At 46.4% G+C, this 118982-nt stretch overlaps 4 protein-coding genes and 2 long non-coding RNA genes across 19 annotated transcripts; 4 read left to right on the forward strand and 2 right to left on the reverse strand.

The window, feature by feature from the left end:
* Positions 1-2154: 2154 nt before the first annotated feature.
* Positions 2155-3168, forward strand: LOC128145294 (olfactory receptor 10AC1-like). Its single transcript, XM_052795158.1, has one exon. The coding sequence runs from the start codon at positions 2155-2157 to the stop codon at positions 3166-3168; it is 1014 nt and encodes a 337-aa protein (XP_052651118.1).
* An 11114-nt stretch (positions 3169-14282) lies between these two features.
* Positions 14283-49370, forward strand: EPHA1 (EPH receptor A1). The gene is made up of 18 exons (XM_052794563.1): positions 14283-14562; positions 17796-17863; positions 29629-29904; positions 31588-31978; positions 36755-36910; positions 37836-38168; positions 39406-39530; positions 39635-39794; positions 42359-42455; positions 43256-43311; positions 43589-43711; positions 43806-43991; positions 44434-44495; positions 44881-45090; positions 45767-45916; positions 46794-46987; positions 47307-47462; positions 48335-49370. Exons 1-18 carry the CDS (start codon positions 14496-14498, stop codon positions 48411-48413), a joined length of 2889 nt encoding a protein of 962 aa, XP_052650523.1. The 5' UTR covers positions 14283-14495; the 3' UTR covers positions 48414-49370.
* A 3696-nt stretch (positions 49371-53066) lies between these two features.
* Positions 53067-65191, reverse strand: ZYX (zyxin). Of its 5 annotated transcripts, XM_052794004.1 has the most exons (11): positions 65040-65055; positions 63950-64033; positions 61250-61510; positions 58061-58248; positions 56933-57025; positions 56137-56643; positions 55670-55811; positions 55416-55585; positions 55080-55258; positions 54677-54797; positions 53067-54255 (listed from the first exon to the last, which is right to left on the reverse strand). In XM_052794004.1, the coding sequence occupies exons 3-11, from the start codon at positions 61497-61499 to the stop codon at positions 54145-54147; spliced, it is 1761 nt and encodes a 586-aa protein (XP_052649964.1). In that variant the 5' UTR covers positions 61500-61510; positions 63950-64033; positions 65040-65055; the 3' UTR covers positions 53067-54144. The 5 variants fall into 5 exon arrangements, with proteins under 5 accessions (XP_052649964.1, XP_052649963.1, XP_052649966.1 ...); XM_052794003.1 differs by lacking the exon at positions 63950-64033 and having other exon boundaries at positions 65040-65191; XM_052794006.1 differs by lacking the exons at positions 63950-64033; positions 65040-65055 and adding an exon at positions 62476-63046.
* A 30-nt stretch (positions 65192-65221) lies between these two features.
* LOC128144772 (uncharacterized) lies at positions 65222-77404 on the forward strand. Of its 2 annotated transcripts, XR_008236206.1 has the most exons (5): positions 65222-65323; positions 73333-74003; positions 75903-76096; positions 76875-76917; positions 77226-77404. It is a non-coding gene; the product is annotated as an uncharacterized LOC128144772 (long non-coding RNA). The 2 variants fall into 2 exon arrangements; XR_008236205.1 differs by lacking the exon at positions 77226-77404 and having other exon boundaries at positions 76875-76963.
* LOC128144773 (uncharacterized) lies at positions 66334-81851 on the reverse strand. Of its 2 annotated transcripts, none has more exons than XR_008236209.1 (3): positions 81206-81851; positions 68086-72560; positions 66334-67963 (listed from the first exon to the last, which is right to left on the reverse strand). It is a non-coding gene; the product is annotated as an uncharacterized LOC128144773 (long non-coding RNA). The 2 variants fall into 2 exon arrangements; XR_008236208.1 differs by having other exon boundaries at positions 68086-76380; positions 81206-81850.
* Positions 81852-82584: 733 nt separating this feature from the next.
* FAM131B (family with sequence similarity 131 member B) lies at positions 82585-116370 on the forward strand. 8 transcript variants are annotated; one of them, XR_008236379.1, is made up of 8 exons: positions 82599-82746; positions 101735-101844; positions 103327-103362; positions 105896-105989; positions 106592-106789; positions 107101-107244; positions 107682-111890; positions 113170-116370. XR_008236379.1 is itself a non-coding variant. In XM_052794939.1 (7 exons), exons 1-7 carry the CDS (start codon positions 82719-82721, stop codon positions 108224-108226), a joined length of 1155 nt encoding a protein of 384 aa, XP_052650899.1. In that variant the 5' UTR covers positions 82599-82718; the 3' UTR covers positions 108227-116370. The 8 variants fall into 8 exon arrangements, 2 of the variants coding, with proteins under 2 accessions (XP_052650900.1, XP_052650899.1); XR_008236378.1 differs by having other exon boundaries at positions 107682-111051; positions 111652-116370; XR_008236380.1 differs by having other exon boundaries at positions 107682-110466; positions 111652-116370.
* The last annotated feature ends 2612 nt before the right edge of the window (positions 116371-118982 follow it).

Below are 118982 nucleotides of genomic sequence, written 5' to 3' on the forward strand. Positions count from 1 at the left end.
TGGGCAAGACACAGAATCTCAGCCCAGACTGAACCACGCACATCGTCAAGGGGAAGAAGTCTCTATTTCTTTATCTTCTAACCCAGAGATGGTATGTTGTCACTGTAGTGATCAGCTCCAAATGAAAGGAAGGGAAACCTCTGTTTCTTCCCCACTCTTTAGCTTTGTTTAGTAGAATCCTCTTAAAAGTCTCAGTACTTGGAGTGAGGGGAGCCCCAGCTGGTCCCGAGTGATTGAGTCTGCAGTGTTGGGAGCATGTATCAACCCATTACTCCCGCTTTCTGTGAAGACCTACTACTTGCATACAGTGTCAAGAAAGCTTTATAGCCAGACTGTTTAGAGTAGCTGTTGGGGAGGTCCTGCAGCAGCAAAAGGTGGATGTAGGAGTTAGCCGTGGCTTTATAAACACTGGGAACTGTGTCTAGCAGTGGTCCTTGTTGAGTTACCTGCTTCTGCAGGATCACTGCTCCCTCCACATTTTCTGAAGAGCTCCTTCTTGGTCTTCACCGACTGTCCATTTTTTTGTCTTGGAGCTTATGGTAAAGTTTCTTCCTAACTGAGTCATTTTGCTGAGCTACGCTCTGAAGCACAGAGATTTAATTCCTAGTTTTGCACCTGAGGTAATATAATTGTGGATGTTTTCATTATTCACCTGAGTCCCCAGATATTTTGAATCCTGCTGAGATACTGGATCACAAAGAAACCTTGGGGCAGCAAGTTCCAGCGATTGCAGTGGCAAAAATAAAGGCAAAGGCATGTAGGCTTATCAGATTCACCTCCTCAACTTTATTGATTATTTGTTTCTGGAACTTTTTTGATTATTTCTTTCTGGAACTTTTTTGAGATGTTTTCTTTCCAGGAAAATCCCTGTCTCCACTAATAATTTTTTCCACCAACTTCCCATTCCTTCTATTTGCTCTGGATGGCCTTGGAATATTTCATGTAATTTTCCGGTTTCTTTCATACTTAAATATTGCTGGGTTTTTTATGTGAGCAGAAGTCTTCAAGGAATCTCTGCTTTTATTCCTGGTTTACAGTAAAGTGTAGAAAGAGTTGGAATTACTCCTTGTAGTAAAAATTGCATTACATGATGAACACATGAAAAATGAGCACTGTTCACCTGTGACCAGTATATTTAATTTATTATTATATGGCGCTCTACATCCTTATCTTTTCTAGATCTTTACAACTTAAACAGCTTTGCATCACTCCACATTCCTAGGAACTTTCCGTTCTTCTTGTGACAAGCAAGATCTCATTCTTTCTAAGTCCAAAATACTAGCTTTGTGTTTTCTTTAAAAAATTGTTGTACACAGTACATTGCCATGGACATCTTTGGTTTTGAGTTTGGAAGTTTGTTTACTTTAACTCTGATGCCATAGGGCTGAGCCAGGCATAAAGATGTAAGCAGCCAAAATGTCAGCTCTCATTTTGGAATCCTCATGTCTAGTAACTGAGCCCTTCCATTTGAAACCCTGTTTCCATATGAACAATTCCCATTAATCAGAGTCAGATTGTTAAGCAGAAGCTCCGGCTCACTCTCTGGTTGTCGTTGTACATCTCTGGCACAGATGTAGAGAACTGCAGTATTGGTGTGAACAGAGAACAAGCAGGTCTGCCTGGGAGTGGAAGCAGCAGAAGGAGCAGTAGCAGCATGCCTGCAAGACCTAGGTGTTGATGGTCATCAGGATCCCAACACATCCATCTGCAGCTTCTTAGGACACTCAGATCAGGAGGGAGAGTCCAATGCTGACTCTCAAAAGCAAGACAGAATGGAGAGACTAATCAGTGTCAACTCTTAAAGGGTATCTAATGCATGTTCAAAACCTGCACATGGTCACCAGCCTAAGAACAAATCAGAATAAGTGATGAAGAACCAACAGCTGACATTCCTTTTCATCAATGTCATGGCAAAGAATCCTAGGCAGATCGTTTGGGCACAAGAACCTCGGTGGTTGTGAGAATATGGGTCTGAGAGTGTTGAATGTGACTGAGTGAAATCAGTTTTGCTTTTAAATGAAATCACCTTCCTCCCCTCACACTGAGCTTTTACTACACTCGTTCTACGGTACCGCACCATTATTTCCTAGATGCAATTGATTGCCAGGCATCAGGGCAAATTCAACGGTCTCCCTTCTGTTTCTCTCCCTGTAGATGCCATGTGAAGGCTGCACGGAGAGGGACAATAGGAGCGCTGATGCAACCGCGGAGTTCCTCCTGCTCGGCTTCTCCGAGCTGCTCTGTCTGCGGGTCCTGCTCTTCCTTATCTTTCTCATTGTCCATTTGGTCACGCTGGCAGGGAACGTGATGATCTTCGTGGCAGTGGTTATGGAGCCTTCCCGTCCTCCCATGCTCTTCTTCCTCTGCCAGCTCTCTGTCACTGAGCTCTGCTATATCTTAGTCATTGTCCCTAAGGCACTCCCCAGCCTGATAGCGGTGGAGGGCAGCACCATTTCTTTCACAGGCTGTGCTGCACAGATGCACCTTTTTGTGGCACTCGGTGGGGCCGAATGCTTCCTCCTGGTAGCCATGTCGTACGACCGTTACGTTGCCGTCTGCCAGCCGCTTCACTACGCGGCTGTGATGACCGAGGGGCTCTGCCTCAGGCTGGCTGCGGCGTGCTGCCTGGGAGGCTTCGCTGTTTCCCTGGGGTTGACGGTGGCTGTTTTCCGCTTACCTTTCTGTCAGTCGCGTCGCATCAATCACTTCTTTTGCGATGTCCCCGCCGTGCTGCACCTGGCCTGTACGCGGAATTACACCCCTGAGCTGCCCTTACTGGCTGCCTGTGTGCTGCTCCTGCTGCTGCCCTTCCTCCTAATCCTGACCTCCTACGTTTGCATTGCTGCTGCTTTGTTACCCGTCACCTCCTCCGTGGGAAGGGGCAAGGCCCTTTCCACCTGCATTTCACACTTGGCCATCACCTTGCTACACTACGGATGTGCCACCTTCATGTACGTTCGTCCTAAGTCCAGTTACTCACCAGCTCGAGACAAGATGGTGTCTCTGGTCTACACCAACATCACTCCATTACTCTATCCCCTCATTTATAGCCTGAGGAACAAGGAAATCAGAGGGGTCCTCAGGAAAATGTTGAGGAGGAGGAGGACAACAGCTCAGGTGAACTGGGGTACTATCAGAGCTGTGATGTGTGTGTGTGGTAAATTTTAGTAGAACAAACATGTGCTTGTGAGAAAACAGCCCCATAACCATGTTTGGACCAGATTCTCTGTAGACTTCGCTACGGCAAATATCCAGGCAGAAATCAACATGCATCAATAGATTTATAAGACATCACTGCTAAAAAAACCACCACCGCCACCAACAAAAGGTCTCTAACATAACGCTTTACCTAAAGCGAAATGCTTTAGTGACTTGTGAGGAAGAAGAACTCTGATCAATTTGCAGTCTTGCTTCTGTGATCACATACATACTCGAGCTTACATTCACGGTCATCTCAGCACAATTGAAAGATCAACACAAAATTATTTAAAGCTGCTGTATTGGTTTTATTATTTTTCTATCAAGATGAAAGTAGAAACTGGAAACTGGGAAGTCAATAAAAAATTTCAGACTGGTAAGTTTATCAGCACAAAAAATCTAAAGGGGGTCATTGGAAGGTTAGAAGAAGAAAGCCCATGCCTAGAAAGAAATCAAAATTAAGCTGTGGTCTTCTCCAGATTTAGCAGAAGGCTGCACTCCAGCATCCCATCGCAAGTGGAAAGATCATTAGCGTAAACTCATCTTACTTTGAATTATTCTAGATAATGAAAATGAAAGTGCCATTGATTTGACAAGAGTATGACTTTCCTACGCCTGTTTTGCAGGAAGCAATCTTTCCTTTTATAGTGAGATCCTTTAGGTTTGGATTGTTCCTATGGCAACATAACGGCTAAGATACTGGTCTTATCGCATGACTTTTATCTGGAGAGCCTGTATCATATACATAAGGATGCCTGAGGAGTATTGAAATCTGTCGTCATAAGATTAATAATACCACTGCTACAGTTATTATAATTTCTTTAGCAAAACCAGTGAGTTACAGCACATGCTGGACTGCAGCAGACATAAGAATCTGAAAGGTGCAAAGCAGCGTTATTTTGTGTGTTTCCTACGTGTAGGTGGAAGAGGATGATTCATAAAAATTAGGAAAGATCAGTTTTGGACAGAAAGAGGGGGGAAAAGAAGCAGCTTCATTATTTTATTTAATATTTCCCTCCCCCAATGGCTCTTTAAAGCCCCAAACAGACCCTGTTATTCAGACACCCCCCCCTTACATATCAAATTGTTGAGAAAAAATTAAAAGACTTGTTTCTGTTTCTCTCTCTAATCCAAAGGAATTTCAGTACCTCAGCTGCCCTCAGCTCTCTTCCTTGGCAGATTGAGAGAGCAGAGTGATATTTGCTTTCTCTGGGCTACAATCATTAAAAATTACAGTAAGTGGATTTGACTAATGTAAAAAATTGTCACTGTAACTAAGGAAGTTAACTTGGAGCCATCTGACAAAAGAGAAATATGGAATTTAAAACTCACATTAGCAGCTGTCTTCAAGTTGACAGTCTAGCCAGCTTAAAACATTAACACAGAATATTGGCGCTCACGTCAATGAATACCTAATTACTGCTGTGAGCAAAGGTTGAGCTGCATTATTTAAAATGATCAAAGTTGTAGTGAACATTTTAATCACCTGCCAGGTCTTCCAAAAATGGGAAGGGGAGGGTCTCAATAAAAGCACATTACTTACTAATAGAGAAGTACTTTAGAAGTACATTAGAGAAGTACTTTGAATCAAATACTATTAAATAACTGTAATGAGCACAGGACAAAACTGAAGCATCAATTCCGAATCCTGTCAAGTCAAATTAGGCTTTGAAGTTAATCCTGCTGCAAGCAGGGGGCTGGACTAGCGACCTCCAGAAGTTCCTTCCGAGATGAGTAGGGTTCTACAGCAGAGTTTTCTAACCTGCCTTCTAGGAGATATTGATATGCTCAAATACCTGGCAATAAAACTAAGGGACAGAAAGACACTGAAGTTTATAATACTGGTCAAAACCTTGGCAGATGCCCTCACATGTTTCTGGCAGCAGTGGGCATGGGATAGCAGAGATACAACTATCATCTGCTGCTACCTGTGAGAAGATAGCAGGGCTGTGTCCTGAACCAGAGATGTTCCTCGTGAACAACTGCTGATCAGAGGCACCTCGGCAAACCTCTCCTCGCTGTAAGGATATGGATGATGCCTTTGGCAGGGATGACATGACTGAAACAGCAGCCAGGCTAGACTCCCAGCTCTTTAGTTCTGAGATACATGTGGGAAGCACAAGCAGCAGTGGAGGCTTTCTGCGAAGACACTGTCTCCACCCAAAGTCCTTGCAGATGAATGGAGTGAGGAGATATCCCAGAGCCCAAGACTATCCCCACCTATCCTCCATCCTATCCCCACCAGTATTCCCACACCCATTCACAGCACCCTCGGCCCCTCTCCTATGCCCAGCTGTGTTGAGTACAGGGCTTTGCTGTATAGATCTGTAGAGAGGACTCAGGGAGGAGAGTGGGAAGAGGGACGCTTATGAGGTAAGAGCAGCAGCAATGTGTAAGAGACATCAGAACCACTTTCTTTTTAAATGTTATCTGTCAATTGCCAGGAGCTGCCTGAGGTCCCTTTTCCACCCCTACCCACCTTTACAAGTGGCTCTTTCAGTCCTGTTGACCCAGTACGCTGAGAGCTGGAGAGCGCTCAAGTGAATTAAGACAGCAACATCCCTGATGTAGGGCATGAGCACAGAAAAAAAGAAAAGGGAATTCCTAAGTTCTTTTCAGAACTTCACAGGGAACAGCAGGATCCAGTCAGGCAGTGCAGAGTTAGACAAGTGCATATCCCACCTCCAACCAAAGATGGATAGGGTGAGGATCTTTCAATGGGCATAATAACAGTTTGGGTTGCGTAGGGTCTCAAGACCCCCCCCCAGTGTATGTGTACAGTTGGGCACCTGCATTCCACAAATGGTCCTGTCCTTTCTTGGAAGAAGAGTGCCTACATCACCAAATTTGCAGAGGCCTGAGATCTGCCAAACACAGGTGTCATGAAGTTTTCCAATGAAACCAGCTAAGACATCTCTAAGAGTGCCTTCATGATTTACACAGCCATAAAAACCAGAGTATTCATCCTTGCAATTAATTTGGTAAAGGCTGCCCCGAGCAAGGCACTGGATGAGAACACAGATCATATCAGTGGTTGAGCACCAGAGCTCAACCTGTAAGACCTCAACCTGTAAGGCCTGTAAGATCACATCAGTGCTGTCCATGTGCTCAGAAATTAAGAGAGCTTGGAGGATGATGGCAGAGACATTTAATAACCTTCAGGGTACTCAAGATCCAGTACCTTGAATGGTACATACCATTCAAAGATGTACCTTCACTCAAGGAGATACTTCAAGGTGGTATCTTGAGTGCTACCTACTAGTGAAATCTCCTTTTCAGTGTAAAGAAACCAGTGAAAGCTCCTTTTTTTTGCACGCTGTTGTGTTTTACTGGCAATCCAGGTAAGACATTTCCTAAAAACTGTTCCTATAAATAATCAATGTCCTAAAAGAATTAAATGCACTTGCATTAATAGTATTTCCTTACTTTTCTGGGAGTCTAAATGCAAAAAGTTTACTAAGGGGATATGTTTCTGTTATGGGTTAGGGAAGTAGAAATTCTGCTGAAAGTCCAATTTTAAGAGCATGGAAGAAGTTTCAGTGTATTCACCTTCCCTTGACAAAGTCATGTTGTCACAGTCTATCCATTCTGGCTTACATGGAAAGTGAGTCCACCAGCCTCCCTTCTTTTGGATTCTTTAAAAGCTTAGAAAACCTGCAGATATTCCTATATTTACCCAAATAACTTCTTTTGTCCTTTGATCTGAAGCAGAAGGAAAGCATCAAAGTGAAATTAATACAGCTATTTACAACAATGGAGTTGTAGCCAGTGAAAATGGATGTGGGGATAGGATTAAATCTACAAAGCGGACTTTAATTTCATGAGGGTGAAAAGCTGTCAAAGATGGTGATTTGCTTTATTGAGAAAAGGCCCCAGTTTTCCTTATGTTTATCATTCAACTGCCAAGGGCAATAGCCATATTGACTTTAGTATGACAAAAGTTGGAATGCTATAGGAGTTTCTCTTGCAGATATTTAGAGATATAAGATTTACAGAAGAAGAGAGATGAGTCCTTCCTGAGCTTGTTTTGTGCCATTATATGAAATTACTTACCCAGCATATAAAGTTTGATAGGATCCTATATGATATAAAAAAATAAAGTCCACACCCCTTTAAACAGGCTAATGGAGAACAAATATGCATAAATATTCTGCCCTTCCCCCCGTCCTGTTTTTGGCTGGGATAGAGTTAATTTTCTTCCTAGTAGCTGGTATAGTGCTGTGTTTTGGGTTTAGTAGGAGAAGAATGTTGATAACACACTGATGTTTTCAGTTGTTGCTAAGTAGTGTTTATACTAAGTCAAGGATTTTTCAGCTTCTCATGCCCAGCCAGCAAGAAGGCTGGAGGGGCACAAGAAGTTGGGAGGGGACACGGCCAGGACAGCTGACCCAAACTGGCCAAAGGGATATTCCACACCATGTGACATCATGCCCAGTATATAAACTGGGGGGAGTTGTCCGGGGGGGGGGGGGGGGGGGGGCAGATTGCTGCTCAGGGACTAACTGGGCATCGGTGGGTGAGTGGTGAGCAATTGTATTGTGCATCACTTGTTTTGTATATTTCAATTGTTTTATTATTATTGTCATTTTATTATTATTATGTTATCATTACCATTATTATTTTCTTCCTTTCTGTCCTTTTGAACTGTCTTTATCTCAACCCATGAGTTTTACTTTTTTTTTCCCCGATTCTCTCCCCCATCCCGCTGCGGGGGGGGGGGTGGGGAAGTGATCAAGCAGCTGCGTGGTGCTTACTTGCTGGCTGGGGTTAAACCAGGACACCCCCAGAAGCAAAAATTTCTAGACTCTAAAAGCTTTTTATTTTCCAACGGGGTGGTTGTGCAAGGCTTTCCTTAAGTCCCCTTTAATGGACTGCCTCAGGAAGCAACCAGGAACATAGGACAAGAAACAACCAGGAGACCAAAGTGGAGCTGAGGAATGAGGTGAAGCTCCATGTCGGCTGCTTGGTTTCAGAGTCAGTTTCACTTTGCTCTGCAATCATCTCCACATCAAAAAGGTGACTGAAGGTGCTATTAATAATTCCAGCATTGTATCCCTAACCTAAAGCTCTTGGCTCTAAAGATCCTGCTGCGCTGTTATCTTCTCGAGAAGGCCAGGAAAAAGTGAGAATGGGAAGGTCAATACCCACCCAGTGCGTACCCTTGGCTTTACCTGCATAAGTGCAAAGATACGAGACAGTCTGGTTTTACAAATTGGTATGTAAAGATATAAGACTGTCTGGTTCTACAAATTGGTATGTAAAGCTGAGGGAAGACCAGATGGCTCAGCAGCATATGGCCTCTAACCTAGTCACTGCTGAAAATCAGGTCTCCTAAAATCTGGGTCGTGTTATATTGTGTTTTTGGTCTACAGTTGCTCCCAGCATTCATTTTAGTTTTCATGTTTTGATTTAATTAAGAGTTCAAGTTTCAAAAATCAACTGGGAAGCTGAACTGGGAATAGAGTTGACAGTGAGTTGCGAAGATGTTACCACAATCAATGCCCTCTTCCCACCTGCAAGACAGCAAGGTGTCTGTTTCAAATATCCTCTCTTGATGTCAACTTTGAAACCACTCAGGATGAACATAGGTTGTTAATGCAGTGAGCAGGGGCAACTATTTCATTTCTGCACAGGACAGCAACACTACAACACCAAGACTAAGCTACAACAGCAAGAAATGAGGGCAAGCTTATAGTGTTTAGATCATGGAGGCAACTGTAATTTGTCAAGAAGAGGACCACAAAAATAACCGCAGATTTGAGACAGACATAAAAGCTTTAAAATTTCTATTAAAACCCCCAGAAATTAAAAGATTGATTAACTCACACATTCAGCTGTCAGTGTAGAAAAAAGAAATTTACAATCACACTATCAAAGGGACGAGCAATATGGCTGCTTCCTACATTTTATTAATGTTAATGATTTTTTTCAATGTTGGTGAGGTATTTTCACACTTAAGCATAATTAATTCAAGAGTGGGAAAGAACAGAAAATTACAGAGAGGAATGTATTTGTCATGCAGAGACTACTATTGCTATATTTTGAGCTGTGATTCAATTACTAAAAATATTATAATCCTATTTTTCTACAACCTAGTTGAAGAAGTCACGAGCATCTCTACTAGAAATCACATTTCTCTGGGTCAAATTTTATGCTGTTGTGTTAGTAATGCTCAAGGAGAAATTGAATCCTTCTTGCTTTTTTTTTTTTCTTTTTTCTACCTGAGGTCAGTAATAGAAGTAATAAAAAAGTGAAAACTTAATGCCACCAAGATAAATAAATATCTTTACATGTGCCCAGGAAGAATATGCTCTCGAAGAAGAAGAGTGGTAAGTGTAGAACTGCACTTTTTGGACTTATAAGTATATAATGTGCTATAACATCTATTAGAAAATAACTCTTGTGACCCAGACTTGTACCACTTAGGGCATTTTTATGAATGGGAATGTGAATCAGATTATATTATGGCTGGGTTTGCATTGCTTTCTACTTGTCTATCCAAAATGTTGCATCTTAACATAAGCAAAGCCCTGTTTTGCTTACATTTTTCTTCTTTTTGCAATAGGTTCCTCAGTCTCTAATGGCTTCACTGTTGACCAAAAGTGTTAACGTGGAAAGAAACAAAATCCCAGCCATCACCAGACAAAACTGATGGCAACACCCTTAAACTACACGTGGTCCTGATGGGTGGCATGGGCTGCTCTCTGCTCCTGCCACAGCACCTTGAGGCAGCTGGGACCTCTCGGGCTCTTCACCCACTGGGCCACCACAGGGAGCAGAACCGGGATATGAAGGCAAGAGAATTTTCTCAGGTAATTTCTGGGGAAAAGAAAGCCCCTCGTCCTCATTTTCAGGATGGTACAATAATTTAATTTACTCCTGTTTTGCAAGCCTGATAAGAGCATGGCAGACCACGTGCAGGATCACTTATCAAGAGACAAAAGCCAGAAAGCTTGCAGTTCAGCCAACAGTGGAAATAACGCTTCTGTGCCTCATTAGGTGTCCAGCCAGAGCATCAGTAGGTAGAGAAACACCTATGAGTATGTTGCTGATGAACAAGTAAGTGGAGTTTTATGCAGGGATACTGGACTTCTTGTCCATGTCCGTGTCCTTCCCACTGGTATACCATCTCTGTTCGGTGGAGAATACATACGGGCAGCTGCCCTCTTGTTTTGACTGGAGCCCAGGTAAGGAGCTGTCTACATTCCTGGTGGCAAGAAGACATGGTTGTTCATCTACCGGTGATGAACAGAATCAGAAAAAAGCTTAAGATGGGAAGGGACTACTGGAGGTCTTTAGCCCAAATACCTACTCACAGCAGGGTTAATGCTAAAGCTGTGTCAGGTTGCTCAGGGCCTTGGTCAGGTGAATCCTGCACATCTCCAAGGGTGTTTCTCTCTGGATACATGAGGAAGAGTGAGGGAGTGTCCCCTGCTTCTACTGGGAATGAAACTCTAGATCTACACCCTATCTCTATCAGCTCCATTCGTTCCCTTGCCCTTGTTCTTCTCCTCAGGGGAGAAAGATAACCAGCTTAACTACTTGTGCAGTCAAGTCCTCAAGTCCCTAAACTAGGGGTGACCACTTTGTGATCAAGAGGAGTCACTTGTGCTCCTTTGTAGGAGTTTAAAATAAAGTTTGAGTCTGAATAAAAAAAGTCCATGTAAAAAACTAATTTAACAGCTTAAACCACTAGATGGTAGGAGTCTATTTTCTGCAGAAAGACTGACTGAAGTCAGTTGTTTGAAATATTCTAAGATAATTGCTGGTGGAGTAGAGCCAGAAAACTTTCCAAGATAAAAAAGAAAACACTGGAATATTAAACATATTCACGGAGGTGAGAGTAAGAGAGAGAGAGAGCACGAATTCTCTACAGGGAATGAAACATCAAAACAGAGCGTCCCCTATGCTCTACAGAGCGGTCATGGATTTTTCTTAGAGTTGTAGCGATAGTGGATAAAAGGAGTGAATCAGAGGCCACAGAACAAGGGCAAGTTCCTCCTTTAGACTGAAGCGGGGTTTGTTGCAGAATGTGACGGGGACCCCGGGAGCCCTATACACCTATGTTACTATAACACCTTACTGAAAGCCAGTTCAAGATGCACAGATTCAAGTTATCAATACCCAAGGGATGCTTTGATAGTTTGGGAAGTAATATCAAGTGAGGAACTCCAGAGATTGTTTCTAGGTTCAGTTTCGTTCATCATCTAGAAGGACATTTAACAGCACAATGGTGAAACTCATAGCTCTTTCTAAAATGTGAGGAGCAGCAACCGCAGTAAAAAATTTATAAGAAACATATGAAAGAGTTCTGTCTGAACTGCAGTTCAAAAGAAGCACGTCCCAACTCAGATTGGGAGTGCCCTTTGACTGTCCCAACAGTACATCAAGGCAAGACCTGGTGCATACCATTCCTCCTCACTTCCCTCACCACAAGCCCACATATCTGTAGGAGGAAAGCCCAGGTGTGTTGTGTAGTGATGTTTTGCAGCTAGATACCTAATCTCACCGATACACAAAACAGGATACTGGGAAATGGAAGGAAAACATATGCCCTGTGATTCAGAAATACTCAGAGGGTCTAGAAAAACACAGGATGAGATTCAGCCCAAAGACACGCTGAGAGTGAATTTAAAAGATGCAGTTATCTTCTTAGCATCAAAAAGCGTGCCGGAGATGAGAAGCTTACTGGGAAAACATCACAGTGAAAAGGTTGTGGAGGTGTAAATCACAGAATCATAGAATATGATTGTAAAGATAAAGATTTTTTGAAATTAAGTTATTTCAGGTTTGTTTGGTTGGGTTTTTTTTTTTGCACTAGACACTCAGGGAATTAGTTTTGTCTGACAGTTTACAAAGACAGAATCCAATCTTGTGATGCACAAGCAAAAGGATCCTGTCAATGAAATACTCAGCAGAGTTGTATGAATAATTCACATGTAGTGCTCCACTGTACTGAGTACAGCCTCTGTGTAGATTCCCTCTTTTTCCCTTTGGATCTGCATTTTGGTGCAGCGGACACATGGCAAAGCAATGCAGCAGAGCTTTTATAGATATCAGTAAAGTTCCAGGCATTTGGGGTTTCTACTTTTTTGTGCTTCTACTTGTTTACACATTTGCTGCAGATCTTCATCTTGCTGTAACATTAGATGGTATTTTGTGTGACTACCATTCTGACTGGGAGCTGCAGTAGGTGAACTCCAATCTACAAAATAACAAAGCGGTACATATGATTTCTGACCACCGTCATCTGGAATACCCCAACTTCCGACCCCCATCAGCCAACACTACAAGGGGGAGAAAAAGAAAGTAAATCTTTTTTAGGCCATCTTCTCCAATAAGCCCTAGTAAATCTGTTCCTGCCAATTCCAAATAGCTTAGGTCAAATGTCCTGAGTATCTGCCCACTAATGAAACAGAGCATCCCCAGCTTCTGCACCCCAGAGCTTTGGCACTTCTGAGATTCTGCAGATGCAAACTCGGGTAGCCCTGAGGAACTGAATGTAAGGCTGCAACACTAATTTTTTTTTTTCCCTTAGGAAGGATATGAGCTGCTGAGCTGCCCTAGAGCTTTACCCTCCAGTTGCAGATGGTTCTTTCCCATTTCATGTGTCTGTAGGCCTCACCTATGTTGTCCCATCAGAAAGGAGAAGTCAGCCGTTGGTCCATCTGCCCCACTGCTACATCATAGACTGAAAAAGGCACAGTATTGTACAAATGAAGACTGAAATGGATACATTCCACTAGTGCAAATTCAAGGTATGGGACGCAGACGAGAAAAACTTATACTGGTGCTGTAACGGGAGTCATTCAAATGTAGAGGAAAGGTGAGCATAAAAATTTGAGACTTAGCACCGTAGACTGAGAAAGAGCACTTTAGACAGGATTAAACTGGAATAAATTTAAGATATAACTACTCTGAACGACACTAACATTTGAATTATTTGTACTGGGAACTTTTACTTCATGTGCTATGTAAAATTTAAAGCTTAGTATTTTAACCATTTGTTCACAGATTTCTCGTGCCTGTGTTCAAAGTTCTTGGGATAGATTTTGGTTTTCAAGATGTATGGATGGAGAATCACAGAACTCACTGAAAGATTTGGATGCAAGGGACCTCGGGAGGTCTGTAGTCCCAACCCCTGCTGACAGCAGGGCTGACTCCAGAGGTAGGTGAGTTGCCCACGGCTGTCTCCTGGCGAGTCTGGAACATCTCCAAGGATGGCGATCCCCCAGCTTCTCTAGGCACCCTGACAAAGTCCTTTCTTTAGCCTTCCTTGGGGAGGAGGAAGAGAGCAGGAGGAATGCAGCCTTACAGCAGGTGGAGGAATAATGCCATCTGTACGTTATGGGGAGGGGTGTAACCGCTGTGTACGGGTGGGAGTAACACCCTTGATGAATGGCAGAAGAGGCGCAGCAAAAGCAAGTTCTTTCACGTTTGTGTCCCTCAGGAAGGAAACTAAAAGTCCCATGAGGTCTTCCTGCACAGAGAATGAATCCTTCTGGCTCAGTTCCCCTCCCGTGACTTTTTAAACTGAAAAGCGGGCACCTTCCACCGATGCCGAGGAGCTTACTAGACGGAAAACAGTAATTCTGCCGGACAAAGCGGCACGGCTACCGCTCTGTGACTTGCTGTCGCAGCCTGGGGAGCGACACGGGCCGCCGCCGCTGAGTCCGGCCGGATTCCCCAAGGAGCTGCTGCGAGGACGGCTCGGAGGTTTTAGCCACCTCATCCCAGAGCGCAGGGGACCGAGCAGCCTCTAACGCAGCGCCTGGGCTCTTCCCACCCCTGAAAGTTACCGGTGAGCCTCGGGGCGGGGGGGACACACGGGGGCCAGCCCTGACCAGGCTCCCCGCCGAGCCGGCACTCCGTCCCGCGGCAAGCCCCGGGGCCGGCGGCGGAGCAAGAGCGGGGACGGTGGCGAGGGCTGGCCGGGAGGTGGCAACCGGGAGCCTCTTACGGGACTGGAGCAAAGGTGGAGGGAGGCTCCCAGGAAAAAGGTGGCTGCCTTGAAGGTGGGTTTATTTGCCTGCCAGATGGGAAGTCTGTGACCAGCCCCTTTAAAACAGGTAAAGGCAGTAAGGCTTCTCCACCCACTCGCCTTGATCTTTCATCATAACTGTGGGCCAGGCGGGGACGTTGTGCAATGTGTGCGCTCCCGTCCGGAGGCTGCGGCGGAGCTTCATGCCCGGCGAGCGGGGGCCGAGGCTCGGAGGCCTGAGGCGGGCGAGCGGGCAGGGGCTGGGAGCCAGCCCCCCTCTCCAGCCGGCGTGGGGCTGAGGAGCTGGAGCGGCGGAATGGAGCTCTCCCTCGGGCTGCTTCTCTTCTGGGCTCTCCTTCCCCCCGAGGTGCCGGGGAAAGAAGGTAAGCGTGGGACCCGCTGCGCCCTCGGCCGTGGAGGGGCGGGTCGGGGCGGGCAGGCAGCCAGGGACCCCCCCGAGGGGCTGGGAACGGGGCCTGCCCGACACGCGTGGGGCCCCGGGGACGCCGCAGCCCGCCCGGCGGGAGCTGGGGAAGGGACTGGGGTGTCTGGGGAGGGCGAGGGGCAGGAGCGAAGCCCGTCCGAGTCTTGGCGCCGGGCTGGAGTGAGCCCAGGTCTGTTCTCCCCCTCCCAGGGGAAGCACAAGCGGCTCTGCATATCCAGTGATCCAAGAGAATTCTGCCTCTGTTTGCCTTAAACGCAGATAACAAGTTTAAACACACAAGTTTAAACTCCGTTTAAACTTAAACACAAGAGTTGCAGATAACAAGTTTAAACTCAGAAAGTTCCCCCCCACCCCCCCCCCCCGCCAACACCCCCGCAGTTTCCTCAGGAAGCCCTCTTGGGAGTTAACCCTTGTGAGCAAGAGGACAGTCATTTTTTCGGAGGCTTGGAAGGTGAAACAGTCTCTTTCACCCACCCCAGCGTTGGAAGGTAGAGCTGGGCTTCGCAACTGCCTCTTCCAGCTCTTGAGACTCCCTCGCTTCCCTTCTCTGTTCCACTTAGGCCCTTTTATTAGATGTAGTGATCTTTTTTTTTTTTGCTTCCATCTTGGCAGTTGCACGGTGGTTATGAAACATCTGAGGAATGGGAATTTTTAACAGAGAGGTGAGGAAGAGTAAATGTCTGTTCTCTTCCCTACCTCCTCCTGCAGTTAATTCCTGCCAGAGACTTCTAGTCTCTGTTTTGCACGGCGAGAGGTGTTGGGGCTTTTCTGTCCCAAGGACAGCCTTCTCCTTTGCTGCTCCAGGCTCTCGATGGAGAGGACTTAGTCATAACTGGCAGTTCAGCCATGGGCTCGTCTCAGACTCTGCGAGTGCCGAGTGCTCTTTTAAAGCGTTCTTGACAAGCACGTTTGTACTGAGGATCCAGCTACGTGGATGCAGCTAGCAGACATTGTGGAGAAGGCCGGTCTAGGTGAGAAGTGATATAAGGTAGCGCTACACAGGCTCTGGTTTCTAAGGTGTGTGACCAGTAGTTGGCAGTAACACTCGGGGACTTCTCTGCCAGCTTCTCCCTTATCTCAGCCATCTCATTTAGGCTGTGTCTGTGATCCACTCTTCCTTAATGTGTCTATCGGGGAACAGCTCATTTCCCCGGCGTCCTCTCTTACCTGAAGTCTTTCTTCTTTTGGGGGAGACCTCCTCCCATGTGGCTGGACAGCCACGTGAGAGTCCTAGCAGCGAGCCTGTCGACCAAAGCGCTCGTAGCCCCCGAGTACTCGTATTCCCTGCGCTCTTGTAGTCTTGCTGACTCATTCTCCCTTTCCTTGGAGAATCCCAGTTGTGGCGTTCACTTTGAGAGGTACTTCTTGAGAATGGACTTCGTCCCCTCCAGTGGGCACTGGGCAGGTGAAGGAGCTGCCGCTGGCGGTGCAGCGGCATGGCGCACGGGCTCTGCAAGGTTCCCGTCCCGGCTGCTTCTGAGTTTCTTTTCCCTTGCTCTGCTAGAACTTGCCATGCAGCCCCTCTCACTTGCACATCACTGCTTCAGGCCTGAAGTGCGTGGGATAGATAGTATCTGGGTGACGGTTCTGGAAGGACAGGCTACCTCACCCTGGGAGTTTTTGGAGACAACACCACGAGAACAGTATCTCAAATAGAGAGATTGAGAGCAGAAGGGAAGCGGGTGAGGAGCCTTGTCTGGACGGGGAGTCTGTGGCTAGGAAGGTTTTGCCGTATGACCATGCTGTGAACGCTGCGAACTTGCAAAACCTGGATTCCTGCTTTTCCCTTCTCCCAATCCTGAAAGGGTGCTTCAGAGGTGAGAACAGCAGTGCAATCCCTCTTATCTCTGACTCTGGGCCCACAGCCTGCTTCCTCATTCCACAGGACTCTTGCTGATCTGCACTTTACACTCTATTACTTAGAGTTGGCAGGCAGTATTTGTAAGGCAGTCAGATGAGGGGGAGGAAATCTGGTTATTTAAATGCCATTTAAATATTTCCCCCCTCCTACCTTTCACCCCCAAATTCTTTTCTGAGTCATTTAGAAATGACCCCTCTGAATACTCCCATAGGAATCTAAAAGGGAATCCAGGGAATTTTTCCTGTTTCCTGCGTTGCCAAGCTGGGGCTGCGATAGGTGCACTGAAACCAGTAGTCTGTTCTGGCAGCACCGGCAGACCCAAAGGCAGGCATGAAGCTGCACATCCAGCAGTACGATTTATTCCAACTCCTCCTCTCTCTTCTCCCTGTTTGCCTACGAAGTGATACACTTTTAACTTCTCTTCAGATCAGGACTCGAGGGCAAACTCTGATCACATTTTCAGATTTCTTCGAGAGCTAAAAATGAACACACCACTGATTTTCTCCTTTGTCACATGACTCCAGGAGCCAAGGCTTAACGCAGCCATGCAGGGCAATTCTGCAAGAGGTGACGATGCTACGCCTGCGAGCCGTTATTCTCTTGCTGTCGTGGCTAAAACAGTCGGCGGGGGGGAGAGAGTGAAACGATTTTTAGGCCACCATCAGCCGGTGGACAGCCTGGGTCAGAGGGAGAGGGCTCAGCAGCTTGAACAACTGATGCATCTCATGGCTTTTGGGTACCACGACAGTGGAAAGTCCCTTCTGCAACTTCACGCTGCCTCTGTACTTTCCCACTGAGTTTCAAGCACCACATAGTACCTCTGGGTGACACTGATTGATCTTTTGTGTTTGGTAATTTATGTGATTGCCTGCTTCTTCATCCATTTTGTCTGCTGCCTTCCTATTTGGAGGAAAGATGTGTTCAGCTGCTAATGCTGGGTTCCCGTTTCGATAGGCTTCAGCCTCCTGCTCCCATTTTGGGACAGCTTTAGGAAGCGGAAAAATTTGACAGGGTTGCATTTTTTGGATGTGTGTGGGTATGACTTGAGAGGAGGGTGGAAGGGGAGAGGGTCTCATGTATGAGGAAAACCTTTTAACTCCTGACTAGCTGCACTGTCTTGTATCTTCCCATCCTTCCTCTAGCCATGCTTTTTGGAGATGAAAGGTCACAAAGGTTATGGGGTTGAGAGGGGCAGTGCAGGCTTTGCCTTCTGTGGCAAAATGAGGATGAAGCCATTCCATGGGCCGTATGGATTGGGTCACTGAGTTGTTTGTTTTGTTTTGTTTTTTCCTCCTTCTTCTGGTTTTCAGTGGATTTGCTCGACACAAGCACTGCGCAGGGTGAACTGGGCTGGCTTCCAGACCCTCCAGAAGTAGGGGTGAGTACACACATTCAGGGAAGGGGAGCCACTGGGAGTACTAAATGATGGAAAAGCATAATCCAAATTGAAATCTCACCCTGCCTCCCAAAATCGGGCTTCTGCAGCTCCACCCTCTCCTGGACATTGTATGCTTTGTAAGTCTCTCTCCCTTGCATCCCCTTCACCTCTGCAGCCTCACCCACTAGCCAGCTGTTTGGGGAGTGATGCATCATTGACTTCCAGTAGTTCTTCTGATGCCTGTTGGCTTCCAGTAGCTCTCAGTGATTAAACATGTCCTTGAAATATATTGTTTCCATGAAGTAATAAAACTTAATGGAGAAAAAGGAAAAAAATAAAATCATCGCCCAGTTTTTCATTCTAACATGGTACAAATACATTTTATGTCTCCTTTTCCAGGCAAATTGCCATGGCAGAAGTATTTCTGTCTCCAGTCTCTCAAGAATTTAGAATCTTTGTCTGTTTAAGGTTGTTCTGCCTTTTTTCCTCTTGAGTACTAAACTGAATGATTCAGTTACACATTTTTTAACTCAGCAGCTGACTGAAGAAACAACTGTTAACTCATGGGCCAGCAATCTGGCCTACCAGGTGGGCTGCAAGGTTCTAGGACATTATACCCAGCCCTAATCCTATGTTTGGCCCACACAGCTGATGAGAGTGGCATTTCCCTTTGTTTCACAACTGTAAAACTGAGTTGATGGAAGTGCTTCAAAATCTACTTATGAAACCACTGCAAAATTGGACCCCAAAAGACAGCTGAGCTCTCAGCTATTTTTGTACAAGTACAGCTATTTTGTATGCAGTACAGTTGAGCAGCCCCTCTAGCGTCACAACCGACGTTACCGAAGATGGTTTCTTTTGTAACAGCAGGACTGTGGGAGTGGTGGAGGGAAGGCACAAAGAAAAGGGAATTCAGGGACTACGCGGCAGTAATTAGAAGGATGTATGTTAATACATGGTTCCAGTTCCTCATCCATGCTCTTATCTTTCTAGCAAACTCCAAGCTCTCCTGTGGAATAAGAGTCTTTACCCTTGCTGCTTTTAAAGTAGACTTGCGTTCAGCCTGTTCCTAACTCATTTTCATAACTTTCCTCTGTAATGTGCTGTGGCTGGTTTAAATTCACCCCAGCCTCCTCCTCCTCCTCCTGGTAGCCTTGCTGGGTGACCTAGAGCCAGACAGTGAGGTTCTCCTGTACTGGCCTAACTGCATTTGTTTCATTAGTACAGCTGGTTTAGTTATTACTATTATTATTATTATACCCTACTCAAAAGAGGTGCCCTAGTGAGACATACATGTAGATCATGTTTTGCCCATTGTTCCTTTTGTTGTGCCCAACTGTCTGTGTGGTAATTTTAACCCAATACTAGGCTCCAGGCATGTTCAGGATGAAGTCAGCCTCTTGAAGAGATTGGAAAAAAACACTGAAAAGTGCATTCTAAAAATAATCTGATAGAAAGAAGACAAAACCTTTGTTACAGAACATCTGACTTTTTGCACAGTAGGTTCACAGCAGTGCTAGGAGTTGGCACGCCCTTCTGCTTGTGCGATACCTGCTTTTTAAAATACTTATATTTAAAATATAGTAGTTGTAACCGGGAATTGTAGAAGATGCTGGAAAACATGGCCTGAGATCAATCTGAGCTAATAGATCAGGATGCTGATGACTGATGAACTAACAGAGGATGAAGAACAGATTGACTGACTTCTGATGAGCAACTCTTTTGCAGGGATTTGTCTAATTACATCATTTCCCAATAACTGTTAGGTGGAAGGCTGACAAACTGCCACAAGCAAAAAGGGAACAATGTGCAATTCTCTTGGAATCAGACCTTTGAACAACTGTTTCTGAAACCATTCTTCCAAAATGAAGGAGTAAATATGTTTGAAAGAGAACTGAGATTAATTCAGAACATTTTTTGACATAAAAGGGCAACGATTAATACTGAATAGTCTGACTAGCTTGATTAGTAACAGGCCGGAAACATCTGAGCTGTATTGCATACAGAGTTGAAGGGCATATTTCAAGTAACACTGCTACTTGTACCTAACCTCAGACGCCAGAGATCTCCCACCTGTGAGCTGGATTTGTGTCAGTACGCTTATCACACAGAGGAGGAATTTGTTGTGAGGAATTTTCATGCTTTATACAGACGAGGTCTCTGAGGCATGGCCCAGAAGAGGCTGGATAATTCTGTGGAGGCAGAATTATACCTTTTTCTCCTCACTTTTAGCGAATGACGATGGATGAAGTGGCTTGCCATGTGTGATTGTTTCACAGACAGACCTGGTCTGCATCCAGTCTAGACAATGCTTCTGTTAACACACGCTCAGCCTAAGAACACCGAGCTGTGTGCCAGTCAGTTTTGGACAGCATGGGTCATTTTTCTGGACTTCTACAGTACCTTAACTGGCGGTGAAATCTTGCCTAAGCTTAAAGGTAGTCTTCAAGCGAAAGTGTCTATACTTTAAATAAAGTGTTCCTAGAAGTTTGTTTGCTAAAAGATTTGTGCTAGCTTGCTTTGTAGTAGCTGTTTAGAAAGGGTTTCATTCATTTTACGCTACCATTGGAAACTACGCCCTTGAAAAGGCAGACTGTAGTTCCTATAACCACTTTCTTATCTACCTTACCACCCCCACCCCCTCATCATCTGACAAATTTTTTGTCTTTGAAGTTTTGAGACAGCAATACCAGCTGGGCATGGGGAAGTGTATTACAGTACTAGTGCTAGATTCCCGTCTTTTAACATGTGTTAGAGAGCTAACGATGATCACTTTGAAGGTGTCAGGAGTCCGGAATTTACTTGCTTTGACATTTTTTTAAGGCTCCCCACGCTGCACAAACAGCCTGGCTACCTGAACTGATTTCAGAAGTCACTGAAACTGTCCAAAAAAGACTTCTCAAATCCTATCATGAACAAATTCAGTTACCGGGCATAGCAGCATTGCTTCTTGGCAGCTTGTAAAGTAACAGTATAAAAAGTTACTTATCTCTGTTTTGCTTTCAAAATTGCATCAGCTTTGAACTGATGGTGATGAGGAGTCATGTTATCCTCTTGCATTTTGCTTTTAATAGACAAGGCCCTAAGCAACCCAACCTGGCTTTGAAGTTAGCCTTGTGTGAGCAGGGGCTTAGAGTAGAGACCCAAAGGTCCCTTCCCACCTAAATCTTTCTGTGTTTAGGTGATAGTTCTGCATTGTTTGTTCGTTGAGTTTTTTAGCCCAGGCACAAAAGGTCCTTCCAGTTTTACCTGATTTAATTTTTGAACTCTGTAATATCTATTCCTGTGGATTTTCTGCATCGGTTTATGTAGGCCTATGATACAACATATTGGGCAATCCGATATTTGTCTTTAGTTGCTACGATTATTTCACCCCCAGCTTGTGGCCCTATCTTGAAACTTTCCTTTTGTCCACTATTTCCAATTTCTTTTTTGTCTATGTGAATAGTATTTGCATAATCCAGTCATACCTGCATGAGTATATGTGACTACTTTATTCCTAGCCATTTGTACTTTATGATGCTGCATACTGGGCCTCTCGATATGACTTTCTGTCTCTATGCTGTCAAATGGATTGTAAATTAAAGACACTTTTGTTCTTTTTTAGCTGGCATGTTTTCTTGGGAGCCATGCTTTCACCAGTTCTACAGCTGCCTTTGCTTGTAAGAGTCCTTTTTCACAGTAACTTCGTTTTTAAATCGGATATCTGTTATTTCAGAAATCACATGACTCTGCTGCGGCCACTAATTGCCAAATTGTCATATTTATTACATATTTAAGGTTCAGCAATGCTCGGTTCTCAACTGGTAGCTGGTGTATGGAGCTTATTTTTCCCAAATTATATTCCTGCATGGATCATAGTATTATTAAAGCTTCCAGATGATTTTCTTAGTCTCCTTTCTAGGCTGCCATCATTCTCAATCTCCTGTGCATGGTGAAGTGGAGGACGTAGCTTTTTTTCTGCCTATTTCATACACTTGCTTGCTTCCACACATACTTCAAAGTGTTGCGATCAGTTTCAAACTTTCTACCACATCTCCTGGTGTGCGTGGCACCTGATCTGCTCATGTCTTCCAAAGTCTACCTTCACACAGGACTAAGGATGTGCATTTAATCCCAGTGACCTAATGTATCCTGGAGGCTGTTCATAAATAGCCACTAACTGCAACTATTGTGGCTCCAAAAACACTTGAAAAACTTTGGAAATGATGTAATTCTTGTGCAGTTCTGCACCCCGTGTTTCACAGGAGGTCTGATTATGAACACAGCAGCTGCAAAAGCTATGTGAATGCAATTTCAGTAAACCAGTGGTCAGTTTTTGTTTTTTTTTTTATGCTGTTATTTTCCTATTAAATCCCAGGCATGGTACAAATTCTACATTGCCTAATTATTTTCTTTAGGTGATAGGCTAGATCAAGTACTTGTGACCTGTCAGCAACTTTTATATCAGTGACCACATGATAATGTTTATATGCCTTCAGGTTCTAGCAAGGCGAGGCTGCGTTCCACCAGACTGAGAGGTCCCAGATGGTAATAACAGCTGATGACTGGTTTCTGTTTCCACCACTTCTGCTCAGACAGATAGGCCTGGTCGTGAAGGAGATGATAGTGTTGTGGGCCACCCAGCCCTCAACCTGCAAGTGATTCCAGCACAGCACTCCTATTTCATTAAACCTGGGTAGTTCACTTAATCAGACTTCTTGGTATCTTACTGACTGGAACAAGTCTCAGCCAGTCACCTTTTTGTAGCATCCAAAGGTGGTGTGAACAATAATTATCAGAAATGCTATTATGTGCACCTCTTCCCACAACTGTTGACAATGCATGTGCTTCAAGATCTAACTCAAATGGATGTAATCACCTCTGAACCTGGAATAAAGTAGCAGTATATACCTCAGGCTGCTCTCAGCTTAAGTATCAGGCATAGAGGATTAGCTCTTCCAAGCGAACAGGATCTGTGTAGAAATTAGGGACAAACGCTTAGTAAAGTCAACAACTAACTGGAAATGGGAACAGCTCTGGCTTCAGGGTCATGTCCTGACATGCCCTGGTGCTGCTGTTGATATGCAGACTGGTGGAGATACTTGTTGATGCTATTCTGTTAAGTGAAAATTAGTTATTTTGTGTGGATTTGGGAGGGAAGGAAAAAAAAAATGCTATGCATATCCAGGTATACTTTACTTTACTCAGAGGGGTGAGAGGGGCGAGTAAAAAAAGTGAGCTGAGAGGAAGTAAAGTGTAAATTAATAGGTGTACTGTAGACCAGATCGCATGAGCCACCAACCAGGTAGCCTCGGATGAAGTCACTGCCACAGACCCAAGGAGCAATCTCGGCTGGTGCGCTGTGTTGTGACCCGAAGGGCAGAAAAGACCATGTTGTGAGCAGAGTTGCGATACAACCATGACATTCATCACCACCGCTGCTCAGGCACTACGGCGATGACAGCACTGCTGCCTAGCAGCTTCAGGAACCTGATTGACCCTTTTATAGCTGTTCAGTGAGAGTGGACAAGGCTCGCTGAACTCCCTCATGTCAACACAAAAGCACCACAAGTCAGCTGGAGTTTTGAGATGAGTCTGCCTATAGCATGGTCCTCCGAGAAGACTAACAGGCTGTTTAAAATAAAAAACAAAACAACTTTTATTGCAATACCAACCAAAATACTGGTGACCTTGCAGCCAGGCAGGTTAGAAAGGAAAGGCTTTATATCTTTTATTGCCTGCTGTGTCTTTGCTGGCTGGACCTATGCTTTGAAGTGTGATTCTTACCATCTCAGAGGCAGAGCTGCAGAAAAATGTGCCTATTCCCTCTGATTTCTTGGAAGGTTATTTCCATTGATTCTAAGGCCTAGTTTCTGGCTTTTCTGTGCTTGACCTGGAGCCTGCCAGCTCCCCACTGTGACATGCTGCCATCTCCTGCAGTTTCTTTTCTCCACGTAGGTTTGATCATCTCAAAGAAAAGGCACAATTACCCTGTCCCTGTTTGGGATTCCACCTGATCCATCTGTAAAAGGAACCTATACAAACAGAGCAAGTATTGCCCATCGCCATCAGACTCATTTCCCAGGTTCACTGTAAATACTGGAAGTATACTTGACACACCATACAAAACTGTAACTCAAACCATAGAAAGCCCTTTGCCTTGGGGAAAAAAAAAAAAATTACTTCCATTACAATGGATCCTATGCAATGTACAATGTAGCGTAAAAATAACATGAGAGCTAACGTTTGCTTTATTGGTAATAAGACTTTAGCCATGAATTCTGAACTCTTAAGATGCACCATCTTATGTCCCACTCCTGTCCTTGTAGTTATTGGTATTGTCAGTGGGTGTTAGCAAAATAAGTGTATACAAAACAAGTGTTCCAAAGTAGCTAGGTGAAATGTTGGACTAGCGTATCATCGCTTACCTGGTAGCATCTGTTGTGACCAGAACTGTTTTCATGCAAGACCTTAATGTGGCCAGATAGTTCAGAGAATGATCAGACAGCAGAACCTGGGTTTGATAAACAGGTTCTGTAATCAATCCGCTGGAGCTCTGTGGCTCACATTAGCACCTTATCTTCCCATAAGAACCTGAGTACAAGTTAAATTGGAAGGAGGTGGGTGCGATGGAGACCTATGTGCTAGTGCCCTAAAGGACAAGTAATTACGTAATGCGGTTGCTCCTCCCTGAAAATAATCAATGGATCATTGCAGGGGAAAAGTATATCATCCCACCTGCAGACAAGTAAACATCATTTCTGTGTTCAGTTGTGTCAAAGACTCCGTGATGATGTGATGAAATCAAACTCCCCTGACCATTGCCAAACGATCAAAGAAATAAAAGCAGCCTCTTTGCTGTTCTCAGATCTAAAGTTAGGGGACTCACGAAGTTAAGTGTCTAGATATCACCGCACTTCTTTCATCATCGCCATCTAAATTGTCTTCCACACCAGCAAAAGAACTTGCAAGAGTATTGAGAAACTTTCAGTGAAGGGTCACAGAAACTTCATTCTGGAATATTGCCAAAACACCACTGTGGTGCTGCTATTTTTGACTGGCTGGTCTAGCTGACAGATTTTTGTCAGATGTATTTTAGCTGGAGAGAAGCTGTTCATCAGCTCATGGCAGGTACCAGCAAGATGTCTCTATTGTCACAGTCTTTCCTCTGAGGCACTACGCTAAGAATGTAGTACAGCTGAACCTGTGATGTACAGCTGCCTTCAACTCTGAATCTATTCCAGGAAGGCTTTTTTCATCATGGTAGCATGCAAATGCTACTATACAAAAGTCAAAGAGACTCCACAGGCAAAAGTGCTGCCAGGGGAAGGAGACAGAAACTGTTCAGCAGTGCATCCTCTGCTAGGCGGTTTCAGGCTTGGCACAGCAGTGACGTACTGTTGCTGAAAAAGATTGCTGGTTTGGGGCCATGTGATTTTGCTTCAGAAAGAGGTTTCAGGGATTAAAACAGCACTCTGAATTCTGTTGCAAATTAGATGGGAAAGAGATGCACTTGCTCAGCACAGGTACGCTGTAGCTGACTCTACTAACTCAGCCGGCCTTTCCATCGTAGTGCAACTCTGTAACCCAAAGTTAAACAAGTTATTGGTTTTCAGTATATGAACTCCTAACTTTTCCGGTGGAGACATGCATCTTGGTTCAGTAACTTTAAGCCTATTGGCAAGATGCTTGCCTTGTCGTTGCCTTCTGTAAGTCTCTTAAAAGTATCGCTGTGCCTTTTCCCAGGATTGGAAGCCACTGTGCTAAGCTAATGTGAAAGCAAATGCAACACAGGTCACAGCAGGCAGGCTCTTATCTGAAAGGAGACAGGGCAAGTCCCTGGCAAGGTGGAGATGGAGACAGCATTGCTGTTGCGAGCCACAAGCTGTTTTGACTCCAGTCTGAGCCTAAGGATTTGCAATACTGTCACAGTCTGCTGCCTCTGTCACTGGTAGCCTACCTCTTTATTAGCAAGGATCAATTTGTATTTGTCATCATAAAAAAATTGTTGGGTTTTTTTTCCCACATAAAAAAAGACTAAACCCAAAAGACACCACTGTATTGATGCCTGCAGAGCCTGACAGTAGCTCCAAGAAGACATACGAGCTGTCTCTGTTTCTGTCTTACACCTTATGGTAGATCCTAGGAAGAGTAGCCCACAGATGGATGGAGGAATCACAGGTTGTCCTAGATAGGCTCCTTGACACAGACCTAACCTAGAGAAGGCTCATTTATAGAAAAAGGCAGAGTAAGCCTTCCTTAGGCTTCAGACCTTCAAACTGTATAATCAATTCAGAGTCGATCAAGGCAGATATTAAAAGGCATGTACCTTATCTTATCTTTGGATTTTTACTCACATGGCAGACCAAACTGATACTGTTTACTACAGATACCTACTGGTGCTCTTCCAGACTGTCATTCAAGTAATTCTGAACTGCCTTCATAAAGACAGCTCGTCTCCACCACTGCTTTCTGTATATTGAATCCAACCTAGTAATGGGAGGAAAGTTGCCTTCCTTTTTCCTAAACTTGCAGTGTTCCGAGGTTATTGAGATAGTACTTTTGCTTTGAGGTTGTCGTTCACTTAACACAAATTGCTGTGCTGGAATTATTTTGCTCTGTATTATACCACCAGACCAAGACTTTCAAGAACAAATCTCTGGAACTAAGTGCCTGTGTTAGTATATGTGTTCCTGAGAAGTACAGAACACCCTTTTGTTCTCAAATCCAATGGCTACATCCTTAGACTTTCTAAAAAGTCAAGCTACTAATTTATGGCCCTCTCCTGGATGCATTGGCTTTTGTTTTCTTAGCAACTTTTTAAGAATTCTAAAAGGTTTTAAAAGTTTAGAGACAGTTTAAACTTAAAAAATAATTTTAAATTTAAAAAAGAATTTTGAATTTAAAAGGAGTTTTAAAGAATAACATTTAAAGAGTTTAAGAGCTCTTTAGCTTGCTTGGAACAGGGAACTGAATTACATGATCTCCAAGGGTCCTTTCCAACCTAAGTCTTTCTATGATTCTGAATCTCATGAGAAAGTTTGCTTGTAGCATCATAAACCCACAGTTCACTCACTGCTAAAATGAGGAAGTCTGACTTGTGCTGTCCCCCACTTCGAGAACAATGTTTCCCATCCTATGGCCAAACTGATGACTGGAGTAAGGATGCAGTGTCTGGAATGAAAGGGGTAGAAAGTTACATTATCGAAGGAGGTTGATTCAATGTCATTGGCAGACACACTAGAGAGCCAACTAATTAATATTGATTGAGCCAGACTTTACCACACATGTTTATTAAGAACATTACATTAAAAATCAGAGGCATACATTTTGATTTTGCAGCAGATTATTTGAGGATGTGAGACAGTTGCCTAGCAACTTCTGGCCTCATCACCCTTTCATTAAGTGTTGTATGTAACAGTTTTCCTCTACTACTTTGAATTTAAAAGCTTCACTGAATAATGAAAAGAAGTCACAAGCATATTTAACAATAGTTCTGTATTGTTAGCATAAATAATATCCTCATTTTACTTCCTTTACCCATCAGCAGTAGTCTAGAAAAACCAAGTCTGACGCCCTTGTTATTTCTTTGCACCACACTGCATGTGAAACTGTGCAATAGTCAATGCTAAGCATCTTTGCCCTGAAGAGCTCAGTCTGGAAGAAGCTGGGCTGAGATGAGCTAAGAAATACAGGAGTTAGCAGTTGGATTTTTTCCAGCAGTAGAGTTTAAAGGAAATTTTTCTGCTAGAGTTGTCGCTATTGAAAATGAAACTTTGGTCCGGTAGCACTTAAATTTTGAAAATGGTATATTCGGGACATGCATCACAACAGCTCACGTCTTTTGGTGAGACATGCAAAAATTGCTTTCTGGTGACACTTGTCTGTGGTACTGCCTTAGGATAAACTGCTAATGGAAACTTGTCTAACTCCTGGCCTTCAAATGCAATTATGCTTTTCCCATCAGCTTGGTGGAGGCAGACACCCATGGAAAAATGCTTCTAAAAGCCAGTCCTGACATTGGCAGTTTCTTATGAAGGCTACTTTGCTCTTATTCTCCTTTCCAACTTCTTTTCTTCTGTTTCAATATACTTCAGGATGTGTTGTAAATTCAGCTCTGCAGCATTTTCCAGAAGATTTTTCAATGAAATAGTGCAAGAGGTGATTCAGTGATTGCCCCTTCCGGTTGATCAATTGGGATTAATCAGTCTGTTTCTTGTTATCCTAAGTCCTTTGACCTCCAGTAAGTGAAATAAGTGTAAATCCTGTGTGGTGCCGGTATATGCCAGCTGGATCAGATTAAGAGGGTGGGGTAACACTGGTGATTAATTACATGGAGAAAAAGGAAACAAGAAGGGACACATAGATACCATCCACAGAACTTCCTGGGAGGAGACTGCTAGTATGCACTTAGGTAGATGGCTGAAATCAGCCAGACAGGAGCTCATGCTATCAGCAGGGCTTGCTAGCTTGGAGAAAGCACTCCGGCAGTTTTCAGAGTGGGGCTGCGTAGGAGGTATGCGGGTACGGCGTAAAAGCAGAGCCTCCTTTGGCACTCTGTGGCTCCATCTCTTGCGTTCCCCTAGCAGAGTGACCCGGTCTGTGGGATCAGAAGCTGGGAGAGAGGCTGCAGGGTTGTGCTGTGAGTACAGGAGGTGGTGTGGTGGTGGAGAAACGTGTGAATCTCACGCTCAGTGCATGAGACCTGACAAGCCTAGAGTAATATAGAGACTGAGGCCTTGTTTAAATTGCATCTTAACCTGGGGTGTGATTTAAAACCAAGATGCTTAAACTTGTGCCAATACCTATGTGGGCACTTGTTTCAATTTAATTTGATTAAACATTTAAAGCATAATGAGAAAGGCAATCTTAGCATGGGGGGAAAAAGGATCTAAGTTATTTTCCCTGTGGACAAAACCTTGCTTTCCAAGTTTTCAGTTCTCATGTGTGACTTACTTGAAAGTGAATATTCTTTGCATTTTGTATCTGACCAGTGGTGAGGAAACAAAACTAGAACCACATGAAATTGAGCAAATGTGTATGTTAAAATACATGTCAAACCCTATTGGATTCATACAAATAGCATCAGTGAGGTCATATAACCGGCTGGGCCCATGTCTTCCTCTCAGCCATTGTTTGCCTGGGGAAGAAGCAGAACCTAGTCAGGAAAATCAGCTGAGTTTTAATAGTTAAATTAGGGTTTGCAAAATATCACACTTAAAAGAAGCGTGAACTCCAAATTAATGAGTGCTTGCTCTAGCACAGTCCTTCTGCAATTGACCTTCCCATTATGTCGGGCCATCTTTTCTCTTGCCCCAAAGTGCTGTGTATTAGTTTCAGGGGCTGATAATAGTCCTGATCTGGTGTGTCCTACTGTGCACTTTGAGTGTAAATGGTGGCAGGGCAAAGTGGCCGATACATGGGAGTAGTGGGTCTTTTTCTCAATCTAAGATAACGCAGTGTACGAAAGAAATAAATTGGAACCAAGGTAGGATGAAGGGGATGTGCAAGGGTCCGTGCACAGCGGTTCCCTTCAATTTGGCGTAAGTCAGATCCTAATTACAGTATCCTCTTTTCTCCCTATGTAAAGAGTTTAGGCAGATACGGGGCTCTAGACCAGATGCAGCTTTTGCTCAGTGTAAGAGACCTTTTCCCTAGTCAGGCTTTGAGCCCCGAATGCTATGTGGGAATCGATCTTTTAGGCACGATTTTGTCATATTTGAAGCAAAACTTGTTTCTCACATCTGTCTAATAATGTGTGTTTTCTTCTACCCTGGGAGCAGTGGAGTGAAGTGCAGCAGATGATAAATGGTACCCCGGTCTATATGTACCAGGACTGCAGCGTGCTTTCTGAGGGTGACACTGATCACTGGCTTCGCACCAACTGGATTTATCGGGGTGAGGCAGCCTCCCGCATTTATGTGGAGCTAAAGTTTACTGTGAGGGACTGCAAGAGCTTCAAAGGTGAAGTGGTGACCTGCAAAGAGACCTTCAATCTCTATTACATGGAGTCCGAACAAGATGTCGGGATCCAGTTCCGCCGCCCGCTGTTCATCAAGGTCTGTAGCACTGGGGGTGAAGACTGAGTCATATCTTTCAGCTTAAACTAGTCATATCTTTCAGCTTAAACTAGTCATATCTTTCAGCTTAAACTAGGTGTGTCTTGCTGGCTGGAGGAGGCCAGAAGAGCCGGCATCTGGGGAGGGTCATGGATAGTAAGCGTTGTCCTTAGAATAAACTTTGTCCCCAGTGCCCTCTGTGATGCTCAGAGCAGCCTGTGCCACAGGAGGCACAGGAGTTTTCAAATGAGACTGTACCTCCATTTTGCATAACTACTTATTTAACTGGACACCATGTAGGTGAGGATTCTAAAGGGTTGTAACAGTACTGGGTGGTTACACCAATTTTTAGAAATAGTAAAGCAGAGACCAAAGGAATTTGACTTGCCTTAGGTAATAAAGCAAGATTAGGCCAAGTGAAGAAGAGAATCCAGTTCAGGTCTCTGTGCTCCTGATCATTTACTCTGATTGTTACGAGATACAGGGTCTTATTTTCTAAAACTGGAGGTGATGGTTTGCTATAATGAAATTCTCTCCTGTGTGAAAGTGTTTAGCACCGCTATATTTTAACTGCTGTTTCCCCCAACATAGTGCCCTCTTGCCATGGAAACATTTGAATTGCAGAACAGGGAACCTCAGCCTTTTTGTAGAGGAAATTCTATAACCCAGTTCTGTCCTAAAAGAAGCCACAGACCTAAATTATTTGACTGCCCTTTCCTCTGCAGTTTAAATGGCATGTGATGAAAACAAAGAACAGTAAAGGCCACCACAGGCAGAGCCGGACTCTGGTAGCTGATTCCCTCTCTCCTCAGTGCTGCTCCACCTCCCCTGCAGCCTGCCACCTGAATTTGTGCGATACCTCCACAACTTCTAAACCTGCCTTATGATCCCGCTGCCGGATCCAACTACGTGGAGCGGGTGGTGTCGTGCAATGGAGAGGGGCCTGCGGTGGAGAGGATCCGTTATCAGGGCCTCTGCCTCTGAGAAGAAAGGCCACCCCACCATCAGGATCTCTGAGAAGAAAGGCCACCCCACCTGTAGTCCACCTCTTCCGCATCACATGAAGTCACGGAGGCCTTTCCTGTTTGCCCAAGCATTGAAAGCATCTCTCACTCACTCTCTTATCCTTCGTTTGCTGAGGCAGTGGGAATGTAAGAGCATGGGAGCATTTTTCACCCAAGTATCTACAGTGCCGAAATGTGTTGAGTGCTGCATGAGAAGCGCCTTGCAGTAGATGATCTGATCTGCATGAAGTATAGCCTAGAAACAGGTGGCTGTAACTCACCGGTCAATTTAAAAACACAACTGTAAGCCATGTTGTGATTTTACTGCATACAATTTGCAAACAAAATATCACAGAAGGGAGATTTGCTCCTTTAGGGGCAGTTCCTAAAGACCTCTGAGATCAGAGACCCAGAACTAGGGTACTGTATAAGACCAGTGAATGACTGCCAAGGAGTTGAAAGGAGGTGATCGAAAGTACGGAGGCAAGACAGGACACAGACCCCGTTGTTAACACCTCTTCCAAGCGCAAAGAAAGCGTGCGGTGCACTGGCATTAGAAGCAGTTGACCATACAGCTTCTAAAAGGCCTGAGTGTAAAAGAAGTTTGGGAGGCCTGGGTATCTCAGCTGCTGCTGCCTGCTCAGGTGTTAAAGGTGTTGTCTTTTTCTCTTTCGCTTAGCTCAACACCGTGGCAGCAGATCGAAGCTTCACAAGCAGAGACATCGAATCGGGCGCCATGCAGCTGAACACAGAAGTGTGCCCCATCGGGAAGCTGTCTCGCCGGGGCTTCTACTTGGCTTTCCAGAACTCCGGGGCTTGTGTAGCGATGGTGTCTGTCCGAGTGTATTACAAGACTTGCCCGGAGGCAGTGCGGGGCCTGGCCCGTTTTCCAGAGACGCTGGCGGGTTCAGAGGGGCTGACAGAAGTGCCCGGGGTCTGCGTGGAGTACGCAGCTGAAGAAGCGGGCTCTCCCCCGAGGATGCACTGCAGCACTGACGGGGAGTGGCTGGTACCGATGGGCCGATGCCTTTGTGCTGTGGGGTTTGAGGAAGTCGACGGGAGCTGCGTGGGTGAGTACGCAGGCAGACACTGGCTGTAGGCCATGGAGAGGTTCCAGGGAGCTGGAGATCAGAGCATCCGTAGGCATGGAGCGGGATCGGGGGAGTTAGCGTGGTCTACCTCTCTCGTGCCTGCCAGGTGTATCTTACGCCTTTCCTCCCCTCCTTAGCTTCTCTTCTTCAATTGTGATTTTTCTCCCCGTGTGTCAGGTGTAAGACCTGCACACACCTCTCCACTCCCTCTTGGGCTTCATCCAGGAGCCTTCAGCTCTGGAGCTAGTTTCTGCGAGCTGTAACTGTGTGATTGACACTGACTCACTCAACAACTGGTTCCCAACCCTTAAATGGCAGCCTTATTCTCCCAGGGCAGACAGGTCAGATGCATGGAACAGTGTATTTGTCCCGTGACTGGAAAGCTGAGAGCCAGAGGGGGGCAAGTTTCTCCTCTGTGTCCCCTTCTGCTTGGACTGGGATGGCTCCTCTGCCATGAGAAACCATGTAAAGCACATTGCACAATACTGTCAGCGCCTGGCTCATTTCTGAGGAAGAGCAATTAGCAAGCATAGGAGTCACTGGGGTACTGGAGCCACAGCACCAGGCAGGGTTGTTGGAGCAAGCAGTGCCGGGCGCTCCCTTTGCCACAGAGGTGACGAGATTCAGCTTCTTAGGGCAACTTTGTGTGTTTGTCAGGGGAGAGGATATGTGTGGTGTTTGGGGGGATATGTATTGCTGCACAGAGGGAGGTAAAAGACAGCACATCTCCACTCTTGTTGTCAGAGCCATACGGCACGAGGCTAAGGCATATAAAAAAAGGAATCCATGCACTGCTTACAGGGTCAGCGGGTGCCCTGTCTCTCTGCTTTGTTCTGCCTTTGCTCTGCTACAAGGATCTGGTGCCTCTATGAATCCCCACCGCTTGCTGCTCATCTCGCTTTGGGAGCTGGTGAAGGTTGAAGCACAAGATCCTTGCCCTCCTCCAGCAATCCCCTCTCCTTGCACAGCCCAGCCAGTTTTTCCACTTAGGTGCTACAGAGCTCTCCCCGCCCTCCTGAGAGCACTCCCCTGGGAAGGGGCAGGGAAGCTGTCATGTCTGGACAAGCCCCGACTGCTATCACAGCGTAGGTTCATTCTACATCTGTGCTTTTATCCCACTCTGCCCAAGCACAGCTGCAGCCAGAAGTGTCTTTGGTAGGCTCAGTAGGGACTGGGGAGGTCTCCCAGGAGAGGAAGGGCAGAGGGGAGAACCTAGCAGGGGTAGGGCGAGGTGCTTCATGTCCAGAGCGGTGTCTTACTGGAGGCTCAGAGGAGAAGGTGAATGTAAGTTGCCTGCTGGGGTTATCTTGGGGCCTTCTCCCTCAGCGGAAAAGACCAGGCATTGCGCAAAGGACTGGGAATAATCCAGGTCAGGATAAAGGCCGAGGTCACAGCTTCTACTTTGTCCTCAGAAGATGGAAGGACTTCTCCTTCAAACATGTAAAGGGGGACGGGATGGAGGAAGACCTTCTGGCAGTGTCTTCTGAGTTTTGCCTTAAGTAGGAACTTTTAAAAAAAAAAAAAAAAAAAAAAGGAAAGCCAAACCTTTGCCTCGTAACAGGGAGGAGAACCTGACCTCTGTTGCAGGACAGGAGGCAACAGAAAGCCGGAGGTTGAGGTTCTTAACTAGCTCGCTCAGCCTCTCGGCTGGAATTCCCAGCTGTATAAAGCCCTGCTGGGTACAGAACGGCTCAGCCATCCCACGGTCCCAGAAAAACCGTGCCAGCCCAGAGCATTCCATCTCAGCCTCCCGTAGCGTTGCAGACGTTGCTGCCGATAAACCCCGAGCTCTGCGATTAACCTCCCCAGGTACGTAATCTGCCCTGAACGCGAAGGCCGGCTGTGCCCCTGGCCTGCGTTCTGGTTCCTTGACGGGCTCCGCAGGGTGGCCGGTGAGCCGAGCTCCCTGCCGGCTCGGCTCCGGCGTCTGCAGCCTGCCCGGTGCTGGCTGGCCGTCTCCCTCTGAGCTCCCGCAGGAATAAGGAACGAAGGGAGAGCCCCCGCCACCCTCTCCGCCCTCTGGTGCCTGGCGAGCGGTGCTGAGCAGACCCTTTCCCACGCCTGGTGGGTTTTTTTTTTTGTTGTTGTTGTTGTTGTTGTTTGTTCCCCCCATCACGTCGCCCGCAGCCGGCTACCCAAGGGCCGGGGAAACCAGTTGCCGGGGGCCAGCGGGGCTGGGCGGGAGCTGAGACCTGCCAGCCGGGAGCCTCCAGGGAAGGGCGGCGGGCACCCATGGGAGACGGGCACCCATGGGAGACGGGCTCCCCTGCCCGCCGGGCAGCCCCTCCTCGGCGGCCCCGGGCGCTCGGAGCGGGAGGCTTCCCTCCGCCGGTGCCGGTGCCGGGCAGCCCCCTCTGCCGGCCGGCGCGGCGGGTGCGTGGGCCCCGGTCGCCGATCCGAGGCGCCGGGCGCCGCCGCAAGCGGTTGGTGCGGTGGGGCGGCGGCCGGTACCGACCCCGGGGGCCGTGCAGGGCAGCTGGGTGACTCCGTTTCCCGATCGAGGCACGGGCCGAGGTGGTGCGGGCCGGTCCGGGCGGCTGGTGGCTTGCCCGGTTACCTCCGGGGTTTGTCCCTTCGCCCCCGCGTCCCCCCCCCCCCCGCCGTGCGGGTCCCTCGCTGCGAGGCGTGCTGTCGTCTCCGTGGGTGGCAGGTCTCCCGCGTGAAGGGTCTCGGCAGCGCCGGCGGGTAAAGCGGATGCGGGCCGGGGGCTGGAGGAGCGGAGGCCTGATGGAGGCTCTCTCGGGATCAGAGCTAACTGTTCTTGCGAAGGTCCCCAACCCCAGATTTACCTGATTGACTCGCTGGCTGTCTCAGCCTGATAATAAGAGGGTGTGTATGTCGTCCGATATTCGTGGCAGGTCGCATTATCCAGGGAACATCAAAACTTCTGCGTTACGCAAGTCCGTGGCCCTGCGCCTCATTTGTTTTTCATGTTGCTGTCAAAGCTCTCCTGACCCAAACTGATCCAGTGTTAGGAATTTAGAAATCTTATGCTGGAGCATAGTGGCAGGAGGCCACAAAGCTTTCATTTTCACTCCAGCATGTGGAAGCATTCTCGGTCATGAGCAGCCTGGAGACCAAAGTAACCTTTCTTCTTGCCCATATCAGGAATATAAATGGAATCAATTTGGGCTGGTGACAATCAATGCTTGAGCCTTTCAATTCTTTCAACAGCCCTTGCTATCACTGACCACATAGTTGCATGATTGTAGCTCAGAATGATAGACTTTCCTGAGTGGTTATTTCCCAAAATCGCAAGGTGCTGGTTGCTCCTACTTCTTGTGATTATGTCTTCTTTCCGTGCTCTTCAGGCTTCACTGCTGCAAATCCTTTTGGCCTGTGTACTGTCACAGTATCCCCAAATGGTTGTGCAGTGGTGTTACTATGGAACTGATAGGCCAGTTGTCATCACCCAGTGTTATTGGGGCAGTCCGCCTGCCATCCCAGGGCAAGAGGGGGGACCAACAGGAATGAGCTGAAGCCACTTCTCTGATCTAGAGTGAGATCTCAACGTACAGTGAGGATAATGACTCTTCCTGAGACTGATGGTGTGGAGTCTTGTTTGGTCTTTGTTAGTGGAAATTTTTTTGGGTCCCTCAGGTGTTCCTCTGTGTCACATGGTAGGTGGGATTATTTTTTGTCTTCTGTACAAAGAATAATTTCCTATGCTGTGCTCCACCGCAGTAAGCCATTTGTGTCAGGCTCCTGAGCAGATGGCTTTCTCCTTTGGGATCTCCTGAGGGACTACACAGAACATTGTTGCTTTTATAGCGCAATATGAAAAGGGTCATTCCCTCAATGCGCAAATTAAATGCAAGGTAAATGCCGTGGCAGAAAATTAGTGCGTGCATTCCTCAACCATCAGATTAGTGATAGGTTGTTTGTTTCTTTAGTTTAAGACCATTTGATAGATTCATTTAGCACAGGCCAGTAAACCATTAAATTCACAGGTTACTTCAACCCTCACTCATTCTTTTTCTCCTTGCTGCACACCTATAGAGGTGAAGCATTGACCTTGAGATAACTGGTAGACCAGTGCTTCTGTAGATCAAGCTAATAATAGTGCAGCAAAAACAGAGTGTCTGATGTTATACTTAGGATGTGGCTGCTTATTTTTGTAGGACTAGAAATAGAAAGCACGTGGCACCTATTCTTTTGCGGTCTGTGTTGGCTCCTTAGCTGGTTACACTCAGTGCTGTTAGGCGAACTGATAGTTATCTAGATATTCCCCAGGGCCCTGCTGGGTGATGCTCTGGTACAACGCTTGACATCAGGAAAGATGCTTCTGCTAAGAAGCCCACTGGCTATCCCATATGAAGTCAGTGAGCAGAGGACTCTGAGGAGTGCAGGGACTTGGAGCCAGTATTTACAGCTCTTAATTATGGTGTGGAAAGCTTGAAGGGCAAGGTAGGGACCAGTCTGGGTTTATGTTGAAAGAAGTCTCTGAGGTTGACCAGCTTCTGTTTTCGTACAGCATCTGTGAGGAATGAGATCCCCCTTCTTCAGTCTACAAGTCCTATCGTAACATTGATCCTACCTTGAGTTTGCATCTCCTCTCTGTCTGCTCTGAGAAGATGATTGGTCTAGGTGACCTCCAGGGGCCCCTTCCAACCTAAATATTTCTGCGAGCTAAGAAAATGGAAGAAAAGCAAGCAGATAAAGGAGTGTTCAGGAAGCTCAACAAAACTGGCAGGTAGTTTCTTGTTGATCTTGGTTTGTTATTGATCTTACGTTGACTTGTTTGTCTTTTCACAGCCTGTCAGCGAGGATTCTACCGTCACTCCCTGGAGACTAAACGCTGCCTGAAGTGCCCCCCCAACAGCTTGTCCAACGAGTCGGGGGCTACGTCTTGTTCCTGCAATGCAGGCTTCTACCGAGCACCTTCGGAGGGCCAGAACGTTGCTTGCACCCGTGAGTCGCCAATGGAAAAAAAGAACAATGTCTATACGGACTGGGGGATGAACTTACTGAGAGCAGCCCTACTGAGAAGAACTTAGGGATACTGGTGGGCAAAAAATTGGGCATGAGCTGGCCATATGAGCTTGCGGCCCAGAAAGCCAGTCGTATCCTGGGCTGCATAAAAAGCAGCGTGGCCGGCAGGTCGAGGGAGGCGATTCTGCCCCTCTACTCCGTGCTGGTGAGACCCCACCTGGAGTACTGTGTCCAGCTCTGGGGTCCCCAGTACAAGAGAGACGTGGACCTGTTAAAGTGAGTCCAGAAGAGGATCACAAAAAACAATCAGAGGGCTGGAACACCTCTCGTAATGAAGAAAGGCTGAGAGAGTTGGGGTTGTTCAGCCTGGAGAAGAGAGGGCTCCGGGGAGATCTTATTGCAGCCTTTTAATACTTAAAGGGCATGTATAAGAAAGACGGAGAAAGACTTTTTACTGTGGCCTGTAGTGACAGGACAAGGGGCAACGGTTTTAAACCGAAAGAGAGTAGACTTAGATGGGGCATACGGAAGACATTTTTTATGGTGGCGAGATACTGGAGCAGGGTGCCCAGAGAAGCTGGGGATGCCCCATCATTGGAAGTGTTCGAGGTCAGGTTGGATGGGGTTTTGAGCAACCTGATGTAGTGAAAGATGTCCCTGCCCATGGCAGTGGGGTTGGACTAGATGATCTGTAAAGGTCCTTTCCAAGCCAAACCGTTCCGTGATTCTGTGAACAAGGAGATGGGAGGAAACAAAACGTTGGGAAGTGGGGATGAGAGATCAGAGAGGCAGAGGCTGGGGCGGACAGAGGGCTCCGTTCGAAATGCATCAGCAGATGGGAAACTGCCAGAGTACTTTGGGTATTAACAGCTGGCTCTAATACTTTCTTTCATGCTTCTTGTAGGCCCCCCCTCAGCTCCCCGCAATGTCAGCTTCTCCCTTATTGGCACGCAGCTGAGTCTGTGGTGGCAGCCACCCAGTGACCACGGTGGGCGAAAGGACCTGACTTACACGGTCTTCTGTCAGCGCTGCCATTTCCCGTCGTGTGAGCCCTGTGAGCCTGGTGTGGTATTCTCCCCCAGTGCTTCTGGTCTCACTAAACCTGCTGTGGACGTGGACGGCCTAGAAGCTTACACCAACTACACATTTGCTGTGGAAGCCCATAATGGTGTCTCAGGAATGGGACCTGCTCCACAGAGAACTGCTTCAGCTGTCTGGGTCGCAGTTGGACATGCAGGTTAGCAGAAGCAGAGAGAAGTTCTTCCTGCTCGTCAGGAAAAGGAAGAGGAATCTCTGTGAATGTTTAAGCTTTCTCCACCTTCTCCTTCTGTCTGCAACATGTGTTAGTATGGTATGATAAGGACTGTAAGGTACCTCTGCCTCTGGCATGTAAAGTCCATCAGTCGTATTCCTTGCAAGCCAAACCAGCGGTAATCATTGCCCACCAAGAGCTATGAATCCGGCAAGGACTTAACAGAGGTGAGGAGGGTAAAGCCCTCCCTGTCATACGCTAGTGTAGTCCAGCCTAAGTGCTGTTACCTGTGTGACAGGAAGAACGGGGACTGTGGCGTGAAATATTTCGCGTGACTCAGATATTGCAAAAAATCCGACCAAACACAATAGAAACCCTGCTGTAACTGGGGGTGTGGAAAAAAAGCTTTGAAAGCCTGGAGAAATGAGGATGTTAAAAAACATGCAAGTTCTTGACACACTTCTCAAGCTGTCTAGTTTGGCTGTCCTGTGATTACTTTCCAGAGTGCTGTGAAACATGATTATAGAAAAGTGACATCACAGTGCTCAACAGCCCTTGGTGCTTTCCCCAAGGTCTGATTTAGTGACAAAATACGACTTTTCTTCCTGATGCTATGCGGGGGCAGCACAACTCTGAGCTAGAAAAGCAGAGCTACTTTTGGCTCGCCCTCATCACTTCCCGGTGATGATGAATGACAAGGAGAGAACCAGGCTTGACTCTTCAGTCCTTGCAGACTGTTGAGAATTACCTTTTTATTCATGAACAGCATGCACTTGCAGTCAGCTGAGAGATTTTGAGCATTGAATTTCACTGTACCCTTACAAAATGGAGCTGTATTCATAAATCACGTAGGATAGTTGTGTTACTGCTGCTGTAAGAGCATAAAATCCTAACGTTTTTATTTCAGATCGAACACTTTCAGTGCAGTGCTGCGTTAAATGTAATTTCTTGGAACACTGATTTTGTTTTGAGGGCCAAACAAAGTTATGCTTCCACTGCTGGGGTAGAAGCATACTATTCACGGAAAGCAATTAATTACAACCGGAGACCTCATTTCCCTTTCAGCACAGAAGAGAAAGAGGAGGGAGTGGCAGTGGCAATGAGAGCCAGTTCCAGTTGCATGGTGTGACCAGAGAAGGAAAGAGAGCTTCTGGTGGAGAGCGGCCCTAGTCTGCATTATGTTTGTATTTCTTCCTGACGTTCTCTGTTCTCCCCCCTGCAGCTCCGGTGACAGTATCCCAGTTTATCCTGACACAGAGAGATGACAGCAGTCTTTCTGTTTCTTGGCTTGCCCCGCGGCAGCGCAGCCGGACCTCGGTGGAGTATGAGGTCATGTTCTTTGAGAAGGTGACGCCTGCCTTGTCCGTTCTTCCCCCTTTCACCCAAAGGGGTGGAAGTGTCCTCTCTGTTCAGTGTGCGTTCGTTACTTTGACCCGGTTTGATTTCTGCAGGGAGAGGAGGCACGTTACACAGTGAAGCACCTTCTTGAGCCCAACGTCACCCTGAGAGACCTGCAGCCAGACACAGCCTACCTGCTTCGTGTGAGATCCATCACACCCCTCGGCCCGGGGCCCTACTCCCCGGAGCAGGAATTCCGCACCCTTCCGCCAGGTAAAAGGGAACCACTGGTATCTACCTCATTTGGGAGACACTCACTTCTCCGTCAGATTGTATATTCCCATGGTACACGGATCTCTCCTTGTGTTCTGCTAGCTGCAAGGCACAAGGCACCACGATCCCGAGTTCCTTGTCTCCTTGTTCTACACTTTTACAAAGCACCAGGCTTGGCCCTGGTGACATCTGTCCTGTTTCCTTACTGTCATATAAAATCCGCCTGTACTTTCCTGTTCAGAACTGATCAGTCTCAGGTTTGTGTGTTGTACTGGCAAACTACGTAACCAGTTCTTCGTCTAGTTCTCCTGAAAGACGTTTTTATTCTGGCTAGTGTTTCCAAGTTCGAATTTTAGCAAAATGGTTACCGTATGCCTCCTTTTGTGTGGAAGTTACTAGTGAAAAGGAGAACTCAAAGGACCTCACCACTATTTTTTTCCAGGTTTTATCATTTCCACTGTATGATGTAGTGCAGCCCCTGAATGTAACTCTGCCCAAAAAGGTGGTGTGTGCTGCTGAAAAAAGTTCACCAAAGCACAAAGTGTAGAAGGCCGAGCTGTTGAGGCCACAAGAAGACCTTTCTCCTGTGTCGGAGAACATCTCATACAGACCTCGCATCCGACCTCCTCTTTCCCTGGGTTACCCACAGGCTTCCCCTTTATCAAAAGTTTTCTATAATGGAGTTTGCTCTCTCTTCATTCCACACATTCACAGGTCTTCCTATTGACCCTGTGGATAATTTTAGAAATACATCCCTTGAAATGATGCCTTTGAAAGGCTAGTTTTATTGTCATGAAATAAGGACATGGAAGAAAGCAAAGGCACGCCTTAGTGTAACTAAACAGTTAACTGTGTAAAAGCTGATAAGGAGTTGTGATACCATGATTGGAATATAATTTAAAGATTGGGCTTTTTTTGGCACCAGGAGCCTTTGGTAAAATTTTCATGAAGTTGCAGTGCCAAATGATAATGACATAAATAATCTTTAACCAACAGAATAACGTACCACAGGGGTTCTATGGAAAATATGGAAGTTAACATGTACCTTAGATGGTTTTGATTGTAAAAGACCATGTTAGAAAATACTTTCATCAATATTTTTTTTTTAAATAAAAGTTGATCACCTCATCATGCCAAGACAAAGGTATTTTGAATATGAAAGGGATTAAAAAGAAGTGCCAGCAAGGTTTCATTTGGTGGGAATTCTTCTTTGATAATACTAGAAGCCTTGTTTAGCTGTAATGGTCTAGGGATATTGGTGGAACAAGATTTGCAGGGAGAGGCAATTTTTTTAATCTGAATTTGAGAATTTAGGTCTCTTAATTTCCTGCAGAAGTCCTATGTACCTAAAAATTTGTCCATTTTATTAATACAAGATATTATTTCACCTTCCAAATCTTGCCTTGTTGATTTTAACAAAAAAGAACATTAGCTCTGCCTCTGGATTTCTGTGTAACTAAGCTGGTGATTTTAATAAATTTAGTGGCATGAGTCAGCATCAAATTGAACAAGAATAACAAGTGTTAATTAGGCTTTACAGATGCTGACCATTGGACTGGATGTTAGGAAACACTTCCAGACACAGTTGTCTGTGTCATGCAAGCTGTTCCTTGCTTTAAAATCTGCTCGTTTATTGAAACAATTTCTTTAGGAATTTTCTTTCTTCTGGATGGTTTCCTAAATCTCTTTAGTGAAAATATTAAAAAATGTAGATTCTCATTAGATATGGATATGAACACTTTTCATTAAGGTATTTTTAAGTTTTTTAAATAGTTTTTTAAGTTACGGGAAATAAGGTTTAAAAACACATTCTTCACCAACGGAGGTCATTTAGCACTTCCTCTGATGAATTCAAATATACTGTATGGAAATGGATGGCTTTAGCTTGAGAATCTAAATGGAAAAAGGCAAGCTGCGTTATGTGAAAGCTATCTGAATGCTGTCCAACCACAAAAATGAAACCACCTGACGCTTAGTTTTGAGAAAGCAGGAATATGATGTTAGACTGCAAGTTCCGAAGTCAGTACTTGCTTGTTTCAAAAGTCCTAAGCAGACAGTGGCTTCTGTCAAGGTAATTAGGTAAAGGACCAACCCCTGATGATATAGATGGAAGGGGAGGGGGAAATTAATTCCGTAAACAAGAAGAGAGTCAAGTTAGACTGCTGGGGAAAATCATGTCTTTGCTGTGCCATAGTCTGAATCAGCTACTGAGCAGAGAGAAGGGTCTGATCTGAAAGAGTAGCTGGAGAGGAGTGGGAGGGAAGGAACAGCTGTTCTTCATTTCTGAAAGTGTCATGGAATTTATGTGGGAAACCAGGCATAGGGATAAACTACTCAACTGGAAGGCCAAGACTGTAGACAAGAGTCAAGCCGCTACCCACCAGAAGGTGCTCCATGCACACGAATAACAGTACGATAGGACTCACATCTGGTGGCTCTGCTGCTTGGAAGGCACATGGCCGTAGCTTACCTAATACCATTGGCTGGTAGAAGCTGGTTGCTACATTCCAGACAAATAGTTCTTGGTCTTTTAAATGATATGGCCTTTCTCTTTGTTTCTGCAGACACGGGAGCTCTGTCTGGTGGAGTCATGGTCTCTATTATCTTCGGAATTCTACTATTTATTGGGCTGTTTCTGGGACTTTTCATCTTTCGGCGAAAGTAAGTGTTGATTTTTGGTATTGAAAAAGGTATAGATGTAGGAATAGCTGAGCTATGGGAGCTTGAGAAAGGGAGGGAGGCCCTGATTTCTCACAGCATATTGGATAGGTAGAGGTTAGTTAGAGAAGAAGGAGTAAGACCAGTGTGCTGCAGCAAGATGGGATGAGTCTCGGTAAGTAATTTCGATTAGCAGGATTGGAGGGATTGATACATCTGTAAGATAATGCTTGCTGCTGAGGACAGAGGAAAATGTGGTAATTTCTCAGTTTTGTTATAATCCAGCACTATCATACTGTTATCATGACAGATGAATAAAAATATTGTTATGGTACAATCGTTTCTATAGCTGCTGATCAATTAAGGGGGCAATACATGTATCCAGTCATTTCAAACTATTTTCCGTATACCATTACTTTAGTGATCCTCTACCTAGATACAAAATTCTTCTTCCTTTCTAAATGTCTATAAGGCTGCTATTGTTTGGTTTTAAGAAGATCAGGGTTTGTGCTAAAAGTGTACAGAAAACGTAAAATAAATAGAAATACATCTGTAATTCAGCAAGCAGAAGGATGAACAAAACTACCTGCATGAAAACAAAGCTCCAATTCTAAATGTAGACGAAGCATCACATTTTCTTGCTAGCTGTACTCTACCAAGTAGGTGCAGTGTCTGGTTCCACTTTGCTCTGTGCTACCCTGAACTCTGTCCCTGACCAACTAGGGCAGACGCCCTGGAAGTCTTGCTTTTCTCTTTGCTATCTGCTGACCGTTTTATTTTCATGACTGCTTCTTACGTTCCAGGCAGTCTCGTCGGAGACAGGCACGGCCAGATTACAATACTTCAGGCTTTGATCGAGGTGAGCTTCAAAGGGGTAGTAGAACCAGGGAGAAGCCTGGAATGGGTCGGAAGGAATGAAAAGAAGTAATAGTTTCAAACCAGAAACGGGCATGGATTTTTCTGATGTAATTTGCCTCTTCCAATAACAGCTCTAGTCTTCAATGTATGTTTGGTAGATTTGTTTACTGCCATTGTCAGAATCCCATGGATTCACCTCTGCTTCTGTAGCTTTGCCCTACGAAGCTTGTCCAAAGAGTTGACAGGTTAATTTGCTCTGTTGTTTCCTTTTACCGTAGAGAAGGTCTGGTTGAAGCCCTATGTAGACCTGCAACCGTATGATGACCCCAGCAGAGGGGTACTGGAATTCACTAAGGAACTGGACGTCTCTTGTGTCACTATGGAGAACGTGATTGGAGAGGGTGAGTTACTTGTTGCTCTCCCCATCTTCCACACTCTTATTTTTCTGCCTATTCCCAAGTTCATCTGTGACCTTTTGCCTCTGGTTGTCCTCAGGGGAGTTTGGGGAGGTCTATCGTGGGTCCCTGCGGCTCCCAGGGAAAGAACGTATTGTGGTTGCCATCAAGACCCTGAAGTCGACATATTCAGACTCCCAGTGGTGGAACTTTCTACGTGAGGCAACAATTATGGGGCAATTCAATCACCCGAACATTGTGCGACTGGAAGGAGTTGTCACCAAAAGTAAGAGTGTGTGGGAGAGAGTCCTGGAATGAAAGCAGAAACTGGCACATTTCTCAGACCTTTCTTAGAGAGGATGCTGTCAGAGAAGCTGTGCTTGGAGAAGACAGGCATTGTCATGTTAGCCTGTGGCAGAGAATGAGGAAGGGAGGAGAGGTGTGGATTTCCAACAGTCATGAGGCAGTGTGAGGAGAGGTCTTCTTGGATTGGTGAGTGGATAAGAAGTTGGGATAGTGTAAGGAATGCTGTGAGGTTATATGTGTGACACAAGGAATACGAAATCATTGGGGGAGGCGTAAGGAGAAGTGTCAGCCAGCTGTGCCGGTGGAGTAGGGATGTTAGCTGGGGTTGGATATGGTTCTCTGTGTTGGGGCAATGTGGAGAGCATTGAAAGGCAAGAGTAGGAGAATTACAAAAAGGCTGACACCTTCTTGTCTTCTTCAAGGGAGGCCAATGATGATCATCACTGAGTATATGGAGAATGGAGCGCTGGATACCTTCCTCCGGGTGAGAGACCCCAATCTGTAGTAGGCTTGTGTACTGCCGGAACTTGCACTTGACCTGGATTTAGGACCCTAGAAATAAGATCCAGACATCCACTTACTTTCTGCTTACTAACATGTCCAGTCTCAGCAGTTGAAGCTTGATGCCATCCAGTTTGGTCAGTGTCCAGAGTGCTGTCTTTGGCAGTTGGAGTGCAGATGCTGAATGATGACTCTGGAGACCACTACCAGTCCCTTAGTGAGAATCTGTTGGGTCCTTTGGGTTGCAGCATTGCCTTTTTCCTTGTTCACCAATGCCCACTTTTACAAGTTGGTGAGGCCAGTAACTAGAAACCAAGCAGATTGATGTCACTTGACCAGGATCTTCTCTCACTTCTTCTTCCATGCAGGAGAATGAGGAAAAATTTAGCTCTGTACAGCTCGTGAGCATGCTGCAGGGAATAGCCTCTGGCATGACCTACCTTTCAGAACACAACTACGTGCACCGGGATCTGGCTGCTCGCAACATCCTGGTAACACGCAGTCTTCAATGCAAGGTGTCTGACTTTGGTCTTTCCCGAATATTGGAGAATGATGCAGAGGGAACCTATGAAACGAAGGTAATGCAAAAACAATCTTTCACTCTTGTAAATGAACTGTAGTCTCAGGGCAATTGGGATTCTGCCAGATAAGAATGGCAGAATTTCTTCACAATAGGAAACACCAGATGGGGGGGAGGGAAGATTTGGATGGAAAATCTCTGAGGAAAACCCATAGTAAAACTGCAAGTCACAGTGTGGATGATTCGGAAGGTGGTACTTTTCTGTCTGGAGTCCATGTTGATTTTGTTTGCAAAGAGATTCAGAGGGATTGTGGTTTTGAAAAGAGAAGCAAAATAAGAGGTCTGATGTTTTGGACTCAACTAAATTTAGCTTTGAAGACAGCCCTGCTGTGATCAGGGGTTTGGACTAGAGACATCTACAGGTCCCTTTCAATGAAAGTCCCAATGATTCTAATGTCTGGTGTCATCCAAAATAGGGCTGTGACTGGTGTCAGGTTCTTACTTCCACAGCAGTGGTTTTGCGTAGCATTCAACTGAACAGGGGCTTAAACTCGTTCACTTTCCAAGAACGTTTCTGTCCTCTTGAGAAGTTTCCCCAGGGGTGGTTACATGTCACTTCAAGTGAAGCAGGCCCAGTCTTTGAACCACTTTTTGTAAGCTCCTTGCATGGAAGTACTGGAGAAATACAACTCAATGATACATGCTGGATACACTATGTCTCTGCTCTTTCACAGGGTGGTAAGATTCCCATCCGATGGACAGCCCCAGAAGCCATCGCTCATCGGATTTTCACATCAGCCAGTGATGTCTGGAGCTTTGGAATTGTCATGTGGGAGGTGCTGTCATTTGGTGACAAGCCATATGGGAACATGACCAATCAAGAGGTAACAGACACTGAGCTCAAGTACTGATTTAAAAAAATAAACGAGTCATGTAGGCCCAACTTTTGTAGATCTCCCTCAGCCTGCAGTCTTGACATTCTTTTGAGCACATAACTACTATGTCTTCCTCCCTGCTAAAAATCAATGCAACCAAGTCAAGGGCAGTAAGTGTTTGGGCCTCTGAACCACGTTCAGGTGTCAACAGCAGTGTGCCGAATTAAAGACTGGTTAAATCAGTCATGGCCTTTGGGTCTGGAGATGGTTTCTTTCTCTTCTTCCTCTGGCTCTGGACTATTATGTCTGGTCTCATTCCAGGTTCAGCACATCAGTGGGGTTAGCACATGCTGTTGAAATTATTCCTCAGAGTCTGGTTCCCCTTTTCTCACTGGGCCTGTGCTGCGATCATTTGGTCCTCACTTCTCATGAACACGTGCCCTGAATGGCAAATGGGAGCTAAGCGAGTAAAGGATTGAAAGTACATGCATATGCCACTTCACTTTTTGACATCCCTTAGGTCCCCTGATCCTTTGCTGTGCTGCCCAAACCCTACTTCATACACGTGTAATCTGCTTCAACCCCTCCCTGACTGCACGCTGTGCAAAATGGTGAACCCCACAGAGGTCTCTGGCTCTTCTTTCGCGCTCTCCGCTCTTCTTTCGCGCTCTCCGCTCTTCTTTCGCGCTCTCCGCTCTTCTTTCGCGCTCTCCGCTCTTCTTTCGCGCTCTCCGCTCTTCTTTCGCGCTCTCCGCTCTTCTTTCGCGCTCTCCGCTCTTCTTTCGCGCTCTCCGCTCTTCTTTCGCGCTCTCCGCTCTTCTTTCGCGCTCTCCGCTCTTCTTTCGCGCTCTCCGCTCTTGGCCAGATTTGTGTGTCCTCTGTGCAGGTGATGAAAAGCTTAGAGGACGGGTACCGGCTCCCCCCACCTGTGGACTGCCCGTCTATCCTCTACGAGCTTATGAAGAGCTGTTGGTCACACGATCGGATGAGGAGGCCTCACTTTCAGGAAATCCGGGCACAGCTGCAACATTTCATCTCAAGTCCCCAGCTGCTCCGGCCAGTTGCAGACTTTGACCCCAGGTAAGCAGGCTGTCACTGGAGGAGGAGAGGTTAACTGGGAGATTTTTCGCCTCCCTGGCTCCAGCAGAAGGAGAGTTAGTGCTAGCGATGCAGGCTGGCAAGAGGCACCTTGAGCGCTCTGTGCGCAGAAGGTGGCGGTCGTCTCTCCGTCGTGGTGACGGAGGGCATAGCCATTGTCCTGGGCAGTCTGACCGCGCTCCGCAGAGAGCGGATAAGTTGGCCTAGCCCTGGCAGAGGGTGCTTGCCCTTCCGCTACTGTCTCATAGTACTGGCCGTTTAAGGTAGTTGCAAGGCTAATGAGGGTTTTATCTATCTTTAGGGTAACGCTCCGGCTCCCCAGCTGCAGTGGATCTGATGGGATCCCCTATCGATCCATCCCCGAGTGGCTGGAATCCATTCGGATGAAGCGCTACATCTCCAACTTCCGCACTGCCGGCCTGGACACCATGGAGTCCATTCTGGAGCTCACTGCTGAGTAAGGGCAGGATAAGATCCCCCAGGGCCCCCCAGGCTAATAGCTGTGTCGGTGCTATCTGAACAGGCACTCGTATTTACTTGGAAGGCTTCTCTCTGTCCTTCTCTATAGTTACGTGGAAATGGACTGGCTTCTTGCCCCAAAAGGGAAGAATCAACCCAGAAGAATTGGGATCAGCCCAAACTGTGAGACTAGTTCCCTAACTGTCCATGCTTGAGGCTCTTCAGGGGCCTGTGTTGCTCTGAACTCACATCAGACACAAACAGCAAAGGGAAGCAATAGGCGGCAGACAGTTCTCTAACCTGACCATCTCCCCACCCTTGCAGGACTTTATAAGATAATTTTCTTGCCTTGAACTCCACATGGGCTAGTGATATCCCTCCCTCCCCATCAGCCAGGCACTGTTCTATCATAGAGCAAAGTCCTTCTGGGCTTGTTAGAAGGACTCGGATGCTTTACCAACACAGCTGTGTTCCATTGTAGGGTCAGGGATGCATGTAACTGCCCTGGCTGGAGCTGGCTATAAAGCAAATGAGCAGGCACCCAGCAGGGACAGACCTCCTAAAGGGTTGAGCCGTGGCCCCTATCACAAGCTGACATGGACAGAGTCCTGATTTAATGGGAGCACAGGCCTAGGCATGAGGTGGGAGAAGCCAGCTGACTGGGTGGGCAGAGGTAGCCGGGGAAGGGCAGGAACATCTAGAAGTTTCTTTTCTCTAGGGAAAAGGTAGGCATAGGAGGAGGCACTGAGGGAAAGGAAGCTTTCTGAACTAATGCTTGATAACTGTTTCTGCCCTTACCCACATCCCAGTCCTCAAAGAACAAGAACAGCAAGTAATTTTTTTTTTCCTTTCTTTTCCCATTTCCTTCAGGGACTTGAAACAGATGGGAGTGTCACTTCCAGGCCACCAGAAGAGGATCCTGTGTAGCATCCAAGGCTTTAAGGAGTGATCAGTCATTGCTTGCTTAAGCCTGCTAAATGCCCATTCTTACCAGATATCACTTGGAATCATTCCTATGGCAATTGCTTCCAAATGAGTGACTGGGCCAAGCAGAGCAAAACAGCCAGAACTGAAAAGGCTCATGAGGCAGCACCACCTGCTCTCATTTCTGTTCCCCCTTGCTTTAGCTCTACAGCAGCCATCAGTACGTTTCAGAGCACTGGTCTTAGAAACTGTTCTCAACTCTGTCTTCTGTAGCCTGTTCTGTGCAGCACCGAGTAATCCCTGTAGTCCACGTACTGGAGTTTCAGACCCTCAGTATATGACATGGAAACAGAAGGATATCTACAAAGGAGGTTGGTAGGTAATGTTTTAAGATTGGAGATGAGGGTTCAGATAGACTGGGACATTCAGGGAACATGCACAAGGACACAGGCATGTAGGGATTGGGCCCATTCCCTCCCTGGCATACATCCCTTCTCACTTCAGCAGCCTTCTGTCTTGCTTATTTTACAACAGGAACAAACTATTCAGTCTTTCACAAGGCTGCTGGTAAGGAGTATGTTTTTTAATTCAGCTATTCTTGCCTTAAACACCAACTTACAGTGTACTTCTTTCTTTGGAGGAGAAGCTGGGAGTAGCAGCACACTGCTGCCACTTGCATGATCATGTAACCTCAGCATGTTGCTGTTTTGCACATGTACAGTTCAGTGGGGAGGTTTACATCTCTACAACCTGCTTAATATCTTTACCTGTGCCATGGACAGCAAACCCTTTAGGTACTCATTTTTCTCTGCCCCTTTTTAAAACAGAGAATAGTCTTGTTGACTGGATAGGGTATTTGTAACAGAAAAATGTGTAGGTGGTCTGTCTTATTCCTTCTCTGTGGAGGAAATGTTATTATTTATCAGGTCAAGACAGTTATCAACTGTAAATAATATTTTGTAAATAAACCTGTGGCAGAGCAGGCTGTGTTGGAGTTCTTTGGCTTATTTCAAATATGACTGGAACCTTCAGCCTATGTATTGTAAATTCTGGCATGGTCCTTACATCCATGTTTAGTTGTTTCAGCCAATGGTCTTTGTCCATTTAACTGCAGATTTCATGTGGAAATACAGTTGTGTTAGGGTTAAAGGATACATACACAGCTGGTCACTTTAGACTTTTTTCCTCTAGACCCAGTTACAGCTGTATCCATCCATCAGCAAAGTCCATATTTTTACTGCTCCTGTATTTATTCCTAAACCATAAGAAGTATTGGAAGCTACTGCTGGAGTTTGATGAAATACATGTGAGTAGTACTTCCTTCTCCTGCAGAATAGGCTGTCTGGGGGGGAATCTCACTCTGTTGTTCCTAAGACTTTCTCCTAGCCTGGGAAGAATAGTCACCTCAAGATTTATTTTTCAGTGCTTGAGCTAAGTCTAGGTTGGTAAAGAAGGTGAGTGCTAGCCATTCAGCAGTTAACTTGCTGTAGATAGCTATTAGTGTTTCCATAATTGTATCATGCTCCAAATTCTTCAGGCTACAAATTAACTCTCCTGGGAAGGTCTTGCTTAATGATAAATGACAGAAGGGTTAAGTAGCAGAGATCTAAAGAACTGCAACTTAAAGCAAGAAGTTTCTATTCAACATGAAAAGCAGCAAGTATACACAAGGAACTGTAGTATACAGGTACCTCAGTTACTCAAGTCACTGCAACTGTAGTAAGGGAGACAGCTGACAAGATAAGCTCTTACTGTGAGTCTTGTTAGTATATCAGTCTTAGTAATAGGTGTCTTTAACATGAAGTACAGATAATAAATAAAGTTGCTACATGGTAGATATCCAGGCTAGAAGATAAGCCCTGGTGAGGCTGACACAAGATGATGAGCTTGTGTCATGCATATGTAAACTTTAGCCTATCCTTGCAGAAGATAGAAAATTGGGAGTGGTTGATACATCAGATAGTTGTGCTGCCATTCAGAGGGACAGGAGAAATGGGAAGAGAGGAGACTGATGAAGCTGAACACAGGGAAATGCAGAGCCCTGCAACTGGAGAGGAATAGCCCCATGCACCAGTACACGCTGGGGACTGACTGGCTGGAAAGCAGCTTTGTCAGAAAGGACTTGCAGGTCATAGTGAACAGCAAGTTGCACTTGAGCCAGTAATGCGCCCTTGTAGCAAAGGCGACCAACAGTATCTGGGCTACATTAGCAAATGCATCACCAGCAGCTGGAGAGAGGCAGTTCTTCCCTCTATTCAGCATTGGTTAGACATCAGAGCATTGTGTCCAGTTTTGGGCTCCCCAGTACAAAGAAGAATATGGACTTATTGGAGCAAGTCCAGTGAAAGACTACTATGATTTTTGAAAGGATTAGAGTATCTGACATATGAGGAGAGGCTGAGAGAGCGGGGACTGTTCAGCCTCAACGTGAGAAAGTTTGGGTGGCTCTTATCATTGTGTATAAATACCTGATGGGAGGGAGTGAAGAAGAAGGAGCTGCACTCTCCTCAGTGGTATCCAGTGAAAGGAGAAACAGTGGGAACACATCAAAACACAATAAATTCCATCTGAAGGCAAGAAAAAAAACTTACTGCGTGAGTTGTTAAACACTGGAACAGGTTACCTGGGAGCTTGTGGAGTTCTTGTCCTTGGAGGTATTAAAAAACTGACAGGGTACATTCCTGAGCAACCTGCTCTGGCTGACCCTGCTCTGAGCAGGGAGGTTGCTTCCAACTTCAGCTGTTAGGAGCTGCTGAATCAGCTGGCCTGATAGAGAAGAGGCTGCTCAGTTCCATGTCCTCAGGTACAGCCAGTAGCAAGCCTGAGCATGTATTCCCCATAGGCACCCATACACACAAAATATACATGTATATAATATGTGCATGTATATATATATATGCATGCACACTGTACTTGAATGGCCTGAGGCAGAAAACAGCAGTCATGCAAGCACAGCACAAACAGCCTGATCCCATTCCCTTCTCTGGCTGATCAGGATGAACCTGTTAGCAGGAAATACATACATACATACATACATACTATGGATCCCTCTAGTGCCTAAGACCAACTATCCAGTAGCTGGCTCCACCAGCTGGAGCCTGAGCTGGTCTCAGCTGCATGTCCTGGTGCCAGGAAGGCCTGCAGCCTCGCTGCACGCACACAAACACACAGAAGCCTGCTGCTAATTAGCCTTAGAGATTGGCTCTACCCAGCAGCTGGCCCAGGATGGGCTGGTCTCCCAGCCACCTTACACATGGATGCAAACTGTTCTCCGGTAGCTGGTTCAGGCTTACCAGTAGCTGACTTCCAGACCCGAGAGTAGCTGGCTTGGACCTCCTGGGAGCTCTAACAGCTGACTCTCAGACTGGCCTTTCCAGCACCTGGCCAGTCTTGCAGCCATGCCAACTCATGGCACTCAAGTCTCTTACCCTACAAACTCACCAGCTACTCTGACTTGATTTTTGCTAGGCATTACGCAGGGACATACACACCCACACAACATGCACGCAGTCAGGTATTCCCAGTTGCTGGCCCTTAAACATCCACATGCACTGAACAGAGTTCCTTCATACATGGGAGGGGAAAAAAAAAAAAAAGAAAAAGAAAAAAAAAAAAGAGTTTAGTAAGGCAGCAGGACAGACTGCACTGATGACACACAGGGCATGGCCAGACAAGTGTGCTGCGTACGTGCAGCCAGCCCCTTCTGTGCCCTTTTCCCCTCAGCTTACCCACGCTGCTTCCTCTCCTTGATCACTCCCTTTCCCTGCCTTTGATTCTGGCCCTACACATCCCATAACAAGCGTTGTACAGTCCCGAAATGCTCTTCCCCCGTACCCCATGCCCCTCAGAGGGACTAACCTCCATGTAATCCACAAGGTGATCCAGAGAGCCCTTCCCATTGACACCGCTGGACAGGTTCCATACCCAGGCAACCAGGGTTCTAGTCCTCTGATAGCTCTGCAAGGAGCTGGGGTAGGTAGAGTGCTTCTCTCCCCTGTCACTGTTTCTCTCCTCTGTGCTCCTTGGTGTTTGTGGGCAGGAGCTTTTAATCACATAATCTAGAAACGACCACTCAAAACAATGCCTACAAACCAGCAAGAACTCAGATAAAAAAGAAAGCAAATGTACAATTTGTTTATTCTCTCATCCTATAGGAAACCTCAAAGCATTTACTAGATCAATTTGCAAGGAGTCATTAAAGATTACCCCAAAACTGGCAACAGAACAAGAGTAGGTTTCATGTCTTTGAAGTGTAGAAGCATTGATGCTTACCACATAGAAGAGTTTCACCTGCAGTGACCAAGACAGTATCATGCTTAAAACCATAAACACCAAGCACAAACACTTTCCGAGTAGCAATAGTTAAGGCAAAGCAAGCAAATTGACCACTTTATTCCAGTCTGATGCAAGTGGATTGTAATAACTCACCTCCCAGTGACACATCAAGCAGACTACAATCTTGCTGTATGGAAATGCAGCCTTCCACTGCTTTAAATGAGCGCTACTCTTCAGGCACAGAAAAGTAGGAAACTAAACAGTTTGAAAAGGAGACCAAGAGGTGGAAAGGCCATTTTCAGACTCCTCATCTCTGGAGGCTAGGTGGAGTAACAACTATACATTCCCTACTGCTCAAGACAGCAATTCTCATGGGTAGTTGAACAAATACAGCAGACATATGTTAATGGAAAAAACCCACATTTTATTGAATGCATACAGTGGTTGGACAGTGTAGTTATTCAAAGAGTTTGTTCAGTTTGAGAGTTTCTAGTCCAGGAAATGGGGCTCAGTGCAGTAACACTTAGAGCCAAACAGTACATTGCAATTACACTGCAGCTTTCACTGACAGCAGTGAAAGAATCCCTACCGGAACGGGGAGACGTTCCTCAGTCTGCTGAATCCTCATCCACGCACTGAGACGCCTCCTCACCATGTGCTGCCCGTCCTTATGACAGTCTTTATTTGTAAACATGCATTCTTTGGACTGCTCTGCTACTCTGGTGCCCAGCCTGGCTGTCCAGAAACCACACTGGGCAACAATTCATTTCAGGGAGGGAAAAAGATTTAAAAAAAAAAGTTTCCAAACTCAGAAACAGAGTAGGATTCCAAACATTGCCAGTTTAATCTGGCTAAGGAAAAAAAAGTGACAAGACAGTTAGCCAGTAAAATCCATTAGAGACAGAAAAGCTATAGTAGGTTAGCTTTCTCCAGCAACGATAACAGAGATTCCCAATATGTTCTGCCTCCACACTCTAACCCAGGAGTGAGGGAGGGGGCAGGGGAAAACATCCTGATAATGAGGTGGCATAAGAAAAAAATAAAATCGAAGAGAGAAGTGGTGCCAAGATGGAGGCTTCCACCTTCCAATGTCAAATCACTGTTCTTGGCTCCGTGGAACAGAACGCTCAGCCCTTCCCAGCACCTGCCACCAGGTCATTCTTGCTACTTCCACCAGGTGGTGGTGGAGGTCTGGTCCTTCTCCTCCAGTCTTGAGGGAACAGAGATTGTGCACTCACCTTCATCACAGCCCCCAGCCTGGAATGCACTGTGGCCAGGAAGTGGCAACAGGAGAAGAGGTCTTTTCTTGGTGGGTGTGCAGAGTGAAGTCTAGGAGAGGTGAATCCTACATGAGTAAGGAACTGTGCTGGCATTGTCTCCATTGGAAGCAATCTGCCTTGTCAGGCAGGGGGTAGGACAATGGCGGGGAGGGGAAGAGTATTGAGTGCAGGGGTCTCAAGGGTATGCCCATTCCAAGCTCCTCAGCGTGCTGTTTTGGCACGAACAGTATGACATTTGATGCACAGCACATGCCCATCCAGCGGAAAGCACCCGTTCTCGTCTGCTTCAATGGACAAGGGCTTCCCACAGTCCTAAACAGGGAAAGAAAAGAGCGAGGGAGCTCAATGACAGCCAACAGCAGGGTAAACGCATTCAAGGATGTGAGAAATGCCCCACCGGATCAGGATGACGGCTCACAGACCACCGCTCTGTCTCTGATGTTGCTAATGGGAGATACTATTTTGAAGGAAGAGCAAGCCCCTTCTGTGATCCCACCATGCTCCCCCGGTACACACAGCTGCTGTATTAGGGATGTTAGAGACTACAACCCTGCATAGTCATTGTTCATGGACTTGTGGTCTGTGAATGTCTAATCGTTTTCTGAACCTGCTTCAAAAATGCTCCAGATTCATTCAAAACAACCTTAGTGGTTGGTCAGGATAGACAACAAAGGTGCCCAGTTGCTGGTGACAGGCATGGGAGAGATGGGAGGAGTGGGGCCACCAGGCTTACCTCACACTTGTAACATTTCATGTGGAAATTTTTCTCCAGTGCCACCACACGCACTGTCTCATCCTTTCCAGGCTCTGGCATGATAGGCTCACTACAGACTGAGCAGCGTGGAGCATACTTCCTGCAACACACAAAAATATGGAGGAGACCATGACCACCGTGGTGACATCCAGTGCAAGTTTCTCGCTGCTGTACAATAGTATTAGCAGCAGAGGAATAATAAATCACAAAGAAGTTTAGGTGGGAAAAGTCCTTAATTGCTACAAGGTACATTGATGACTCATTTTTAACTTCATGTCCAACAGATCACATGGGCAACCCAACCCCACACTGCAGCAAAATTAAACAGGTGTGAGGCAACGTGCCTTCTGTCAGACACCACGTGCACGTGCTCTCTCCGTACCTGTGGTAGTCATCCACACAGTGAGGCTGGTTGGCCTGGTCCACAATAAAAGAAGCCCCCTCCAGAGGGGTATGGCACATCACGCAGGTGAAGCACTGGGGATGGTATGAGTTACCAGTGGCCTTCAGCATCCGGTCTGTGATGGTCTGTTTGCAGACACTGCACTTTTCCAAGGTCCCCTGAGCCCAAAGGAAACAAGTAAGACACATTAATCCAATCCCCCACCCCTGGGAGGCTACACCACAGACAGGCAAGATGGAAGGCGGAAAGAAAAGCAAGAGAGAGCAACCACAGCAAGCTCAGCTCTCTCCAGCAGCTTTTATCGCAGTGACTCACAGCATAGCAGTCCTCACAGAAGGGCTTCTCATCCACGTTGTAGAACTGCTGCCCCTGCAGCTGCTTCTCACATTTGAAGCAGGTGAAGCATTCCACGTGGAAGAGGCAGTCCAGGGCCCTCACAGCTGGCTGGGTTCGTGACAGGGGCTTCCGGCAGAAGCCACAGAGCTCTGTCAATGGAAGAAGAAAGGGATTAGGAGAGACAAAACCCCACAACAGTCTTAGTCCTACTGCTGTCCACTGAGGGAACGCACCAGAAGTAGCAGCCTCTGCTGGGGGTGGATGCTCCATATCCTTCATTAGTTTCTGGGTCAACATCTCCAGCTCTTCTACCTCCTTCATGGTCAGACAGGAATTTCCCCTAGGTGGATCTGCACTGGAGCCTGCGGGTCTATGCTGCAGGAAGAGGAAACATTCAATCGCAAAGGACAGATATAGACAGACTCCTTCCCACCCTGTCCCTAATAAACCTACTTCTCTTGCCTTTACTTCTCTTGTCTGTCTCTCTCTAGGGAACAATCTGCCATCCACTGTGCTTGCTTCCTTCCACCTTTACACAAAGTCCTACTCCTCTCCACTACTGTCTCTAGTTACATCTCTCTTTCAGATGCCTAACAGCTTCCCCTAGCCTGGGCCAGACCCTCCCTCCTCATCCTCCAACTTCACTCCCAGTGCTGCTGTGCCTGTTCAGAGACACTGGTCCCATGGCTCTAACCCTTACCATGTCTTTTGCAGCAGCAGGTTGTTCTGTGGGACGTGGCTTCTCCTGCACTTGGGGTCTTTCCCTCTGCTGGGCATAGGTGAAATTGGGAGGCTGCAGCCGAGAGGAGGGACCTGAAGGTGAAGGGGCTGTGAACTGAGTCTGAAGGGAGGTAGGATATCTTGTAGAGTTTGAGGGAGCCATGGGAACATTGGCACCTGATTTGGACCCAGACTTAGGAGAGCCAGCAACAGGGGGTGGGGTGAATTTAGGGGTAGGCTGAGCAGAAGGGAGAGAAGGGGGTGGAGGGACTGGTGCTAGGGGCTCCTTGCGTTGCTGTGGGGCTGCCCATGGGGTTGGGGAAGGGGTCAAATCCACTCCAGGGGGCTTGAAAGGTAAGCTTCCACTTGGCTTTGGACTGAACTTGGAAGGAAAGGAATGAGGAGTATCTTTGGGTGCAGATGGTATTTCCACATGGGCTTTTGGGGCCGATGGTTTCTCCAGAGAACCTGTGGATCCTGGAGATACCTGTAAAGGGAAGCATCAGAGTTATCAGGCAGTTATCAGCAAGGTGGAAGAGAAAATATCCTGTCTATAGTAGTAAGTCAGCAGCAATCCCAGACCCACAACACTAAGAGTTCCCACACTGTTACATATTTAGCAGTCCTGACAAGCCGCAAGATCTATGCTTTCTGGTCCTTCACTTCTGCGCTATGCTTTATCCAGACATTTTAATCTTCAGTAGCACCCTTCTCACTCCCTCCGTTCAGCAAACCAGTCATCTTGCCTTCCACCTGTGACATTCTGGAGAGCTCACCCGGGATTTGAAGGGGTCATTCTTCTCCATGTCATCCAACATTACGGACAGTGAGTCAATCTCAAGATCAACGCTGCTCATCTTGCCACGTACCTATACCACCATCCACGAGGAAAGAGGGAGCAGAGCACATTACAGGAACAGCCAGAGAACCAGGTGTACCCCCTTACAATAGCAGATTTTGACACTTTGGACTGTGGTACAGATCTGCTCCTTGCTTTGAGTAGATAGCAAGTTGGTGAAGATGAACAGGGCACAGTCTCCAAGGTCTACAAACAGTGGGAAAATGCACAGCCCAGAGAAACTCACAGAGAGATTTAGGCGGGAAAAGACATCTGGAGATCTCTAGTCCAACGCCCTGCTCACAGCAGGGCTAACTCCCAAGCTAGACCAGGTTGCTCAGGGCCTTGTCCAGGTGATTTCTGACCATCCCCAAGGATGCAGATTCCCCAGCCTCTCTGGGCACCTGTGCCAATGTTGAGCCACCCTTGGAGGGTAACAGGGTTTTCTTCTGTCCAACGGGAATTTCCGTTGCCACAACTTGTGTCCATTGTCTCTTGTTGTGCCCCAGTAAGAAGAATGTCTTCTCTCCAGCCCTCCTTTAGGTACTGCAGACTGCAGTTAGATCCCTGCCTTGGCCTCCTCTTCTGCAGGCTGAACAAACCCAGCTCTCACATCTCATGCTTCAACCCCCAATGATCACTATGACCCTTTGCTGGATTGCATCTAGTTCAATATTCCTCTGGGGTTATTATACTGTGGAGCCCAACTGGAAACAGTCCTCCAAGATAAGATGCAGCCTCACTAGCACCAAATAGAGAAATAATCACTGTCCTTGTCCTGCTGACTACACTCATGAATGTAGCCCAGCATGTGGTCGGCCTTTATTGCCACAAGGGTGCATTGCTGGCTCACTTTCAACTCACTGTCTACCAGGAACCCCAGGTCCTTCATCTGCAGAGCTGCAGCCCAGCCAGTTGACCCTAACCTATGCTGGTCCATGGGGTTGTAGCATTTTCTGCTTTCCCAAATCTCAGGGCTTCCTGCTGCCAAGTTCAGAGAGTAGCGAGAAGCTGTCCCAACTCACAGAGCACCACAAGCAACTATACCTCCCTTGACCTCACTCACCTGTGGGGCAGGTACCTTGCTCACAGGTCCTTCATCAAACATCGGCGGCGGAGGAGGAGGAGAAGGAAAAACTTCTTCTGGGGCTGGTGGAAAAGGCTCTTCAAAGGGTGGTGGGGGTGGGGGAAAAGCACAGTTTGCGGAGAAACTTGCCTCCTCTCCAGGTGGGGGAGGAGGTGGCAGCGGCAGGTCTATGGGGAAGAATGAGAATAAAAGCAAGTTTGGATCATTTCTTACTCTTAGCCAGTACAAACCCCAGGAGGGGTCTTGAAGGTACTACAGCAAGTAGTTCCTCAGTACCCAGGGGACCCCAGCACCTATCAAGGACAACTGAACTCCACAGGCTGGCTTTCACCTTGTCCAAAGCTATTTGCCATCATACAAACTTTCTTCAGTAGGTACTGCAATCAGTCACTGGGAATAGTTATTGTATAACTGAGACACATGTCTTACTACACCCTTTCCCACTCCTCCTCTCATTCTTTAGTCCCTAGCATATGCTTCTCTTGCCAGTAACTGGCTCGGATTGCTGAATACAGAGCAGCATTAGAAGGAATGCCAGAGGACAACCCAGGACCCTGAAGAGCCTGCATTATTACAGGAGAATAAGCTGGCACCTCACAGCTGGCTAGTAAGTGCTACAAGAAACAAGTAGGGGGGAAAAAAAAGCAAGTCAGACCAACTACCCCTTATGCATACGAGGAATCATTGAAACTGCTTTATTTTTCTGGGAGATGAAAACAGCTTTCCTTTCCTAAAATGTCCCCGTACCAACACAGATTAGGACATGAGAAATTTTCCAGAACCCTTTTAAGCAGGCTGAAAAGCACCAGAGTGCCTCAATCTCCTAGAAGAAAACCCCATTGCTTCCACCTATCGATATTTGCTGAAGATATGGAAAAGGCAAAAAAAGAGACATCTTCTACTACAACAGTCAAATTAACATGAATCCTCCTCCCTTCACCATGTATAGAAGTTGTCCTCTTATCATCCAAGCAGCAAAGAACGCTGAAGAGGAGGCGAGAGGCATAACTTCCACATCCCTTCTTCTGGGCACCCACCTCTCTTCCTAGCTAGCCCTAACCAGCAGTAAGGTGAAAGACCATGTTTTTCACGCCTGCTACTCCATGTGCAACTTTTAACAGGAGTAATCGAATTGTCTCATCTTTATACCCAGCTGTTGTCAACAGACTTTATAAGGACTTCTCATCTGTAACCCAAGGGAGACGATACTGCCCTTTCAGAAAATGAAAGCCAAAAATCTTATTAGTCAGTGGAATGCATAAACTGCACTGGTATGCAGCACCTCTTCCAAGCCTTCTTGTGCCACAGAAATTCTGCTTGTATGGGGAAGTAATACTAGGCTGGTATTTTTTCTTTGAAACTACAGTTTGGGATCAAGCTTGTATACGCTTGCCTTTTGGTTTACTGAAATGACAAAGAATACTGCAGAAATGAAGCCCTGATCTGCTGTCACATTGTTTCAGATGCACTAAAAGCCTGTTTTATGAATTACTCATACAAACAAAAAAGTTCCCCACAATGTTACTATACCAGATTTATACAATGATCAATACTAAATATAACATTCCTACAGCAATACTAACTTAGCCGTCCTGTCATTTAAGACAAAGAGACCAATTTCTGTGGCTTTATGTTACACTACTGTTTGTGTGGGGAGTGTATAAGAAAGGGAGCGAAGGATTGAAGAGATGCATTTCTCTCATGACTGAGTTTTGGTGGTTCATCTGTACTTCAGGTGTCTCGCTGGCAGCCCTCACCTGATGGTGACACAGCAGCTTAAGCCAAATGGTTCTTTTACTAATCTTTCTGTCAAGTTAGTTCCTCCATAATAAGCTTTATAAGGAAGGGACAAGTGGTGCAAACAATACCCAATCTTCCACTCGCACTGTGTATTGAAAAATAATTTTTAACATCCATCTGTCTACTTTTGTACCTTCAGGTAATGTATTTGTGTCAGTTTGAGACCTTCCAACAGGCACATCCCTAATCCACACAACTATAGCAGAAAATCATAAAGCCTAAGATAAGACCTTGGATTGCAAACACAAGATTCCAGCCAACAACGTATGAGAAAAAGGCCACCAGAGTTAGCTGGTACAATTCTAGGAGACAGAAGCACCAACATGCTGAAGCCCTTGTGACTCAAGAAATGGAAAAAATGGCTTAATAATTTATCTCCTCTGAGCACAGGACCAGCCTTCCTACCGTCAGGTCAGCTGCCCACTAATTTAGCATGCTAACCTAGAAAACATCAGTGTTGCACAGCCTACGCCAGACAGTGAAAGGGAAGAAATTTAAATCAGCAGTTAGCATTATCTGAACATGCATGTCCTGACTGAGGATAGAGTCTTGGGGTAATATGCAGCACCAAGCATTAGCAAGAGGTCCATAGGGAAATTTCCAGTGGCTCCATGCTAATCAGTTCCAACTAGGGAGCCACAAAACCAGGAACCTTCTGCTTCTTAGAGGACACAAAACCAAGCAACCAACAAAAAACAAAACAAAAACCCACCCCACCACCACAGGAAATAAAAAAAAAGAAAACCACACTGAAGCAAGAAGTCACTGCACAGGAAAACACACCCAACCCAAACCACTAGGAAAAAGTATAAAACTCTACCAGCCATAGAAACTCTAAGTCTCACTTCCTGTTTATGATTGCTTCCCCCATTTTTTTCATGCAATTATTTCTCCTTCCCCACCTCCAGCAGCAAAGATGGCAACTGCAGAGTCCAGGAGAAGGGTCTCTACAGTGAGAAACAACAAACTTGTGCTAAGATGAATCAACAAGAAAGAGAACAGCATGATTCATCACCATCAGGGTCAACTTCCCTGCAACATATTTGCTCTCAGACATGCTGGCCAGAAACTGACTGCAGTTACACAATTATGCACTCAGGGAATACTATGAAAAATCCATTGCATTCCTCCAGCATCAGTATAATGCAGGACTGCCTTCCCACCTCCTTTCCTAATGGAGATACTACATCCTCTAAGATCCCTTTACAATCGTTTTATCTCATTCTGGAACCTGCCAGCCTCCACAGCAAGAGTATCCATCAGTTACAGCAGTGATGCCCCTGTCCTCATGTTTAGCCCAGTTACAGACCTTACACCCCGAGAATTTAGAAACGCATATTCGCATCTGCCACGCCAGCCCTCACCTACCTTCTGCTGGCAGGGACACGGACACTGGTGGAATCTCCCCCACCTTCCCTATCTGAGCACGCTGGGCGCCAGCTCCAGGAGGGGGGGGCAGCGACGACTCTGACGCACCCCCAGCCTTGAAGGGGTTCACCTTGGGTTTAGGGGCGACCACAGGCGCAAACTTCTTCTGCGGGTTGTAGAAGGAAGGGGTAGAAATGTTGATACTGACTGTGGATGTCATGCGGGTCCCTGGGGCACCCGGGGAAGCCATCTTCTCAGCACCTGGCAGGAGAGAAGAGGGAGGAAACCTATATGAAGTCAGCCTTGGGCCAGAGGGGAAATTAACAGAGGGAAACACGTAAAACAGAGGGATACAGGAGTTTAAGTCCAGCCAGAGGCTGAGGTGCGTGAGCAGAGCACAGAGCACTTCCAGGATGAGCAGAGGAACAGAAACTGCAGACAGCTCGAATGAGCCAGCACGCTTCCCCGTTTCAGCTTGGTATGGCGTTAACCGCAGAGGGGTTCTTGCCACAGAGAAAACCAACCTCTTCGCTGGAGGAGAACCCTGCGTGCAGGCCCGCTGGAGAGGACAGCGGCGGGCACCAGAGCCAGCGTCGCCCGCCCTAAGGAGGGTGCCCCGCACCCCCTCTCCCAAAACTGGAATTAGCGTTTCCTCTCCCCCGCTCACCCGATAAGGCCAGCCGGTTCCTCTCGACCTCCGCCTGCGACAGCCCCGGTAACGTCCCCCTTCACCGCCCCCCCCAACCCTGGCACATCCCCGCATCCTCCATCCTTTACCTCCAGGCCCCAGCGTGCCGGCGGAGCGCAGGCAGCCGCGGCAGAAGAACAGCAGGGCGGCTGAGGAGCTGCCTGGTGTCACATCCCCGGGCAGAGCCCCCTCCTCCCCGGCTCTGGCCCCCGCTTTCTCCGCGTCCTCCCCACCCCCCCCCCCACCCCCGGCGAGGCCGAGCGCGGCTCCCGGCTGCGCCGCCGCCCGCTCCGCTCCGCCCCCGCCGGGAAGGGCCGGCTCCCCGGACACCGACCGGGACACCCCCCCCACGCTGCCCCCCCGTCCCCGTGGGGTGCCGGGGCGGCAGCCAGCACCGCTGCGGGCGGAGGGCAGGCCCGACCCGCTCCGGTCCGCTCGCTCCCTTCCACCACCGGGCTCGCCCACAGCCCCGCCGAGGCGGCTCTTGCCTCGGGAGGAGAGCCGCAATTCCCTCGGTCCTGCAATCCAGGCCACAAACCTCATCCGTGCTAGAAACCTCCACGAAGCCAGACGCTTTGTTGGAAAGCCCGGCGTGCCTGCAGCCCTCCTAACACCCCAGCACAATAGTGCTTCCGCCAGCAGCGGGGCTCCGTGCCAGCGGCTCCAGTTGGCATGTTCCAGCTGGTGGCCCTCCACGCTGCCGGCCTTTCTCACACGGACAATAACAGCTGCTGGGACAGACAGCCCTGGTGCCACAAACATCCGCCCACCCGCTAATTCACCCGTGGCTGCCGATAAGAGCCGCATGCCCCCTTCTAGGCGCTCCCACGATTCGGTGCAGCGCGGCAAGATACAGTAACCTCTAACAGCTTCCCCAGGTCACAAGCGTGGGACGACACAGACAAACGTGAAGTCCGTGCTGCTCCACTTTTTGTTCCCTTTGTGCAGGGCCCATGAGTTGCATGCGCTTCGACAAACTCTTCTGGGCTTTTCAAAAGGAAGAAGAGGCTGCGACCGTAAGAAGCAGCAGCCAAAAAGCTGTGCTGAGCATTTCCCACACGATCCAGCATGGGAAAGGGCCAAGGCAGAAGGGTAATTAGCAAGGTCTGTCCTCCATCCCTCAAGACTTGTTAGGGGTCAACAGACTTGCAAGTCAGAAGGGACTGACCAACACCCTCCAGTCTGCAGCAGCTTCCCACCAAGCTACAGAAGCTATTAAAAAGACCTCCAGCCTTTCTTTGGAGACTTCTACCTCGTGCTCCACTGTTTCACCATGGTGTAATGAACCACTTGGTAGTGGTTCCACCAGAAGCAACAGCATTATGAGCAGAACGCCACAGTGACAACGTCACTTCTGATCACGGTCCATACCAGGGTTAGTCAACACAGAGACAGTCTTGGGACATTGGCTGCTTCACAAAAAAGTCCTGGCTTTGCTACCAGCAGCTGCTATCTCCCTTAACCCAAAGCAGCCCATTTCCCGGTACGCTATGTTGCACTTAAGGCCCTTTCTGCTCAGGGCTGTCTCCATCCAGCAGCTGCCCCTGCTCGTCCTCACTTCTGTTTATCGGTCCACCCCACACTGACCAAACAGGCTGAGAAAGGCTGGCCTTGGGTCGAGTCACCCCCCCAGCCCTGCGGCGTTGCCAACACCATCTAAGCCGTACCAGAAACACACAGCTGATGCGAGTCCTGTGGCACTGACTGTTTGTAAAAGCTATTGGAGAGGGAGTGTCACACCAGCAGACCTAATCTCAAATCCTTCTCGTCCTCACATTTTCCCTGAGGGGCGAGATTTTTTCTGCCTGCTGTAACAGCATTTAGGATGACTCAAGTGGAGCTATGAAGAAAGATGTCCCCAAAGGACACAGCCAGGATACTTAGTTGCCTCATACACTTTCTCTCCAACAGAGAGCAAGGAGAAGTAGGAGGACAGAACCAAGCGACACCTCCCTCAGCAGCAGGGTCACCTCCCAGAAGGTCCCATGGTGGGTCTACCACCTCTTACGCACCCAGACAGCTTTCAGTTCTTTGACCCCAAGACACCACTTTTAAAAGTTCAGCTCCTTTCCCGAGGTAGCGAAAGCAGGAGGAACCTGAGGAAGCAGAGAGCTGAGTGTTATTTTTCATTTCTGTTGGTAGAAAGCAGTTTGGCTCCAGCCGCACAGGGAGCCCCCGTAAAAGCTGGCCCAGCACTGTGGTCTGACACACCGCGTCTGCTCTTCCCCTGTTTGCCAACTTCCTCCCACCTGAGGAGGGTCAGAGGGAGAACTACAGCAGAAAATACAGACTGTGAACAGATTTAGGAGTTAAGATTATTTTCATCCTCTCATATAGAATAATTCCAGAAAGTTCTCCCAGCTTGGCCCAAAGTTACAAAGCTTCAAAGAGAGCAAAGTCCTATCAGCCATGCAAGCTGCAATGTAGAGCCTCAAAACAAGCGGGCTGGGGGAGGGGGGCATTCAGAGCTATAAACTTCTCCCACATATGCTGGGCTTGCCTCCTCGCTGTGCAGGGGGAAAAAAATTTAAAAAAAAAAAAAAAAGAGGAAAAACTCCAAAAAGCTATGCAAACATATTTAAAACATTAGGAAGTTCTACGACTTTGCAAGCGCTTGCGTCTTCGCTTTCTCAGGGCACTCCCAGAAAGGCAGAAACTCACGAATTAAACAAGTTTCACGCACAAAGAGCCCCAGATTCCTCCCTCTCAAGCACATCTGGAAAAAGGCTCCGTAGGTGCCTCGCTCATCCGTACGCACACAAAAGAGAGCTTGTCCCGAGTAAAACCCGGCAACACCCCCTCCCTCGTCCCCGCTGCCCCAGCCACGCAGGAGCGTTCAGCTCCCCTCCATTTCTACCGGCAGGGAAGAAAACCCACCACATCCACACACACACACACACACACGAACCTCCCTTCTGCGGAACGGCAAAAAAACACCCCAGACCCCACGAGCCCCCACCGTAAACCAACCCCAAACCGAGACGCTTTGCCAGAGGCGACCGACCCTCCCGGCGGGGACGGCCGGAGACCCCCCGCTCGCTCAATACCAGCCCCGGTGCCGCAGACAAAAGCTCTTTCGCCGAGCCAAGGAAAGAGACTCACCTCAGGGGACGAGGCTGAGGGGGAAATGCCGCCCCCCGGGGCTGGAGATGGCGGGGCTGGGCTCCTCAGCCCCCGCACGGCCGGCTGCCTCGGCCCGCCTAGCCTGGCCGGGGGAAAAGGCAGCCGAAATGAAAAGGTGGGGGGAGCTGCTGAGCCCACAGGCTTCCTACCAACTCGCGAAAAAAAAAAAAAAAAAGGCCTCGCCCAGGCAAAGTTGTTTGACCATAAAAGGAGAGAGGCTGCGCGAACAGCTGAGCTCACTCGCTGGGGAATGTGGCAATGAGGTAAGGGCCGGGGGCGGGGGGGGGGAAGGCGGGCAGCGGCGGGGGACGGGGCTTGCTGGGGCAGCGGCGGGAGCCCCGGGCGGGCACCGTGTGTGTGTGAGAGCGAGAGCCCCTCCGGGGAAGGGGGGTTATCTCTCTGCCTGCCGCCACGAAGAAGAACCGTTTGTTGGGGTTTTCCCGCCGCCTCGCCGCGGCCCCTCAGGCCGGGCCGGGCCCGCCGCCTTTTCCCCCCTCAGAGAGGCCTGCTCCTCCCGCCTTCCCCGACTCCAGAGCTGCCCCCGGCCCCTGATTCCGCTTCCAGTCGCTGAGCTGGATTTTGGGAAAGAAATGGTGAGTCAGGGCGAGTGCTGGCCTCTTCCTCGCACGAAGAAGCTGCCGCAGCATCTGACCGGCGCTCCCCCGGCCCTCCCGAAATTAAAGCAAACATCAGATGACTCCGCCGCGCAGAAAAGCGACTTGTCCTCCCTGTACGGGCTGCAAGGCCAACGCTAAACCGTTTTGTATCAAGCACCAGCCACTTGAATCGCTTTGTTGGGTTGCCTGCGCTGCGCATCGGTTCTGTTTTTATTCCCGTGCTGGCTGGGCGTTCAGCCCTGCTCTAGACCGGGGATGGCCTGACCCAGCGCAACAGAGCGTGTCACCTTCAACCCCTGTCTTTTCTTCTTCTCCTTGCTTCTGAGCCTCTCGGGGAGGAGGGATACCAATAAAGACAGAATTCCTGTGCTTTGCGCAATCGTTGTACTTTGGAATTTGGCCTTAATATTGGGGTTCATACCCCCTGCTGTTGCAAACTCCTCGGAGAGTTACTGTATTTCGTAATGCTCAGGAGATACGGGGCTTATCTGCTCGTAAGACTTACCTATCAACACAGGTACCTTTCACTGCTGGTAATTTACTCATAGGTGGGTGAATAAGCCACAAACCACACCAGTTAGACTCCCAGTGTGCACTACTGCAAAACGTTCATATTAGAGAGCTCTGCGAAGAGGTTCATCAAGGGTTAAGAAGTCCAGTGTAAACAAATCTTTAATTTTACAAGCAAGGTTTGTACAAAGAGATAATATCTTTTATTTAACCAGCTGATACAGTTGGAAAAACTGGGCCCTCTGTGAGGTTTTTTGGTTTTGCATACCATATGAAAATGTCACCCATAGCAATGCATAGCACTGAGCATCTCGCTCCTTACATAGCTGCAACCATTGAACTATTGATCTATAGCTGTGAATTGCTTAGGGATATATAGCTCTTGTATGGGTGCTAAATAATCCTGAAGTTACTGCTGCTTTTGTAGGCATGGCATCAGCCCCGTTACCTCCGCTGATTAATGCACAAAGTAATTATACAGGATAAGGAAGATAACTCTGTGCTGGGTCTTCTAACACTATCACTGCCAGTGCAGACAATCTTATTCCCTCTTCTTCAGGTAAAGATGTCAGTGCAGAGCTAAAAAGATTTCACTGTGGAATCGCTAACCGAATTCTGGAACGTGACAGCGCACCTTACACCATCAGCCTGACCTTGGAGTACTCTGCCACTGTTCCCTGGGCTAGCTCTGACTCCAGAGAAAACAAAGAATGTCTCAGACTGAGATTAAAAAAGTGCTGAGAGAATATGAAAAAAACCCTGCATTCTCATACTTTCTGGTCACATCCCCATAAATCCAGATGCTTGCACGTTTGATTATCTCATCAATGTGGTGATGTTAAAAGCTCATGAAGGCAGATCAAGCAAAGTGAGAATAAGAAAAAGAAAAAGGCAGACCCTCTTAGACATTTTGTATTAACTCCTCACTATGAGGAAACAAATACGAAACAGAGAAGTGTTTAGCAGGTAGGATATGTGAAAGCTAGAATTCTCAAATCAGAATACATCAGAATACACGGGGGGAAACTTTAATCTGATTTCATGCTTGTCATACAGTGGATTTAAAGTTTGTGCTTTTGTAATCGGAAATGAAGATGAACCAACTTCCCTATGTTAGTTCTGATTCCTCTGGAAAGAAAGTAACAATCTCCTTATGCTAGCAAGCTTCCTTCATGCAATTCTTTGCTTGGAAGAGTAGATGCTTTTCTGCTGCAAACTGAAATTAGTGCCCTGAGATGCACACAGCTGTAGTCAGTCTCATCAGCTGAAGTAAAATATTAGTCCTGAATAGGCATTTAGCTATCTGGGTACAGAGATGGATCAGCAGGTATACTCAGCTGCTTGTGCCAGACCTTGTCACTTCTGGAATTAGCAGCGGTCCTCTGCATAAATCGCTTTGGCTGTGCCATGCCGTGGTGTTTTGGAGTACATTCTGGTGTGAATGCTACTCTGCACCATGGGTGAGATGACAGCCCGCTACAAAGCAGATGTTGGAGGGATTTAGAACATGCAGTTCTAGCTGGGCACTTCTTTGACATGAGTGACAGGAAGCAAGTCCCAGTACTGGCCATCAAATCAAAGCTTAGAAATTCTTAGGAGTTGAAGGAACCCACCTCAGAGAGACTAAGTTTTCATGGAGACAGACATAAAGAATCTTCACTGGTAGTTCAGCGGTGCAATGCAATGAATAAATAAAGAATAATGCCATGCAGAAGTGATGTGGCAAATTCATGCACTGCACTGAGACGAGGGGGTATGCCAGCAGTGGTTAGGCGCCTATAAAATGAAAATAAAAATAGATGTAAGAGAAGAAAAAAATAAGTCCTTGAATGCAAAAGGAAGGATTATTTGCAAGAACACTAACAGGGAATTAAACTTGTCGGGCAGAAAAATCCTACCTAGATTCAAGAGCATTCAGGCAGCTGCAGATGGGAATCTTTGTGTTAGCAATAGGTTTAAGGTCAGAGGAAAGCAATCTGGATGCTGGACAGGATGCTTCAGTTGTGTTAATAATGTAAAATGTCTGCATCTGTCTAATTTCCATTGATATCAACAGATCAATTGGTGCCATTTTATCTCAGCGTGAGTTAGTTAATAATTAGTGATGCCACATAGGAGTCCATGTTTTTCCTAGCCAATGCAAAGTTCTGACTCATATCTGTGTTGCGTCTCTGATTCTTCCTTAGTCGTATAACTTAGGTTTAGTCTAACCATGTTTTATTGATTAATGCTAAGCTGCTACTCATAACCTTTCCCTGTGCTGTATTAAATGCTATGTCTGGGCCTACTGGAAGACTTGGGAATATATAGTGGGTCCACTTTGGTCCCCAAGGCCAAGAGGTACAGACGAGGTTAGGCCCACGCTGTCTAGGGCAGGGCCACTTGCAGCAAATTGTCTGCATCCGTACGGACCAACGGATGTAACGCACCCTGACAAGAGCTCTCCTAGGATCTGGTGTGCTCCTTACTCCCTCCCCCATGCAGGGTGTTCTCCATGGGAAAGGTGACATCTGGCATAGATTGACACCTGCCACAGCTACTGCTCCCACTCTGTGGAGGCCGTGATGTACGCAGAGCTGTCTTTCTCCTGACCGTGCGGCAGTTTCAAGTTGGAGTGCCTCGGCCCCATTGTGGGATGCGTGTCGACAGCTGGGTGCCAAACGCGGAGAGCTGCGCTGGGGATGGCAGAGCCTCCAGTCCTCGTGAGCCGAGTCATCCTCCTGCATCTGTGAAACTGGCACGCAGTCAGGAATGCTGTTTGCAAAGGTCATGAATTCTCATGGAGAAGGCCCTGAACAACCAGCTACCCAGGACAGACAACTGGTGTCTCTCTGCTGCTTCCCTTCAAAACCGAGTCTGCTGTGCAAAGCACACTTGGGAAGTGTCCCTACCCAAGCAGGGGAGCTGTTTAGCAGCTACAGAGAGCCTCCGTGATCTCTGGAAAGTGTCACTGCAGGTCTTCAAATCCCACTGCAAGAGTATTGCATGGTACACACAACATACGTACGTACTTCAGAAGGCCATTCTAGCCATACGCATACAATTAGATTACCCTGACTAGAGCACTAGAATAGGCCATAAGCTGTGAACAAAAACCCCTTGCTGTGCCAGGAAACACACTTTAGTGAGACAGATCAGCCATATACGAATAGGAGGGAGCTAAGCATCCCTGTGGTATGACCTGGGTCATGCCAGCTCATGACATGCCATCAGCGTGGCCAGGCAGCCAGGGGAGCAGGGCTCTGGGGTGGTGTCTGCCCAGGGGAGAAGCTCCATTTCCAGCAGGGCTGGCAGGTCTTTCCTAGGCAGAGCCATGGCAGGGGCTCCTGGGCAGGAGACGCAGCTCCCAGATGAGTTACCGCTGCTATTTTCCTTGTCTCCTGCCACCAAGATTTCCAGCTGAGCTGCTGCCTCCGTCCGCTTCTCGGCGGGGCGGCAGGCCTGCAGCTCCATGGCTCTTGGGGCTGGCTCACCGGCAGGATTCCTCCCTCTCACACCGCTCTCCCACACCTCCCGCTCGGTGCTGCCGGGCTCTGTGCCTGAGGGACGAGGGAAGCAAGCAGGCAGGCCCGGCGGGTATCTCTTCCCCCGGGTGGAGTATAAGTTGTTCCGCAACTCTGGAAAACCGCAAGCAGCCAGCCAAGGCCTGGAGAAGGCAGTGGGGTGCAGCTGAAGCAGGGATGGGTGACTGGGGCATGCCCGTGTGTGCGGCCGAGTATGGATGGCGGCCAGAGCCCATTCTGCTTGGACAGCAGCCACTTCTGCGTTCCGAGGTACCCCTGCCATTTGCTCAACCCCACCCCTTGCCACCAGCAAGACAAGCGGTGACGTACTTGGCGGTTCTGCGGCAAATATTGCTTGTCAGAGCTGACTGTCACAGCAACAGATCTGTCAGCCTGCTAATTAAAGAGTTCCTGTGTGTGGTGCAAGCCTCTTTCCACCCCCGAGTGCCATGCTCTCGTGGTAGAAGTCTCCTTTTTTCACTTCGTTATGTAGTCTTGTAAGCATGGCACAAACAAGCCATGCTCCTTCCTGCAAACGAGTGTAATCAAATAGATGTATGTACTCAACAGAGCTGGGTGCACACCTTGTTGCATCCTGGGGGATTTTGACAAAAAGTTCCAGGAATAATTTCAGTGTGTGTGTATATGTGTTGGTGGGAGGGTGTCGTGTCCTTGGAAAAGGGTTCTTCCCCCACATCCTCCTGAGGCACATCCTCCTGACTCCTGAGGCAAAAGCAGGTTCTCAACTCCCTTGGTCTCATACCGAGCCTCCTCCTATGTCATATAACAGGAGAAGTTCTGTGGTGGCTTCCCAGAGAAGCATGCGGTGCAGCTGCTCAGTACTGGAGGGACAGAGATGCTGAGCTACAGTCTCAGTAACATTAACCTGAGACAGGATCCCGGTCACTCCAGTCCCCATGTGGCCCCTTTCTATCCCAGTGCTATTATTTTCTTGCATAAGAAGTGAGATAGATAGCCAGAAAAGCAGGGATGGGCTTTGGAGATTGCTAATTCTCTATTTCGTAGTGTGCCTACAAAGATGTGCCATGCATATGCCAGGGCACGTTGGACTTGTGAGTCCATTAGGAATACGTAAGAAGATTGTTCTGGTCAGGAAGAATGAAGCCTGGTGTAGTCCACACCTGCATTATCTATAGGGTGTGGATCTTGAAGCAAACTACCCTCTCTCTTGCGCCTCACAAAACCAAATAATTGGTTAACTCCAGCCTGGAGTCCTGGCAAAACCTAGTGTGTACACAGTGTAGAGGATCAAGGAACGAAGGCCCTGGAGCAGAGCAACAAACAAACCAAACAGACAATATAGGCACATGGTCCAACAGTCTGCTTGCAAAACAATATTAGGGAAATGTTATCTACAAACTGCACGGTAAAACACAATTTGACTACAGCTTTAAGAGGTGCAGCCCCTCAAGCCCTTGCTTTCCAAAAGCAAGAGGTGCGGAGCTATATGAAGTTTTCTGCAGTTGCCAGGTTTAGTACATGTGGCTACTAGTATGTTTGCTAGTGAATTTACCGCCAGTATGAATCAGAGGATGACTACAGACCAGACAAAAATCTTTGACTGTTTCATGGGGTTGTCACGATAATTAGCAGGGCCTTGCAGTGGAGGCACTGTCCTTTCAGTGGCAGCTTGGAGTCTGTGGCAAGTGACAACTTACGGGAGAGAGCTCGTGTTCAAGCAGAGTATGATTTTCAGTAGGTTGAAAATATAAGGGTGTGACAGGCCTTACTGAAGATTTGTGCTAAGTTCATTCTGTATCTAGCAAAGTGATCAAGCACTGTATGAAAGCCACTGACCGTGGAGGGTAGGGTAGTAGCACTTACAGGCCACCATTGCCAGCACCATTGTAGCTAGTCTAAGTGATACTGAGAGATCAGTAGCCACAGCTACTGTTCAAAATGCAGGAGAGGTCCTCAAAAAGTGTTCCATCTCGTATTACCAAGTCATTGACAATTTGCGCATTGGGTTCTCCAGAGGTATGCTGAGATGACAGAGGCATAGCCTAATTTCTGGATCTGTTGACTACCGCCACTTTACACCAATGCAAAGGGCTTTTCCCCTCTTAACTGTGGGCCATCCCTGCCTGTCAGTAGTAGATGCTTGCGCAAGGGCTCGAGACATACCATTAAAGAACTCAGCTGTGGATGCACGTCTCTGGAGATGCATTTCCTTCAACCAAGGCATTCTCCAGTTGCCTTGATGAAGGTCAACATGATGACCGTGTCTCCTAGGTACTTGGCAGACCTCCTGATGCTTTGCTTTCGTGGCTTGTGAAAAAAGTTACTTGGAACTTTTAACCTTATCCAAAACACTTCAGTTTTCATGTAAACAACTTTAGGTATGCATTTGGTCAGTTGAAATCTACATGAAGGTCATCTGTGTTCAGGCTTCATATGGAAATATACTTCTTCCCTGGGATTCTTGAGTCCCAGGTGATGTCTGTGACAGTGCTGGCTAAAAGTTGGGCACAGCAGGTAGTGAAGGGTGCCTGGAAACTAAGCCAGCAGAATCTCATCAGGCTGCTAATGAAAACAGGGTGGGTCAAGTTATGAGGAAAGCCCTATCAAACCGTCCTCTGCAGAGTGACTGATGGTTTCAGAGACAGTGTTAGACTTGCTGCTGCCAAGAGAAATAAATGGGATATTTACAAAGCTGTTTCTCCGGATCAGTGTTGCTTTTCCTGGCCCTCCCACCAACAGCTTTCTTCCCAACACCTTGGTACACAGTGCTCAATGTCGTGAAAAGAATTGCTGGGTCCTCCCCGCAATAATCCTTTTGCTTCCTGCTTATTTGGCCTTTACAGCCATGGTCTCCAAAACTGTGTCCTCCCAAGGTGGTCATCAAGCCCCTATTTAAAAAAAATGAGATTTGATAAAAAAGAAAGGATATATTTGTATTGAAAACATGTTTTTGAAGTAAAACAGAAAATACTGTGGATTTGTGCAAGGGTGTGGTAAATTTGAAACAGTGCAAGAGCCACGTATTATATCCAAACAATGTATAGGCGAGCAGTGCAAGATGACATAACCACAGCAACCGCCAATGTAACACCCTGAAAGGGAAGGAGCCTTCTTAGTCAGTTCCAGTTGTCCACTTGCTTTGGGACATACCGGACAGCCTGCATTTCTCCAATGCAGTAAAATGGCTCAATTTTTTTCCTGATCCAAGAAAGTGGAAATTGGCATAGAGGTCCAAATTTGAACGTACATATGGGATACTGTCTGTATCCATTCCCACCTAAGTTTCAAAAGGAGGCATTCCACAGGGGCTAGACTACACACTGCAAACGAGTCTTCTTGAGGAATGGGACAGAGAAGGGTAGAGGGTATGGTTCGGTACCGAGAGGAATGTTTTGAAGAATATGGATGAAGGTCTGGTCTGGTTGATGCTGTTCATTGCCTCTAACTCCTCAGACTTGGCATCACTGCAGACAGGTATCAGCCATTCAGTGCCAAAAGCCTAAATTTAACTTAATGACCTTAGCTTGCTGTCAAGATTAGAGGGACGCTAAATTGTAGACTCTTTTTGACTCTTCCATGTTCCATATTCTCAGGCTCCTGGCTTGGTTTTGAGACTGGAATGACTCTCTCATTAGACTCAGAATTCATTTTGTCTTTCAGCCTACACTGATGAGAAGCCCGCAGTATGCTGCATCCTTACCAGATTATACCAGAGTCCTAGAGTCTCCATTTGTGTTAGCTTTTGACTCGAAAATTGTTGTTCTCCAAATCCCTGCACCTCCAAGCAAGGAATGGAATTTCAAGTTACATAGTTGCTGCCTGAAGAATTCCACTCGCCTAAACATAGCAATTATTCATGTGATTTGAGGGACCGTGAGACCAGAACTCTTCCCATCTATAATTTTCAACTCCTTCTCCCAGCCGACAGTAAACTGAGGAAGAAGTAGTAAATGTGAAAGTATGATAAATGTTCTCTTACCTACCGCAGATTAAAACCAACTTCGGGGAGATAAAAAGAAAGAGCAGCCTTCTGTGAGAGCAGAGAAAATCTAAGAACCCCCGAAATGCAGAAGACATGCTCTTGCATTAACTGCACCTTGTGTTTCAGGGCCTTACTATGTAAGAATGGGCGTACTACGCATGAACGGGCCTACTACACGTGAGACTGTGAGAAGCGGGAAACTTTTTGAAACATCGTGATGGCTGGTGATAGTACTATACTGTGAAAAAAACCCATATATTGACTCAGTGTATGTCTTGATTCCATTTGAAATTGCTTTTCTGTCAAAAACATGGACAGAACAGCGTAGGCTGAAGATTAAAGATTCTGGGTAAGGACAAGCCGCTACCCTTCAGGTCGGACAGGGCTTTGAGCAATCCGATCTAGTGAAAGATGTCCCTGCTCATGGCAGGGGGGTGTTAGACTGGGTCATCTTTAAAGGTCCCTTCCAACCCAAACAATTCTATGAAAAAGTACTTGCAGGCATTAAAACCACTAGTGATTAACGGCAGGGGTACCCAACTGCAGTTGCTGGCCAGTCACGAACTCAACCAGGTTTAAGAAAAACCAGCACAACTGTCTGCCAGCAGTGCTAAAGAAGGCCCTCCTCAGCACCGGCCAGCACGCACGCTTACCCGACGGTTGCTTTGTTCCAAGGCAGTAGCACTCCGTATGTGTGGGAAGTGACAGGGATACTGGTTGCTGGACATAACACTGCCCAGACTGGTGGCTGTTGTCTCTCCTGTACTTTCCTGTAGCTGGACGTCAGGGCCTTCGCCTTAGCCCAGTACCAAGACACATGCCTCCATATACCGTGCGGTGCGACAATAAACGTTATTATTCCGGGAGTTTCTAGTGGCCATCTCTTGAATTGCATTGGTGCCACAAACCCCAGGAAGTCAGGGGATTTCTTTCAAGGATCAGCTATGATCACAACGGGTTTGAGGACAGGATCCTCTTCTTTCCTGGCCTGCTTCTGGTAGGGGATGCCTCCTAGCCAGAAGCACCTGGGTACCATCAGGATGTCAAGGGTTGCAAGACGGTAAGAAGAAAAGGTAGCGAGGCAGCCTCTTCCGAGATCCTGTTCCTCAAATTTCAGTAGAGAACACAGAAAGAAGCAAGGCTCAAATGTGCTTATTAAGGCAGTTGTCAGCAGGTGAAAACATTTGACCTCAGAAGGCTTGTAAACACAGATGGGAACAGAAAGGTCACCTCCAAATAAGCACAGAGGCAAGCATTCTGGATCCCACCATATTCCTTATGGAGAGCAGCAGAGCAGGTAGATGTATTCACATCCTCCAGAAACAGCAGCAGGCCTGACGCGATTCCAAAAATAGTTTGAGTCAATGTTGATTTGCCAGAGCCTACTCACAGCAGCTGTGTACTCTACGTTATATAGCAGAGGGTACTTTCTGGATATTTTTTTAAATATGAGGGCCATTCTGTCAGTGCATGAGTGAACAGTTTAAGTCGGTATTTTGCTTCTGGGTACATTATACTATCATTATTCCAGACATAAGAATTCAGCAGTGAGGACAGACTTGCTAGCTTTTTAAATACGAAGTACTTTCTTTGTTCAGACTTGATTTTAAGGTTTTGGGTATTTTTGTATGTTTTTATTAAGACTTGTATAACTCCAAAACCACACTGCGGAAAAAAAACCTTATTTTTTAAAAGAGTATCTACAGTTTCTATGAGCTTCTAGTTCCCCCATCTCCAATATATCAAAGGGAGGGAGTGAGGAGATGACAACTGATATTTTGTAAGGCTAAAAATATTGTGCTTTTTACATAACACTGGGAATTTAAAAAGCACATTAACTGCTTGCAGATTATTTTTAAAAATGCAGTTTGAGCAACACCACTAGTATAGATTCAGCTGACATTTAGGAGAAGTAGCTGCTGTATGTTTCACTGTTTGGAAACAAGACATTCAGTAGAGAATAAGTAAATGTTTTAAAAAAGGCAAAATAAAACTCAGACTGCACCAGAAGATGTCTGCACCCTACTATACACCTCACATTTATGTCATTGGTGGTGTGTGTTTTCCTAGTGCATACCACATACCCTTTTTGACCCTCCAAAGCCACCTCCTCAGACCTCCCCTTGTGACACTACCTACCTGATGGGGAGGAACCTGCGCACTCTCGGTGTGACTGCCAGAGATTAACCGAGTTCCCTTTCTCTTACATTCCTGGAATTTCCTTTCTTTTTTCCGCCTCATTTGTTAGCATCTGCTGAGCCCTTCCTGGCAGGGAGGGAGTGGGAAAGACTCCCTTACCTGTGAACTCACTCATCTTCCCATTTCACGTGCCACTGGAAAAGCCCCAGGCCACGGCAGAAGAACCTGGAATTTCAGAGCATGGCCCAGCCTACCTCCAGTCTCATTCCGCGTGAGCAGGCATTTAGCTGGTTCAGACGCAAGGTAAGGACACATGAGGATGCAGAACAGATTTATGAAAGGTACTCGCCAGAATGGTGTTGCTGAGTGGGTGAAGTTTGTGACAGATGAAGCAGGCTAGACTTGCTAATTCTTCGGTACTGAGCTGCAGTTCCAAAGAATGCCAGTTCTGCATGCTCAAATGGAAGGTGATGTATCATCACATGCAGTAGGTCAGTGTGCTACAAAGGCATTGGTGAAATGCTAACAGAACAAACCGCACCACCACAGTTCCAGATGGTAAATTCCTTTTCTGTCTTCTGTAAAGTCTAGAAATAGGAAGTGTATGAAAGATGAGATCTTACTTAATATATATAGAACAGAACATGATACTTCTGCATGACTCTGGAGAAAAATCAAACATGGATGAAGATGCTGAGAGAATATTATTTTTTAAAACAATTCATCCTGCATTGAAATGAGTGTGTTTTTAAGGTATCTGGCTAACATCAAAGTATTTCATTTCTCTGAGTAAGATTGTCCTTAATTTGGGACACTCTGTCAATGTTCAGGTTCCAATAGATGATGCCAGGATATCCAAAGCTTGTGTCTCTACTTTGGCAGCATAGGTCAGTTTGAGAACTCACCATGCAGGGGAAGAGGAAAAAGAATGTTTTGGTGCTCACCATTACCTCTCTTCAGCAATATGGGACAAAATACGCAGGAGGATTTTTTGATAAATACACTACTGAGGGCGTGGGTTGATTAGTTCTGTCTCAGCACTAACTAATACACTCTCATAAAGTTTTCTTATGACCTCTAGGTGCAGGCAGAACAAGATTACATTTGCTCAGATGCGAGTGTAGGTAAGCACACCTACACTTCTATCACAACTTGTAACGAATGCAAACATACCCTACGTCTATACCTCCACCTATTGTCCCTTCTAATCTTCAGTTGATTCACACAACCTCATTTTCCCAGCTTGAAAGGACCCAGCCTTCCACTTATGTCAGATAAGCTATACCACTTTCAGGATCTGAACTACATCGGCACTCCTTTTTTTTCATTCTTTGAACCTCATAAAAAGTCTTTCTGTTTGTCCCCTGCACCGAAGGAGCTCTGAGCAAGAACGAACTGTATGAGTCATTTTGCTATCTCATTTCCTTTTCAGTCCACATGAAAATCCTATCAGTAGCTAATACAGCTTGATGTAGAATTAACTCATGTGGCATCTACTCCATTACTTCTATGAAGCAATTACAGCGATCTCTGCCAGAAGCAGCATTTACTGGGGAATCCATACTGCCAGTGGCAGGAGGCCAGCAGAGGAGCATATTGGAGCAACAGTCCCTGGAGGATGATTCCTGCCTCTATAGATCTGATACAGATACTATTTTTGTAAACAGCTCCTACTTGTGAACTTCACAGGCCTCTATATATTTTCCACAGCTGAAGACACATCTTGCAAAGAAGCACGTAGGAAGTTTCTCTGTGTCTTTCTGTGATAGTGGTTGGTCAGGCCACAGGGTTTTAAAAAAGGATTTTAAAAAGGATCAGGGAAGGAGAAGGTGGTGAACAATCATTTTTCAGAGCCTTTTCATGGGAGGATAGACATGGTTGCCAATGAGACCTCTGGGGACAGGAACTGATGTTAGGATGAATGATAGACGGAAGACATTTTAAATTATTTGGGGGTTGGCAATGTTTACTTGAAAGTGGAACATTAGGTGGCAAGATTTTTATTGGTAATTTTTTTCATTTTAACTGGTTTAAATGGCAGCTATGGGAGATGGCAGGGGCACATTACCTACTGTGATATAATCTGCATCCCTGATAATTAATTGATGAAAAGAATAAATTTACTCAGCAGGTAAGACAGTGACAATAGCTCTGTATTTTATAAGCAGTATTTCTTAGGAAGAAGCTGTTCCAGTATTTATAATTTATAAGATCTTTATATTTATATAGAGCTATAGGGAACATCTGGAAAAATAGGTTTAATAGATGCATCAATGGCTTATAGAAAAGATAAACAATGCTGAACAGGCATCTCTTAAAAAAACCAAACAAACAGTTAACAATTTACAGCATAAGCATGTCTTCAGGCTTACGACAGAGGTGCCTCAGTGTGGATTTGGAACAAGTTGTTAAAAACCAGTGCTTGTTCTGAAAGCGCTTTGCTGTGTGCTGTTACCAGCCCCCCCGTCGGGCACGAGGTCACTACCTTTAGCTTTGCTGGAAGTTATGTCCCCCCCCCCCCCCCGCCAATCCCTGCTCAGACTTAGAATGACCACTCTGCCTGTGTGCAGGGGGTGGGGGGAAGAGACTGCTGGAGGCACGGATCCTTCTCTGTTCCCAGCTCACCTTGGCAATCAACCCCCAAACCAGGTAGTTCTCACCTAGGAGCACACGCTTAATGAGTTGATTATGGCATCTCAGTCAATTTCTCTGTTGCATTCACGGCAAAGGTGCAGGCGTGGGGAGAGAAAGAGGTCAAGGGAGCTTTATGTTGCCCTTCCACCAGCAGCATCCTTGACCTAGTTCGGGCAGCCCTGGAGCTCTGCTCTGCAAACCAAAGTTCCTACTGGCAGCAACCTACAGCCCATGACAGCTCGAGCACAGCCACGTTCTTCCCTCTCTTGCCCAGCATGCCTCTCACAACAGGGGCTGTGGAGGGGGAGGACTACAGCTCTACAATAAGCAAAGGGGCACATAATTTCGGCCATCATACAAATAATTTAGGAGGCTGCAAGTGGCTGTTTCCTACTGCTCCTTCCGAGATAGCCAGCTATGTAAAGCATCTATCCATGTTTCTCTCTCTAGATACTTAAATGTCTCCACCTCCTGACCCTGTATGAACACTTACAAAGATCTTTCAGACCAGCATTTAAATCAGCACTTACAAAACCTATTTTGTACACAATTTCCTACATGAAATTAGAGCTTCACTGTTTAAGAAAGGACCTGCGATGCTTAGAGAAAATATTCAGAGCCTGTCAGAAAGTGTGTTTCAAAGAAAACAAAACAGTTTATGTTTCGTCATTTACTTCCTGTTCCTTGCAGCAGCAGTGGGAATACTGTTGCTCAGGGAAAGCAAGGACAAAAACTGTGGGGGACAGCTAGATTTATGCTCTGTTTCAGTCACTTGTTTAAAGATTCAGTCCTGTCACTTCCCTCCTACATGATAGTTCTCATGAAATCATACTCTCATGAAATCATATATTTCTTCAGAATGTAACATACCTACTGTTTTCTTATGCTACTATATGATAAATGTATTTTAACCAAATTTAGGAAGTAGAAGTTAGGTATTGGCTTATTAAGAACTAGAAACTGTTCACTGATGATGAGCTCCCTATTGCATGGAACGTACTGACGCCAAGCAACTGTGTGAAAACTGATAGCTGATAGTCTAATGAAGTCTTCCCAACTTCTAATGAGAATGAAATTCACTTTAAATATGGAGATTTATGTACACAAGGTCCATAATGAATAAATGTATGAATAAGAACCAAAAGATGGTGAAGAGTCTATCCTTTGATTAAATCGACTATGTTAAAAATGGCAGACAAAGCATGGCTGTACGTGCCAAGACAGGTCGTGCTTCCAGCAGCTAAGTGATATTGATTCCAAATAAAAAAAGGAGCAAGCTTGTGGCATCAGCACATGGGAGACACCCATGAGACGGGCCAATGGTTCTGTGGAGTGAATGAATGGACACTTGGGTATAACCCTCCTCTTTTCCACTTCTCTTTCTCGGCTGTGCATGCCTGACGCTTGCCTTGCAGCAGCATGGGTGCTTGCCAGATCCCTGTATAAACTACCACCTCACCAAAGCAGCAGCAGACAAACCCATCAAGAACTGGAAAGCTGCTTTTCAGGCAAGGTAAGTGCTAGGACTTGCTCACCTGTCTGTGGAATCACACCCTGAGGCAGAAGTTGGAGCAGAGCGATGTAGATGATACTGTAGCTTAATGAAAGTCAAATGTGCGCTTGCTAGGCCCTGGCGTATGACTTTGAGCTTGAGACAAAGTGATAGACAAGCTAAAGCATCACGCAGGGGGAATAAAGTAACAAGAGTCAATGATGTGACCTACCTGCAGTCTTCACTGGAAAGGAACCCACAGCAGAGATCACTCGCAGTGCAGAAAGGAGGTTCACAGAGGAACAGATTTAGACTGGGTGGGTGGGTGAGGGGGAGAAGGGGATTAAAATGAAACCAGAATCTCTCTGAACAGAAGAAAAGAAATTGCCCACAGCTGTGTCAGTAATATATCTTCTCAGGCTAGGATGAGATGCAAATGCCGTTTGGTGGGCTTTGTGGTGAAACAGGTCCCGAGGACAGCTGGCCTGATCAATCTGTCTACAGGAGACTGTGGATGACAACAGCTGGCTGGGCAGCCACTAACTTACAAAACATTTATCTGAGACAGGCCTTGTCTCTTCACATACCACTCTTCCCATTCCAATTTGCTTTTGTTTCCCCCTTCCTTGCATTTAGCCCTGGAAGTCAATTCGGATCCACTTTTCAGAGATGCCAGAACCCCTCTGGTTAACATAAAGTTCCACCAGATCTATGGTTTCCCAGCATTTTTACAACTTAGGTTTCAAGAGTACAGATACATCAGGAAAAAGATCTTCAGTGAGTCATTCAAAAAGACTAGATGAAAACCGAGAGGTTTGGAAATATATGGGGGAGGTAGAAGGAGAAGTGAAATGGGGAAAGAATTCCAGCTGTGGAAAAACTTCATCCTCAGCAGAGATCTCCTGTGCTGTACCCAGTGAGAAGCATTACAGCACCGGAGCAGACTCTGGCTGGCCTCAGGCACCCAGACAGGAGACCCATGATCTCTTACGCTTCAGCAGTGTCACTTTCACCATACTTGGTAAATCTTCAATACCATGAAAATGGGAAGAGATACAACAGCGGCATATATTCAGACACTGCTATCTGGTTTTCCGGCCCTGTCCTTCCCACACAAATTTTAGTTTGTAAACTGACTTTGCGCGAGTAGACTTCCTGCTTATTGTTTTGGAGGGCCAGGCAAAATATGTTCTATGTGAAAGTCGTCTTTATTTTCTTTTTAAAATTTTTTTTTTTTTATTCCTTCCTTAGGCTGACTCTGTGAATGGGAAAATGAATGAACTTACCTACTCCCCATTACTGCTGTTAATCAGGGCTGGTCAGCTGTCTTAAGTGACTTCCCAGCAATGCAGACAAACCCTGAATTTGCCAGGCCCGAGGATGAGAACAAAATGGCTCGTCTGGGATCAGCAAAATTCAGTTCGCTGTTACTAGAGCCTGGTGGAAGGAAGCTGGTGAGATCAGCGAGGCTTTTGGGCTGAAGGAAGCACAAAGGCACAGGGAGGAATCGCCAGCGTTTCAGAGCGCGAAGCTGGCCGGAGCAGGCTGGGGGGGGACCCCGCGGTGCGGTGCCGGCCCGGCGGCCCCGGAGGACGCTGCCTGTTGCTGCCGCGGTCCGGCGGCGAGGCAGACGGGGGGCCGCGACGGGCGCAGCCCCCCCAGCGCCTTCTCCCTCTGCAGCGATCCCTTCTCGCCGCCCTGCCGTGCCGTGCCAGCGGGGAAGGCCTCTACGATCTTCCCCGCAGGGTGCAGCTGCCTGCTTTCACCCTTTACGCGGGGCGACGGCGACGAGGGAGGGCAGCCCCGCTCGGTCCGGAGCCCCGCGGCAAGCCCCCCGCTCCCCGCGGCTCCGGAGGGGACGGATCACGGAGGGGACCACCGCCCGCCCGCCCGCTCACAGCCCGTGGCCGCAGCCTCCCGCAACCTCGGCGGCTCCCGCACGTCCCCGCAGGGCTGCGGCGGGGCCGCTCCCCCGGGGGCCAGGCTGGGCTGCACCGCCCGCCCGCCCGGGCTGCACCGCCCGCCCCGGCTCCACCGGCGGCGAGAGCGAGGGAGCGGGCCGGCCCGGCCCCGGGGGAGGCGGCCGCTAGAGGGCCGCCGGTAATTGAGTCGGGTCGGCAAGTGTAGTTACCGGGAAACCGCCGCCGCCGCCTCCTCCGCCGCCTCCCGCATCCCCCGCGCCCCTCGCTTCTTCTTCCGGGGACGCCTCCGCTGCCCCCCCACCGCTCACCTGTGCCGGTGCCCGCCCCGCTCGGCCGGCAGGCGGGCGGGAGGGAGGGAGGGGCGGAGGGCCTCCGCGCCGCCTGCCCCGCCCTGCCCCACCCCGCCCCGCCCCGCCCGCACCTGTCCGCCCCGCCCCGCCGCCGCCGCCGTCCCCGGCCCGGCCCGGCCCGGCCCTGCCTCCCCGGTCCGCGGAGGCCGGCAGCCAATCGGAGCGGCGCTGCCGGGCCGGAGCTGTTTACCCAATCTCAGCCCGCCTCCCCGTCGGGGAGCCGCCGAGGGGGGAGCGGGCGGCGGAGCCACGGCGGAGGCTGGGACGCGGCCGCGGCGGAGCGGAGCGGAACAAAGCGCGAAGGCAGATGAGGGCCCGGCCCGCGGGCTCCGCTCCCGCCCGCCTCGCCCCGGCGGGCGCTCGTACCTGACCATGACCCCGCGCCGGTCCCGGCTGGGCCACCCCGGCGTTTCCCGCTGAAAGGGACCGGCTCCTTTCCGACCTCCCCCGCTCCCTTCCTTCCTCCTCCTCCTCCGCCTCCTGCGCTGCCGAGGCTGCCGCCTCTCCCCGGAGCCCCCGCCGGAGTGATGGGCTGCATCGGATCCCGCACCGTGGGTAAGGCGTTGGCGGCGCTTGCGGATGCTCGGGCGGCCGCGGCCCCCCCCCCCCCCCCCCCCGGCACGGCGGGTGGCGGGTCGCCCCTCGCAGCCCCCACCCCCCCCTTCTCCCCCCCCCCGGGCCCGTCCAGCGCCATGAGCTACGCGCGACCCTTCCCCACCTTCCCCCCTGCCCCGGTCCCCCGCGGAGCCCCGGCGGCCGGCCTAGGGGCTGGCAGCGGGGCTGCGGGGCATGCCCGGGGCCGGGGGGGGACACGTCTCCCCGTGTCACCCGTGGCGGAAGGTCGCGGCACATGTGGGTCAGTGCGGTGGCTCCGGAGAAGGGGGGGGGGTGGGTGCGGGGCGTGCCGCCCGGAGCGGGATCGGGATCGGGATCGGGATCAGGCGGCCGCCTCCTCCTTTGCTCGGGAGCGGTTTATTGTTATCCGAGAATACAGAACGTTTGCGTGATCCGCACGTCTTCTTCTCTTCCCCCTTCCCCCTGCCAAGACTCCAATGGAGAACAGCAGGCAAAACTGAATCCCTGCCCTCTCGCAGAGCCATTGCGAGGGGACGCGGCGGGAGGAATCGCAGCTTTCCGCTGGGCCACGCGCATTTTACAGCAGAGGATCCCAAGCCTTTAGGCTATGTAACCCAGCTCTCCCCTCCTACACACATGCAGATGCTGAGGGATCCCTTGATCCCCAAGCACAGGTCTCTACAGGTAAAAGCAGCATCCTGTGGCACACTTTCTTCCCCGCAGGAAAATTTCTTTCTGTGCAAACCATGCGTGCAGACGTCAGTTACGTGGGGAATGTGTCATTCAAGCCACCCAAACAATCTCCGAGAGAAAAAGGCAGCTCATTTGGTAGTACATGTCTCTCTCTCTCAAGCCTTTCCACAAAGCACACGGGCGCTGTGGCATCTGTGGGAAGAGGAAACCTCTGAGGGCGAGGGAGTTGAACCACCTCCCCAGAGTAAATCTGAGGGACCCTGTCAAAGCCTGGTGCTGTGACACTTTGTGGCTCGATGGTAAAGCCCTTGGTGAGCGCTTCCAGGGAACTGACTACTCCCGCAGCAGCAAACTTTAAACTACAGACGCCAGGTTCTACTTTGGGATTTAATTCTCACATCTAGCCTATGCCTCTTACCGCTCTTTAACATCCTCATGGCCTAAAGAAATCTCTTATGTCTTCTGTGATGTCCGCATGGCAAAGATCACTGCAATGTTTCCCTTAAGGTTCATCAAGCTCACCTGGATCTGCGTATCGCCTCCCTCTCCTCCCTTTCCCGTATCCTCCATGCGTGCACACTGCCGAGGGCATTATTATCCTGTTAGCTGGCAAATTACCTATACCCCTTTTATCAACGTGTGGCTGAACTAGCAGCATTAGTTCTTGGTCCCTCTCCCCGCAACACTGTTCAAATAACGAACAAACACGAATCTCCTAGCATCCAGTCTCCACTCCAAAATGTGGTTAAGCTGTCGTACTTAACCACGCAGGTGTTTGTTCCTATGCATGGCAGCATTTTTGTGATGGGTGACCTGGCATCTGTGTTACAAAAAAGCCTTGCTATTGCAAATATCATTCTCATATATATATATATATTTATATATATATTTATAAATGTCATATGGCTGTGTGGGCATAGATGAAAATATAAAAGAGCATCTATGTGTTAAAATGATGGTAGGATAATGATCATTGAAAATTCGCTTTGTCTGCAAATTGCACTCCTTAAATATAGACCTCAATGGTACAGGTATTGGACTTTCCGTACTACATCGTGACTTTTTGTTTATGCAATATATGCTCATTCTAGATGGTGAGAGCACAGTGGACATTCGGGACATATTTATACAGTTAAGTGAGGAATTTTCCTTGACCTCGTGTCACGGAGGTGTGTGTTAAGGGGGATTGCACAACCGTGATTCTAATCTCTATGGGAGTCCGACATGAATGTAGTAATAGCGCCTGATGCCTGCTTCGTGTGAAACTTAGATGCTGTTTTGCTTCAGTAGGGGCTTCATCTGTTTCGAGTCCTAGAGGCTGGACTGGGCGAAGATGGGATCCTTGAGTTTTACTTGGACTCCTCGACCTAAGGAGGTTTCTTCAGAACCATTCTTACTTGGCAGCCTAGATTTTTCACTCCAGCCTTCCTGGAGTTATTGGGAGGATTCTTCAGACCTATTTTGGGAAATCAGTGCTTTTAAGTGCTAGGTCTGAGCTCTAGGATGTGGTTGGAAACTAACACCCTAGCACGAGCAGAGCTTTGTGTTCTTGCTGTATAGTGTGTCTGGTTAGATTTTTGCAGAATTCGTTCAACATGCAGGCTCTGTATTGCCTTCCCGAGACCAGGCAGGTCCTACAGATAGAAGAAGGGTGGTATGCTTGTATTGGTTTTACCTTGGAATTTGCATGTGGCAGATCTTGAACTCAGAATTTGGGAGGCTTTAATTAGTGATAGAAAGCTTGTAATTAGTCACATTCAGTTTATTCACCACACAAGGGCCGGCGCAGGATTGTGCCCTGAGCTTGCTCCGGGCCTTTTTCCATTCCAGTTTTAAGCAAGCCACATGATTTCTCCATCTCCCGCAGGGACATTTTACTATGATCTAGTTAGATGTCATAGTTTGCACATGTTTAGTGATGTGCAACTTTGCATTTTCTTCCCTAAATATGACTTTTCTGGTTATTTCTCCCTGGGGAAAAGTAATTGAGAGGGTCATAACAGAGCAGCTCCATATGCATAAAATTGAAATGGAGTCATGTAACATCTTTCAGTCTTACAGAGGACACCAGAAATCACAATGGCAATGATCAGATTAGGATTTCCTAGGGTATGAAAAAAGCTGAAAAGTGATCTTAAGAGGCTAAACTGATACCCACTCACCTTCGCCACAGGTGCACCCACTCACACCTCAATGTCACACATGTGCTTTGTGTTACGTGGCATGATAGCAATTACACAATGAGCAGTGCAGCTGGCTTCTGCCTCTGATAATAGCTCCAAGTCAGGTCTGTATGCTGGTGATAATTACCCCATCATGGTTCCCAGAGAGCTGCTTAGTGACTCTCGTCGTAGCTGGGGCTCAATTTCAGTGAATGCGAAGGAGGTTTTCACTGGGATTGCTGGACAGGTAAGGCTGCAAAATCCAGTTGGGAACTTGTAGATATCTGAGTGCCAACTAAATGCAAAGATCAGCTTGCTTACTGTCAGTAACTGAATTAGCCAAATTTAAAATTTTGGGCCTGCATAGATGTCTGAATGCATTGCAAGTGTTACTTTGACCGCAGCTTAGCCATCTCCCAATATTGGCTGTTCTGACTAGTGTGACAAGATCTCTCTTAATTCCTTGAATGAATTTAAATGAATAGAAAGCTCAAGCCTATTAAGCTCAAGATTATTCTCTGTTTTTTTCCGGTGATGTCTCTGATTTCTTTCATGTGTTTGCACAGAAGCCTGCAGCAAACATGTTTTGTGAAGTGATAAAATGGTGGGAAAATATTCCAAGAAATTAAAAACTAATAGTACTTTTGCAGTGTGGGGGAAGAGAAACTAGAGGTGCTCTTGCTGGATATCAGGAAAAACTTTTTGACCGTGAGGAGTGTCAGGCACTGGAAAGGGTTTCCCAGAGAGGTTGTGCAGTGTCCGTTCTTTGAGGTTTTCAAGACCAGACTGGATAAAGCCCCAGATAACCTGGTCTAACCTCATAGCTGACTCTGCTTTGAGCAGGAGTTTGGACCTCAAGAGGTGCCTTCCAACCTGAATTATCCTGTGATCCTATGCTTAGGATCTAAAGCCTGGACTAGTTGCCTTTCTGAGTCAGTGTGCTGGTTTTGGCTGGGGTAGAGTTAATTTTCTTCGTAGTAGCTGGTATGAGGCTATGTTTTGGATTTGTGCTGGAAACAGTGTTGATAACACAGGGATGTTTTCGTTACTGCTGAGCGGTGCTTACACAGAGCCAAGGGCTTTTCTGCTTCTCACCCCACCAGCGAGGAGGCTGGGGGGGCACAAGAAGTTGGGAGGGGACACAGCTGGGACAGCTGACCCCAGCTGGCCAAAGGGATATTCCAGACCATAGGATGTCATGCTCAGCATATAGAGCTGGGGGAAGAAGAAGGAAAGGGGGGATGTTCAGAGTGATGGCGTTTGTCTTCCCAAGTCACCATTAAGGCGTGATGGAGCCCTGCTTTCCTGGAGATGGCTGAACACCCGCCTGCCGATGGGAAGTGGTGAATGAATTCCTCGTTTTGCTTTGCTTGCGTGCACAGCTTTTGCTTTACCTGTTAAACTGCCTTTATCTCAGCCCATGAGTTTTCTCACTTTTACTCTTCCGATTCTCTCGCCCATCCCACCGGCGGGGAGTGAGCGAGCGGCTGTGTGGGGCTTAGTTGCCGGCTGGGGTTAAACCACAACAGTCAGGGCAGACCCGTTGCTTTGCTCCTGTTCTGCCAGAGGACCCCAGGTCTTCTCCATGTCGTTAGTACACTCCTATACCTTCCCCCCCATCACCGCTTTAACTACTGAGAGTACCATGTGTCACAAACTCCCTCGCCATAATAACCCCAGCTGTCAGCTGAACTCCCCGTGTTTTTTTGGTCTGGTAATTTTGCAAGAAACAGCTCAAGTGATAGCTGGTTTAGGCTCCTGCACAGAGGATCAGTCACTGGCCGTGCAGAATGGAAAAGGCAGTGCTCTTCATTTATCAATCTCTGGGTCAAACCTGACCTGCAAAGCCAGCTAGCTGGCTTGCTGGAGTCCCCTCTACAAGGAACGGTCAGTGTACTGTCAGAGGGAGGAGTATGTACTTTCTGTGTTGCTTTCTCACTGGATGTGCTGTACTAAGTGTAAATGAACGGCTCATGGCAGCCACAGTAGGAGAAACGGAGCCAGAGACGACCCACTTCTAATCCAGCCGCTTCAGATTCAGCAGAGGGGGAGCAGGATAGGAGACTGATGGGAGGGGGGGTAAGCAGCTGGAGCAATCCATGAACATCCCCTTCATTTTTCTCCTTACTCATCTCCCCCCCAGATCTGAAGGTGTGTGGAGGGAGATCTGGTGTGGCAAGTGTAGTCTATGCACCTGGAGTGTCAAAAAGTGAGATGTCCCGTCTGCATACATGCATCGTATCCAGGGGCCCAGGGTCCAGTTCCTCCCTCCTTCACCTTCAACATATGAGCGAGTCAGCGAAAAGCAATAAAAGAGAGGGAGAAGCCTCGGAGAGGAAATGCTAATGCAGAAGGAAACTGAGTCATGGCATTAGGGATGGATTCAGTTACTTGGGTGCACACAGGTGGAAGGGGAAGGAGCACAGAGCTCTGGGTAGAAACCTCCATTTTATAGGCAATGTGGGTAAATACACGAAGAAGGGCATCCAGGTATCTTGTTCCTCTCCCACCTGGGGGAGAGACAAAGGAGAACAGAGGGACAAAGGGACACCTTTCTTTCCAGATCAGACTGCTTTGTGCTTGGTCTCACTTCATTATTCCTACTTCTTCCCAGTCTGGCCTTTCTTCTCTCGATCACTTTAAAAACTCAACTGAAGGGCTCTGGGATAAGAACTTATTTCTGCCAGTCAGGGTCTGAACAGAGGCTGTCTCCCAGACCTAGCAGCCAGTTGCCGTGAAGTGTTTACAAACTGGTGATCTCTGAGATGCCTCTCTCTCTTGTCAGGGTTACTGAAGTAGGCTAGTGGTTTCAAAGTCGTTGTGGGGACAGGGCTAACAAAAAGCGTGATTGCATAAGCTTAGCTTTATAAGGAAACCATACTAAAATCATGTGCAAGATAAGTGTATCAGCAGTGGTCTTTAGTGTAAGAAAACAGTCTTTGGCATGTTGCTGATTGACCTAAAACTACTTTGTGTGTGTGTGGACAGCACGACAGATTTTGAGGAACAGAACTGAAGGACAACATACTGACTTTGTGAACTCTTATGGGCAGTAATACGAGAGAATTATGAGAGAAATTACAAAGGAGCTGATGGGAAAATGGAAGTAATGAATAGTGTTTCATTGGCACGATAGATCTGGGAGTCTGACTTTTATAGACTGACGTGTATTGAAGTAGAAAAAGTGAACTAATCAATACATATTTTAGACCTGTTTTCTTGGGGGGAAGTAGGAGAAAAATAGTTTTCAGCTCATTTAATAAGGATATGCTCTCCAACAGCAAACCGCCATGATTTTAGACTGATACTTAAACCAGCCAATTCAAGGTGACTTGCACTCAAGAGTTTTTAAGCAGTCAGATAAAAAGTCAAAGCTTTGTTTTTTGGTAAGTTTTGAAATAGTGAGGGAGATCTGCAAGTGAAAAGCTGGGGTTTTATTACAACTTTAAAAGTAGTGTGAGATGACGTAGGTACTTAATTTTGTCAGTCTGATAAAATTCCTAATAAAATATTAGAAGGACAGTATGCCAGTCAGAATGGGTTTATGCAAAACAGATCCTGTCAAGCTAATTTCATTGCATGACTCTTACGAGACTCCCTGCAGCTAAGTACTTCTGTGATAGAAGTACCTTTACCTACAATCATGGTAATGGATCTAAAATACTAGATTGGTAAAAGATAAAAACACTAATCAGTTAGCAACCAACTTAGTACCACATGATTCTTTGGTGAATAATGTATGAATACAGTACATTTTAAGTGCATCAAAATTCAATAGATAGCAAAATAGTGACAAAGAAAGGATCATTGTTGAAAAGCTTGTTTCTTATGTGATCCCACATTTCTCAATACAGTTGTCAGTACCATGTGATTTTAACATATTGCTCAAAATCCTGAGGGAAATGTAAGATACTGGTAAACTTGGTAGAATCTACAAAGACTGGAAGAACTGCTAAAAATGAAAATACAAATGAAAAGGATAAATCACTGATATGGAACAGTTTGATTCATTTGGAGTACTGAATCTTGACAGACAGTGTGTGTTTCAATCTAACCAAATATGAGTGTATATATCTAATGACAGAGTGTAAACAGAATTTACAAGACCAGAGCTCTATGTTAGAAAGCAGTCACACTGAAAAAGCTTGTAGATATCTGAACAGATAATCAGTAGATCAACAGCTACTGTTGTGATGCTGCAGCCAAAGAAGCTAATGTGGTTCTTTGATCTACTAAGAGCTGAATATTGAACAGGAGGAGAGGAGGTTATATTTTCTCTGCATTTGGCGCTTGTGAAAAAAATATTTTTCATCTACTTTGTCTAATTCTATTATTATCACTCTGAGAAGTACTGCAAAACTGAAGAATGGCCAGAAAATAAACATGGAACCATGAATAAAAACTTACAGAAGAGACTCGATGACAGTCTCTAAGCATTTGAGTGAAGAAAAAACCCCTCTGACTCTTCAACCTAGCAGAAAACAGTTAAGATGCAACGGAAGGATGGCAGATACATTCAGATTGGAAATGAGGCAAAAAATCAAATGGTGAAAATACTTAACTATTGGAATAATTTACTAGGGGTTGTACTGAGTCCTCTGTCACCTGAACACATAAAAATCAAGATTTAAAAAAAAAAAAAAAGCTCTATTTCAAGCACAGCAACATAAAGTATAATTAACAAAGGGAATACCTTTAGCCTCTCTTACTTTAAGGAGGTCAGATTAGGTGATCAGGATGTTTCTCTGTGAGTTTAAGCTGCAAGTTCTCAAGTCCAGGAGTATACTAGACTTTTAAAGACAACGTAGTTTCTATATCCTGGGAAGATGTGGTTGTATCCACAGATGCTGATCAGACACCGCTTATGGGGAAAGTTTCAGGACAAAATTTCTTAACTAAATTGGAGAAAATAGTTTGGTGATCCAAATGGCTAGCGTGTGGATTGACGTTCCACATGGGGAAAAACAGTTTTAGGGATTATACTACTGACCTTTTACGATCACTGGCCAGGATGGTGACAGCCAGAGGAAGATCAAAGAGGCTGTGAAGGCAGGAGACTCGGTAGTAACAGGGATTTCAGTTAACCCTGTGTGTAGGCTGGCAAATTAAACGTTGACTTCAGGAGCCATTCAAAGAGCCTGTAAAAGACAAGTAATTTGCCTTGTGCAATGATTAGGAGGAATTAGTGCATGATGTTACTACTAAAGAGGCTTCAGATGACTCGGAGAGATTAAGACCATAGCAGAACAACCCCTCTCTGCCCCACCGCCAACCTCAAAAAACCAAAGAACAATTTTGTATCTGTTCATTGTGCAGCAAGTTGTGGAATTTTATCCTGTGGAACTTTTCCTTGTTGGGGATGTGTCAGAGGATCAGCTTCAGATCAAAGCCAGATCAGTAAATAAGGTTGTAGAGCAGGTAAACAAAAGACTGACAAGTCATTAGATGGTATTCGTGCAAGACTTCTGGAGAAATTTGAGGCTGAAAGAGCTGAACTACTGATTACGATTTGTAATGCCTTCCAATTACTTTGGTACAAGAAGATTGGAAGGTAGCTAATGTGATACCAGTTTTTAAAATGATTTTGAGATCTGGGAAACTATAGGCTAGTAAACAAGATATGCCTAGCAGGCAAGCTAATAAACATTACTCTAAAGAACAGACTTAGCGCATGCATGGGCAAATAAGGTATACTGAGGAAGCGTTAATGCTACTGTTGTTAAGGGATATCACACCTTACAAGTCTTAGAAGGGGTCAGCAAGCATATTGGCAAAGGAGATCCAATGGCTATAGTTTACTTGGATTTGCAAAGCACGTTTGTAAAGGTCACTCACCCCAGGCTGTTAAAGACATGAATCTGCTGTTCAATGAAAGTGAAGTTCCTGAAATTACTAAGTAGCTGGGTAAAGATAGGAAACAAAGATGAGCATGAAATGGTCAGTTTTCACAGGGATATTTTTTCAGATTTGTGCATATCCATTAATGATATGAAAAAGGAGGGGGTAAGCAATGAAGTAACCAAGTATGATAAATGACAGTAATCATTTGGGGGAGCGAACAAAAAGCTCTGTGCAGAGATTTGCAAAGGATTTCACAATATCAAATGACTAGGTGTTAAAATTATGGGTGAAATTTGATGTAGATAAATGTAAAATGATGCACACAGGCAAAGCAGTTCTAGTGTTACATTTGCAGTGATGGAGGTTCTGGGTTTACTGTTTCCATGCAAGAATGAGATCTTGGGGTTATAATGAGTAGCTTAATTCTCAGTACCAGTAAAAATGCCAATCAAATGTTAGTAATTAGGAAAAGAACAGAGAATAAAATGAGAAACAGCATTATGTTATGCATAAATCCAGAGAATGTCCCTTGGGGAGCTGTGGATGTACAAGAAGATTCCTGATGTTGAATGATAAAGGACTCTCTGGCTCTCCATGCCGTGTCCTGCCTCCGCCGTCTGGATGGGGACTCTGGCAGAGGGAGTTGTCCTTTGCAGCCCCGCAGGAGAGGGCTGATGGGAAACATCAGGGCAAACAAGGGAGGATAATGAGAAGAGCAGCATTGGGAAAAGGGGTGAGACAGAAGTTAGTGTCACCTCTACACCCAGCACCTGGAGGAGCTTGAGGAGAATGAAGAGCCCCTCACCGAGAGCCCGTTACCCATTGCCTCCCACAGAGCGGCTTGTGTTGCCAGGAAGAAAACCATGCCAGAAGATGGTCTAGGGCATCCCTGCCTCTGGAGACGCCCGCACTTTGGCTTTTGGGGAGGGCGGTGAGAGGCAGGCAGCAGTCTGGGTGCCTCCTGGCCGGCTCTGACCATTACTGCTGTTCCAAAACCAGATGCATGATGGGGACACTGGCCGAGCGTGCGATGGCTGTGGTGGAGAAGGATGTAGCCACCTGGTTGTATACTCTGGGGCTGCCAGAGGGATGCTCCACAACTGAGGGGGGGGACAGGTGAGGAGAGTGGAGTCTGGAACTGATGGGCTGCCGCTGCTCCCGTGTGCTGGTGTTTTGAGCCGGCTCTTGTTCTGCTTCTTCCTCTGATTTGTGCTGCTGGCTGGGGAATGGTAGTGGGTCCGAAGGTGCGACGGTGGAGTCTCGCCTTGGCCTGTCGTCATCACCTTGGCAGCGGTGCTGCCCACCCCATGGAGAGGGACCAAGAGCATCCCTGGGGTGAGAAAGGTGCGTTGTGATCTGCCGGTTGACTCCCGAGGAGTGTTTGGGATGGTTCTTCTTCCTCACTGGTAGAGGTGAAACTATGGGACGTAGATGTCACAACTAATGGTATTCTTATGCTCTAGGACAGTGCCCATGTGACACGCTGGCCACAGAGATTAAAATTTAAACACATATGGAGAGCAGCATATGAAATTGCCTGCTGCATATTACTTCTGTAACGTTGGCTATAGCCCAGCGAAAAAGGGCTGCTACCTTGGTTCACATTGACGTTTTCATACTTACTGTACTGAATGAGGCCCCTGGGGACACATTCTCTGCACTTCAGAGAAGCAGTGAAGAATGAGGATAAACCCATTGCCGCGGTTCATGCTGGCTGACACTTGTTCTGCAAATGAGGCAGGGCTTTGAGATTTTTTAAAAAAATTGTGTTAATTGGATGTGTTTCGTTTTGCAGTACCTCCTTAGCTTAAATGATGTGACTGCTTCTCAGAACAGAACTGCCTGTGTCTAACATTAGGCTCTCTGTACATCTCCTTTTAGTTGCAAGGACATGATATGCAGTAGCCTTTAGTATTGGTTTGAAAGTGTTTCCAGTCAAGAAGAAGAATGTTGGTGTTGGAGCTTTGTTCATTAATTCTATTTCCTAAACAGCTCTAACAAGGGACCTACCTGCACGAAAAGGCAGAGTGGTCTGGGAAAGAATTTAATTACCCAAATCCAAAGGAAAGATTCTGAGAACTGCCCATCTGATTCCTAATCTTACAGCCATCTCAGAGCTGTAGGTGTTTTCATTTTTGATCAAAAATTTTAAAGACAGCTGTTTTGTGGAGACCAAGACATTTCTCTGCCTTGGTGAGCACCAAACTGTTCAGCCCTATCTCACCCATGAAAACAGACTTTTTTCTGTTCATCTTCCACAAGTGATTCTGTTGGTAGGTGCCAATAGGCAGCTAACTAATTTCTATGTTTCCTCATGCAGTACGAGCTAGAATACTTACACAGTTATGTGAATAACTCAGGTTGGTTGATTTCTCAGTTTTACCTGGGACAATTTGAACATTTCTGTCTGAGGGTCACCTTGGGGACAGTTCACCTGACGGAGGTTTATTCCTTTCCTTGACGTTGACCTTTTGGCTAGCTTTGAATGGCTCTCTGTAAAGCATGCAGGGAAGGAAAAGGTTTCTATGATTATGCTATCCATCCAGCTTCAGCTGCTTTTATTTCAACCACATTTGACAGGACATGATGATGTTGTGTTTGACAAAGACAGTACACTCCCACGAGTATCATGAAAATTGATATCAGGGAAAGAACAATTTAAAGACTGATCATAATTACTGCAATTACATTTGCTGTTTTCTTAGTTGTTCAGGGAAAAGAAGGGAATGGAAAAGAATAATTGAACCATTTACTCTAAATACTGGTCTTTACCAACATTAATATTGGCTACCAATATCGACTGATAATGTTTCTACTCTGCTGGGAAGTAGAACTTGAGAAACAGAAGGAAGTTTGCTAACAGTGAATAATAGCAGTACTGGAAATTCGCTGTTTAGTTAATATGTTTCTTCTTATGCTAATTGGCATGACACATCAGAAAGCAATTGACACAAAAACATGTTTGGTATATGGTTGTCCTGGTTTCAGCTGGGACAGAGTTAATTTTCTTCTTAGTAGCTGGCACGGTGTGTTTTGGATTTAGTGTGAGAATAATGTTGGTAACGCACTGATGTTTTAGTTGTTGCTGAGTAGCGCTTACCCTAAGTTAAGGATTTTTCAGTTCCCCACGCTCTGCCAACAAGCAGGTGCACAAGAAGCTGGGAGGGAGCATGGCCAGCACAGCTGACCCAAACTAGCCAAAGGGATATTCCATGCCATAGAACGTCATGCTCAGTATATAAACCAGGGGGAGTTGGCCGGGAGGGGTGGATCGCTGCTTGGGCATCGGTCAGCGGGTGGTGAGCAATTGCATTGTGCATCACTTGTCTTTTATTGGGGTTTATTTCTCTCCTTTTTTTTTTTGTTATATTCCTTTTCATTGCAATTATTATTATTGTTGTTATTATTTTTAATTATTTCTTATTTTTATTATTATATTTTACTTCAGTTATCAAACCGTTCTTATCTCAACCCATGAGTTTTACTACTTTTTTTTTGATTCTCCTCCCCAACCCACTGGGTGGGGGGAAAGTCAGTGAGTGGCTGTGTGGTGCTTAGTTGCTGGCTGGGGTTAAACCATGGCAATGGTGTACATCTTCACCAACATCATGTCAGGAGGCAAAAAACAGAATTTAAGACTCTAAAACTGTATTCGTCTACTTAGTGTAGAATAAAATAGAGAAGACAAAAAAAACATCTAGGGAAGATGTTTAGCACCCAGCACAGAAATTACAGCAAAATAGATTATTAAAGGCTTCTGCATAGATGCAGATGCCCGATTCAGGCATGTACCTTGTTAAATGAACAAAATACAGGCACAGATACCAAATACAGTATCAACGAATACACACTGGTAATAGGAATTGAGAAAATGTCAAGAAGAAACCCAAGGTGAAGGGCCTTGTTTACATTAAGTAATAAGTGATTCAAAACAAGGTGAATTTCCTGTGATCACAGAAATGCAAAGAAACTGAAAATATGTCCAACTAAGAAATTCTGTGTCTCCATGATAAATTAAAATATGTGGCAAAATGAGCTAGTGAAATAGGAAAAAGGTAGTGATATTAGATCAGCAAGGTGGGATACAGTCATCTAGATAGCTTCTTGGATTTTTCCAGTGCATTCGTCAAAATGGTCATTATTTTGTATTGCTTGGGAATGTTTAGTACACACATTTTCTAATTTCTGAGAGTCCAAAGTTATGATGCTAAAAAAAAAAAAAGTGGGGAAAAGGGTATTCTCTTTCCCCCATCTTTTTTCCTCTTTAAATGTTTTTCCTCATTATTATTATTTAGAAAGGCCTGACTTAAAAATAAATCTTGATTTTTACCTTAACAGTAGTGTAGCAGAAAGATGGATGATATTTTTTCCCCAAAGGCTTAGAGGACTTGAGTTGGAACATTACTTCAATTGTGATGGAGACATCTTTTTCTGATGAGTGTTTGTCAGAGTTTTTTTTATCAAATTTGTGTTAAAAATACAAAGCAACCATGATCTGCAGACAGTGTGGCTTAATGTATTTATGTATTTCAGCTGCTTTTGTTTTATCTCACTGCTTCATATAATTAGCTTCCTACTTGTTCTTCAGTCATCTACTGAGTTTTCCAGAGCAAGGATGTAATTTATGATGTTAAAAAAACCCCAAACAAGTAATAAATTAAAAAAAAAAATCAAGAAATGTTTAAAAAGTTCGATGAAAATGAAAACCTTCTATATCGTTTCTATACACACCATACAGAAACAATGACAAGGAAATCAGAAATCCAGTTATCTTTCAACTTTCATTATCTCATTTCAGAACATTTAAATGAGAAATTCAGTAGCATGTGTTTGTAAAAATCTCACTTTAAAATTAGCTTTATGACCCACTCATGTTTTAAAATGCTTATCAGCTCTATATGGAGAGGAGCAAATACTGTTCTGTAAGAGGTGATTGATGGTAGAATTACAAATGGAATAGTCATGATGATTAGCAGAAGCTGGAATGGAAGATGGATAAGAGAAAAGAAATTATATTGGAGAAGAAACGTATCATTACAAAAGAAAAAACCATACTAATTGAAGGGAGAAAGAGGTTGACGAGGTTGGATAAAAACAGTACTAAAATATAATGTACTGCTTTCAGTTTCTCTTTTCCCACTTCACTGTCCATGCTTCTTTCTGATTTTCCATGTTTCTTTCCTTCCATCTGTCAGAGCAGAACTTGATCTTTCATGCCTGTGGATTAATGTTGCTCTTGCTATTTCTAGCAGAAAAGAAAAAACCCCACTAACCTTTATCCAGCTTTCAATAACAGGAAGTAACACTGCCCCAGGCCCAAAGCCAATTAGAACCCAGAGATTTTCTTTTCAACCAAAGTGCGTGATGTTGTAACTCTTCAGCAGATATTACTGCATTTAAAAGCATTTAACAGACATTAAAGAATTATTTGCTCCCAATATATTTCTTTCTTAGTACCTGTGAAACTGTTTAGACCAAGAATTTTCAATAATTGTTCAGTCTTTATGACTGTAGTGCATGCGAGATCACATATTCTCTTCCCTTGTCTGGGTAGATGAGATATTTCAACTGGAGAAAAACAGTAATAAATCAGTTTTGTAGGCCTTTAATTCTACTGTTATGGAACAGGTGTGGACTTTGAGACAAATAATTGTTTGATATTAATGTTCTTCAACCGTTTGATGCCACCATCTGCCAGAAACAATATAAATATTTTCCACAGTCTAACACTTCATGGAAACCGTCAGCGGGCTAGCAGAATTGAGAGCAGAGGTTGAGTGTCATTTGCCAAACTTCGGGGCTGTCGAGTCGCGCGTGCTGAGCACCGGGCTCCCCGAGGCTGGTCTCTCTCTTCGGCTGGGGGGGTCTTTGCGGTGCGTTGGCAGGGCAGCGCCGCAGCCTGGTTCGTGCCGTGTGCCAGCACGTCTCTCTAGGCTTACAGAAGGGCCACAGCACTGTGCTCCGAAACAGCTGGGCGTACAGGAGAAGGACCTACGGTAAATGGGAATAAAACAGGCATGGCGCTGCTACCTGCGCTGAGGGCTTCTGTACAGCAGCCTTCTGCTCTGGAGAGGTGGCATCTCTTCTGCCTCTCCAGCATCCCTGCCTCGATCGGCTCTGCGGCAGGACTGCCCCAGCCCTCCCCTTCGAGCGTGAAGGGTTGCAGGCAGAGGGCAGGAGCAGGGGCTGCCTCTACAGCAAGAGGCAACTGCATCCCAGCGCGCCGGGGCAGGCTCCCGCTCTGCTCTCGGCTCCGGTACGTCCTCCCACCGACCGCCGCTGATCCCTCGGCTCGCCCCCGTCGCAGCCGGCCCCTCCGCTCCTCCTTGTACCTGCCGTCTCCAGATTTGCGCTTCCTGGCGGTGCCCCTTTCTTCTCCCCGTTCCCCTTTCCCTGTTCAAGGGAGACCGAAGGCGAATTTATTTGATTCTAAGCCACAACCAAACCTTGCAGCTGATGCACCGGGGACTGGCAGTTGGGCTTTCACAGCTCTATCCGGCACTTCCCTCTGCCGGGAGGTATTTCTAGCCCGAGGAGGTTTGCTTGGACCCCAAATCTAAGAGGTCTCCAGCCGTGCTAGAAACGGGCAACCCTCGAGGGGGCTCGCTAAGGTCTGGCTCCGCTCGCTCGAACCCCAGCACAACCCAAACGTCCGTCTCTCGCTTTGCCGAACTCAAGATTGCCGGTCTGGTCGGTGGTAGCGCAGTCAGCCACAGCTCGACGAACCAAAATAGAAAAGGAACTCGTGTCAGATGGGGAGGCCAAAAGGTAGTCGAAGGTTGGGTAGAAGGTAGCAATGACGTGCCTCGGCTTTTGTGCAGTGATAAAAGAAGCGCTTGCGCAGGGTGGGCTGGCTGCGGCTGTACTTCCCAGGCAGAGGGGGGGAGGGAGGGGCCCGGCCCATCCAGGCCTGCCGTGACGGGATTTAGGGAAAGCCTTGGGAGCCCGCCGAGGCCCGAGAGCGGAGTTGTCTCCAGACCTGCTGGGAAGAAGCTCTGGTGCACACCTTCCAGTGCCCGTATGGGCTAGCCGGTGTGAATCCGGCAGCCCAGCAGAGGCGAGGCCTGCTGCAGCTCCCTGCCCCCAGGTGCAGCCAGTATTCCCAGTATGCGTACACAACACACATATAGGCACGTATACGCCAGCCACCCGGATCGGCACAGACACACGCGCTCGGCACTCGCACAGCGAGGACGGCCTCGTCCTGCTCCTGTCTCCGCTTGAGCGTGACGGAGATCCGCTATGTGCAGCATGGATCCCTCCCGTAGCAGGGCTACTCAGTCTGCCCAGTAGCTGCCCCGGGATCCCAGTCTCCCCAGTTGCTGGCACCTGGACAGAGCAGCCCCCGAGGCCACAGCCACGCTGCCGTTGCTGGTGCAGACCCCTCACTCACAGACAGACAGACGCACAGACAGAGCTCTCTGACGGGTGGCTGGGACTCCCCCCATCCCGCCGGTAGCCCGCTCGCCCTCAGGGGCACGCATCTGGCACCCAGATCAGTCCGCCTTCATTTTGGCTAAGTGATCGCGCACTCATTCACGCGCCTTCACTCGCTCCGGCTGGTTTCGCTCGCTCCGGTCTCTCCAATTCCTGGCACTTAGACCTCCATCACGAAACACATGCACCCAGAATAGAGCGTCCTTCATGCCAGAAGATAGCTGGAAATGGAATTTAACACAAAGAGAGGACAGACTGCACAAAATAAGTGCAGGGCATGGCCAGACAACCATACTGATAGCAACCTGTTTACGTGCTACCGGCGCCTTTTATCCCTTTACTTACTTTCTCACGTTTGTTTCTCCCCACACCATGTAGATCCGCCCCTTCCCCTGCTGTTGGTTCTTCCCCTAAACATCCCATAAATCTCGTGCAATCCCCAGATGCTCTTCTCCTGCATCCCGTAACGGGTCCCATAGCCCTGGGCAGTAACTGCCCCCTCAGTTACAAAACTCTCCCCCTGACTGATCTTGACGGGCTTTCCCCGGGACCCTGGGGCTGAGGCTCTCCTGGGACAGCCCGAGCAGGGTGTCCCTTTCTTATTTTGGGTTCCTGCCCGCCGTCGTGCCCCTGTGCTCCTGCAGACGGGCCGTTGGTGGGCCGACGGCTCCGGGGGTGGGCTTGGGAGCAGCTGCTGTCGTCTCCCTGTGCCCCTTTGTGGGTGCGCGGATGAGCTTTTGGCACACAACCTAACATTACGCCCTGCGGAGGGAGATGGGAGCCAAAGGATCTGATCCGAGTTTAACACAAATGCAGCTCTGCGCTCGTAGGTTATGAATTGATCGTGGTTAGCAGCGATCACAATTAGAAATAAGTAACTGGGCTCAGTAAGGCCAAATGCATGCATGTGCTTGTCAAGAAAATCGGTCAACACAATCGCGAAGGGGGGTCTTTGTCGTGCTTGTAATAGAATCATAGAATCATTTCGGTTGGAAAAGACCTTCAAGATCATCGATAGTCATGTCCTGCTTCCTCCTGAAGTCTGGCTGTGTCTGACCTCTATGCTCGCCTTTGTAACATACAGTACAGGAATCTCCTTTTAAGTTCCCTGAGTTGCAGGGACTTTACTCGGCCCAGTCAGAGGCATATGGGGGAATGCTATTAAAGCACTTGCTTCTAATTATCCTGATGCACAGAAACATACTTCAAGTGTGAAGGGGAAAATATGCCTTGGTTCTTTCAGAGAGATCTTGCACAGCAGAAAATGATGAGAGATGAAGGTGTGGTGGACACCAACCCAAATAGCATTTGCTTTCTGCTGGTTTTCATCTCGCCATGTTTGGCCTTGTTAAGGGACCAAATTAGTTTTTTGCGTTTTGAATTCTAGCTGATGAGTCCCTCAGGCTTCCCACCCAAAAGTGCCTACATGCCTCCCGCAGGCCTGTGTAGGCTGGAGCACGGCATCTCTTGCCTGTCAGAAGATTTCTACCTGGGAAGTGCAGTGATGAGCCAGTCTAAACATGCCAGAGCTGCTAGAACGAGCAAGGGGCTTTGCATATGCCTGTGGAGGAAACATCTCCTATAAAGAGTAAATAAAAAGCTAAAAACTAATGAATGTAGAACCATTCACGTTAAATGGCGTGTATTTCAAATAGACTAGATATTGCTGAATTGATCCCAGGAATAGATGATTGTTTTGGGACCTATATTTCTTGCCAGGTTTAAAAAGGCTCAGGTTTAAACACAGTACAACCTTTCCTCCATAACATGGGAGCAAATAACTTTTAACAGAGTTTGAGGATGGCACAAAGGCTGAAGGCACAGTAAATTGCTAACTGGCCAGACCAATCGCACAGAGCAGTCCTGGTTACTTGGCTGACTATTTAAAGTGTGCTACTTTGCATTTAGTTTCACTTTTATTGCAATTTAATCTTGTTTAATAATCTTATTTTTTATCTTAATTCATTACTTTTATAATTTCTATCTTGTTATTAATATTTAATTTTACTTGATCCTTTAAGTTGTATTAAAATGCATCTAAAATCAAATGGCACAGACTCTGCTTTTGAACAGGTGACAATCCCAGAAAGCTGTGCAAAGTGCATAGGGATCTGAGTGAACAAACAGCTGAATGTAAAAATCTACTGTGAGGTCATGGCACAGTGGGTTAATGTGAAGAGAAGCAGCAAGTAACTTTAGTTTTACATACATTACTGTGAATGCTTTTATATCCACATTTCGAAGAACTGAAAAATTTGAGATGTTTTTTAAAAAGAGTCACAGATTTATTACGGGGACTGGAAAAATTCTACAGTAAGAAACCTAAAGATCTCAGTCTGTTTAGTTTGTCAAGAAGAAAGGCAAGTGTATGAATAACTTTCCTGAAATGTAGTGGCAGGTATTAAAAAGGTCTTTAATCTTGCTGAGAACAGCAAAGCAAGGGCACCAGCAGCAGCTCTAAGTTGATGTCAGACCAATTCAAATTGTAAAGGAGAAATGCCTTTTTAAGCGATGATGGTTTAATATTGGAACAGGATATCAAAAGAATTGGTCCTTCCTCAGTCACACATCATGGCTAGATGATTTTTTCCTGTGCTTTAGCCAAGCATACATTGTGCTTGAGAAAAACACAAATACTGGTCTTCATATGGAGATAACTGTGAAATATAATAGTTGATGATGTACAGGTGGTCTGATTAAAAACGGAAGGTCTGATTTAAGGCTATTGAGGCCTTAAACCCAGTGATTCTCCTGTTTGTGGAGCTGAGTTGGCTTAAGACTGCTGGAACGAATTGTAGTGGCATTCAGAAGCCTGACGAGATGTGTTCCCACAGGAAACGAGGTGATTGCAGTAGACTGGAAGGGACTGAAAGATGTGGACCAAATCAATATGGACAGCACCAGTTCACTGCATGGCAGCAGCTTCCACCGACCTTCCACCGAGGTGAGTGCCTGTCCCAGACCCACTTGCCCAGAGGGATCAGAAAGTTTCAGTTCTTTCTGAGTTCAGAAGTGGGTGTTGTGCATCACTGAGGCATCATCTGGGAGAGGACCAGAATACCAGTGTGCACCCCAGGATCAGACTTTCATACCTGTGCAGTTTGGCTTGCATTGAATAGAGTTGAGTCACTCCCTTCACAATATCCATAGTGAGTAAGAATCTGCAAATGAAAAGTGCTTTTAACCACTCATGACTGGAGGGGAACAGAACGTGGAAAAAACTGTGGCAGTTCTGACAAGCCTATAGGTCTGCATTCCTTGAATAATGGATTCATTGAAATGTCCAGGACTATGTCTGTCCCAGCTTCTGCAGCACAGCCATAAAATCTTCTGAAGAAACACTTCTGTCTCCATTTTGATTTTTAGGGATGCGTTCACTAGTAACTCACTGCCAATTGATTTACCATGCAGTATCTCAAGGGCTGGTTCATTTGCTGTTCTGAATTATTGCAGCTTCTGCAATCTTAGATTCCTGAATTTTCAGCTCTGTAAGGTTCCGGGTGTGCAGTCATGATTAATAAAAAGATCAAAGCTATTTTAAACACATAATATTTGAGGAGTCACAAATAATGTTCACAAATAACATTAACAAATAATAGACAGTTTGCAAAACCTTACAAAATGCTAATGTATAGGTATTTTTATTTCCTTATTATACCTTGCTGGCTTGGATTGTAATTTCAATAAACTCGGAGTTGCGTGGAATCCTGGCAGAAATTGTGGGGCCCAACCTTGTATGGAAAATTCAGTTAAATCAAATGCAGCTCTAAAAGTCAATGAGCATAAACTATACCTCAGTGAACACTTTGATTTATGTGAATGGATACCATTGGTGTAACTGATACATCTAAATTTTCCTGAGTGTCCACATCCCCAAAACCAAGATGTTGAGATGTGAGTCCTCCCAGCCGAAGGAAATGCACTATGAATTGGTACTCTAATGGCTGATATGGGAAATGGATCTGGTTTGCAAGGGGAAAGTGGGTCAGAGTGGACAAACTGAAAGACTGCAAGAGAAAATAATTTCAGCAGAAAATAATCCTGTAACTTCCTGTATTATACTGAGAATACATAGGTAGTGTAGCTCCTCCTTGTGTTAGCCTCAAAGCGATGCAGCTCCCACGCAGGGGTGCCAGCATTGCAACGTTGGCAAAGAGCTGTTAGAAGGGAAGCCTTATGAAAAGGCTTTTGTTTTTCTCTCTCTTACTCTCTATATCATCCTACTCACTATTGTACCTTCAAGCCCCGTGATACCTACAGACACCATAATCAACAGCAGGGAGTGAAACCAGCTTGAAAGACGCAAGTTTTTTTAATATATCAGATAAAGCAGTGGCTGTCAATTATGGCAAACTACTAGAGAGATGCATGGCTGTTTGTGACTTGTTTGTTACACTAACATGATGTCCTTCTCTGCTTTCTTTAGCAAACACGGACAGATTTCTCCTGGGATGGTATCAATGTGAGTATGTGCCACACCACTGTTCAAATTCCTAGTCATAGGAAGACCAGGATTTTTCTGCCATTGGATACAGTGGAGACCAGAATGGACACATGATTGAAAGTCTGTAGTGCCACTGAAATTCTGGGAATTGTCTATGATTCAGGGGATGGTGATGAATTTTTGTTTGCCTCAGGGTCTTTTGCTGTCTGGCAGGTATTTAGATCTGCAGGTGGCTATTAAATTGCCTTTGTCCTCTTTGGGACAAATGCATGTCATTTCATGTGTTCTATTTTTGAGATTTCTGGGCACTGCTAGATAAAAAAGGTGTCTGTCCAGCATGTTTAAAAAATCAGTAGTCTTTGATTAGAGCATCATTTGTTCTTCTCCAGGAGTTTGGGAGAAACGTATCCCTCATTTTCAGCTGCATACAGAAGTAAAATAATTCTTGATGTCCCTTGGGGGAGATGGTCAGTACCAGGTAACTTCAGTTAACAAGTGGAAGAAGAAACAAGCAAACATTTTAACAACACATGTTCCTTGTTGCTCTTAATACCTGTGCCATGAATAAATATGGTTTTATTTTATTCTTTTTCACTGATGCAAAAACAGCATCCTGAAAAGGGAATAATGCATGTTTGTGCTACCAAACTATTTTTTCTGCTTGGAAGGCTTAAAAAATGTGTTCACATAAATTAGCTTGATAGTTTTGTACATTTGGAAAGGCAGGATTAGAAGCTCCGTTTTTTGGTAGTATAAGCATTGTCAAATCCCAGGTACTTTCAAAACTTTTAAATGGCTGTCATTTTCTGGTTCTCTGTGGTTTTAAAGCACTTGGGACACTGAATATCAAGGGGACATATTTTTAACTAACCCTTGCCCTACTGACATCTCTTTGTTGTGGCGCTTATGGCTTGGGATCTTTTGCCTAGGCTCAGTTAAAGAAACAAATTGTGCAGAAAAATAATGGTGCATGCAGCAACTGCCTAGAAGAAATCTGTTGGTTTTTTTTTCCTCACTGCACCTCTGTCTAGCTGAAAGCAAGGTACACAAACTCATGTTTCCTTCAAGATAGTAGAAGACAGTTTCCTTACTTGCAGTTTCCCATTTTCCAACCCATTCTGAATCCATGGAGCTCTTTCATAATGCAGCTCTTTCTCAGTGTAATTCCATAGATCTTTGGTATCAAAGCTGGCTCATGAATTTCCTTCCCTTCCCATTCATTCCTTCCTTTGTGTCGTAGCTCTCCAACCTCGTAGTGGTAGACACCTTCAGTTTACTCTCTTTTCTGCACCATTTTCATGAGGTGGCTCACAGCACAGCCCCCAGGCTGTCTTGAAACTAAATGGGTAGATACTGAACAGGCAGGAGTGACCAGTGGGAGCATTGATGGACGTTCTTCAAAGGAAATGCATCATGGAACAAGGGCTGTGTTCTCACTTTTTACTGTTCTTCCCCTGCTTTCTGATTTCTTCAGCTCACATGTTACACACAGACATTTCTGGCTCCAGAGTTACAGGATGCCTTAGCTGCTGCATTTACACTCAGTTTCCAGAGAAACTCACCTCTCGTATTTTGGCAGTTGACTGGGATTATATGCAGTTCAACATCTTTACAATGCCTGCCTTTGCCTCCAACTTTTTGACTGCCCAGTTATTGCTCTGCTCACTTTTTTGTGAGATTTGTGCCTATGACCAAATGCTTGCTTCATGATTTAAAATTTCCAGTGTCATGGTCACTACTTTTGAGTATCTTTGTGTTTGAAACATGCTGGACTTGATTTCCAGAGAGTTTGAAATGAAGAGCAGAAGCAATGCTTGTTTAGCCCTTGTGAAAATTAACCTTCAGATGCAATGCCTGGCATCTCTGAAGAAGCCTGATGAATTCATCTCGAGGGATTGTGTTTTATGATGATGTTTGTGACTGCTGCCTGTCCCAATAGTTTCCTGTCCTTGTTATTCAGGGACTGAGGATGAACATAGAGAAGGGAGTAAAGGGAATTAAGCAGAACTGTAGACCTCATTTCTTTACAGGTAGTTGTAGGTGCTTGAAACAGGATGCATCACTGATACAGTCACGTTCATTTTATTAAGACCATATGAGAAAAAATGAAAAGCAAAAGGAACATATAAAAATTAATGTCTGTAATATGATGCATATGTGATGCATTACTGTGTCTTGCCTATCACCTTGTCAGCTCCCCATTGTAAGCTCCCTCAATTGTCCATCAGCCATGTCTTTCATCTCCAACAAAGAGCTGGGAGCAGTGCAGCATGTCTGTGGAGGACTGGCAGCAGCCAAAGGGAGGCTTCTCACAGCCTGCTTCTGCCTCTCCCACTGACCTTGCCTCACTCAGTCCCAATGCTACGCAATATCCAGTCCTGGTTAAATAGCCTCTAATTTTTCCTTCCCTTCTTTTGTTCTTTTTCTTGTTGCTTGCTTCTGCTCCTCATCTTCTCCCTACCTTCTGGAATCCTTATACTGATTTCTCACTTCAGTTCACTTCCTTTTCTCCTTCCTGTATATCATTTCTTCATATTCTCTCTCTTTTCAGCTCTCCATGGAAGATACGACCTCCATCCTCCCCAAGCTGAAACGCAACTCCAATGCTTATGGGATTGGGGCTTTGGCTAAGTCATCTTTCTCTGGTGAGGTCCTCAAAATTTGGGTTTCTCCTTGGCAGCTTCTCTCCACAGGCCTTTGTGCCTTTTCCCATATCTCTCTGTTGCTCTCCCAGCTGCTCCTTTCTGACTCCTGCCTTTCGAGGCCTTAGAGGAGTTTCCACCACCATGGTTCTAGACACAGAAATCTCTTAGCTGTTGCCCTTGCAAAGAGCAGATTTGTCTTACTCCTGTTGGCTTCTCACCACGCACCCCAGCTCACACATCTTCAATTGCTTCCCCTCAAGCAGTCTTGGGTTTAACCCCATTTTCTATTTCTTAGTTTGTTCACTTCCAGGCTTCATCCTTCATGCCCAGCTCTGTCCTAAATGGATTCTAGGCAAGGAAGGAAATGGTCTTTCATACTTGGGGTTTCCCTTTTTCCCCCTTCTGAGAGCCAGCCCAAGGGAAGATGGAGAAACTCTCCTGGAGAGTGATAGAGTGCAAGGTGGGAGACACTCAACCCCAGGCCTGAACCCTGTCAGGAAAGGAGGGGAGAAGCTCCACTTCCAAGAGAGGTAAACAGCACGACAGACAACCCTGGAACTGTGTAATAGCCCCTCCTTGTTTTCTAATGTCTGGCCCCTTAGGGATATCTCGCAGCATGAAGGACCACGTCACAAAGCCAACGGCCATGGGCCAAGGCCGTGTGGCTCACATGATTGAATGGCAAGGCTGGGGCAAAGGAAACAGCCAGCAGCAGCAGCACACGCATGAGACGGCACGCAAAGACGCCGATGCCTACTCAGACCTGAGCGATGGTGAAAAGGAGGCCCGGTTCCTTGCAGGTAGCGCTAACTTTTTGGCGCGTGGATTGGATTGGTTGGGATGCCCCAGAGCAGAATCCCCGAGAGACCAAAGTGCAGGAACCTGAGAAACACACTCAGGAGAGCCTGTGGGTGGTTCAGATGGGCGAAGGAGAGAGGGAGTGTGGTTGGCGTATTGCCGATGGAATGCAGAGTGGAGGTTGTGGGTGGTGGGTGTTGCTGAGATAGGACAAGAGTGGGACAGTGTGACCAGGAGATGAGGTTAAAGAGGGTGGTGGGAAGTGGAAACTTTCACACATCCCTGCTTCCCCTCCCTGTCTTCTTTGGCACAGGAGTGATGGAGCAATTCGCTATTTCTGAGGCAACTCTCATGGCCTGGTCCTCCATGGATGGTGAGGATGTGAGTGTAAACTCAAATCAGGAGAACCCAGCAGGCAACTACTCCGAGAACTATCAGGAGCTAATGGAGAGCCAAGGTGAGCTCCAGTGCCTCTTGCTAATCTTGAAACACCCTTTTCCTGCTCTTGTTATCATGTTGCTCTCTTTCCCTCTACATTGTTTTATTCTGTAGCCTCAATTTTGGGGATATCGATCTAGCAGAGGCATCACCCATTTGTGGAGCTGTCCAAGGAATCTAATCTTAACAGGGAGGCTCCAAAGCCCAGTTCCTTTGCCTTTTTTGGGCGCAACTGTGGAAAGCTACCAGCTCTTGCAGTCAGTTGTGGGTATAATCAAGTTCACCTGCCTACTGCCTAGAACTGCCTTTTCTCTTCACCCTCCTCCCCACTAAAGGATTTACCTGCCCTGTGCTGTGCAGTGCAGTGCCATGCGCAGGCACACAAGCGATCTGAACGAGCCAGCTTGGCCTGGAGAGAGTGTCTAACTGTGTGTTGTTTCCCTCCTTCACTTGCAGAGCATATGGCCCAGACGCAGTATGATAGCTGGCCTCATTCCTACGTCTCGCAGGGCATGTATTGCTTAGGTTCATCCGACGCCTGGGAGACCAGTGACCAGTCCCTCATCGCTTCCCCAGCAACCGGCTCCTACCTAGGCCAGAATTTTGATGAGTCCCAGACAAACCTTCAGGAGAGCATTTTGATTCAGAGCAGCCTTCTGCAGCAGCAACAGCTGCAGCAGCAGCGGCAGGAGCAGAACTTCATCCAGAGCACGGGGCTGGTCCACGTGTGGCCCCTGCAGACTGCTCAGGGCGGGGCTGGGGCTGAGTCCAGCACGTACCTGGAGGACCACATTGAGGAGGAAGGGAACCCGCGGCTGGAGAAGGCTCCTCTCCTAAACAAGAAGCCCTCTCCAGAGGAGGATGATGCAGTGTGCCGGGACCTGGAATCACTGTCTCCTCGAGAGGAGATGGAACACGCTGCACTGAGCCGCAAAGTCTCAGATGTCACCTCCTCTGGGGTGCAGTCCTTTGATGAGGAAGAGGGAGAAGCAAACAACTGATGCTTTCTGTGAAGTTCTCGTCACTGCTGAACAAAGAGAGGGGTGGCAAGGAATGAAATTACAGGGATTCTTCTCTCCAGCTCCCCGTCCTTCTGAGCAGACACACCTTCCATTCCTGACATTTAATTATTTTTTTAAACAAGAGGAAAATCTCAAAGGGATTGACACATGAAGACCTCTTCTTTCCCTCCACCATGGACACATATTTTTGATTTTCGTTGCTCAGGGCACCACATGTGAGGTGCTTGGAGAGATCTGGATTGGTAAATCATTTCTAAATCTTTTTAATACAAAGTCTTGGCTGTGGATACAAACTCTTCTGGTACTGGGGATGTGGCTGATGAGACAGGCTTGGTATAGGGAGCGGCTATGTGGCTAGAATCCATCTTGGCAGAATGGATGTTGCTCTGTGGACATGGTCCCCTTTGATAGAATATATGAATATAAACTGGTTTAAAATGAAGATATGGCTTTACAAATATAGATTGCACTTGTATTGTGATCGTGGCTGATACAGAGGATAAGGCTGTATTTGATACAGACTGTACTGAGATGAAAGATTCGCTGTGTAACCAGATCCTCAATAGCACCTTGATATGAAATTGTAGGCTCGATGGATACAAGCTGCGCTCTGTGGGGACGGGCTGTGCTGCAATACAGATGGTGTGGCTCTGTGGGCATGGCTCTGCTGTGGCATGGAAGAATGGATGCAGATACGAATCTAACCCTGCTCTCAGATATTCATGCTTTGGTCTCTTTCTAAATCTTTCATTTATTTGTTTCTCTCTGACATTTCTACCTTCCCAGGAGCTGGCAGGAGTGGTGTGTCCTTTTGGCATCAGGTACTGGATGCCAGTGGAAAGGACATTTTCAGCTACAGAGACAGTCATAAAAAGCTGACTCTTGCAGGGGGCTTGAGAGCATGTCCATCTTGGTGCTGCTGCTGTATCCTTCTGTTTTTTCCCTTGCCAGCAGTATGGGGAGACCCAGAGAGTAGGCAGCAGAACCAGGAACAGTGTGTACAGCTATGAGATGACAGATATCCAATTTACATTGGAGTTTTCCGTTTTTGCTTTTTTTAACGTTTTTATATTGCTGGGTAAGTGTTCCTAACAAAGCAGTTAATAGTGGGAAAGGCCTGTACTCCAGTCATCACTTAACAGAAATACTGCACCTTTCCCATTTCTGCCACTCCTTCTGCAGTGCCAAATGTAGCTGGAGGAAGAGGGGTGAGAGGGAGTTTTCTCCTCCTATTTATTTCTTCCTCCTGCCTATATTTTCTTCTTTTGTTTTCCTACCCCCAAGCAATGTAAATAATGCTCGGTACTTGGTCTGTCTGTTTTTCCCTCCCATCTCTTTTCTAGGAGTGGAGAAAGCTAATTTCAGGAGTTTTCCCTATTTGTACGGGTTCTATATTTTTTTTGTTAAAAAAATATGGTTCATTGACTAGGGGGAATTCGGTCTCTTGCAATTCCTCACCATGTTTTTACAGACCTCCTTTTGGGAGGGGGAGGGGCTTTGAAAGGAAATTGAAAAAACTGTCTCCTTTTGCACTCTCACCAGAAAATAAACAGGGGCAAAAGCAAAAGAAAAAATTGCACAAGGCTATCAATTTTGCTGGAGGACTGAACAGAACCAGCAGAGATGACCCAAGTGCTGAGTTTTAATTGCAACACCTCTTGCAAGGAAGCATCAGCAAAGCATGGGTTTAGATCAGATGCTAGATCTGATGAGCTAGAGAAAGGAATTTGCCTGGACACTGCCATACTGTTCCAGGGGCAACTCTTTCTCACTTACTCTGACTCATATCTGCTCCGTCTACATTTGTCTCTTCTTCGCCTCCTCTTCAGGCTTGGTGTATTTTTTGGATGACAGGAGAGTGATACATGTTCCTTTCCTGATTCAGGTTTAGTCCCCGCATGTTTGCAGGGAAGAACGGCTGAGGAGAATAAAATGTGACTGAAGTAATATCATCAAGTGTCAGAGTTCAGACAGCTCCTGGCAAGCAAAGCAGATGATGTCCAAGAATTATGAAAAGTACGAATGGGACTCTCAGGTAGAACTTGACCCCACTCAGCTTTCTCCCACTTACACAGGCAGCTGCATGAAGAGGGTCTCCTCTATGAACGCCCAAGTCTTTCCAGCCAAGTCCACTTCAAGCGGATCTGTCTTCCCTCTCCATTACACCTCTAAAGGAAAGACCTTTGGGATATTTAAGTAAGACTGGTAATTTGGTGTAGGTAAGAGATAAAAGTTTTTGTGACCACCTTTTTTTACCCATTTGCTTGGGCTTGCTTACATCTCTCTAAGGAGGTAGCTCTTCTCCTGAATGATGACCTTTCAATATCTCTTTAAAGATGTTTACACATTCAGGTGCTAACCTCCCCCGGGCAGGAGGGCTTGATAAAGATGATCTCCTACAGTTCTTGCAGGGCCAGTGCTAGCTCATTGTCCTGAACTGCTTTGGGTCTAGCCATGGAGCAGGGCCTAGGAAATCACACTAGCCAGAACAGGGAGACTGGGCAAGTGCCAAGGGCACCTCAGCAGATGACAAACGAGTAAGTGTTAACCTTTTCTTATTGCTTTTTTAAAAAGCCTTCAGGGAAACAAAAATTGTCGGGTATGTTCCTTTGTGGGAGAAGACTTGGGTAGCTTGTTGCTTTTTTCTCCAAACCATTTTGTTCCCGCGTGCCTCTCCAGGACCAATCTGGATGTTTACGGTAACTTTCAGAGTAGCTTCTAATGATCCTTCTGTGTTGTTTACAGGATTGGGACAAGCGGGTCAACTTGTCCAGGGCTTCTTTTTCTTTTAATGTGGACATGCGGTACATTTACTAAGCTGTCTGACTGATTTCTAAAAGATGTACATTATCTCCATGCAAGGCAGTGACAGAAAATTATCTATGTGGGAAAAAGTGTGAAAAAAAATTGACCTTATAGAAAAATCTATGGAGTTCAATAGGAAGAGAAAACCTATCTGTAGAGTTTTCTAACCTCTGTGGAATGGCATAGAGAATTATACCCTGCTGTATAATTCCATAACCTGATCTCTAGAAACCTGTAGATAGACCCTCATCCCCTGTGGATTCAGACTGGTTTGAACACTACTCTCTATAAAAACTTTCAAGCTTGCTAAATTCTATAAATTTTTTTCATAAAGGCCTCGACTTTCTGTGAATAATAAAATTTCAGCCTTTTTCTGGGGAAAAAGAAAAAAGAAAAAGAAAAAGGCTGTTTTCCGTGATCTCTCCACAGTCCAAAAGAGAAATGTATCTACATTTGCTAGGAGCTTGACTGGAGAGAGCAGGTCTGCCCATCCACACTTGCTACCTGAGTGAGCATCCTGAGCTGAACTGGAAAGGCAGTTTGAATCTCTTTGAAAATGGAAAATGATTTGTATAACCTGGCCTTTTCTTATGTAACAGGCCTGCTGCTTGTGTGTATCCAATATCAGAGAGGGGGACCTGGAACCTACTGTACATTTCCCAGAAAAGCTGTTATTATGTAGCTACACCTATTCAAGCATATGGAAGGCACAGGTGCTCCGTGAGCAAAATTTGGCCTGCAGTTCCTTTATCCTGGTGAGGAGGGATGAGTTGGAGAGAGTCCAGCCAAATACTCAGAGCCCAAATTGAATCTGTGAGGCTGAAAATAAGAAGGAAAGGTAAGCTCAGTATCCCTGATCTACAGTTACTAAGAAACTGAGCCCTACTGTTCATTTACACAAACCCTTTGTAAAGCAGAGCTGCACTGCATAAAAATTTGGGATTTTCTTGAAGCAGCTGAGGTAGAAGATTCCCATCTTTCCCCCCAAGCCTTTGTCTTCAGCAGGAACTCATTGGAATTATTGTGCTGAACACGAAGGAAGGCTTAAACACAAGTGTCCCTAATTGAAAAAGATCTCAGATTCCCCTGCAAGAAAATTCTCTCTTGTTCCTTTTCCCATGATTGCTCATATCTGATCAGTTACGCTATTTCATAAGGGTTTTTTTTTTATAGAAGTCTTAAGCTTTCTTTACGAGCCTTGTGAGTTCTCTTCAACTCCATTACCTCAGGCTCTGGGATGGAGAAGTCAATCTGCTTCTTTCAGTTACTGTGCCTCTAAATCATCTTATTCTGGAAAGCTGCTGACAAGTCACCCACTTGCTTTTCCCCCCTTAAAAACTTTAACATCACCTTTCATGATAGGCTTGCAGCAGAAAACCATACCTCTAAGTTTAACCATACCTCTAAGCTGATGGAATGGTGAGCTGCTGTGGAGGAGGCAGCCCTCTGCCCTGACTGTGCTCACCTCCCACAAGCCTCGTGCTGATGCACAGCTGACCCCGTAGCAAGCCACTGCACTTTTATCCTACTACAAAAGTGAAGCGGGAACAGCTGTGAGCAGAGGGGGAGAGAGAGCACTATTCTCAGCAGCTGGCCTTTATATCAGGTTAGGGAAATTGGGAAAGTGCACTTTGAAATGGCATCCTCATGATGATTCTAAGCTGCTAAAAGGAGCTGTCATGCCTCCTCCCTTCCATCACCACCAGCTGTTTACTTCTACTGCCTAAGAAGCACCAGTGCTAACAGTCATTTGGCTGCCCAGGAACTGGCCCCATTGAAAACTAACCCTGTCCCCTATCAAAATAAGGGTTTCAGTGGGATCAGCTCCTTGTATTGTTTCACTTGGTGAGGCAAGCATCACTGAGGGCTGGTGAAATGTGTGGATGGTCATGTTGAAGACTATTTCTTTGGTTGCATATGCAACTTAAATTGGCTTAAGCTGATTGTGGAATATCTGTCTGAGAAGAATAAAGCCAGCTGAGGTACCAGTGAGGACATTTTCCCCCCTTCCTTCCCTAGTGTTTTCCCTAGAATTTCTAGTATGCTCTTACCTGATTTGGTCTTTGTTGTTATTTAATGCCCTGTTATTTCCCTTACTCTTCCCTCCTCTTTCACAGGCTCCTTTGAGATAAACCCTTGCAATCGGGCAGGAGGAGATGAGTAACTTGATATACGCATGGAATTAATAAAATTAACATGCACGAATCTCGTATGCGCTCAGTGATTAGACTCCATGGCAGCTAAAGATACTGATAAGTCTTCTGTAATTGCAAGAGGCAGAGCCTTGTGCAGGAATGAAGCACAGCTGTTGGAGGTGAGGTTTATCCCTATCTTTTAGCCAGTTCCAATCTAGTGTGAGATCCAGAATGGCACTTCACACCTAGGCAGAGTCTGTGCGTGATGTACTGTGTACAACAACAACTAAAAAAATCTTAGTTGTAGGCCCAGAGAAGAGACCTGGAGAAAAGGAAACTGTTCTCTTCATTTGACAGAGGTATGAGGTATGGTGGTGAGTCAAGGTAGTGTGCAACAGTACGGGCTTGTGGACAACTATGGGTGCTCTGTGCAATAGCAAGGAGAAATCTAGCCAGAGAGGGAAAGACATTGAGAGAGAGGCTTGGGAAAAGATCAGGAGAGGTTTGACATCTTATGTTTGCACAACACAGGTAGGAAGCTTCATGGCGGACTCCAGGCAGAATGGGCTCAGGTGCAGAATTGCTACACAAGCTGTAGCTCCAGGATTGGTGCAGCTTATGGTACTCCTTAGTCCAAGCCACACTTCTTTCTGTAAGTCAGAGTGACAGGAAAGAGACCTCCCTGAATTTGGGCCCCTACTGGCTTCTTTTTTCCTCATCTGTGAAAAACAGTTCACAATATGCTTAATTCTTCAGGGGAGTCATATAGGAAATACAACAAGTAAGAACTTAGTCATTGTCCAAATGAAGTTAATGTGAGTTCTGTTCTCACTGGAAACCCAAAATATCTAAATTTAGCTCAGTTTGCCTTAACTGTTGTATTGGTAATTGCCTAGGAGGAGAAACAAACTAAAATAAATCCACCCCTAAATATTGTAGAGAGCAGAGCAATGTTGGCATAGTTTAAGCTCTTCCTTCTAATTTCTCCCAGATGGAATTTCCCATGTTCCTTGTTCAGACAACTCTAAACAATCTGGCATTTCCCTTATACTAACTCTTTGGCTTTTTCCAAAAGAAAAGGAAAAGAAAGGAAAGATTCTTTGGTTCTCCTCCCCTGTAGCAATCTGACAGGGAAAGTTTTCTATGCCATGGCTCAGGGAAGGGAAAAATAAACAGGGAAAATGTGAGTAAAGTAGTGCCTATTAGAACTAAATGTATGTGTAGGACGGCCTACAGTCAGTAAAGCACAGTCTCGAATATGAATGCAAGCTGTAAAGTCAATGTCAGGTGCCTCTTTCGTACCATAGGCTTTTCCCAGGCTCAGTAGTAGTGAACCTGCACAGGAGCAGAAGAGAACAGCTGGACATCTGTGCCAGATCAATGTCTCTCTGGCTCAGAACATGTCATGGAGCCTGGGCAAGACTGTTGGGGACACTATGCTCTCTCAGCAGCACAGCCAGGTTCATTAATTGGCTGGGGTAGGGATGAAGACAAATGATTATTATGTTAACAAATGGACATGGAAGATATTAGAACATTAGGGTCAATTTACATCCTCGCACTGACTTTTTTCCCCAGCATAGGCAGAACAAAGTGTTATCTTTTCCTTGGAAATCAAGAGAAGCTCTATGATTGTCAGCGTTGGTCTGCGCAAAAGAAAATAAATGTGATATATTTTTCCAGTGCAGATACACATTGTTGGAAGAGGAAAAATTTAGTCAGGCTGTCACTCTCTCAGAAAGAGTATGTTTACCAAAACTGTAAAGACTTGTTCAAGGATGTTCTCAGTGCGGGTATTGCAGAATCAGAATGGTTTGGGTTGGAAGGGACCTTAAAGATCATCTAGTTCCAACCCCCCCTGCCATGGGCAGGACTTAACTACTGATGAGCAGTAGCTGCTGTCTTCTGGGAAGAGAGGGATTGCAGTGTTCTGTGGAAAGAATGCTACTGAGGATCTTCCTCATCTCCTTTGACTGGGGACATTTTAAATGCCCTCTGAAACCTAGTCTTGTTTTTCCTTTCCCATAAGGGATCAAATGTCCATGCTAGCAAGACAAAAACATCTAAAAAGGCTTTTCTCCATTATGGAGACAAGATCATGCACCAAGATTTACTTCTAATAAGATAAAGGCATCTAGTCTAGATTCACTGGCCTTCTGGATTCATTTTCATTGGGCATGAAATCCAGTCATGAGTTGGAGGTCAAAAGGTTAAGAACCCTCTTCCAGAGCTCTGCCAAGTTCCCATGAGGCAAGTACAGGTGGGCTTCCCTTCTTTTCAGATACTGCATGTGTGAGCAATGTAGCAAGCCAAAAGCTCTTTTGCAGGTATATATTCTTGTTTGGCTTCAATTTTTCTTCTCTGATTTGTGGATGTTGTGCATGATTGGAGGTCTCTGGGAATCCCTACACTATAAAACTGGGACTCAAAAGTAATTTTACAGGGAACAGGATTTCTCTTGTTCCAGCTTTTTTCAGAGATGGGAGGGTACAGACTGAGGATTTGGGAGGTACAAGGGTGGTGGATGGGAGTCTCAGGGGTGGCATGCGGAATGGAGTCCTGAAGCATGTTTAAAAGTAACTAAAGGCTTGGGTCTTCAAATGTTGTATTCTCAGTATCTGAAACTGCTTTAGCATAAGCGTATGGGACAATGGAGGTTGCCGCAAAGCAATTTTAAAGAGCTTCCCCCAAGCCTGTACGCATTTTCATTAGGGGGGAGGCTGCATGGTGATTATATGTGTTCTTTCAAGCTAGTGTTTACAGAGGTGCATTGATGTTTGGGGGGAAGGTACTGAATGGAAGTAAAACAAAAAGGGAAAGGGACCCACTACTGAAAGCTTTCATCCTTACCTTGTCCCACACTAGCCCTTAATAAGTCTGATTTGCCTTTGGTCTTCCAGCTCCAAAACATGTTTGCCTGAAAATTTTTGTTGGATATACTTCGCATGTTTTGATAATGTGACTTATGAGATAACACTTCTACAAAGATATATATAAATACATACATGTACAACCACATACATACATGTACACACACTACATATAGACTTAGGAAACTATATGGCACTATACACCTCCATGCCTGTATGTGGCAGCAACCACAGTAAAGGAGGGGAGGTAGCTCAAAATAGCATGTACAGTCCTTTATGGAGTTGTTATTAAACAGAATGTGGTCTTGCCGTCCTGGCTGGTGGAAGTGTGTTATTTCTGTGGGACTGGTTCCAGGGGAGTTGCGTCTGAGGAAGGAGGATCCTAGGAAGAGGGGGTGGGTCTCAATGAGATAGTCTGATGGAGGACGTTGAAAAGGATCCGTGGTGGCTTGGAGAAGCATCCCAGAGTAGGAAATATATGATACACTATTTCTCATTAAGAAGATAAGAACATCACATGTTCGACTATACAGGGCTAAAATCTCACGTGTGCCTGTGGCTACCATGACACAAATCCCAGGCCATTGTGGCAGACCTGATGATGGACAGCATCACATCGACGGGATCCTCTAGTTTAGCATAGAGTCAGTTTCCCTGTTACACTGAAACAGCATTTTCCAGATGATACATACAAGTTTTGTCCCAATACTGGTGACATGCAGACACATCTGGTACAGAGTTGGACAGAAGTTTCACAACAGCAGGTTAGGACAGGACACAAAGAGGAGTCTGATGCTGGGGTTGTAAAAGGCACTGACACGGGGTAGCAAGACTCTGGGTTCACATTCCGGTTTTAAAATAGGTGCTTCTCAGCCTGCTGGCCTCAGAGCAGGTTGGGGAATTGGTTGACCCAGAGGGAAAGCAGCATCTCTGCACTTCCAACATTGTTGTATCATCTGCTTCTGATTTAGGACATTAGGCCAGATCCCATAGTGCTTTGTTTACCATATGAGAATTTTAAGTTCTAGCCGTGAAAGATACCTGTTTTCTTGTGAAGAAACTTGCACTTTTCCAGTGGTTCTTACAGGGGCTAAGCAGTGTCACTTGCCCTGCTTAAGGGCTATCAATCAGGGCTATTTAGCTGAGCTTTGCTTTCTGTGTTCTATCTGAAGTTAATTTGCTTCCTTCCAGTTTACCTGCCTTTGCTACTGAATAGATTGCCACCCACCCCCTGGTATGTATGTCTGCATGATTATGTTCATATAATTAATTGTGACTTACATAAGACACACATACTTAACTCCTTTAGGTTTTTGGGGTGTGTTTTTGTCAATTCTCTAAGTCCCCTAGTACTTGCTCCTGGTTAATTTTTTCCAAATGGCCTCTAAATTGTCACTATTTTTTTTGAAATGTAGTGTGTCAATTGAAATCAGTTATGCCACGTATGTTTAAGACTTGAGTCCCTGGGCCTGGAAGTCATACCTCTGCACAGGAAAGTTTTTTTTCTTAATTTGACATTATACTGCAAAGATGGTGTCCAGCTGCTGAGTGCTTCACCTAACAGAACTCTCTTACCATTATACCAGTCTAAATTTATCCCTCAGTTAAGTACGTTTCCTCTGGATTTAGCCGCTTATCCCCAACGGGAACCTCATTCTGTGGTATCTGCCCCAGTCTCTGATCTCCACTTTCTGTTTATTTCTCTGTTTAGACTAGATGGCAAATCTACCATATGTTTCTCTCATGTTACTGTCTTACAAGCTCTCATATGTTACTTCCAAGTCATTAATGCAAACAGTAAATAAAAAGGGTATAAGACCATTCTTGCTGCACACCTCACTGGCTTCACACTTTGCCAGCTGCAAGGGTATTTTCTATACAGTCCCTCAGACAGTTCGTATCTTCTATGCCAGAGAAACTGCAAATTTGATTTAAAAGCATAAGATTCTGTGACATATTTGGTCATAATCCAACCATCTCACAGCTCCCATTTCTTTTCACAGCCCATTTGCTTAAGTGCACTATAGAAGTTTGAGCGGGGGGGAAGCAGATTAATTTTTTTTGGCACATGTGCCTCATAAACCTTCCATTACTGTCTTTTGCACTTGTTTCTGTGTGGAAAAACTGAGAAGCTTCTAACTTGAGTTTGTGTCACTTTAATTCTGAACATATCTTAGTAGGTCTTGTATTTTTACCTTCTGTTCTTCAAAGTAAGTAGCTATTCAGTAAATAGCCAGACATTAGCAGCTTTTAGATTGTTGTTCATATAAAGCAGGCAATTCACATTTACATTGCTCTACGTTCTGTTTCCTTTCTAAATTTGCTACTGGACTTTTCCTCAACAGACTTTGTCCTCCGTATCAGGTGCAATCCTTCAAGTTGGTTAGATACGTTTCAGTAACTAGCTTTACTACAGAGCACACCAAAACTGCTGGGATGTGAGCAAATGCTCATTTGAAAGGCCAATGCTTGAACTAGTAATAGGTTTGGTTGAGACTGGCTTCATTTAGGGAGCACACTAATCCCAGCAGTGTCCACGGTAGTGTCTTTAGTACTGTGAGACTGCATCAGGACTTACTGACTTCCAGCAAGCTGAGGGAGGGGGAGATGTGGCTCAAAGCACAGGCAAGCCAATTGCAGAGCTATTTACTACAGCACACCCGTGACTTGAAAAAGGTGATGTTTGTGTGTGTGCCTACATGTGCACAGGGGTTGTCTGTCCAGTATGGGGGGGCACACAATGAGAGCCTGTGGTTTATGGTCAGGACCAGTTTAAGTTTGCCTACCACAAATAAAGCCTTAAAAAATTTGCATCACATGGCTTAAGATAAAAAATGTTTTTCTCTATTTGAGAATACTAATGCTTAGGCATGGCTTTTGTGCGGAAATATTAATTATTGGTCTGCAGTGTTGATTAAATTGTTA

Source organism: Harpia harpyja, chromosome 8 (genome assembly GCF_026419915.1).
Source record: "Harpia harpyja isolate bHarHar1 chromosome 8, bHarHar1 primary haplotype, whole genome shotgun sequence".
NCBI classification, from domain to species: Eukaryota; Metazoa; Chordata; class Aves; order Accipitriformes; family Accipitridae; genus Harpia; species Harpia harpyja.

What these genes read in the sequence shown, in the direction of transcription:
- EPHA1 (XM_052794563.1), top strand. Translation starts at nt 14,496, where the DNA reads ATGGAGCTCTCCCTCGGGCTGCTTCTCTTCTGGGCTCTCCTTCCCCCC. An exon ending in AGGTCATGTTCTTTGAGAAG is followed by an intron (nt 39,531 to 39,634) that starts GTGACGCCTGCC and finishes TGATTTCTGCAG; the next exon opens with GGAGAGGAGGCACGTTACAC. An exon ending in CGCTGGATACCTTCCTCCGG is followed by an intron (nt 44,496 to 44,880) that starts GTGAGAGACCCC and finishes TCTTCCATGCAG; the next exon opens with GAGAATGAGGAAAAATTTAG.
- LOC128145294 (XM_052795158.1), top strand. Translation starts at nt 2,155, where the DNA reads ATGCCATGTGAAGGCTGCACGGAGAGGGACAATAGGAGCGCTGATGCA.
- ZYX (XM_052794003.1), bottom strand. Translation starts at nt 61,499, where the DNA reads ATGGCTTCCCCGGGTGCCCCAGGGACCCGCATGACATCCACAGTCAGT. An exon ending in CGTGTCCCTGCCAGCAGAAG is followed by an intron (nt 58,249 to 61,249) that starts GTAGGTGAGGGC and finishes TCTTCCCCATAG; the next exon opens with ACCTGCCGCTGCCACCTCCT. An exon ending in GCAAGGTACCTGCCCCACAG is followed by an intron (nt 57,026 to 58,060) that starts GTGAGTGAGGTC and finishes ATGGTGGTATAG; the next exon opens with GTACGTGGCAAGATGAGCAG.
- FAM131B (XM_052794939.1), top strand. Translation starts at nt 82,719, where the DNA reads ATGGGCTGCATCGGATCCCGCACCGTGG. An exon ending in CATCGGATCCCGCACCGTGG is followed by an intron (nt 82,747 to 101,734) that starts GTAAGGCGTTGG and finishes GTGTTCCCACAG; the next exon opens with GAAACGAGGTGATTGCAGTA. An exon ending in GGAGGCCCGGTTCCTTGCAG is followed by an intron (nt 106,790 to 107,100) that starts GTAGCGCTAACT and finishes TCTTTGGCACAG; the next exon opens with GAGTGATGGAGCAATTCGCT.